Here is a 121,047-nt window from a genome sequence, read left to right as displayed (position 1 = left end):
CCTGCTTTATCTATTGAATCATGAATGGTGGAAGACTAGAGCTTCAAGATATCAGTGTACTTGAAGAACATGAACTCCTTGTGATGACAAAATACTTGCTGTCAATGTCTAAAATAGCTGCAAAATGATCATTAGTTTGAAACCCTTGTATGTGAATCCTTTGCAATAAGGCCCAAGCTGTGTCTACTCCCAGGGTTTTACGCCAATGAACTCAGTGAATGAGGTCATTTTTTGTGGTTATCCAAAACAAAATTTACTTGGAGTGACAAAAGCTGAAAAAGAGATGGAAATCTTGGAATTTAAGTATTATGTCCTTGTTTCCTCAACTTATGTATCAAATGATAAATTTATGAAGAATCGAAAAACAAAACAGAAAAAGCGAGAATTGAGATGTGGGCCTAACAGAAAAAGTCTAATTTAGCTGTTAGAGCTTGGGTTTTGTTTTTTTTTTTGGAAGGCAAGCTGGGGTTAGGCAGAATCTCTAAAGCCTACCCCTGCTGCACCTTTCCTTTGGCTACGACGTTGGCCCATGAATGGCTCGACGGTGGTTCTGTTAGGCCGATATTGTTGCCCTCAGTCATTGCCAGCCCACCTCTCTCTATCTTTCCCCTGTCCGGTGGTGGCCATTCCTCCGTCCCTGTCGGAATGTCCCCTTCAACCGCAGCCTCCACCTCCACCTCCATGGTCGCCCGCGCTCCGGTGGTGGTCATTCCTTCTACCTCTTGCCCTCTTATCACTCCAAACAATAGTTAGCAAAAAGAAATCCCAATACAAGGAAAAATTGTGACGTGGGCTTCAACTCGTAAGGGAGAGCAGGATTCATCTCAAATCCTTGATGGTGATCAAACATGAAAATAGAAATCCAATGTTCTAATTATAACTCATTTTGCAATGTGTTTCGAAATCCACGTTAGGATTTAAGATCCCAGGATCTCAAATCACCTCCCACTTAATATATGAAGCATTCAAATTTCAAACCATATTAACAAATCTCACCTTGTATTTTAATTTATCCCATTTTGCACCATAAAAAACATAACAAACATAAACAAGAATAACGTGTTATACAGGTATACTGTACCATAATCATTATACTTAGTGTTTTTATTGAGAACTTTTATAAAAAATCATGATAAAATTGCTTGTGAAAAGTACGGCTTTGACTAGGACTGTTAAGCAAGCCGAACAAACTTGACAGAGGGTACTCAAGCTTGGCTTGTTTTTTGTGGTGAGTCAAGCCGAGCTCGAGCTCATGGAGAGCCCGAGTTAAGAGAACTGAGCTCATTTTCCAAATAACATGTTATTTTAAAGTTGTAATTAAGCACCAGGATTTGAACTCTAAGATTATTGCTTGCAAGCTAAACACTTCAACCATCTACAATCTATGGCATAAAATTTATGTAAGTGTATATTTATGGCTAGTTAACAAGCTTTAAGAGCCTTTTTAGTGTTGGCTTACCGAACACCCATTTTTAGTGTTGGCTTACCGAGCATATTTCATGAGTTTGTACGAGCTCTTTACGAACTGAACATAAGCAGAGCCATCAGCAGCTCATCTCGTTTTCGTGCCTCAAGTATAACCATTTCGAGAGGTATGTTTTGGTCATTGACCAATTTTTAAAATACTTTGTATGCTACCCAAAATGGATAACACCGCATAGGCGTTACCAAAAGGCCACAGGATGAATCAATCATGGAGGATGAGGCTAAGCTATGGAGTATATATATCTCATCAAGATGGACAATGTGACATTTGTAATTTTTCATGTCTTTTAATTAATGGAGATTTTTTTTTATAACAATATGATCTTTTAGATAGGGCTGTCAACAGGTCAGGGTCAGCTAGACCCATCCATATAATTAATAACCAGGTAATTGTCAGGTCAAGAATGAAAAATGAATGGTGATAGGGACGATTTCCCTCTCTAATCTTCGATATGGGACTATCTTTTACTCCCACTTGTTTTCCCAAGATCTCCTTAATCTCTCTCCGTCAAGTCCTTTTTCCCTTCACCCACTCAATCTGTTGGTACACGGTGGTCAAAAAAATAAAATTTTGTAAATTCGAGATCCCAATATAAGCACGTTTTTAATATTGTTGTTTTTAGAACTTCAATCACCTCTCTGAATATGCAAACTGAAATTGCGCGACTGAGTCTCCAAGATACAATTAGGCTTAGATATCAAGAGTGGCATTGCTTCACAACACTAAGTAACCTCTCTCACACTCAAACTTGCAAACCAAATGAGAGCCAAAAGGATAGAAAGTAAGAAAAGTTTGAAAATAAAAAAATATGATCATCAATAGGGCGAAAAATGAAATGGTTTTTTAAATTGAAAAAGGCTAACAACATTTTGGGCGATAATTGGGATTGAAGGCCATAAATCCAATGTCTTAAAAACTAGATGAAAGTGACCTTGAATTGTTCATCGCCTTTGACCAACAGTCAAGGACCTCCAAAACCGTTCAACAATCACAAAGCCACCATTTAAATGCTCTCAAACATTGCCAAATCAATGCGAGAAATTGAAAGTCAAAGTTGGCTCGGTAAAAAAAAGTCAAGGTGCGCTCCGTCTGATCAAAATAGACAAGGGTGTCTCGCACTCCTGCAAGCATGTGAAGTGCAAAGTGCACCATCAAAGTGCCACAAGCGCCCTTACGCGCATGTGTGCCAAGTCAGAGAACATGAAGTCTGCACTTTTTTTTTATTATTATCAAGTTGGGAGATTGAGGCTCCCTTCCTTTACAAACAGTAGACATGTACTACTGTGGTTACAATCTATTTAACATACCCAATATGGAGGTTTATCTTTTCAAAGTACATATTCTCCAACCCTTGAGATATGTTTCAATATTGAACACAATTTGGGGTCAAGCCCTCTATATCGAAACTCACAAGAGGTTAGTCTAGACCAGTCATGTCTCATGATGTGCACCCTACCTCCTTGAACTGCCTTCATCCAGTTCACCCATCATTTGTTATTTGAATGTACCCATATGGTGTGTTTTGCACCTTGAAGTATTTCATGTTAGTCCAACCTTGTGAAAAATGGATTTCAGAAAAGAGATCTCAAGCCTAGAGGCACGTTCTTAAGATCGCTATCTTTAGAACTTCAATCGCCCCACTCTGGGAAGTTCGAAGAAGCAAAAAGGGGTTTGTTGCGACTGAGTTCCCAGGATAAAACTAGGCTTGAACCTCAAGAGAGTCACTGCTTCGCAAGGACAAATGATATCTACCACACTTGTACTCAGCAAGCCAAATCGAGAAGAAGGAAGAAGAAGATTGGAGAATCAGAAAATTCTTGTGTTTTCAAAAGACGAAAATAGAAGATATTTATAGACTTTTAGAGAGGCCAAAACATTTTGCGATAAATGAGATTAATGGTCATAAATCCGACGGTTTGAAAATAGGATGAAAAGGTACCTGAACTGTCATCCACCTTTGACTGTCAATCAAAGGTCTTCAAAACCGTCCAACAGTCACAATGCAACATTAACTCGATATACATGCAACTTAAAGCCTTCCAAACGACCAAATAACTCAAAACCAAAAAGTCAAAATAGACATTTGCACCTCACACTCCTGCGAGCGTGCGAAGTACAAAGTGCGCTATCAAAACGCCACATTGCGCCTCAAGCGCCCTTGCACACACATGCGCGTGCGCGCGAATGGTGCATCCATTGTTGCACGATGCGCAACAACATCCGTAAGCCACCCAAAGACACAAGGCTTATCAAAGTAAAGAATAGAGAACAAAGTCTGTATTTAAACCACTAGAAAAACTGATTTCTCTTAGATATGGGACTAAACCTTTTAAAGCACTTTTGGTGAAAAGAAATCATCAATTTTAAAACTTTTCTAACAATTCCCCACTAGTTTTAAAATATATTTGGCTTGCATAGAAACTTATGCATCAGTGAGAGTGTCTGCATGACTTGAACCCCCACTATTTGAAAGAAAACCTAAATTAACTAAGGTGCTAAGTGAACTTACCTTGAACTTAGCTCCTTATATTGTTAACAGAGTTTTCAATCATACATAGGTTTTCAAAAGTTTGATTGTGTGGATTTCATGTTGGCACATTTAGAGCCTTGTGTTTTCCTGGATTCATGAGTGCTCTAGAAAATTGCCAATTCTCATAAGAAGTGGCTCACATTTCTACACTCATATAGGTGAGTTTGTCTAGGTGTACTGTAACACACACCCTAGCCTTAAGGCCTACAAACTCATTAAGAGCTATTAGCTCAACCCTCATATTAGTTACAGCTCATGAGCACACATCAGTAATGGGCTTACATAAATATGCTCAATATCTGTCATTGACCAATTCATTTTCCATTGAACCTATGCATGTGGGATCTCCAGCGCTCTAGGTTGGGTATCCTTAGGCGATGACTTAATTGGCTTAATTCTCATTCCCCTCGATGTTTTATTGATGACATCTCTTGAAAGGCCTTTTGTAAATGGGTCTGCCAAATTTTGACATGACTTCACATATTTCAATAAAATAATATTATCATCAATCATTTGTCTTATAAAACTGTGTCTTAGACTAATATGTCTAGACTTTCGATTGTATTTCATATTACCTGCTTTACATATAGCTGATTGGCTATCACAAAACATTGATATAGCAGGTATAGGCTTCTCACCTAGTGGAATATCCACTAGCATATTCTTAAATCATTCAGCTTCTCTACAAGCAGATGCCAAAGCAATAAACTCAAATTCCATTGTAGAATGAGCTATACAGGTCTGTTTCTTAGACCCCTATGCAACTGCTCCTCCACCAAGGGTAAAAACACAACCACTCGTAGACTTAGAATCTTCAAAGTCGGTATTCCAACTTGCATCACTATACCCTTCAATAATAGCAGGAAACTCGATATAGTGAATTCCATAGTCTAAAGTATGCTCAAGATATCTAAAAATCTTGTTCACTGCATTCCAGTGTTGATGACCAGGATTATTAGTGTATCTACACACTTTACTCATTGCATAGGCAATATCAGGCCTTGTGCAGTTCATTGCATACATAAGACTACCTACAACACTGACATATTAGAATTGTTGGACACTTGAACCAACATTAGGAGTCAATTTCATATTTGGATCATATGGGGTGCATGCTGGTGAACTATTAAGATATCCATACTTTATAAGAATTTTCTCAATATAATGTGATTGACATAATACAATGTCATTTTTATTTCTTATAATTTTGATTCCTAAAATAACATCTGCAACACCCAAGTCTTTCATACAAAACAAGGAAGATAAAAATCTTTTTGTTTGATTTATGCATTCACTATTGTTACCCAAAATAAGCATATCATCAACATATAAACAGATAATAATAATTGAGCTACTATCTACTTTATTGTAGACACATTTGTCAGCATCATGAATTTTAAAACCATTATGTACCAGAGAACTATCAAATTTTTCATGACATTGCTTAGGGGCTTGCTTTAATCCATATAAGGATTTCTCAAGTTTGCAAACTTTGTGCTCTTGCTCTAGCACTACAAAACCTTCAGGTTGCTCCATATATATCTCTTCATCTAATTCTTTATTCAAAAAGGTCATTTTCACGTCCATTTGATGGATTTGAAGCTTATATATGGCAGCCATGGCAATCAGAATTCTATTAGTAGATATTCTGGTTACAGAAGCAAAAGTATCAAAATAATCAATACCTTTTTTTTGTTTAAAGCCTTTTGCAATCAAACGCGCTTTAAATTTATCGATTGTACCATCAACTTTTAATTTCTTTTTAAAAATCCATTTACAGCCAATAGTTTTGCAACCAACAGGTAAATCCACTAATTTCCAAACATTATTAGACATAATTGATTTTATTTCATCATTGATAACTTCTCTCCAAAAGGCATCATCTTGAGAAGACATAGCCTCTTGAAAAGACACAGGATCATTCTCAATTAGAAATGTATAAAAGTCAGAACCAAAATTAGTTGGTTTTCTAATGTGTTTACTGTGTCTAACTTCAGTTTCTGATTCATCAGGACAATAATTAGAATATTCAATCATGTCATTAATAGGATGTTCATCTACTGTAATGTGATTGCCATCAAGAAGAGAATCAAATGCATTTTTATGTTCTATGAAAGATGCATCTCTAGATTCTATAATAACATCATTAACAATGTCCAGAAATCTATATGTTTTACTATGTTCAACATACCCAAAAAATGCACATTTAAATGTTTTAGGTCCAACCTTCTTCCTTTTATTTTCTGGAATTTTAACATATGCTAAACAACCCTAAACACGAAAATAACTAAGATTAGGTTTCTTACCAAAACACAATTTATAAGGTGATTTTTCAGATTTGGAATAAGGAACTCGGTTAAGAATATAATAAGCAGAAAGTATAGCCTCTCCCCATAAGTTGGAATGCAAACTCGTATTAAAAAGCATAGCATTCATCATTTCTATAAGTGTTCTGTTTTTCCTTTCTGCTACTCCATATTTTTCAGGAGTTCTAGGTGTTGAAGTTTGATGGATAATGTCATTATCTCCACAGAATTTATCAAATTCTCCTCCTAAGTATTCACCTCCTCTATCTGTTCTTAAATGTACAATATTTGTTTTAAACCTATTTTGTATTTCAGCAAGATAAAGAAAAAATTTGGAAAATACTTCAGATTTATATTTCATCAAATAAACATAACAGAATTTCGAGTAATCATCTATAAATGTAATGAAGTACCTATTGCTACCATGACTTAAAACATTATCCATCGTACACACATCAGAATGCACTAATTCAAGCAATTTATAATTCTTTTTTACACTAGAAAACAGGAGTCGAGTTAGCTTAGTTTGAATGCATGTCTCACACTTATGTTTATGTTCTATTCTAACATGACAAGGAAGAAGACCAAAGTTATTCATATTATGAATACAACGAGAATTTATATGTCCTAATCTTGAATGCCAAAGAAAATAGGAGTCAACCATATAAATCGAAGTAGTAGCTTCATTTATGCTCATCTTGAACATTCCACCAGTGGCAAACACTTTTCCTACAAAGATTTTTCCTTTGGTCACAGTTACAATCCCAGACTCAATAATAATTTTAAAGCTATTTCGTGACAGTAGATCTGCAGATATTAAATTTTTCTGAACTTTTGGAGCATAGTGAACATTCTCAAGTGTTAGGACTTTCTCGGCGGTGAACTTAATTTTCACACTCCCTTTTCCCAGCACTTTAGTTGAGGAAGAGTTTTCCATAAAGAGATTGCATACCTCCCCCACTACTTCATACGACTTGAACAAGTTTCTGTCGTTTGCCACATGAATAGTGCTTCCAGTATCTAGGTATCAGTCTTTATTTGCAGCCACCATAAAGGTTTCAGAGATTACAACAACAAGCCTCTCTTCTGACTCATTTGGCTTAGGACCAGTTCTCTTCCATTCTCTGCATTCTCTAGCAAAATGGCCAAACTTGTCATAAACATAACAACTAATTTTCTTTTTATCAGTTGGCTTTTTCCCTTTCACGAAATTCTTTTTGATTTTATGGGTTTTCATGATTTTGTCACCCTTATTACTAACAAAATTCACTTTAGGATAACCTTCTTTAGGACTCGAATTCTTTTTGTCACAAAGACGAGTCTCCTCCTCAATTCGGATGTCCTTAAGAAGACCATCTAAAGTGATTTTCTCATTTTTATGTTTTAGGTGATTCCTATATTCTTTCCAGGAATCTGGCAGTTTCCCAATGATGACAACAACTTGGAAGTCATCATCAAGATACATATCTTCTCCTTTGATCTTATAGGCCAGAATTTGCATCTCATGAATTTGAGCAAGTATCAGCTTATCATCAATAATAGAAAAATTAACATACTGATTTACGATAAACCTTTTGTTACCAGCATCTTCTGTATTGTACTTGATCTCGAGAGCATTCCATAACTCTCTAGCTGACTCCAATGGTGAATACAAGTCAAAGAGAGAATCGGCTAAAGTGTTCAGGATATGCCCTTTGCATCGATAGTTATCAGTATGTCACTTCTCTCGCTCTTTCTTATGTTCTTCTGTCTCAACTTCTCTAACAGCGACAGTGGGATAGGGCTTTTTGAGAACATAGTCGATATGCAGCTCGGACAACAAGAAAGAGACCTTTGATTGCCACCGCTTGAAGTTTGACCCATCAAATCGATCAAGTTTTTCAAGGTCACGGCTAAGCAGATTGATGGAGTTGGATGTCGAACCAGAGGCCATTTTGAAGTTCTAAAATTGTTAGTCCAACCTTGTGAAAAATGAATTTCAGAAAAGAGATCTCAAGCCTAGAGGCACGTTCTTAAGATCGCTATCTTTAGAACTTCAATCGCCCCACTCCGAGAAGTCCGAAGAAGCGAAAAGGAGTTTGTTGCGACTGAGTTCCCAGGATACAACTAGGCTTGAACCTCAAGAGAGTCACTGCTTCGCAAGGACAGATGATCTCTACCACACTTGTACTCAGCAAGCCAAATCAAGAAGAAGGAAGAAGAAGATTGGAGAATCAGAAAATTCTTGTGTTTTCAAAAGACAAAAATAGAAGATATTTATAGACTTTTAGAGAGGCCAAAAATGTTTTGCGAAAAATGAGATTAATGGTCATAAATCTGACAGTTTGAAAATAGGATGAAAAGGTACCTGAACGGTCACCCACCTTTGACTGTCAATCAAAGGCCTTCAAAACCGTTCAACAGTCACAATGCAACATTAACTCGATATACATGCAACTTAAAGCCTTTCAAACGGCCAAATAACTCAAAACCGAAAAGTCAAAATGGACATTTGCACCTCGCACTGCTACAAGTGTACGAAGTGCAAAGTGCGCCATCACGCACGAACGGCGCATCTGATGTGCAGCAACATCCGCAAGCCACCCAAAGACATAAGGCTTACCAAAGTAAAGAATAGAGAACAAAGCTTGTATTTAAACCACTAGAAAAACTGATTTCTCTTAGATATGGGACTAAACCTTTTAAAGCACTTTTGGTGGAAAGAAATCACCAATTTTAAAACTTTCCTAACATTTCAATCATATCCTCAAGGATTTTCTTCTCAAGAAAGATGTGGTCCTCCTCTCTATAGGCTGCACCCATAGCAATATGAGTGTCTGTAGCATTTCTCATTCAAATCCAACCTTAGTACGTACTGCGATTAAAGGTTTGGGTGAGGATTTGTATATCGATGGTACGAGAGGGTAGGAACCCAACGTTGAGAGATGAAATCATGATTTATCCAGCAGTCAATGAATGATCTCTACTCATCTTTCTATTTCAGTTTGAGGTAATTTTCTCTACATGAGTGCCAAACTCTGTAGCAATTGAGAAGTCTATAGATTCATGTCTGGTTCCTCATCTTCCAAATATGCCATATCACTAAATGAAAAGTTTGTTGCCAGCCACCTGTAACTAGTTGTGTTTGAATTTAACTTTGAACCACCAAGACAACTCTTGAACTATAGTTTGAGATAAGTGCCCAGATCTGTCAAACATGTTCATATCAGTCTTCCATATATTGTACGAGGCAGGACATGATATAAACAGGTGTTGGTTACTTTACATACTTTTGCAGCACAGAGGGCATGGATTCACCATGGTAATGCCCAAATGCTGAATTCTGCTTTGGGTTAGTAATCTGTTCTCACAAGCCAGATATAAGGTCCATGCTGCTCAAAGAAGATGATGTTTGATCCATATAAACTATCTCCATATGTTGTTCACAAGAATCTTCTCAAAGTTCCTTCCGAGTGATCTGCAAGCAGTCTTTTCCTTGCCATTAAAGTGTATTTATAAGATTAAATATTGAGGGTGGAGACATTGGTACAATGAGGTTGATACAATGAGGTTTTAATGTCTTCCTTATGTTGATACAATGAGGTTGCTTCAAAAAACCGTGAGATGTAAATTAAAGAATATTTGACCATATTGCTCAGTAGTGATGACGTCAACAAGATGTTGAGTAGTTCATGGTTCCGTTCAGAATTTTGCTTTTGCCTCATTACCAATATGCCATGAAGCATTGTTGACAATGCAACTCCATTCCCCAGTTAATTCCTTTCCAGGCATAGGATACCACATGCTCATCTTTTTCAAATATTTGCAACGTATAAATCTGGCCCACCTACATTTTGATGTGAAGCATTGGATACCTAGATGGGCGAGATTTGCTCGGTTCATTTCAAATATTTTTCTCAGTCCAATGCCATCCTCCTCTGTTTAATCAAATAAGTTAGTCGGATCCGGCTTTGGTTTTAGTTAAGGTAGATTGGGTGCCGTTAGTTAAGGTAGATTGCACCTTAGAGTGGTGAGTCTAAAAAGTTACTCCTCACAGTTTTTGTTGCAAATGCAATCAATGGTCATGGTACCCGCCACCCGGCCCATTATTGCTTATGCAGCATCACTCTATGATCTCACCGGACCCATCAGCACGAGCTCAGGGTTAGACTCTTGGCTCGGAAGTGGGTTCGACTCTAACAAGTTGGTCATGGGCCTTCATTTTTGCTGGTATGTGTGGATCCGAACCAGCACAGGCTTGGTGCACCTACCTGTGGGTCCGCCGGGCTTAATCGTCATGGGTGCATGACCTACTCTCAGATCCAAGATTTCATTCAACAGAACGGTGCAACAACCTTTTATGATAGCTATTGCTATTCGGGCACTACGTGGATCGGGTACGATGACGTCGATTCCATCCAGTCCAAGATTTTTTATGCCCAGCAGAATGGACTCGGGGGATATTCCTCATGGTCTGTGAGTGGAGATAAAGATTGAGCACTTTCTGAAATAGTTGAGGTCAAGGCGCTGACTTTGACTTTTGGGTCTCTTGTTTTTGTGGTTTCTTTTGCTTGAAGTAATTGTCTTGGTCTCTTCTCAAAAAAAAAAGTCTAAAGTCGTTAAGAATTTAAGCACGCTTAATTACTTGTAGCTTGAATTCAATCTACTGTTGAATGCTTTAAATTTACAAAAAGGTTACCTAATATATCAGCTATTTACAATAAAACCTGCTCAACATTTTCCATAACACATTTATCTGCTACATTTTCGATAACACAAATCTCGGCAATAAAAAAAAAACTAAAAATATAAAATTTATTTTTTATAAGAAAATATTAATAAAAATTATTTAAAAATAAAAATACATGGTTTTTCACGATAAATAGCCATTTAAAATGTAAATATCATGTTTAAATCACGGTATTTACATTTTTCATAAATCTCGTGATATTTTGAAAATATCTCAAAAAATGCCATTTTAAACTTTCAGCAATTTCTTGTGATATTATCATGAGATTTTCATAATTCTTGCGATATTTGTCACTATATTCCGATTTCATTTCCACGGCAGTGGAATCCACGGAAAGAGGTGCTGCGGCACCCCACTCCTTAACATGCAAACGCCCTCTAAGTGGCCTGGTTCTCGGCGAGGTTTCTTTGTCATAAAAAAAAAACCCACTTGAAGAGTAAATGATAATTTTTTCTTGGTAACAATCCATGTCATTTTATGCTCATTTGAGTCCTGTAGTAACAAATCTCGTTATTGGGAAAATATGGACGAGGGGAAATCTTTTGATATTCGAAAACGTGAGATTTGCTTAATAAAAAATTTGAAAAAAATATCAGCTCATGATTAAGTACATTAAGATATAAAATTTTATTAATGAAAACCTAAATAATATAAAAACTAAGTAGAACACTGTTTTTAATTATTGCTCTGGAGGAGTGGACTTAATTTCGGGAAGCAGATCACGTCATGCTGATGCTTCCTGACTTTCGAGTCTTATAAATTTTGTTTGGTTTCTTTTGCTTGAAGTAACTGTCTATTGGTTCTATTGTCGAAGAATTTATAGGAGGTTAGCTAGGTCAGATATACCTGAACAGACTTGATGTCCTGTAGTGATTAGACCCTACCTTGACCCGATCTTAATAAACCCATGGGTATAAACTGGGTTTAAAATCTAGACCCATTTAAAAAAAACGGGTGAGTCCGAACTCATTGGAAGCTAACTTATTTGTCATACCTGATCTAAATGGTTCCATCGTATTAATACTCAAACTTGAACCGGTTTTATATCCAAAATGGTTCTCTATATGTGTGTGCGCATGCATGTGTGAGTGTTTACGCAAGTGTATTATTAGAGCAAGCGTTTTGGAGTAGCAGTTCAGATCCATATCAAAATTCAAGTCGAATTTAGGAATTATTGTTACGGATCTGACTTCCCGCAAATTCGGTCCAGAAAAGCCGTCCTGGGATCCCACCCAAAGGACCCGCCCAGCCTAGAGTCCTTTCTATACTGGGATTGTGTTGGTCGACCATGCTTAGAATCCCAATATTGGCTGAGAAGTTTCCTATGTATTTTATCAATTTGCTTTCTTATAACTTTATATATAGATGTATCATGTCTAATTTATTTTTTAATAAAATTTATTCAGACATTTTTTAAGCTTCGTTTTAGAAGAATATTGTTCCCGATACTATTTCCTACAATATCCTCATCAATGGTCTCTGCAAAGCACAGAATGTGTGATATGCTCTTCAGCTTCCAAGGGAAATGATTCATCGAGGATGCATTCCTGACATAGTCAATTACAATTCCCTTGTAAATGGTCCTTGTAGAATATATAGGAGAAATGCTGGAGGCTTTGAAGCTCTTGAACAAGCTACAATTGGAGGGCATTTCCCCTGATGCAATCACTAACAATACTATCATTAGCTGGCACTGCAAGAATGGAATGTTTGAAGATGCCTTTTGGCTTCTAGGTAGAGGCGTATTGATAATGGAATCTCTCCCAATACTGGCAAGAATACAGTGCAGAACTTCTGAACATACAACCAGTAGCTAAAAACGACCATTAGGGTTTTTTATTTAATTTTATGGTTTTTCTTATAGTTTAGGATTTTTTTGGTTTATTTATGATTTATTTTATTATATTTTAAGGTTTTATAATTTGATTAGAGATTTTTTTATTTTCTTTGGTAAGGGTTAGAATTAGGGGGTTTTTTTATTTAATTTTATGGGTTTTTTCTTATGGTTTTAGAGTTTTTGGTTTATTTATGATTTATTTTATTGTATTTTAAGGTTTTATAATTTGATTAGGGTTTTTTTTTATTTTCTTTGGTTAGGGTTTGAATTAAGGTTTTTTTAATTAATTTTATGGTTCTTTCTTATAGTTTAGGGTTTTTTGGTTTATTTATGATTTATTTTATTATATTTTAATGTTTTATAATTTGATTAGGAAATTTTTTATTTTCTTTAGTAAGGGTTTGAATTGGGGTTTTTTTAATTTAATTTTATGGTTTTTCTTATAATTTAGGTTTTTGGTTTATTTATGATTTATATTATTACATTTTAAGGTTTTATGATTTAATAGGATTTGATAATTTGATTGTTTATAGTTAATTTCTTTTTAAGGTTTGATATTTTTATGATAAACTTTCATAATTAGATGTGATATGACATTGATTAAATCATTTATATATACAAAATATTATTTCTTATTTTTCTCAAATTACTCAAATTGTAAAAAAAGTTTAGTTTTAAGATCCAATTCAATATCTATATCCGTGGCTAAAATCCATAATAAACATGTAAAAAGACTCGTGTATGGTATCGAGTCGTACAATTCAAAACAAAGTTATTCGACCCATTATCCGTGTGTTTATGTTGTCTGCAACGTAAAATAAACGTTTGACAAAAGAAGCACAGTCTCTTGTAAAGTCGAAACAAACATCAGACTTGTTACCGTGTGTTCATTCCGTTTTTTTGTTCATTTCATCAAATCCTTTACAAGCCATCAAACAAGCTCTAAGGGACCGTGTTTCTACCTCTCCTTTCTTTCACGCCCATCATCGAGCCAAAGGGATCTCGCAGTCAACACTTCTGTCACCAGACGTCTCCTGAGTGTAACCGTTACACCTCTCTCTCTCTCTCTCTCTCTCTCTCTCTCTCTCTCTCTCTCTCCATATTGCTCGCCTCTCTTATAGTGCGCACCTCTCTCGCTCGAGCCGGGACTCACATCCTCTGTTGCCGGAATCAGTATGACCGACTCCCCCATCCTCTGGTCCTAACAATTATATACAAACGAGTCGGGTCAGGTCATGCTGTTTTTGCACAAATAGCAGTATGACGTGACGAGAGTGACGTTTTCGAATTGATTTTTGCCTCTGGGTGGCAATAATCTTACGATACATAGTGATACGGTCAGCTGCCAATAAATAATATCATTACATAAAAGCCGAAGCAAGCAACGATATGGCTTGCTAACTACTACAATTTTATGTGGGAGACTTCTTATAAGTATCCTTCCCAAATTGCTTGAAAGCATAGCAAACATGAAAGCCTTCGCTGCCTTCTTTCATTGGGAGCCCGTCATCCCCATGTCTACCATTCCCCACAAACGCTCTCTTCTCTTCCTCTTCACCTTGCTCCTCTCCTTCGCCACCACACAATCACAGCCCACCAACGTCAAGGCCTCCTACTGGTTCCCCACCAGCGGCTTCCCGGCCTCCTCCATAAACGCCACGCTCTTCACCCACCTCTTCTGCGCCTTCGCCGATCTCGAACCCTCGACCTACCAAGTCACCATCTCCTCCGACAACCTCTCCCCCTTCGCCACCTTCACCTCCACAGTCCAACAAAGCAACCCTTCAGTCCAGACCCTCCTCTCCATCGGCAGCGGTGCCTCAAACTCTTCGGTCTTCGCTGCCATGGCGAGCGACCCCACCGCCAGGCAAACCTTCATCGACTCCTCCATCTCCCTCGCTCGATCATACGGCTTCTCCGGCCTCGATCTAGACTGGGAGTACCCGCAGACGGCATCGGAGATGGCCGACTTCGGCACACTCATTAGCGAATGGCGCACGGCCGCGAACAACGAGTCGACGAATTCGGGCAACTCGACGTTGCTGTTGACAGCAGCTCTCTACTTCAACCAGACGATCCTTTGGCCTGAGAGTAGGGGATACCCTGTGAGTGCAGTCACTGATAGCTTTGACTGGGTTAACTTGATGTCCTACGACTACTATGCACCATCTTACTCCAGCACAACAGCTGCTCATGCATCACTATATGATCCCACCGGATCCATCAGCACGAGCTCAGGGATAGACTCTTGGCTCGAAAGTGGGCTCAATTCTAGCAAGTTGGTCATGGGCCTTCCTTACTACGGCTACGCGTGGACCCTTGCCGACCCAAACCAGCATGGCCTTGGTGCACCTACCAGTGGACCCGCTGGGCCTAATACTGATGGGAGCATGACTTACTCTCAAGATCCTGGATTTCATTCAGCAGAATGGTGCAACAACCGTTTATAATAGCACATGGGTGGTCAACTATTGCTATTGGAACACTACGTGGATCGGGTACGACGACGTCGAGTCGATCCAGGCCAAGGTTTCCTACGCTCAGCAGAATGGGCTGTTGGGCTATTTCTCATGGTCTGTGAGTGGAGATAAAGATTGGGCGCTCTCTGAAACAGGTAAGGCTTCGGCTTGAAGTAATTGTCTACATTCCAGTCGTTAAGAATGCTTTCAATTTACAAAAAAAACACTTAATATATCAGCTATTTACACGAAATCCGGTCAACATTTTGGACATAACATTTATCTGCCTGCTTGAAGAGGAACAAAGCTCGTTCTTGGGAAAATATCGACGATAGGGTTGTCAATGGGTCCGGTTGGTATCGGATACTCAATCTGACCCAAACCCGAATTCGTGGGTATGGGCATGGAAAGTGTCAACCTGAATAATATCCGGGTAGACCTAAACCCGACCCGACCAATATGCCGTCCGGGTTTGGGTCATGATTTTTTCCTCGTACCCAACTTGTCCTTGTTTTTTTGTCATATATATATATATATATATATATATATATATATATATATATATATATATATATATATATATATATATATATATATATATATATATATATATATATATATAATAAAAATAATTTTCTAAAGTCATGCTGGTCCCGGTTTGAGATTCTATTTTTGTGACCTGACAAAACTGGAACCCGAACCTAAACCTGATCCCAGTTATTAGTTATATGTGCGGGTCTGGGTCAACCTCTGACCTGGCCTATAATGATGAGGGAAAATCTTGTGCATTTGAAAAAATGAGATTTGCTTGATAAAATTTTGCAAAAGCATCAGTTCATGTAAAATACATGACATATAAAATTTTATTAATGAAAACCTAAATAATACCATAAGAAAAAAAAAGTGTTTTTATTGCGCTGGAGGGGTGGACTTTAACTTTGCAGCGTTCTTTGTTTGGTTTCTTTTGCTTGAGGTAATTGTCTATTGATCTTATTCGTGAAGAACTTATGGGGGTGTAATTGGGTCAAGTATACCCTAACAGACTTGATGTCATAACCCATGGGTTTTTATATTGGGTATAAAATTCATGAGGCTCGTTTCAAAAAAGGGTGGGTCATTGAGTATGATGAATGCAGGTCCAAACTCATTTGGACCTAGCCTATTTTTCATACCTGCTCCAAATGGTGCCATGTTATTTATACCCAACTGACCCAACCTCGAGCCCGTTTTTATATCTGAACTGATTTCATACCCAACCCGAATCCGAACCAGTTCATACCACATGTGTCGTTCCTGAGCCCATTAATCCGTATGAGTACATTTTTCAGTTATACCTGAACTTGAATCCAAAATCGAATCAAGTTGGATCAGGTCTGGGTCAATTATTTGTCTTTGGGACATTTATTTGTTTCTTCTATATTTTAGAGCATAATTGACTAATAAAATGAGGGCATTGCAGTCACTCCGACTAAGAAAAGGTCAACTGAACGATTTTGGGAACTGGTGTGTCATTGAAATATAAATTAAAAAAGCAGGGGGCTTAATGTGATAATAAAAATGTTGGGCAGCTTCTTGTAAATAACAGATAATTTTGTATCTACTGGCAAATTGCTCAGATTTTATGATGATGCAATTTGGTTTTCTAATATGTTGTCTGATTGATGTGTTTTTTTTTTCTGTGTTTCTTTTTGTAGCTTATACGACTTGGGGATGAAACGGAGATAGGAGGAGGTGACCTTCCTACTTTTTGAAGCAAATGTCTGTATCAATAAACTCAGTATTATCACCATACTAATATTCTGTATCAATAAACTCTGTATTATCACCATACTAATATTCTGTATCAATAAAGCACCATTATATAAAGGAATCAATTTTATTGGTTTCCACTTGGGCAACTTTGTCTTCAAACATGAGCCAATTGATTTCAGTTTTCTAGTGAAAATTGATAAATGGAATGGGTACTTTGTTACTCCTGAATGTCACCAAGAAGAATACCCAACTTCAGCCTCGCGGCAAGGGACAGTCCCCTATGACTAAGATTTTGAACTTGTGAAATCTCTTCAGCTTGGTGACATTCAGGAGTTACTCGTACCAGACGAGTGGAGCCTTCGTGGGCTAAGAAGATGACAAGGTGACAATGTTGCACACTAAAAATAAAAAAAAAATAACCTCCCAATAATATTTACACAGAAAAATCGCCCCACGATCAAAGACCTAGCCGCGCTGGCTCTGCTTGCTGTACTTACGATTATTGTCCTTGCAGCATAAAACTATATGGGCTTACCCCTTGCAACACTTTTTAGCTTGCACAAAGAGTGTCGCCCATGGGATTTGAACCTAGACCACCATGACTAGCGGCCTAGGCCCCATCCCATTAGGCTAAACCACTTTGGGGCTCTCCCAATAGCATATTGTCATGTTAAGGTGCAACGACACTTCCCTAAATGTCCAAAATTGTTTTATTGATTTACTTAGCACCATCGTGTTGATTATTGTGAGAGCACTAGGCCAAACCCCTTTGTATATTTTGAGTAGCAAGGAGTAGCTCTTAAGGCTTTCAAGTTCAAGTAGGTTGAGAGTTTGATACTCAGGGTGTGAATGCTTTGATGCAAATCTTAAGTGAGATGGGAAACTATCCTTGGTGAGCAGGAGGGAATACAAATGGAGTTTTACACTCTTGAGGTCGACCTAGGTCCATGTGTCCCACTACAAAAACAAAATGTTAATTAGCGACGAAAATTGACGATGAATTATTTTTGTCGCAAAGTTGTGATGGCTTAGCGAGAGAAAAGTAGTCGTCACTAAAATTGAAATTTGATGCGGACTTAGCGACAGAAACATTTCGTCTCAAACTCCGTCGCTAATTAGCAACAGATTAGTAATGAAAAAGTTTTGTGTCTAGCTCTGTCGCAACGTAGCGACGGATTAGCGACAGAAGTTTTCCGTCGCTATGGAAGTCGCTACTTAGCGACGGATTTTGACACGAAACTTTTCTGTCGCTATTTTTCGATATATGCTCGTCTAAGGCGCGACATTCTCTCTCTCTAATCGGGTTCAAACCTTAACCCTCTGCCTTTTCTTTCGTCGGCTGGTGCCTTAGCAGACGACCATCCCGTTGCCTCTGTCGGCTACCTGCCGCCAGCATCCCAGCCCGAATCGGCCCCTGCCTCCTTTTCAAGAGCCGCAGGGGCTTTCCACCCCCCCCCCCCCCCCCCGTTTTTTTCTGGTCTGACAGGTGTCGTCGGTCCCTGCGTCCTCCTTTTCAAGAGTCGCAGGGGCCTTTGGCCCCTGCACCCCCCCTCCTTTTTTTTCTTAGTCGTATATAAATATGTTTTGCAGGTGCGTAGCTGAGCTAATTGCACGATGCTTAGTGTTAAGCACCGCATGCGGCTAAAAATGAAATGCAAAAAGAAAAAAAATGCAAAAGCAATAGCATGTAAATCAGGTAAATACCCGTGGTGAGTAAGTGATGCATGCACATCACAAGTTATTTAATTTCTTGAATGCAATAATTTTTTGTTTACACACTCACTTAGTTGTGGATATTTATGACAACTTTGATGGAGTTTGAAGATCATGCAAAGCATGATTTTAATGTATGAAAATAAAAGTGCTCTTATTTTTGGAGTTCAGATTCCATGCTAGTCATGGTAGTAGTTAGCGGGATATTGGAGTGTGTTTGCTGCAGGTATATGTTTGACATTGTTTTGATATAAATGATTTGAATGTATTGCAATGTTTGATGTAACTGTATCCATGCTTGCATGCAGTTATTTTCAATTTGATTATGCCGTCCATGTGAAATTGTATCATGAAAATATGCTTCAAATGAATGTATCATATTATGAATATGTTTGCACATAAAAATGAATGATAAGTTATCAATGCTTCAAATGAATGGTTTTGCATGTGAAAATATTAAGTTATCAATGCATGCATCATTGCAAACCGTGAATGGATGTATCATAGGATAGTTGACAATAAGGTATCACTTGAATATATGGATGGTGTTGACAGTTTTATTGAATTTGCAACGATAAGTATCAGTACAGTGGATCCCACAGGTCAGATCAGGTGCCCCTGCACGATGTGTAAGAACAATTGATTTGTAGAACCTCATGGCGTTAGACATCACCTATACAGGAAGGGTTTTGTGAGTGATTATCAGAATTGGATGCTTCATGGTGAAGAATTTTAGAATAATTTTGATGCACGAGTAGATGTGGTACACGATAATCCATATGTGAATTTGATATTTAATGCCGCAGGACCAAAACTGGGTTCTGCTATGGATCCTAGTGATGTACCAACTGAAGTAGAAGAAGAAGAAGCAAACGATACATGCAGCTAGTAGATTTTATGATTTACTTAGAGATGCTGATGAACCACTTTGGAATGGTTGCGAGAGTCACACTATCTCGTCTGCAGTTCTTCAACTACTAAATTTGAAGTCCGAGTATAGTTTGAGTCAATCATGTTTTGGCCGTCTGTGCTCTATTGTGAAGAGTATGTTGCCCAAAGATGAGAAATTGCCACAAAATTTCTATCCTTCGAAGGTTATGATCAATGCTCTAGGTATGGGGTATCAAAAGATGAATGTTTGTCCAAATCACTGCATGTTGTATTTCAAAGATCAAGAAAATAGCAGATCATGTTTGTCATGTGATTCAATTGTATTGCAAGTTAAGGATAAGTTATCCATGATTAGCAAGTGATGTCATAACTTATGTTTTAATGTATTGCAATGTTTGATGTGAATGATTTGAATGTATTGCAATGTTTGAATGTATTGCATAAAGTTATTTTCAATTTGATTATGTATCCATGAAGATATAGAATTGTGTAACTGATCCAATTGTATTGCAAGTTAAGGATAAGTTATCTATGATTAGCAAATGATGTCATATCTTATATTTTAATGTATTACAATGTTTGATGTAAATGATTTAAATGTATTGCAACGATTTGAATGTATTGCAATATTTGAATGTAATGCATGAAGTTATTTTTTATTTGATTATGTATCCATAAAGATATAGAGTTGTGTAACTGATCCAAATAAAAATTTTATTTGTTAGAATATGGTTCGTAGAGGTCACAATGGTCGAGCACTCAGTGGTAGTCAGTCTCAGCCTTCATCTTCATGGGCTGCTTTGATAGGTATATAATTTAACTAATTATATACTTGATTAGTTTAAATACACATTATGTGAATTTCTAACTCATTTTTTTATAAATGATGTTTCGCCTGCACATGACCCACCTATACCAACTGTTCATACAAGTCACGAGACAATGCTAGATGCTGGGTCTTCTCAGTCTGACACACGATGACTCATTCAAATAGTGTATATCGATAATCGACCGTAAGTATTTTATTTTCACTTATCCAATACTTATCTTATAAATAATGTATATCGATAGTTAATGTATACCAATTCACGTGCAGTGCAAGGTTCGAGCCACAAGAAGTAATACAAAAAATTAGGCAGTCACTAGTTCAATATCTACCAGGACCTGTCACTCAATTGAAAGAGTACCCAAAGGAGGTGTTGGACAGATTGTGGTCCTCATTCATGGTATACAATCGTTTCTCATAGCTAATGTGTTTCATATTTAATTTTTTGTTATAGTCATGTCTACTAACTTTCTGAAATTATTTGTAGGCTTCAAATCCCTTCGCGACTGCAATGGAGAAGCAGGACATGAGGCGGGTGTGACAGAAGGTGGCTGTCAGTCGATTTGTAGACATGCTACATAATATAAAGACTACAACAATAAAAGCTTTTGGTGGGATAGATGATCTACTACGGTGGAAGGGTCATGGCCCTCCTACTATTAGGTCAGATTTTTTGGATGTAATGTGCGACAAGTGGGCGGGGCATGAATTTTGAAACCGCTCAGTGAAGGCTGCACAAAACCGAGCGAAGATGCTCGATGTCCATCTACACACAGGTGGATCTAGGACTTTTGGGAGCCACTTGAAGAAAATGGTAACTCATCAATATATATATATATATATATATATATATATATATATATATTATCAAATTTATAAGTATAGTTGCATACCTCATTTAACCTCACAAGAAGCAGAAAAAGGAGGCATTGTGCCTTACAAAGATGTGTTTGTTGAAACACATAAAGGTAAAAGCACGGGAGAGTTCATATCAGAGAAGGCGAGAACGACAACGGTATGTATTTATTATATTAATAAATATTATAATATACAAGTTATCATAAACATTATAATTCTTAATTATTAATCCATACTATAATCATTACTTTGTAGGAGTCATACGAGCAACAGATGGTAGAGCGATATCACGATAACCTCACTCAATATCTGCCTTTTGATCCTGCAGCATGGGTGACTGTAACCAGTGAACCCAAAAATGGGCGTGTGTTCAGGTTTGAGAGTAATATGAACACCTCATCAGTCGTTGCCTCCTCCAGCCACGGCTCTCAGAGTTCTCCCACCAACATCAATTCCAAGCGTTCGATTGACTCAGCTAATTCTTGGGATGGTGTCTGCTAGCTTGTTAAGGACACAATGCATGACTATTTACATGAAGCAATTTTTGACGTTGTCCGTAATAAGTTATGCAACTTTTTTTGAGACATGAGAACTCCGTCTGCAGGTACCTGTCAGGTATGAAATTTTCATGTCATTTGTTTTATGTTGTTAGATTTTAAGCTAGTATATGCATGATTTTATCACATATGAGCATGATTTCATCACTATGAAAGTTTTTGACTGCCTTATAACACATATATACATGATTTCATCACTATTAAAGTTTTTTGATAACATTAGGACACATATAAGCATGATTCCATCACTATGAAAGTATTTTTACTACCTTAGAACACATATATGCATGATTGAATCACTATGAGAGTTTTTTGACAACCTTAGAACACATATCTGCATGATTGAATCACTATGAATTTTTTTCTGTCAGGCTTAAAACACATATCTGAATTCTGTTAATGCCATTCACTTTATTGCTAGCTAGTCTATGTGTAATTCACTCATGTTACTTTGATTGTCTTAGATTAGGTGCATTGCATATAATTTATTTCATTATATTTTGTTTAGCAATACTAACATTTCTTTTCTCTTGTAGGATGCTGGAGATAATCACCGTAGAGGAGCTGATTGAGGCATGGATGAAGGGGCAGATCGAGACAATAGAGAAGATGATGCACAGAATCTTGGCGATGATTAGATCCATGTGTTGAATTTGTTGTACCTTCTTATTGTTTCAAAAGAAACTCTTTGTAAATATTCACTTGTAAATAATTAGAACTTGGCGAGGATTATAGTGGATCAATAAATTGTTTCAGCTGCTTTGTATATGTATTTTTTATGTGTATTTTGTTTTTTATACACAGGATATATAAATTGTATAACGAGACTTTTTTTTTATATTTATATTTTAAACAAATTTTTATTATTTTTTGCGATGAATTTGCGACGGATTAGTGACAAAAGAAGTGATCTACATGAGTTCTTTAGTAGGGAATGGATTTTGAATCATATGATTCTAAAATGCAAGGAAGTTTTTCGAGGACTTAAAAAATCAATGGCACATAATATATACAACTCACGAAGTCATGTTTATAGATATAAAAAAGCACGATTCGAAGTTTAATTCTTAACCAACACACAATTTTAATCACATCTACGTGACCAAATTGAGTTGATACAACTTGCACCTATGATTATGATTTTCAGCTTAATAGTTTGTTACCTTCATTGGTACCTAAAATTTACCCACAAAAACACAATCTCAGAGTGTATGATTGACGCAACTATTATACTCTAATTAAAGTTTGCAAAATTATTGCACCAATCTTGGGTTGTTGGGTGAAACAGGAATAACCGAACGTGACATGGAGTGATCCATAATTTATATCATTTCCCTCTTTCATGGAACCACGATTGAATCCATAACAATTTCAAGGAGCAATGATCCACAGGCTGTAAAGAGAAACTTGTTACTGGCATTTCATTGAATGCAATCTCAATAATTGTGGGCATGTGTAGTGTCCAAAACAAGATGAAGGCTTGACCAGTTTTAAACTTGGCAATGACCCTTCTTGTTTTCTAGTTTCCTTTATTATTATTTTTATTTTTTATTACAAGGAACCCTCGTCAATAACCAGATCACTTAATGGGCCAGCCCCAGCGAGGTAAACCCGGGGTGTGGTCACCGACGCCCTGGGGCGTAGCTAGGATTCATGTGAGGGGGGGGGGGCAAACAGGGGTGTAGCAAAAAAAAAATTTATTTGTGCAATAGTGGGGGGTTCGGTGGCAGCGCCCCCGAATTTTTTTTTTTGAGATAAAATAAAAAATGGCTACAATTATTAATAAAAATCTATTTCATATGGACAAATCAAACTATTTGCTGCAGTCAGGGCTGGGCTGGGCTACAAAAATGGATAAAAATCTATTTCATATGGAATCAGGGCTGGGCTAAGACTGGGCTTTTAATTTTTTTTTTTAACTGTTTCTGGAGGCAGGACTGGGCTACAGCCCAGTCCTGCCCCCCCTAGCTACGCCTTTGCCGACACCGAACCCACCAGTTAAAGATACCCAGGAACTTGTTAGTTCAAGAAAGATCTATATATACAAGACGTGTGTTTTCTGATCACCCAATCTCATTGCAACCAAAAACTATAACTGAGGAATCAAGAACTCGTTTCAAACAATTTGCTTTTGGGGGAGAAGGAAAAGAAATTAATTCAAAAAATCAAGCAGAATTTTTATTCGATATGGTAAGAGCTGATCCGAATCAGACAGATTATTGATCGGTATCTCCCTTTTTTTTGGCTAGAACTAGGGAAAACCCTTCCATTGCCAACTGCACCTTGGCAGGCCTTTAGTTGGTGAAACCTTTGAGGTCCCCCTTGCCCAGAAGAGGGTACACTCATCTTGCACCGTGTGTAGCAAGCAATGAATCCTATGGATTTTGAACTTGTGACGTCCCATAAACTTGGTGACATTCATAAATAGCCCCTACCAGATGAGCAGAGCCCTTGTAGGAATTGGCTGATATCTTATAACATAAATGTAGAAAACATTACGTTAATAACCAGATCTGCAATCCCAATTGGATCCAAATACAATATGTATCTGATTTCTATTACATACGAAAACTATATATCTTTTTTTATAGGCCTACAAAAATTACATATCCAATTACCTAATTAAGCTAATCTAAACTGGGTTTTAGTATTAAAGCTTCCCATTTAAATCCAAATCTGACTATGAATCCAGTTCGGAAATATCCGATCAAACCGACCCGATTAATGGTTTCTATTTTCAGCCCAGGAAGAGAGAGAGGGCGGTCGCAAAGAGCGTGTTCAGGGGGTGCACATATAACCTGCCCCGCGCAAAGAGCGTACGGCTTCGCGTCGTTAACGGCCAAACCTCCAACTGACCTTGCAAATCTTGCCACGTGGAAAGAATTGCCAGGCTGGACGGCGAGAGGGGCCAATCACCACCTGATGTGATTTTTGGTTTTGTTTGATTTAATTCCTCCTGCTCTCTCTCTTTCTCTGATTGAATATATATGATGAGCATTTTGGCGCCCTCTTATTTTTAGAACCGAATATATCTCCACCCTTCGCGCTTCTCCTCTCTTTTCATCTCTGCAGACACTGCCTCCCTTTCTCTGAAGGTATACCTCTCTCTCTCAGGTTTTGTTTCATAGTGATTGTCGACATTTTCCGTTGATTTGCTTGAAATTTTTGTTGATTAGGAGGATTTTGCCGAGTATTTATCGGATGAGTTTTTTTGTTGATTAGGAGGATTTTGGAGGTTCTTGATTTCTAGATCGGATTTTCTGCAGCTCTGTAGGTGATTAATGCTTAGACTGCATATAGAGGAAGGAAGAAGCTAAATCTAGCTCTCGATGTTATTTTTCATTAAAGAAAGAGAATAAGAACTGGCTCCGGAAGCAAGTTTGTTGAACAAAGATTAGGAGAAACGAGGAAACTCAACTGCTTCCTATTTATGTGCGTTCTCGCGATACTCTTTTTTATTTTTTTTATTTTCCTTTGGATCTGAATGAGTTTGATGAGATATGGACGATGAAATCCTGATATTTAGGTTATTTTCTAAATGATTCCTGAGGAATCTTGGAAGAATATCGGTTTTCTTTTTTCTTTCCTCTAAATTCGAATGAGTTTAGAAGTGGACGATTGAATTCTTGATGGTTAGGTCAGTTTTATATTATTCCCGAGAATTTTTTGGAAAGTATTTGTCGGTTGATCACATTTATGCGTCCATTCGTTTCAAGAAAGTGGGAAATCTCTCTCTCTCTCTCTCTCTCTCTCTCTCTCTCTCTCTCTCTCTCCGTTGAACCGTGAGAAGAATTTGCAGGCGAAGGCGCGCTCAACGACAAAAGGTAGAAGGAGAGCAAGAGCGAGAGCCATACACCGATGCATCTCGAATTTTGCGGCATTGATATCTGATCAATTAGGTAAGGTATTACGGTTTTTTATGTTACTTCCCCATTCCTGCTTAAATCGAACGTGTGGCATCCGTCAATCGCTGATGATCTTTTGGGAAAAGAAACAAGGAAAAAAATGACGTAAAAGCAACTCGAACTAGCTCTTATATTATGTTTTCACCTCATTCATTCTATATTTCTAGATATCTATGTGTGGTCGTGTTTTATTTCAAGCTAAGTCAAGGAACTTCTTGCTCCTTTTCGATGCGAATGCGTTTTCTAAAATCAAAGCACCTTTTCTATTCCAAAATAAGAACCATTCTTTCCTTGAAAAATAAACGTTCAAAGGGTTTTCAGTCTCTACGATTTCTCAACATTCCGGCCTTAAATTTTCCGATCTGTTTTCCATATTTGCTTCAGTTAATAGCGGGGTCTTCATCGTGCTTGTAAAGTTCGTCGTTCTTGTCGCTGCAGATTTGCAAGGTTAGTCCAGGCTAGGGTTTAGAGGATGTCGAGCTACGAGGGGAGCGTGGGCCCGCAGACGCTGTCGCGTCGGCCCTCGAGGAGCGCCGCTGGGACGACCTTCTCCATGGAGGTGTTCGACAACGAGGTGGTCCCGCACTCGCTCGGCAGCATCTCGCCCATCCTCAGGGTCGCCACCGAGATCGAGGCCGAGCGCCCCAGGGTCGCTTATCTCTGTAAGCCCTTCAGTTCGTGACATCGATAGTACTGCACTTCCCTTCCTCATTGTTTGTTGGGAATCGGGTTCTTGGTTACCATTCTGATCATTTATGCCTCTCGTTAGGTCGATTCTATGCATTCGAGAAGGCGCACAGGTTGGACCCTAGCTCGACGGGGCGAGGAGTTCGTCAGTTCAAGACCTCCCTGCTGCAGCGTTTGGAAAGGGTACGCTCTTTCTCTTGAATGTGAGCTGTTGTGTTTCTCATGTGGTTCTTTTTTTCGGTAGGCAAGCTTGGGGATAAAACCCGTTGCGTTGATTCTATCACGACCGCAGTTTTGTTTTGTTTTGCTTTTTTTCGCATTTATCTGCATTCAAGATCGCGCGCGTTTTTGCTATGAATGCCGTTTTGGTTAGTTCTTAGTTTCAGATCGCTTTGAGCACTAAAAACAGAGACAGGGAAAGTTGCAACGGTTATCACTGGTGGTGGTAGGATCCAAAGTTGACAAACAAGCCTCCATTTTCGAGGGCCCACTCCCGGCACCTACGTACACGGGAATCGGAGTGTACCTAGGATGTCCATCATCGAGATGAACGGCATTCAAAACTGTGAAAAGATAAGGTGCAATATAATTGCACAAATATTTGTGCATTAAGCACCTCATCATCTTTATTTTGGGGACATGGCCTCTCAGTTGTGGGGCCAAGGCCTGATGGAGGGCGATCAGGTGAGCACAAATATTTGTGCAACGTGATTGCACCAGATCCGGACTCTCCAAAACTAACTGAAGACTGATCAGGTGATGACAAACACAAAATTTTCTCTTTTAAAATAACCACCGCACCGTTTATTGTGCAAGCATTGGAGACTACCAAAAGTAGTGGTGATCGAATGGATGGTGATTTCAAAGCACAGAAAATTTGTGTTTTGTTAAATCATTATATCCATCATTAAACTAACCACGGCTGGAGAAAGTGTGGAGCTGGCAACCCTCATGTAATCCTTTTTCACTCGCCATGAGTAAAACAAACAACAAATTATCACATTGAGAAAGTACTTTCCCACCCGCCATGAATAAAACAAACAACAAATTCTCACATTGAAAAAGTATTGAATCAATTTTGTTTACCACCTATCACTTTTTATATTTAAATCTATTCATAGCTCCCCCTTAACATGTTGACAGGATTTTTTAAACATCCGTGCTCATTCCCATCTAAAGGGTAATTAAACAAACAAAGCCCAAGACTTTAATAATGCTTTGGACGAACCTTAGCTGTTCATTATCCAAAATTCAATATACAGTAAATGGTCACTCAGGGCTCCACTAGGGGTGGCAATCGGGTCGGGTTGGTGGGTCGGGTTGGCGGGTTGGGGTGTCAGCATACCTCAACCCGAACCCGACCCGTTTAATAAACGGGTAACCCGACACGACCCGCCAACCCATTTAATAAATGGGTTGGGTTGGGTAAACGGGTTTTCAGGTTCGCGGGTCAGGTTGGCGGGTCGGGTTGGTGGGTTGACGGATCGGGTTGGCAGGTAGGCAGGTTGGCGGGTCGGGTTGGCGGGTTGACGGGTCGGGCAGATGGGTTGGCAGGGTGACCCACCCGCCTAACCTGTTTATTAAACGGGTCAGCCGGGTTGGCATACCCCCAACCCGAACCCGACCTGTTTAATAAACGGGTTATGCGGGTTGACCCGTTTATTAAACGGGTTGGCTTAAGCCCAACCCGAACCTGCCTAAGAGGCGGGTCGGGTTGGCGGGTCGTGTCAGAAATTGCCACCCCTAGGCTCCACCACACCAAATTGACAGGACGTTCGAAATCTCTGAATGTCATCCCTTGCCACAAAGGTCAAAGCTGAGTGTACTCGCATTTGTCCAGGGAGAACCTCAAGGGGTTTACCAATCGGAGACCGGCCAATGTCCGGTTGGTGATAGGATTTAATAATAATAATAATAATAATAATAATAATAATAATAATAATAATAATAATAATAATAATAAGGGTCACTTAAGTTGGATATGGGTCTATCAGAGTTACGACTTACGAAGGTACGAGTTTCGTATCCGGATCCAATAAGCTTCGGTTTGGTTATAGCTACCTCGGTCCAAGGCACCTATAACTCAGAAGTCGTCAATGCGCGCTAACAGCGTCTTGGAGCATGTCTGGACCTCTCCCAGAAAGTTTTAAGGTCTCTCAGGCTCTCAGCGAGGATCCCGTCTGTCTACCATTCTCAAGCGAAGCAAGCAGGGTTTCCCAGGACAACAAACAGTTGGAGAATTGCAGATTGGTCGTTGCCTTTAAGATGGGCATGGAACGAAGATAACGATTGAGGATAATTAATGGCGTGGGGATGGCAAGGTTTCTTGCTACGTGTGATTTTGAGGACATTATCTTTGCATTGTGATTTTGGTTAGATATTGTTCGTCTGTCCACCCAACCATCATAAATTGCAATTTTGATTCGTTGGAAATATGTGGAGATTGAAGCGGACGGTGTTCGTATACGCATAGAACGAAGCGGATATGTGGTTGAAACTGTCATTCAGGTTTCCATTTCCTCACCATACACACAATTTGGACGTTGTAAGATATGTGGTTGGAACTGGGTATTTTATGTTGGAAGAAGCGGATTTTACTAGCGAACTATTAGAATTTGCTCGCATCCACAGTCGAAAGCCGGTAATGACAGACACGGAGCTATGTAACAAATTCATCCTTGAGGAGTTTTCCACTAGAAGTAGCACGTTGCATCACGTGTATGTAATGAACATGAAGTATCCTGTTGCACATGATTGTTTGCCTCAATTAGACAGATTTTAGTGTATAGATAGTGACCTGTTCTGCACATCTACATGCGTCTAATGTATCTTCCACAGTTTTGTTCTTTACATATCATGTAAAGTGGTATTCTCAGATTGTCTTCTCCAAATTCAGGTAGCAAGTTTTCATTTGGATGGATTAACAAAGTCTTTCATTGTTAACAATTCTCATGTTCTTTCTTCCTAAACAATTCATATTCATGCTCCTACATTGTGTCTCTGCAAGTTCAAAATTGTAACTAACCTACCGTTACCTAGGATAATGCACCAAGTCTTGCAGCCAGGTTGAAAAAGAGTGATGCACGAGAAATTGAGAGCTTTTATCAGCAGTACTATGAACACTATGTTAGAGCTTTGGACAAAGGAGAGAAGGCAGACAGGTAAGGACATTTTTCTTGTTGTATTTATCTGGATAATGTTTTTCCTGAGTTAGCTGCCCAATGGTTACGGTTTTCTGAGATCATTCCTCATGATAGAGTGCAACTTGGTAAAGCTTATCAAACAGCTGGCGTTCTTTTTGAGGTTCTCTGTGCTGTCAATAAAACTGAAAAAGTTGAAGAAGTCGCTCCAGAGGTAAGATCCTTTGTTTCTATTCTGGTGTAAGAGATACTGATTTGCAATATTAATTTTTATATCACTAAATTTTGGTCCGTTCAGATTCTTTCTGTAGCTGCTTGTGGCATCATCCTGTTTGTGCAGTGAGATTTTTTCTGTTATCTGAAAAAAGTGTGTTGGGTTGCCTTGTCCAGATCATTGCAGCTGCTAAAGATGTTCAAGAGAAAAAGGAAATATATACACCATACAACATTCTTCCACTTGATGCTGCTGGTGCTTCACAATCTATTATGCAACTTGAAGAGGTATGCCTATATTTTGTCTTTTCGATTTAATATTATCCCCCCCTAAAGAGAAATTTTCCAATAATTTTCTACCGTAAAATTTCAGAATTTGGGAAACAAATTTCCTTCTTAAAATTCAATATTTTCATTTTATTGATCAAACAGGTTCATTTAATTTAATAATCCCTTTATATTTGTGTATGTTGAAATGTTTATATGTACGTTTGCATAATTATATTTAAGCACCTGGTTTCACATTTGATTGGGATGGTGATCGGCATGCATTTTTGGCCACAGATAAAAGCAGCAGTTGCTGCTTTGTGGAACACTCGTGGCTTGACCTGGCCCTCTTCATTTGAGCAACACAAGCAAAGATCTGACCTCGACATTCTTGACTGGCTTAGGGCCATGTTTGGATTTCAGGTTAATTAAACCGACTCCAGAAAATAGTAACTTATTCATATATATTCATATATATGTCTTTCTGTTAGACATACTTGTTATCTATTGATTAGCATATGCTGATATATTTATGCAGAAAGACAATGTCAGAAACCAGAGGGAACATCTAATATTGTTGCTAGCTAATGTTCATATTAGATTGGTACCTAAACCTGAGCCTCTTAACAAGGTACGTGAGGGTTCTCTTTTACTATTCTTGACTTTTACTGGTCAAGGACTTGTACAGCATCTACCTTTTCCCTCATTGAATTTTATAAAGACATTTTCACAATCTTAGAAGCGTAAGTGTCATTTGGGCCTGGATTATGGCAGTCATGGTTTCCAATTTTTGTGGGGTTTGTCATCTAAGAAGTTTTATCTGAGAAATTATAGTTTTTCAATTTTCTTGGTAAAGTTTATGCCATTAACAGATATAAAGAATTGAGAGATGTAGAACAAAGAACAGGGAAAAGCTTATCATTTTCTAATTGTGGAAAATGGAATAACTAACGCAAATTGTGATTATAAATCATCATATATTTGATGTTTATAGGTTTCCAAATATCAAGCATCAGGAAAAATACTTGCAGTCTGACTGGAATTTTCTGTGCATTAAGAACAAAATGCGTCAAAAAATGTCCACACAGGGAGGGAGTACTATATTTGTAACATGTTATCCTCAATTAAATTGATTCACAATTTAAGTCTCACCTTATGCTCTTTTTGTATGGTGCACTATTGAGCAACACCTGCAGCCTCTGTCACAGGGACACACCATTTTGGTGCCGCGTGCCTGATGACATGATCAGACACGTGGAAATGGACACGACACGTACAGATGATATTTTAATATTATTTTAATGTTTTAATTAAATAAAATACATTTTTAACATTAAACTATCAAAAAATAATTTTTATTGATTAAAAATCTAAAAAAACTTGTGTTCTCGTGTCGTATTTTTCCAACAAAAAAATGAACTTGTGAGTCGAACCCGTGTCATGCATCCTCGTGTCCACGTGTCTTTGTGGCATAGCCCACAGAAAGTGAAGGTTATTCATTGCATATAAAGTTAAAGCTCTCTTGGTCTTGAATCATACCATAGTTGGATTGCATTTTCTTTTGCCTTTTGAAAGAAGAAGTGATTTCTTCTCTTAGTCTTCTTTCGAGCAATAAATTAAATGTCCAACAATAACCTTTCTTTTTCTTTAAGCTATTACTTCTATTTCTTTGTTGACATTTTTTATGAATCCAATCCTCTTCTATAAAACTTATTCCATATATTGGTGGAGCTGACTCATATGTGCTAGATTGAAGTCTTGCATATTGGCAATATTTTGATGCCTTTTTTAATCTGAAATACCTCATAAATCCTGTAGATAAGGTCGTACAGGTCATAAATACTAAAGAGGATAATTTGAAGGAATTTCATGGATGCACCACTTATGGGAGATCCATTATATGTCTCCAAAACCTTTTGAGGTCCCTTGACTATCATCATTTTTGCAATCAATTTACTGCTTTCTGGTTTCTTCAGTAACTGTTTCAGTGCCAACTCATCTGTTTTCGTATTTATGCTATGATTAGCAACCAATTATCACCTGCCTTTTTTTCTCTTTTATGGTCTCATATAAGTGTTCCTTTGTAGAAGCATGCAGGTCTCATTTAAAAAAGTCACTTAATAATTAATGGAATTGCCTTACCATTGTGTTTCTACATTATTCCTGTAAACAATAAACATGACATTTGCATTTCTCATGAGGTATGTGGCTAGAATAATATGCTCTTTATATCCAAACAATGGTAAAAGAAAAATGGATGACTAGACTCCCTCACTGTACATCTTACTATATCCAAGAACATGAGTATGCTGTGTCCAATTAATACTAAGCCCCAAAAGGTTTCCTATTTTTTCACATGTACACTATATTTTCTTTTATTGCTTGTTGATTTTCTTTCAGTGATTTTTTATTCTGCTCTTATGTGGTCCTTTATTTGGCATATTTAACTTTTCTGGTTTCTGCAGGCACCATTAGTGGTTAGCAAAATAGAAAGTCTTTCATAATTTTTTTAGTTCTAATAACATAACAAGCTAGAAACATGGTTAGCTTATGGTTAACCATTCTTATGATTGGTTGCGCCAAGGTTTTCCCTCATTTTGATTGATGTTGACTTCCTGTTGTAATTTCTTGTACAACATGCTTACTCTTTTCATGCCTTCACTAGATTGGTTCTATGCTGCATTTACTATCAGAAATTGGACTTGTGCAGATTCTATTTGTCCAATTCGGTTTTGGTTTTGTAGTGGTTTTGTAGTAGTTCATACCTGTCATAGTTTTCTTAATTGTTTTGTGTTCAGTTTTCTAATTTTTTTTCCTTATTGTTCACAGCTGGATGAACGGGCTGTAGATGCAGTTATGAACAAACTGTTTAAGAATTACAAAACGTGGTGCAAGTTTTTGGGTCGCAAGCATAGTTTACGGTGAGTTGATACCACTGGAAGTTTTGTACATGAATCTTTTCAATTTTGGGGTTTCTGCATAACCACATCTTCAGATCCTTTGTATTTATTCTGTTCTAGCGTACAAGGGTATTTCGGTTATTTTATTAAAATTTGAAAGTTTTGGTCATTTTACTGTTCATAGATGTTTATGTCATTCTTTTGAGGTATTTTGGTCATTTAGTTATAAGCCCATGAACATACTATATGTAATGTGGTTTTAAATGCATAGGAAGTGTGAGATTATGCTCTAAGCCCATCTTTTCTTCTTCCTCGTACCTGACCTCTTCTGTTCATATTTTCTCCTATCCTTTCTGTGTTTTCCATAGAGAATCATTTAATCATTTAAAATTAGAATTTTCTCTTTCCATGATAGTATTGCAGGTAGTGCTCAATATACCTATCTCTAGATGACGCTATCTTAGCATGGAGTGTCCGCATCATACAAGGCTGCTTTTAGTATTGGTCCTACACCTCATAGTTTAAAAACTCGCCGAGTCAACTTGACTCGGCCTGGATCGCCCGGTCACTAGGTAAAAAATGAGTACAAACTCGTTTTGTACAAAATTTGGGTGAGTCACCGAGTTGGCCCAGCCGAGTCATGGGCGAGTCAGCCGAGTTATGAGAGAGTCATGCATATATAATATATTATATATAATTACATATATTATATAAAATATAATATAAATATATGTATATTATATATAAAAATATGGCTATACATATATTAATAAAATTATACATTAAATATATTATAAAAATATCATATAATGCATATTATATATAATATATTGATAAAAATACTATAAAATATGCATAGTATATACATATATTTGTATATTTTATATAAAATATAAAGTTAGCATGACCCGACCAAGTCACGAGTCACTCAATGACAAGTCGAGTGACGAGTCAACAAGTGTTAAAACCATGCTACACCTATTAATAGATGAATTTTAATTCCTTTATCATTTCATTTGGTAGAAGATAAGTGAGAGTACAAATTTTTCTTCATATTCTCTTCTGCCAAGGCTTTTGTGGAAATTTATGTGTTGTAACTGTAAATGTAAGTGTGCAAAGTTATCCAATGGATACCTTGTTATATTCCTGGAAAGGATACGACAATTTGCAGGTCTCCAAGAAGGAACGAGCCCCATCTTGCATTGGTTTTGCTTCGATCATTTGTTATAAACATTTAATGTTAAGCAATTAGTTGTTGTAAACAGTTAATTGCACTGTTGTTTCATGGTTGCTAGAGTTGTGCTGCACCAAAGTGAACTAAGTGGTGAACCAAATGTTTTAGCAAAGTTATTTGTCAAGTGCTTCATACAATATCCAATATCCAACATGACATTTAAGTAGTGCAAAGTATTTGGATTGTGGCCTAAGACGTGGTCCTCTTGTTCTCAGCTGGTTAAAAGGATGTGATGATGTTGGTGTTAAAGGCAGCATAAAACTTAGGGGAAAGGAAATGGAAGTATAGAAGAATTTCCTAGTGACTATTTGTTCAACAATATGTACTAGTGGAAAGGGAATATAGTGTCAATAGTAGAATATGGTGGTTTGGGTCGAATGAAGGTGAGTAGTGAAGAACAGGTGCTACTGGAAAAGTCCCCCTCCCGATGGGATTAAAGGAAAAGAGGGCTGACCTATCAAGTGAACTTCAAGAGAATAGCTCTGGGTTAGTTTTAAGTCGTGGAACTAGCTGGTGGATGGAAAAACGGCAGGGTTCAGATTATTTGGAAAAATGCAGAAATTGAGAAAAGGATATCCTTGTATGGAAGAAAGGAGAGGTCATGAGCCAATTCTATTAAAGTGTAGGAGGATGAGCTGCTGAAGCTGAAATTCTCACTGCATTCAAGTATTGTGCAAGACATTGTTGAATTTTTTAGTGAATGAAGGTTTTGTGGACAATATTCAGGAAAGGAAAATCATAGATGCAATTACATGGCAGAAGAGAGTGCCGATAGATTGGTTAAGCTGGTCACCTCAATACATAATGTTTTTCATCTGTCAGCATCTAATAGAAGTAGATCCAGTAAATTTCCTTAATTTCTAAATAGCTAGGCAAATAGAGGAAAACTTGATGTAGAAGTTCCTGCATACTTATAGAGAGAAATTTGGCGGTGGTGCGCTTGCGCAGTCACACCTGATGGACCATCGACTAGTGAGGATTGTTGATGATGAGCTCAGGTTAGTTCAGCTCATTCTGCTCTCGTAGCTTAGAATAGAGGTTAAGATTCTTATAGTTTTATTATACTATGATTATGAGACAGAAAGTCAAATTGCATTAGATCCTCTATAACATGAAACAATGAAGCATATTGCTACGCACTGACATTTTATCAAAGAGAAAACAGCGGAGAGATTATTTCAACCTATTCAATTGTGTTCCCAATCCTTGCCAACATTCTAACAAAATCCATGGGAAGATCTGGAATTAGAAAGACCATAGACAAGTTGAGGATGATCGACATATTTTCACCAACTTGAGTGGGAGTGTTATAGTATATGAGGTATTTTGGTCATTTTATTGTAAGAGAAGTATTTTGCCCATTTACTGTTGTAGATGCTTATATCATTCTTTGAGTTCATTTTTGTCCTTTCCTTATAAACCCTAAACACATTACATGTAATGGTTTTGAATGAATGAGTAAACATGGGATCATGTCCCAGTTCCATATCTTCTTTCTCATAAAGGATTTCTTTTCTTCATTTTGTTCTCATATCCCCTTTTGTGTTCTCTCTTCATTTTCCTTACAAAGTCATTTAAATTGCAGGATACTTGTTTCCAAGATCTCTTTCATACTAGGTCTCTGAGATTTTTGCGAATCCCATCTGGAGAACATATGCACAAGATGTATATGTATGTTCATGCATGTTTTGAATGTACATATAAACACACACACACACACACACACACACACACACACACACACACACACACACACACACACATATATATATATATATATATATATATATATATATATATTGTACAAATGTGATTTACATGCTCGGTTTTATGGGGACTGACTCTCGGATTGGCTGATTAAGACACATAAGCAGGATCTTATAAGGCATGAAAATCGATGGCTCAGAATTTTCGTAAATATTCGAGCATCAAAAACCATATTTTTCATAAAAAGTACACGATCTGACAGTCGATTCCAAACAAACAAATCGTGTCGAACACATCTACAGGGTTGAATTCATGAAAAAGTATCGAAAATACCTAGTACACACTATGGTAAACATATTTTAGCGACTATATATATATAGATGGCAGTAATGTCGAACACTCAAGGCGTTCAATGTTATATCTGTGAAAATATCTCAAAAATGAGATAAAGTGTGTGATAAGCACAACACCACCAATGTGCACAAATGCACAAGAACACTTAGAACAAATGTACAATAAAGAAACTCAAATGCACAAAGGCATACAAAATATAAAGAATTTTATTGAGAAGAATGGAGAACAAAAGCTCCAAGAAGTGAAATTTACAAAGGGGGAACTCCCCTATTTATAAGAGGAAAAGGAGCCTTGGAGGGGCTCCACTAGTTGTTGGAGCCCCTCCAACGGTTAGAATTCTAACCGTTGGAGAGGCTCAACAGCTAGTGTTGAGCCCTCCAAGTTGACTTTGAGTCAACAAAAAATAAAGACAAAAAAGTAAAAAGAAAAAAGAAAAAGAAGAAAAGTAAAAATACAAAAAGAATTACAACATATTCATAATTATGAATATGCGCAAAAGGAAGAGAAATGACTAAAATACCCTTGCAGGTTTTACAAGAAAAAAGAAACATATATATTTACATATATATATAAAGATAGATACATATACATATATACATGATGTATATATGTATATGTATCTCTCTTTATATATATATATATATGTAAATATTTACATAAAAAGAGATACATTTTAACACCCTCCCTCAAACTTAGGGCACAATGACCGAAAGTTTGCTAAGGAGAAAGTTGAATCTTGGAGAGCAAAGCGCCTTGGTGAAGAAATCTGCCAACTGATATTCTGAAGTTACATAAGGAAGATCAATGACTTTTTGTAGATATGCCTCTCGGACATAATGGCAGTCCATCTCAATATGCTTTGTCCGCTCATGAAACGTGTGATTCTTAGCAATATAGATTGCACTCTTATTATCACAACACAACTTTGTGGGTTCTTGAATTGGAATCCCCATGTCTTGCAACAACTGATGAATCCAGACAATCTCCATAGTTGTAGACGTCATGGCTCGATATTCTGCTTCGGTGGATGATAGAGACACCTTCTGTTGTTTCTTACGTCTCCATGAGATCAAGGATTCACCTAAAAAAAATGCAAAAGCCTGTAGTGGAGTGACGATTATTTGGGTCACCTCCCCAATCAGAGTCAGTATATGCAATTAAATTTAACTCAGAAAATGAGGAAAGGAAAACTCCCTTGTTTAAAGTTCCCTTTATGTATCTGACAACTCGGAGAACGACACTCATATGAACGGATGTAGGAGCATGCTGAAACTGGCTTGCAGTATGCACGGCATGAGAGATGTCTGGCCTTGTGATGCTAAGATACATTAGAGATCCCACAAGTTGCTGGTAGGGGGTAGGATCCTCCAAAGGTTTCCCATCATCGATCTTCATTTTTTATCCCACAATTTCTGGGGTCTCACAGATTTTATCATCAGTAATACCTGATCTGTCAAGAATCTCACAGACAAGTTTAGTTTGAGACAAAAAATAGCCTCTATGAGAGTACGCTACCTCGATACCAAGAAAGTAAGTCAGATACCCCAGGTCTGACATTTCAAACCTTTCTTTTAAAGTGGTTTTAATGTTTCTGATGCCCTTTATGTCACTACCTGCTATCAACATATCATCAACATACAACAGTAAAATCACAATTCCTGCATCAGACTTTTTGACGAACAGAGCAGTGTTAGTGTAGCATGAGGAAAAACCATTTTGAACCATTACATCATTAAATCGATCATACCAAGCCTTAGGGGCTTGTTTTAAACCATAAAGCGTTTTTTGCAAATGATGGACTTTCCCCTTTGGTACGTTCATACCAGGAGGAGCATCCATGTAGACTTCTTCATTAAGGTCCCCATTTAGAAATGCATTTTTAACATCCATATGGTAAATATTTCATTTTTTAATAGATGCAATGGTGATCAAACACCTTACAGTAACCATTCGTGCAACAGGAGCAAAGGTTTCTTTGTAATCGATGCCGTATTCTTGACTATATCCTTTTGCGACAAGATGGGCTTTATATCTTTCGAGAGTGCCATCACTCTTGGTTTTGACTTTAAAAACCCATCTACATCCTATTGTTTTCTTTCCTTCTGGAAGACATTGAAAAACCCACGTTTTGGCTTTGTTGAGGGCTCTAAGTTCGTTGTCCATGGCATCCCTCCATTCTATCATTTCCTTAGCTTCTTTAAAATTTCTAGGTTCTTTAAGACATGCCCTATGCTTTGGAGAAAAAGACTCATAGGATATAAATCTAGAAGGATTTTTCCTAGATCTTTCAGTTCTTCGAGAGTTGTTGGAAGATTCACTAAGGTCACTATATTTCTCTATTGCACTTCTAAAAGTGCTTTTATCTCTATATGTATAGGTAATTGGTTCATTTATCATTTCTTCTTCATCATGAATGGTTTGAGGAATACTTTCACTTATATCCTTATTCTCATTTAATTCATCATCGCTAAAAAAATCTTCATTTCTAGATAATAGTTCAAACAAAAAGGAATAATCGGCATTATCTTCATGAGTTTTGTGTTCTTCAAAACCACTTATGTTTTCTAAAAAGGTTACATTTCTTGAAACATATATTTTATCATTCTTAATATCATAACACCTAAAACCTTTTTGGGTTTCCGAATATCCTAAAAACGCACAAGGAATAGCTTTGGGAGATAATTTATCATTCTTATCGGTGAGAACAAAACATTTACAACAAAAAATTCTTAACCTATTGTAATCGGGTTCTTTTTTATACAAGATTTCATATGGAGATATTTGATTCAAGTTTTTGGATGGAAGTCGGTTGATGAGATAAACCGATGCAAGAGCCGCTTCGGCCCAAAATCTTTTTGGAATTTTTTGAGAAATTAGCAAAGTTTTTGTAGTTTCAATTATGTGTCTATGTTTTCGTTCGGCCAACCCATTTTGTTGAGGAGTTTTGGGACAAGATCTTTGATGAACAATCCCATTATTTTCAATATAACTTTTGAAATCATTTGAGAGATATTATCCCCCGGAATCGGTTCTAAGAATTTGTAATTTACTATTGAATTGATTTTGTATTAACATGTGAAAAAACTTAAAAGTAGAGAAAACCTCATGTTTATGTTTGAGGAAGTATATCCAACTATACCTTGAGAAATCATCCACATAAATAACATAATACGAAAAACCTCCCTTAGACACAACGGGTGCCGGTCCCCAAACATCCGAATGCACAATTTTGAAAGGCTTAGTTGAAAACATAGTTCTTTGTCTAAAAGGTAAGCTTCTCATTTTACCAAGAATACAATCATTACAATTGAAATTGTCTTTACATAAGGTTTTAGCAAAATGTAAATACGAAAGCTTGACAATATTTGGATGCTCAAGGCGTTTATGCCAAACATTTATATCCTTATGTTGGGCAACATTACAAAAAGAGGTTTTTTGGAATTTGAAGAAATTCCATGAGATAAAGATCTCCCTTCCTAGAGCCTTCCCCAATCAACTTCCCGGACCGGCGATCCTGTATCCAACATTTATTTGATGAGAATTTGATATCACACCCATGATCCGATAGTTGAGAGACGGAAAGCAAATTTAAATTTAGTTTTGGTATAAATCTAACTTTTGGAATAGAAAAACCTTGTCTTTCAAAATCACCAATTCCTTTTATTTCAAGAGAAGCCCCATCCGCGGTGGAGACAAAAGAGGGTGACAAATTTTTTGAGTATTTAGAAAGTGAAAAAACATTTGGAGTCATATGAAATGATGCACCCGAGTCTAAGAGCCAAAGAGTCTTACCGGGAGGAGAGAAGGTGGTCATGGTGGCTCCGGAAACGGATCCCTTGAGGAGTGGTTGAAGAGCTTCCATGATTTGATTGAGAGACAAAGTAGCATGATTGGAGGTAGAAGGACCTTCCTCCTTGGTTGATTGGAAAGTAGTAGACATAGCCACCATCTTCTTCCATTTAGATCATACCGGTTTAATGTGACCCGGTTCTTTGCAAAAATGACATATGATCTTACTATAATCTCTTCTTCCATAATGCCCACCATTTTCTCTTCCTCCTTGATTTTTGTTAAAATGAGGGGGTTTATAGGTTTTAACATTATTCCCCGATCTTGAGACGGCATAAGCACCCTCATCCTCATCTTTAGAGGGAACGGCCAACACACTTAGATTGGTTTTATTCATTCCCAATCTGGTTTCTTCTCCACTTAATTTGGTAAGCACATCTTCCAAAGGAGGGGAAGAGAAGGAAGATAAGAGAGAGGATCTAGTTTGTTCAAACTCGGGTCTAAGCCCATTTAAAAAGTTAAAGAAATGATCCTCTTCTAATTGTTTGGCCCTCAATTCAATAGCCTCACCACTCCATTTAGGTTCTTGGAGGGCAAGCTCATCCTAAATAGTGGATAACTCGGCGAAATACTCTCTAACGGACATTTCTCCTTGTTGAAGGGTTAAAGTCTTCTTTTGGAGATAGTATTTATGGGACAAATCTCTTGAGGTATACATTCTTTCAAGATATTCCCATACTTGATATGCCTTTTTGAACTTTAGAATGTTGGCATTAATTTTGGTCTCAACCGAAGAGAAGAACCATGAGAGTATTTTGTAATTTTTCATTTCCCACTCTTCATGCTTCTTATTGTAATCTTCAAAAGCCTTTTCTCTTTCTTCTCCCTCAAGAACCTTGATCTCCCCACTCTCAAGGGTAGTAATTTTTTGTTCGGGTTCGGGAATAGTTCCTTGAACATATCCCCAAAGACCCTTACCTTTTATATGGGCCTCCATATTCCCGGCCCATACATGATAATTCGTTCCATTCAATTTGAAGCCAAGAGAGAAGTGAGAATCCTTTTCGCCCATTAGAGAGGATACAAAGAGAAATAAATGCGTACCACAATGCGAAATGAGTCCCTTCTTGATGTAGGAAGCTTCTAAAATATAGAATGAAGAGCCGAGTCTTCACTCCAACCACCACAACTTAATGGCACACTTTACGAGGTACTCCAACGAAGAGAGAAAAAAGCACGATCTTCTTTTCCTTTAAGCCTAGCTCTGATACCATGTGAAAATATCTAAAAAATGAGATAAAGTGTGTGATAAGCACAACACCACCAATGTGCACAAATGCACAAGAACACTTAGAACAAATGTACAATAAAGAAACTCAAATGCACAAAGGCATACAAAATTTAAAGAATTTTATTGAGAAGAATGGAGAACAAAAGCTCCAAGAAGTGAAATTTACAAAGGGGGAACTCCCCTATTTATAAGAGGAAAAGGAGCCTTGGAGGGGCTCCACTAGCTGTTGGAGCCCTAACCGTTGGAGAGGCTCAACAGCTAGTGTTGAGCCCTCCAAGTTGACTTTGAGTCAACAAAAAATAAAGACAAAAAAGTAAAAAGTAAAAAGAAAAAAGAAAAAAGAAAAAGAAGAAAAGTAAAAATACAAAAAGAATTACAACATATTCATAATTATGAATATGCGCAAAAGGAAGAGAAATGACTAAAATACCCTTGCGGGTTTTACAAGAAAAAAGAAACATATATATTTACATATATATAAAGATAGATACATATACATATACATATATACATGATGTATATATGTATATGTATCTCTCTTTATATATATATGTAAATATTTACATAAAGAGCGATACATTTTAACAATATCGGACAAGTGCGCGTGATATCAGCAGCGTGCTCTAATTCTGAGTTAAAACAGCCTTTAGCGGTGGTCACTAACCACCGCTAAAAGTGTTTTTTAGCAGCGGTCAGAAACCACTGCTACAAGGTCCTTTTTACAACACACAGTGCCCTTTTGCACGTTTGACACTTTCTCGTTCGTTGTTACTCTCTTTCCTATATGTATATATATGCATATGTTTGTGTTTATACCATATGCTTCATGAATTCATGATATCTCACTAAAAGTGGTAGCTTTTAGATAGACAAACATGTCACAAAATAGAGCAGATTCTAATAAACTCCATGATAATCTCCAAGACTCAAAACATTATACATTTGAATAACAAACTTGAGAATTAAAGGATACACATCAAAATGTAAATAAATAATTTTATTCATAATGGATATGAAAAGAAATACAAAATAAAATTACATTCAAGCCTCACTACAATACTTCAAAGAATAATAATACACAACCCTAATACTACCCATCACTCTCTCAACCTTACACACATCCTTTATTTATAGAAGAGAAAAAGAGAGGAAGTCCTCTTAATAGCCAAAAAGGAGAAGCCTCCCAACAGCTAGAATTCTAGTCATTGGGAACTAGTCAAACAAGTTTGACTAGGTCCCAACGATTAGACTTAATCAACTTCTTTGACTTAGTACCCAATATATATATATATATATATATTGTAACTATATATTTATATATATTATAATCAATATATATAATATATACGTATTGCATGTATATAAAATATACATATATATATATATATATTTATTTATTTATTATAATATATATATATATGAACATATATGTATATACGTATACATGCAAAAGGATACATTTAATCTTAACACCCCCCTCAAACTTGCAGTGATTCACTATAAGTTTGCAAATACAAATAAGCAACTCATTACATAAAATATCATTTGTCTTCATCAATTTCTTTCATTCATTGCTTCAGGAGGTGCTCTATCATATGCTCCATTGCACAGGGGGGTCTTTAATTATCATCAATCCTTGAAAACCTATAAATAGAGCTAACAAAACACCCAACTATACAAAAATATATCTTTAGAAGATTTCAAAGGATAATTATATTAGCTAAATATAATGGAGAAAAGATGGCCAAGCACACAATATAAAAATTATTTAATTTAACATCATTTAAAGAGAACAAAACATTAATTTCAAATAAGATAAACTTTTATCATTTTAATCACACGTGGTATTTATCACATAAAAGACATGATTATTAAAGAAAAAACTCACAAAAGAGTTAAAATCACAAGACAATTTTACACAGCGGAAGACATAAAAGACAAGAGTGTTAAAGAAACATTAATTTTTCAAAAGATAATACCAAGTGTTAAATACACACAATAGCCACTATGGGCATACACATAAGAGATTTAAGTAATGAAATGCTTAGAAAAGCATGTAATGAAATATGTGGAATTACAAAAAACAAAGTGCAAAAGCACATAGAAGTCCAAGCATGGACAACACAAAGATATGAAGTCACAATGCAAGCACAAAAGTGCATAAGCACAAGTCCACTATGGGACAATACAAAGATCCAACAAAGGGCAACACAAGCAAAAAAAGAATATATATTTGTTTATTGAATATATGCTTGAAAAAATATAAACTTATGCAAATTATGCAAGACAATTAATCATGGGATAACTCATGCAACTAAAGCATATACAATGCAAAATGCATGAAAATATTTCAACAACCATTTCTCATAAAAGAGAAAATGAGTTTAGAAAAATTACGAATAGATTTTAAAAATCTCATATATCATAATGAATGAATCAAATTAAAACACTGGTTTAACCACCACAAGCAATCACCTCCTAGGCCTCTAAACCTCAAACATCAAGTATATCAGCAACTAGAATAAAAGCATAATCATTATGCTACTAAAGAGCCAAAGACACACATGAAAGTATGTATAAACATCTCTTGTCTACGTATAATGACACTTAAAAACAAGTGTATCAACGACTAGAACAAGAGCATAATTCAAACGAAGGGCTAAAATCACACACGAAGGTGTGAATAAACATCTTTTGTCTACATATAATGACACTTAGATAAGAGGTATAAAAATGAAGACACTCGAGGTAAAAACTTATAATGGAAACATACTAATGTTATCAATAAAAATATCAATTTTAACCATCTTTCAAAACACCATGGTTTCAAAAATAGATAGCCATCACAGATAAACAGAGTTATAAGCATCCATAATAATAATGGCCATACAACAAATGAGTGAAACACCATACTCAGATCTAGAGATCAAACAACTGTCAGTTAGAGTTAAACCATAAGTTGACAATCTAAATTGACATAAAACGAGGTGCACACAACTCACCCCAACAAATATCTCTGAATCAACAAAAGCATATATATATTCAGAGGCCAATCAACTATCAATCAGATCAAAGACTGGTGTCAACATGACACACATAGACTTTGATAATTGTAGATTGATAAGATGATTTGAGGTGCATACATAACTCTCCTCAACGGCTAACTCGGAAAACCAACAATAATGAGTTCAGAGGCCAATCAACCATTAATCATACCAAAGACAAGTGACATCATGTCACTCATAACCTTTAAAAATCTATATTGATAAAATGACATGAGGTACACACGCAACTCACCTCAACGGTTAACTCTGACTCAACAACAAGACCAAGAGGGATGATGCATCATATAAACTTTTGTGATGGACAAATCAAAATATCATAAAAAGGCAATACATACTCATATAATTCAATTTTCAAATAGGTGAGTTCATATCAAATATTCGATTTAAAAAGACAAGTTTCGAATCAAACTCAATATAAGTTGGGTAAGAACCTTAGCATAAAAAAAACTTAGTGCAATCATATGCACAATAATATGTCAATGGTTGCAATTATATGCAATACATGATGTCTTATGACAATTTTCACAAACTTGAATAAGCAAATACTGAGTCATGCCTAATCCAAGCACTCTTCATAGAAATGACAAAATTATGAAGTTTAAGAAATCCTTCAAAAGATCATAAATCCACTAATGAGAAACAAGTCACTAAGCACATCACACACAAAAGATCAATAAATCCCATTAAAAAGACAACACATATGACAAGAAGTTAGAGCTAAATCATAAGTCTACTATGAAGCAATTAAAGATAATTAAATGGAGATTCTCAAGAGTTATATAAAAAAAACTTAAGTACACTAGTGCACAAGCACACAAATAAAAAAACACTAGTGGGCGAGATAAAAAGAGCCATCTAAGGGTTACATACAATCCTCACAAAGAGGAACAAGAGTCATAAAAACAATATAGATGTTTTTTATAAAATACTCCCTAAGAGCCATAAAGATCCACATATATACGATCATACTAAACAAGAGATTTTTCTCATAATGTAACATTATTCAATAAGCATAATATAGAATATCTATATGCAATAGAGAAATCCTAAGAGATAAACTTATTTTTTATGTGACACCAAGTCATGGTTATGCCATTCAATAAAGTCTTCTTTAGGCATATACCAAAAAGAAAATCTTAATCCAACACGTGTCATTTGAAAAAAATCTTTACTTAATAGAGCAATATTGCTCAATATATATGAAATAACATATTAAAAAATAGATCACGATAAAAGATAATTCTTGATCATATCATAATATATTAAAATTTTCAAAGATAGAACATACATATGTTAAGAAATATGAATTTTAGTATTTTGCAAAAACACAATATTTTAAGAAGCCACATATTCAACTTGAGTGAATAACTACAATGGTGTTCTCTAAGGAACACAGTCAAAATACCCAAAAAGGGAATAAAAAAGAGCTGTTATAAAAGAACACAATCACAAATCCCACACAGGGGATACACAATAAGAATATAAAAATATATTTTTATTAAAATGAAAATGAGTTGTGTAAATGCATATATATCTTTGCAAAATATAGTTTTTCACTATACATATACATAATTTAAGACATCAAAACACAACAATTTTCACATACCTCAAATATATATATATATATATATGTATATATATATATATATTATTTATTTTTAACATAACTCCTTTTAAAACTTACCATACATATAAAACACAAGAAGCCGAAGATACATACCAGAATGCGAAATCGTTTCCAAGACCCTAATGCCTTGCTTTGATACCATGTCACGAAATGGTGTGGATTCCAATGCACTCCATGATAATCTCCAAGACTCAAAACATTATACATCTGAATAACAAGCTTGAGAATTAAAGGATACACATTAAAATGTAAAAAAATAATTATATTCATAATGGACATGAAAAGAAATACAAAATAAAATTACATTCACGCTTCACTATAATACTTCAAAGAATAATAATACACAACCCTAATACTACCCATCACTCTCTCAACCTTACACATACACACACCCTTTATTTATAGAGGAGAAAGGAAGGAAGAAGTAAAGGAGAAAAAGAGAGGAAGTCCTCTCAATAGCCAAAAAGGAGAAGCCTCCCAACGGCTAGAATTCTAGCCATTGGGACTAAGTCAACTTGTTTGGCTTAGTCCTCAATATATATATATATATATATATATGTACAAATAACAATATACATATATATGTATACATATAAAAGGATACATTTAATCTTAACAATACACTCATGTGCATATTCACATATGCCTGCTGGAAAAGTCATGCCTGTGTAAATCTCTTGGCATTTGGATTCAACAACAATCTGGTTCCCATTCTTTCAACAGCCTTCATTAATAATCTGAATGAAATTTCTTGATGGATATTTAGCTTTATCATTTTGTACTAAATTATGTAGCAAATACCTAGGCTTCCTCAAGGTCAGCAAGAAGTACAACAAAGAAAGATATTATATATGGGTCTGTATCTTCTGATATGGGGAGAGGCATCAAATGTTCGTTTTATTCCAGAATGCCTGTGCTACATTTTTCACAATGTAAGTATTATATCATCTGTTTTTATGGTTTGGCTGCATTTCTCCTCTCAATGCTATTGCTATTTCGAATAATTATCTCATAGCAGCACTCCACATACATATAGATGGCATATGAACTCCATGGTTTGTTGGCCGGAAATGTTAGTGTTGTGACTGGGGAAAACATCAAACCTTCTTATGGTGGAGATGATGAATCTTTTCTAAGAAAGGTCATAACACCATTGTACCATGTGATTGAAAAGGTATGTTTATGTATAACTATTCCTTCTATCATTTTTCAATATACTAAGCTAATTTGAGTGGTATTCATGGTTCTCCAGGAAGCCAGTAAAAGCCGGAATGGAAAAGCACCTCATTCAGCTTGGTGTAACTATGATGACTTGAATGAATATTTTTGGTTTGTCATGATTCATGAACCTGATGCTTCTGAAGCTACTGATTTCTCTTCTTCATGATGTAATTCATCTTGTACTTTACACTTCACTTTCCTTTCAGGTCTGCTCATTGTTTCTCTTTGGGCTGGCCGATGCGTGATGATGGTGATTTTTTCAAGTCAACACGTGAAACAAGGCCTGCCTCACAGGTAACTTACTAAGAATACTAAAGGATGAAATTACACAAATCAACCTGTCTACGACTAGCTCATGGCTCTTCAAAATTGATTTTCAGATGGGACAACAATCTCATAAAAGCTCGGAGAAAAGCACAGGCAAAACAAATTTTGTAGAAACCAGGACATTTTGGCATATTTTTAGAAGTTTTGACCGTATGTGGACTTTCTATATACTAGCATTGCAGGTATCATCTGCACATGTGAAATGTGATTAAATTATCAACTGTTTCTTTAAAATTGAATTCCTTCATTCAGTTAAATACATGTTCTTTGCAGGCAATGATTATTATTGCATGGAGTGGTTATTCACCATCGGACATTTTCCGGCTAGACCTCTTGTACTCTCTGTCTAGTATTTTGATCACGGCTGCTATCCTCCGCCTCCTTCAGGGTACAAATAATCTGGTCAAGCTACTATTTTTGGCTAAGGTTAGAATAAGATGTGTAGAGCAACCACCGCCCATGCAAGAGACCGTCTTCCACCACTAGCTAGAAATAATATCATTCTCATGATTATTCGAATCCCCAAATTTGACAGGTCAGCCTGAATAATTCCTGAAAGTAATAATAACATGACAAGGCCAGATGTAGGGATGATTCCTACTTCTTGCACAAAACATGTTCTGGCTAAATGTAAGCCTCTAACTTCAAATTCAGCTGACTTGGAGGCAGGAAATAACCAGTCATGAGAAGGTGATGGTTCTCAGAGATGAGCTTTCCTCCAATAATCTTGCATGGAAATGGTTCAACATTAGGTTCTAAGTGTTGTGAAAGCAGTAATGAGAACAGGTCCTCATTTGAACTATGCCATATAATGTTTCCCTTCACATTACTCAGGCTGGCTATTTTCAATCTGCTGTTGTTGCTTAAGATATTGCTATTTGCTTCTGTGTGATTTCTTCTAAAATCTAAAGTGCAACACTTCCCATCCTCTCCAGCACTGTGCCATCATCAAATCAATCTGTTGGAAAAGACATATGGAATTGGTGTTAGAAATGGTAATCCACTGTTAGTCACAAGAGGAAGAGGAGTAGAGGGGGAGAGAGAAGTCGGTGGCTGCAGAAACCCAAAGAATAGGGTCTGCATTTTCTCTTCATTAGATATATACACATACAGTTTGATTAGGGTACAAAAATACCCTTTACATAAGGGATGGAAATTACAGCATGTCATTAATGACATTAATGAGCATGTGTTAAATAAAACACTAAAACACAGAGGGATTGGGTCCGGGTTCTGAGATCCAGACCCATCTTTTCACCCTCCCTCAAGTTGTACATGGTTTTGAACCATGAACAACTTGCCTTTTAACATCCAAAATTTGTCTTTGACAAGTCCTTTTGTAAACAAGTCAGCAACTTGATCAGCAGTCCGAACGTATTCTGGTTCGATTTCCCTTCTCTTCGACCTTCTGCCTTACAAAATGTTGATCAATTTCAATATGCTTAGCACGACTATGGTAGATAGGATTGAATGACATGTTGATAGCACTTTGATTGTCACACAAGAGAATGCTTTTAGAAATCGATTCTCCTACTTCTGCCAACATATGCCGGATCCATGTTACTTCGGCTGTTACAACTGCCATTGATCTATATTTTGCTTTTGTGCTCGACCTAGCTATGGCCTTTTGTTTCCTACTACTCCAGGAGACAAGATTTAGGCCAATGAAAACACAGTATCCTGAGACTGATCTACGCTCATCTGGATCTCCTGCCCCAATCTGCATCTGTGTAAGTAAGAAGTTTATGCATGTGATGGCCATGCATACTCTTTCTGTACAGGAGACCATCTCCAATAGTTCCCTTTAAATATCGAAGAATGCATTTAACAACTTTCATATGTCCAATATGTGGTTCATGCATGAACTGAGATACTTGAGTGACTGAATAGACAATGTTAGGCCGAGTGAAGGTAAGATATTGAAGCATTCCTACTACTCTGTGATATCCTGTAGGGTCCTCATACAAATCTTCATCTTGGGAGTTGAGTTTCTGATGAAGTACACTGGGTGTGCTTAGAGGCTTGCAATCTGTCATACCTGCTTTGCTAAGAACATCAACAATATACTTGTGTTGAGTAAGTGTCATGCCTTCAAGAGTTTTGTCAACTTCTACTCCAAGGAAGTATCGCAATTTACCAAGATCTTTCATCTTAAATCTATGATTCAAAGTTTCTTTGACCTGTTTAATATGTTCATCAGAGTTACCTATGATGATAATGTCATCAACATATATCAATAATAGGGTAACTATATCTTTGCATTTGAATATGAAAAGAGAATGGTCAAGAAGAGACCGACTAAAACCATATTTTTCTACTTCAAGAGAGAAACTGTCAAACCAAGATCGAGATGCCTGCTTCAGACCATATATAGCTCTCTTTAACCTGCACACGTATTCTTTAGAATTCCCTTCGGCAAACCCAGTGGGTTGTTCCATGTATACTTCCTCTTTCAGAGTTTCATGGAGAAATACATTTTTTACATCCAGTTGACTGAGATTCCACTGGTGTTCAACAACCAATGATAATATAATGCGGATAGTGCTCATTTTCACGACTGGACTGAAGGTCTCATCATAGTTTAGTCCTTACTCTTGTGTGAAGCCTTTGGCAACCAGTCTAGCTTTGTATCGTTCGATAGTACCATTCGGCTTGTAATTTATCTTATATACCCACTTTAAACCAACCACATTTCAATTGTGTGGTTTGAGAACAATATCCCAAGTGCCACACTTATGAAGAGCCTTCATTTCTTCATTCATAGCTTCAATCCATCTTTTAGAATTTATTGCTTGATAAAACGTGGTGGGTTGATCCTCCTTGCTCAAAGAGGTTAAGAAGAGTTGAAAATCCATTGTGAAGTTCTCATAACTAACCCACCTATCAATAGGGTGTCGAGGCCGGGTAGACCTTCTATGAATAGGAGATTGAATGGAAACAGAAGGAGAATTCAATTCCTTATTAGAGCTGGGAAATGTCTTCTTCTCACGTCGAGAGTAAACAATGCCTTTATACCTGTCGGGGGCCAATGACAGTTCAGAGATCACATTTTCCTGAATTCTTTGCACTGCAGTGGACACATTTCCCTCATCTCTTTGATTACAGTCTAAAGAACAAACACCATCAATACTAGAAAAGATATCTGAGTTCAACCAAGGATAATAAATTTCAATTTCAAGAGGAGTGTCAACATTATAACCAAAATTTGATTCATCAAACACAACATTTCTAGATATCTTGATGCGCTTGCTCACGGGATCATAGCATCTATATCCTTTGTAATCATCAACATATCCCACAAATTTGCATTGTAAGGCTTTATCCTGAAACTTGTTCCGTATTGAACTGTCAATATGAACATAACATACGCACCTAAACACACGCAGATCATGATAATTTGGGTGCACACCATTCAGAGAGAAATGGGGTGATTTGTTTTTTAAGATATTCATGGGCAATCAATTTATGAGATAGACTGTCGTATGAAAAGCCTCTGCCCAGAAGGTAACTGGAAGATTGCTATCATGCATCATGCTCATTGCACTTTCGACAATATGGTGATGCTTGCGTTCAACAATTCCATTCTGTTGAGGTGTATGAGAGCAAGACACCTGCCTACTTATTCCATTTGTCCAGAGAAAATTAATAAAGTCATTTGAAGAGAACTCACCCCTTCCATCACATTGGAAACAGGTAATATTCTCAGAGAATTTATTTTGAACAAATGAGTGAAAATTCTGAAACAATTTGAAGGTTTCAGATTTATTTTTCATAAAGAAGATCCATGTATATCGAGAATAGCTATTGACAAAAATGAGATAATATCTAGTGCCAGACATGGAAGGAACTGGAGTCGGACCCCATGTAACACCCCAAAAATCAAGGACTTGTAACTTTTTAGAATAGTTTAGAAAGCTTTGAAATCATACAATTATCAGAGTTTAAATAATACTTCAGCGGAAAATGATATTTTTAAAACCACAAGTCAATGGACCTTGAGCGCGTTACAGCGTAAACTTTCTTTTTTGTCAAATCCCGCACAACCATTGAAGTCAAATGGTTTAGAAACAGAGTTTCAATAATTGAGAATTCGTTTGTTGAACCCAAGAAGAAGCTTACTAAAACAGTTTTATTAACTCACGGTTTAATAAAAGAGAAATTTTGGAATACCCTTCATACCAAATTTACCAACATGTCCTCAGGAGCGAAATGTCAGGGAAAAAGCTCTATCTTGCTCTCATCACGCCATCGTGCCATCGCAGACTGTATTACCTATCCAAAACCTACCCATAAAATGGGTCAGTTTCACTAAAAACTGGTAGGTGCACAGACATGACAATATTGAACATAATTAAGCAGAATAATTTAATATGTCAAGTAGACCGACAATTATATAGCAATTTAATTTCAACAAATTCACAGAGCGACTATCATGAACACAATGTTAAAATTATTACAAGCATTCTACTGGCACAAGTAGGCTAACTATTACAAGCAAAGCACTGCACAAGAAAGTTAACTAGCAAAATACAATGCTTCATCAACCACACACACAATTCCATAAGTATTGAACCTGTTGTACCCTATAACTTTCATACGTGCATAACTGAAGACATTGTGTGATCGGATTTAAATTATGTTTCGATATTAACTGGCCAAGCGGGTACGCACAAGGCACGACTCTAGAAACAGCCTAGACTGATCCGGGGGTTTATTATGCTATGTATTTTATGATAACCCGGATAGCTGACTGAGTCCGCACCTAAGGGGACGGTCGGAGACCAAGAGAGAAATCCCCAAAGCAGCATAAACAATTGATGCATCCCAAATATGGAGAGCTACCACCTAGGATAATTATGGTAGTCTCATTCCCCTAACTCCGATGACTGGGGAAGCCGAGTCTTTTGCTCGTAACTGCCATTAATGGCCTGTCCATCGAAGTTTTGTACCTTCTTGTCCTCTCTCCTGACAGGAGTCAGCGATTCGAATGAGTACATCAGGGGTAGTTAACTGAAGACTCATTCTACATACTCTGGTCTTTCGACCCACTCGAGTATCTTGCCGGTGAAGGCGAAAACATCACTTATTTAGGTGATCACAACATTTTGTTATTTGCGCTCATCGAGGTTGCCACAACCTACTCATCCAATCATCGCAACGTAAGAAGACGTACTTGTCAAAAAGTACGGTCGTACATGTCATAAGTACGACTACGATGAAAGGGATATGGTTCCACAAAAGAAACCCCAACAGATGTTATCTGCAAAAGAATTAATACAACACAGCATAAATCTTGAATTCACTTCAACAACATTTTTCATATTTCATGATGCAAGGTCATCTCGGATCTCTCGTCCGATCAACAAAGTACTTAACATGTTGTGCATGTCTAAAAGTACGCTATACTGAACCAGGGAGGTCTGTGGGCTTCTCAAAAGGAATACCCAACACACAACTTCATAACAACTCAAAGAATATAGGAGTGCTCATTTGGCACGATTCATCCTTAAAAGCCATAATGCCACATTAAGTCATTCACACAAGACACAACACTATCAATCTTACATCCAAAATTTATCTTAGTATCGACATGTTACACTAGTTTGATACATAAAGAATGGGTCCTTCAACAGAACCCCACTCATTCATATGCTCATGCCCCTGATCTGGGTTATTCAAAATGAGCCGCAACTTGAGTCAAGGTTATAAAACATTTCTCCCAAGTGTGTGGACTTGGGAGGTGCCAAATGTGACTTCACAATCCTGCAAGACTTAATCATACTTTGCAAAAGTTGTGCATTTTGAAGAGCCCTGGGTTTGCAGAAGAAAATCCTCTTTAAAAGAACTATAGTGCTCAAGTGCAACTTCTGGTGTTTTGAAAACAGGTGATAACAGGATATGCACAAGACTACAGTTATGTAAGTACATATTTACCATGAGTGTGAGCATATGCAGGTTATAACATGTCAACAAACAACTCTCGACTTGCGATGCCGCACATCGAGGGAAAAGCACATAAGTAATACATGAGGTACCAACACCATACATTGACCACTTAGACAGGCAAAACATATAAGGTCATAAGTAATACACAAGATACGAAGTCGTACCACACTCAAAGGAAATGTGCAAGCAAAAATGGTTGCAAGCAAACAAGGGCATATGTATTTCAAGAAATACGAAACCACACCTCAACTCATAAGCAACTATGCAAAATAATGATCGAAGAATGAAATTGTACATCGACCCATAGGAACGTACAAGCAAGTATATATGCAAGCAATTAAGGGCATAAGTATTGCAAAAAGTATGAAACCACCTTCAACCACATAAGCAAATACGCAAATTAATACTCAAAGAGTAAGATCATACATCGACTCATAAATATGCAGACAAGAAAATATGCAATGCAGAAGCAATATAAATCTAAGCATATCTAGCATGGGCATCTTAATTATTTCAACTTAACTAGGTTCATTTATTGCCCTCTGTGCGACTTTACCCTACCTTGGGATGTCGTGCAGCTGCGTACGCCTACGCGAGAGGATAATACGAGGGTTGAGCCGTGGAGCACGATCGGGACCTGTTGCGTAAATAGGCAAGAGTGTTAAATATTCAATTTTTGCTAATATAATTAATGGTGCAACGGGGCAAGGGTAGAATTAGGCGATGGCGGCACCGACGACAACGGGGCGACAGGGAATGAGCCACTGTCAAAAACAGCAAGGCGGCAGGGGGTCAGCCCCTGCCGACAGCCATGAAACGGCAGGGGGGCCAGCCCCTGCCGACAACACGAGACGACAGGGGACCAGCCCTTGCCGACAGCATCGATGCGGCAGGGGAGGCAGCCCCTGTCGACAGCCACGAGACGGCAGGGCTAGCCCCTGCCGACAGCAACAAGGAGGCAGGGCCCAGCCCCTGCCGACAGAGAGAGGGAGAGAGCTCGGGACGGGGGGGGGACAGGGGGACAAGCCCCCTGCGTGCAGAGAATCAAGGGGCAGCAGGGGGGGTTATCCCCTGCCCTCCCAGAAGCCAAGAGGCGGCAGGGGGTGAGTCCCTGCCAGCCCCACAAAACAAAGGGCGACAGGGGCATTGCCCCTGCCAGCCGAGATAGGAAGGCGACAGGGGCACTACCCCTGTGCGCCAAAACCCCAGAGGCAGCAGGGCGAGCCCCTGCCTGCCGGGAAACATGAAGCGGCAGGGGCATTGCCCCTGCCTACAAGTGATCTAGGGGTGGCAGAGGGACTGACCCCTGCCAGAAGAAGAGGGACCGGGGCGGGGGTGACAGGGAGGGCAACCGACCTTCCGTCGGTTTCCCTATCACCCATAGGGGTGAGGGGGTGTCGTAGGGGCCATTGGTCCCCTGCCGGCACTCCGACGCACCCCCAGAGGGAAGAGGGGACAACAGGGGCCCATAGGCCACCTATCGGGCCCCCGATGGGCACAGGGAAGGTGGGAGGCCGCGGCAGGGGCTGTGAGCCGCCTGTCGGCCTCTCGACGAGGTGACGGAGAGAGGGGGGGTGAGGAAGAGAAGAGGGAGGAGGAGAAGTGGCGTACCTGGGAGGCGAGGTGGCTGGCGATCGCCGGCGTGCGCAGGGAAGGAGGAGGCGTCGGTCGTGGTTGCCGCCTACAGGGAACGAGAAGGGGGGTGGGGCATCGTTCCTCCCCTCCCGCAATGCTCTTAAAGAGCTCGGGGAGGGCGACAAAAGGGGAAACCCCGATGGGTTTCCCTATCGGGCAGAAGGCGCGATGGGGGGGGGGGGGGGGCGGCGCTCGGGAAGAGGATTTAAAATCCTCTTCCTACGTCGGGTTATCTTAAAACCCTATCGCAGGCGGGCCCGGGTCGAGTCCGGACCCGACCCGGCCCGGGTCCGATAAAATTTTTTTTTTATGAAAAACGTGGGTTTTACACCCCAAACATCAGAACATATAATTTCAAATGGTTTTGAAGCTCTTTTATTAATGGAATGAAAAGGAAGAACATGACTCTTACACTGAAGACAACTAGAACACTTTTTATTATCGACACTTAAATTTAGACTTGACTTAGGAATAAGACTGCTTCAAACAAGCTTATCAATAAAATGACTACTACAATGACCCAGACGACCATGCCAGAGATTCAGCTCAATACATTCAGAAATATTAAGGACACTCTCAGGAGGAGCTGAAGATGATGATGTGAGCTTCAAGATGGAATCAACGGGCTGAACACGAGAGGAAGGATTCTCTTGGAACACGTACATATTCCTTTGCCGTTTTCCTTCAGCGAATGTTTCCCTCGTATGAAGGTTCTTAACATGAACAGAAAAATGAGTAAACTCAACTGAGGCATTGATGTCATCGACAAGTTTAGAAACTGAAACAATATTCTTCATGATATTAGGAGCATAAATGACATTTGAAAGATCTAGGAAAGAATTGGGCATAGGAATTACAGAATTTCCAATATGTAAAATATGGTGATGAGACCCATCTCCAGTGACAATACTATTTCTACCAACATAAGGAATAAGATTTAAGAGCTTACCAGCATCACCAGTGACGTGAGTGGCTGCACCAGAATCAATATACCAAGTACCTTGGTCATTCTGTTTGATGTTCAATTCAGCTAAGGCAGACAACAACAACTCTTTGACTTCTCCAGTATTCTTCAATGTATTTGTTCTCTTTCTTGCTTCCAATTGTTTTCCCTTATTTTGCGGATTATACCAGCAATTTGCTTTGATGTGCCCCCTTTTGTTACAGAGAAAGCAGGTAGGTATTGTTCGTTGCCTTTGCAGATTAGGAGGCATACTGGGAGTAAGTAATATTCTAAGGGCTCCTTGTCCATTATTCTCTTGACCTCCCTTTTTCCGAGATTCATACCTGCCACATCCTCGGCCATAAGTAACTCCTGTAGCAAGAACATCATGTGCTCCAATGGGATTGTGAGAACCTTCGGAGAATCCCTTCAAGGTCATCTCATACTGTAAGAGCTTAGCACGAAGATCTTCAAATGTAGGTAAGTTTGGCACACAATAGACGGGTAACCATCATGTGATAATCGGGTCCCAACCCACTCAAAGTCTGTTGCACCATATCTTTGTCACTGACGGCGCACGTAATCCACGATGGCCAACTGATCCATGATAGTTTTCATTTTGTTTAGGTACTCCATGACTGTCATGGAGTCTTTTCTCAGCATTTGAAACTCTTTCTTTAAAAATAAAATTTTAGCCTGAGAAACTTGAGAAAAAGTCTGAACAAGACGATGCCATAACTGCATAGCTGAGCAGTCATCTGGGATTGCCACAAGCACCTCCTGTGACAGTGGAAGTGATGTAGGCAACCAAAGCCTGATCTCGCTTCATCCAGGAGACATACTCTGGATTTCTAACAAAGGTAATTGAATTGTCACCCTCCTCATTCTTGCCTTCTTGTGAGATGAACTCTGGAGGAACAGGAACAGATTCATTCAGATGTCCAGAAAGATCCTGACTCCTTATGAATGGGATGATTTGTCTCTTCCGGGTTAAAAAGTTGGAATTGTTCAGTTTCTCAGAGACAAGCTGATTGAGAAAGTTGAAAGAAAGGACAGATTGTGAAGACGAAGATGAATCCATAGTCAATGGAAGCAAAGGATAAGGAGATCGGAAATCGAAGTCGCTTTTGAGCAAGCAGAATAATAAAAAAAACTTAGAACAAATAATGGAGTTTCAGAGAACTCGGTTCTCGGTTGGTTTTTTTTTTACTGCAGACCCGAGACAGGGAACAAAATATTCAGTAAAGAAAAGAAAAAACTGCTGTAAAGGAAAATAAGTAGCGATCAACAAGAAAACTCGTTAATATGCAAATAATGTGTTTTCTTTCTAAAAAATGAGAAATTCCAAAGTGGAGAGGTAGATATAGGATATTAATCAATCAAGGTGGAACAAAAATCTATTTAGGTCAGATTCAGTTCTAACGTCAATATGAAGAAAAGAAGAACGAGTTTGACGTTATTTCAATCTTTGAAATCACGCAAACACAGATTCTAATATGTATGGGATAAAGGAGATTAATGAGAGAAAACAGATGCAGCAGTATGAAAGAAAAATAATGAAGAAAGAAACAGACAGGAGAAGAAGAAATGAAATATTATGGATTGTGAAGGAAGAAACAATGTGAACCAAGAAAAATACCTTAGACGATAGCAAAGAGGGTGAACGCGCGATCTTCAAGGAAGGATCTGAAGCTCTGATACCATGTTAGAAATGGTAATCCACTGTTAGTCACAAGAGGAAGAGGAGTAGAGGGGGAGAGAGAAGTCGGTGGCTGCAGAAACCCAAAGGGTTTGCGTTTTCTCTTCATTAGATATATATACATACAGTTTGATTAGGATACAAAAATACCCTTTACATAAGGGATGGAAATTAGAGTATGCCATTAATGACATTAATGAGCATGTGTTAAATAAAACACTAAAACACTGAGGGATTGGGCTCGGGTTTTGAGATCCAGACCCATCTTTTCAATTGGAATATTGACAAAAGGGGAACCATATTAAGCATCGACCATCAACTATAGGTTCCAATATTGTCGTGCTACTGAACAACATGAACTGCATCTGAGTTCTGTTTCAGAAGTTTGAAGATTCTTTGACCAGTTATTTTATATGCCTTAACCCACTCTCCGTTTATAATTTCGTTCCAACTCTATGGTGAACCATAATACTATATAGACTGTACTTAGCTTTACAGAGCACAGTCCAGTCTCTATGTTCCTTTGTGACAACCACAAGTACATCATAGGAAAGGCCTTGTTGATTACCTCCAATCTTCTGTTGCCCAGCCTGCTTGACTATAATGGAAAGGTAACCTAATTCCACAGAACCAGCTGCTTAACTCTCAAATCATTGTTCTCATTCCAAAAATACGATTGAAACATCCTTGTCATCACTCATTTCTGTTTCTATTGGCATACAAATTATTGACATCAAGTAGGCAGGTATTGTGGGCAAAGCGTGTTTAATTAGTGTGACCCAAATCAGTACAGTAAGTATTTTTTGGACCAGACTTGAACCCTTCTACGTATGAACCTGTACTGCCTCTCAACAGAAGGGCCTGACGCAGATTGACAAGTTGTAAACCTAGGTGTCACATGAGAACTTCCAATGCCTTAACTGCAGAATGGTTATAATTGCAACTGATAAGGCTGGAATCAGGTAGAGGATGTCTTTACCCACTCACCCATCCTTACATCCCTCTTATCTTTGATGGATGTCGATGGAGATTGACCTCGGAACCAACCCAACCAATCTGAGCAATTAATTGAATGTGGTACTTTGTGTGATTTGCATTAACAAAGCCCAGCTGCTTTATTATTTTATTGTTGGATGATAGCTTTGATGCAAGCTTGAAACTTTTATATCTGTGCACATGCAATAGACGAGTGTGTAACTTGCTTGTTATTTTGGTACTTTTTGTTATGCCATATGAATTCAATATTTGTTTGTCAGGTGTCACATGATACTCTGGTCACATGCTTATGTATAGTTTTTTTCTTAAATTTCTGTAGGTGTTTTGGACTTTATCCTCAACTTCCCTGGCTACCATCGTTGGAAATTTACTGATGTTCTTAGAAACATGCTGAAGATTTTCGTTAGTCTGGCATGGGTTATCATCCTACCTCTTTGCTATATAAGTTCACTGAGAAATTCTCCACCTTTTGTAAAAGAACTGCCAGCATGGCTTCGTGAAACAAAGGATGTACCACCACTATATATCTTGGCCGTGATAATATACTTGCTTCCAAATCTACTGGCAGGAATCTTTTTCATATTCCCTATGCTCCGACGATGGATAGAGAACTCAGATTGGCACTTCATAAGATTTCTTTTGTGGTGGTCACAGGTATCAATCTTTGTGCTTTATGCATGTGCCCACATGCTGGTGAACATGCACACATATGCAAAATAGTAGCCTTCTCTTCATTTTTTTCATTTCATTCATTTTGTGATGGATTAACTGGCATGAGGCAGTGCCTATGATATCATGACTCAAAATAATTGCTGATTGGTGTGTAATCTAATTATTAACATCCATTGATGGATTTTTCAGCATTAAGAAAGAAAAAGAGAAGAAAAAAAGAACAATCTAAAACTTGTCTGATGTAAGGCCAATTTTGGTAATGGGTAGCTGGGGAAGAAGTAAAACAAATCATCATATTTTTGCAAAACTAAATCTTGAATCTTGTTGTCATAGAAGTTGTTTGAGAGAGCTGCATCTTTTTGTTTGAGTCTCAAGCTCTCAATTTCAGTGTCACTGCAGGATCATCCAAGCAAGAGCTAATATTTGAAAGATCACCAACTCAGATGGTGATGTAGTGGACTCAAATCAGCAGCCATGTCCACAAACGTGTTGGAAAATCTATTTTAACCTATTGAGGATTTATGAGATGATTGCAAATTTTCCTGATTTTTGTGAGCCTTTGTTAGGTCTTCATTTTCTTACATCCTAGTTGGTTTTTTAAACAATCAGGATTTGACTCAAAATAGGTCCAAATCACAAGCAGTCCAAGTTCACATTAACTGGCGCTATTGTATATGAAGAGACATGCAATTAGGGTTCCTACAGAGAAATGTTAGTCCAATTAGAAAGGGTGTTACCTAGTATTGATTGGAAGTTAAAATCAACTGAAAAGTCTCATTTTCCTAATATTTCTCCCTATCTGTGGAGTTTGTTTAATGTTTTATTCTCTTGGCAATGAGAAGTTAAACTAAAACTTGGTTATATTCTATGGTCATGCATGCATGCATATGGAAGCGGATGTGTTTGATGTTGCCAAAGGATGACTCCATATATTAGTCTGATGCATACGTATGTCCACTATGCTTACATGGTTCAAGGAGTTTGGTTTCTTTTCCTGCATTTCCACATTTTACTAGTGTAGTAATTTGGCTCTTAACTAATTTTTTTTATAAGATTAATGATCACCATTATTTCTAGTTGATGAGAATTATGAAGTCGGTCACAGTAATATGTCCACTTAACAAGTGATGACACAAAAATCTGGAAAATGATTTTTAGCAGAATGGTCTTCATTTAGTAAAAATTAAGATGGAATGTAATTGTCCTTACATCTCCTTGTCTGGCAACTTTTAGTTGGTTTTTCAGCTACTAAATTTTGTCTTTTTTTCCAGCCTAGGATTTATGTTGGAAGGGGAATGCATGAAAGTCAGTTTTCACTTTTCAAGTAAGTTCTTGAGTTTTCAAATTCTGAGTTAGATTTTTTTTCCTTGCTCAACCTGCTGTTATTCATAATTGATATATTATGAAGATAATGTTATTTTCCTTGTACTTCACCATGGGTTGCTTCTGTTGGATTCACTTTATTACTTTGTTGTCAATGAAAGGTACACTCTATTCTGGGTGCTGCTCTTAATCTGCAAACTGTCTTTCAGCTACTTCATCCAAGTAAGTACTTTTATATTGTTACCAGTCTGATGATTTGAGAATAGAAATTTATGCAACATTTTTAACCATATTCTCTGCTGATTACACTTTGTTCAGATAAAACCTCTTGTAAGACCGACAAAAGACATTATGAGTGTTCGTCATGTCCACTACTCATGGCATGAATTCTTCCCAAATTGTATGAACCTGGGATTATTATTTTTGTTTATTTATTTTATGGTGCATCACTAGTTTCTTGCACTAACTATTCTAATCCATGCAGCCCAAAATAATTTTGGTGCTATTTTGTCGCTATGGGCACCTGTAATATTGGTGCGTAGGCCTCATTCTGTTGATTGGTTTAAAGCGTGAAAGAGGCAGAATTTCATGATTTGTCCTTTTATATTACATCTCATACTAGACCATTTTTTTTCTCAGGTTTATTTTATGGATACTCAAATATGGTATTCTGTGTTCTCAACTATATTTGGTGGTGTTTCTGGAGCTTTTGATCGTCTTGGAGAGGTACGAACTTTTATCAGTTATTTGATTCTGTGGCTTCTTAATAATGATCCACTGTGAAGGAATTTGCAGAAATAATGATGGGTTTATCTTTTGTGGGGACAGTGGTTACTGGACGCGCACAAAAAGTGGATATTTGTTATGCAGGGAATATACATTGTGGTTAATGGTTATAGTACAATTTTGTGGTATATCTATCTTCTAGGAATATGGTTATTGTAGAGGCCAGCAATGTTTACCACCATTTTATTTTCCTAATGTTATGAACTAAAATGGCTTAGAGAGAGATTATCATATAGATGGAAAGACACTAGATTACACATGGGAACCATGATGCCAATAACATAAGAATCTCACATGGGAACCATGATGCCAATAACATAAGAGAGGGGAAGCTATTACAGCCATCTTTCTAAGTGTCTATTTGAAGCAGAGACAATAATGAGGGATGGAAAGATTTGGGCATTGCAGATAAATAATAACCAAAATAGCGGATCCACAACTATCTCCTTGTAGAAGCAAAATCTAAAATGGAGATTTGTTGGTTCCCTTTTTCATAACTTCATCTATAATGGCTTACTAAGACAATTCTGAAGTCTCTCTACCTAATTCTCTTCCAAATGACAGCATATGGGTGTTGACCAAGCCCCTCAGAATTCCAAACTTTCCTGAACCTAATTATGTGGATACAGCATTCTAGATGAGAAAAAAAAAAGAGAATCACAAAATATGTCTCAGGCTCAGCATGAAAAGGAAAAACTAAAGAAAGAACCAATGGGGGCTCCGCTTGTTTGGTAGGAGCTGTGAGTGCACATCACCTTGTGTTGGGGTGTTGTGAGTTCAAAATCCAATGGTACGTTGTATAACTGGTGGGACTCTACCTAACCCCTGCTTGCCTATCTAAAAATAAAAAAAAACTAAAGAAAGAAGCTTCAAGCCTAAAACCAAACTCATTTTTCATTCTTGTAGAGCATCCACCTAAAAAATCAACGAGATTTTGCCAAGCCTGATGATTGTCTAATACGTGCACACCAGTGTTTGTTAAGAGGAGGTTTTAGGTTTTAACTTTTAGGATTATAACCTTTTCATTTCATATTACAAGAATAGCACAAATCATTTGTTTTAATAATTTAAAGAAACATAGTACATATTTTTCTCATTAGATTTTACTTCCAGTTTCTTTTTTATTTTACTTCTGGTTTGATTCTTATTTCATTCCTCGCTGGATTTCCTTTTTGCTTCCCATTTCACTTCCCATTTGATTCTTAAATCACCTCTAGTTTCTCCTTGAAACCGATTTCCCCTTATCACTTCTTATAAATGTTATAATATCTTGCTTCTCACTTACGCTTCCTGTATCATTGATTCATTTCCCACTTCTGCTTCCTAGTCATACTAAGTTGTGTGATCCTTGGCTAGGTAAACCATCGTTACCGAGTTTGATAGTTGCAGGTTGGTCATGGTTTGCCAAGGCTCAAAGATCCTATTACATTGGGATCAGATCATTTTGACTTACAATGATTCTAGTATGAACATTGGATTGTGGGTTGCAAATAACTACCCAATGCATAGTGATGTAAGTTTATGAAATGATATTTTAAAAAGATATTTTTGATAAAAACGTTTTGTGAAAGTCACACACCAAATAATAAAAACCGGCTCACACTATGGTGAGATCCGGGTCGAACTCAAGGAACGATAAAAGAAACTTTATATTCCATAGAATGACAAGCTTTATTGCCTTTAAAAATAAATATGTAAAAGTAACTAGCTATTACAATGTGTTACCCTCTTGTAGAGGGCTCAAAAAGAATAATAAATGGCCTTATACAAACCCAAATTAATGAATTAAATAACCCTAATCTAAAAGAAAAGAAAAATGGGTCTTTAATGCTTGAGCTCTAGTCCCTTTGAATGCTTCAGTTAAACCAACATGCTTGTAAGAGCTACTAGTATTTTATTCTTATTGCTCTTTTGAGGGCTCGAAGAGCCTTTTGAGGGAACCTTTTGGGGATCTCAGAGGGCTCTTCAGGGGTACTTTTGAGGGCCTACTGCACGTCTAATCGCTTCCCTGCAAAACAAAAACACAAACTGAGCAGAACGCAAAGAAACAATACCAAAATCAAATATTTTAATCAAGAAAAGCAAGAAACTAATCTAACAAACTATAACAAACAAACTAACTAAATAACACTAAAGAAACTAACTAATGTAACAAACTACTAACAAATTATGAAACTAATTACTAACTAACTTAATAACAACTATGAATCAATTTAACTAGATTGAAAACAAACTATTAAACAAACGCATTAACAAATTATGTAACAAACTACTAATTAGAAACAATAAAGAAAATAATACGCAATAACTAACTAACCACAAAAAGACAAAATATGCTAACTGTATACAAGAATTGAACAAACAACTAAATGACAATATTATATAACAAACTAACTACTTAACTTATGAACTAACTAACTAGAAGACAAAAGATATGATAACCGACTATTGAACTTAAATAACTAAATCAAATAACAAACAAACTAACAAATCAATACTAACTACTTGTTGTACGATATCTAACGATTTAACAAATAAAGAAAACTAACAATAGTATCTAAGCTAACTAAAGTATTCAATGAATTAAAACAAGTACCAAGAATCGGCTAATGCTAATTTTTGCTAACTAATTTATCTTATGCAATATAAAATCAATATATGAACTAAACAATTAACTAACTTGACGTGAATTAAACTAATACCATCTACAACAAACATGAATTAAGAAATTAATGTAAACTATTCTAATAAAATCGATAATTGAAATAAAAAATGAAAATCGGCTAAATTGATTTAACTAAACTAATTTATCTAATTAATTTCTAATTACTCTGATGATGTAAAACTAAATATACACCAATCTAATTGTTAAAAGGCAAGATTTAACATGAAATTAAAATTGAATAACTAAAAAGAAAAATCACAACTCTCTAAATCGGCTAGAATAACAAGGTTATAATTAAAATGATAATTAATAATTTAAATACCTAATTTCTAATCCAAGTGTTGAAATTAAAAAATTCTGGAACTAAATATTAAGTATAACTACTAATAACTACGAAAATTAATTCTAATCTACTCAACTTAATTAAAACAATTAAAACTACTAATTATTTATTCTACCAATTTCTAATTTAAACTATTTAATTAACAAAACTAACAAAAGCAATTAACGAATATCAAGAACATGAATTAAACACTAACCAAACTATTCTAATACTGAAAATAAATAGAAACTATTCAGATCTAATTGACAAAAATTAAAAAGATTATAAAAACCTTAAATCGGCTAATTTATTCCTTAATCTAAATAATTAATATAATAAATACTGAAAATAATGAACATATTATAAATTAATTATTCACTAAATATGAACCTAAACCATCTTAAAATCATGAAAATCATAAAAAGAAACTACTTTAAACCTAACGATCTATGTTAGTATGCATGGGATGACACGACAAAAACTAAACTACGCTATATGCGATGGTAGTTATGCTATATATATATATATTCTTTTTACAATGAATAAAAGCAAGCAATCTAAACTAAATGCAACAAGTATACAAAGATTAAATTATACTATATGCTATGATGAAATATGATGCATGTATTCTACGAGATAAATAAAAACTAAATAATAATAATCTATGGAGAGATTGGAGAGAAGAAACAAACCTCACGATTCGCCTCCGATGGAGGGGTTGAGAAAAAGAAATGATCTTTCCTACGAGTTGCGTGTGCCTTCGTTGATGGGAACAAGAAAAACCGACACCAGAAGAGATTAGAAGCAAGAAGAACAAGAGGGAGAAAGAGAATAAGAAGAATCGATTCGAAACGAAAAGGAGGAAGAGGAGAGGGAGAGAGAGAAGGAGAGCACATTTTTTCTCAAGAGGGAGATGCCCCCTATGGCTGGAAAAGATGTTTTTATACTAAAAAAATTAGGTCAAAAATGTGTTTTCAAAAAACCTCAATTAATTTTTCGAAATTCTAAAACACACTCCTAAAAAAATATATTTTATAAAAAGGACACTTCTAAATAAAATATTATTTGAAAACTTCTAAACTAATTAGACTAATAATTAAAAAATCTTAAACTAATCAAAACACTGAAAAACGCAGGGAAAGGTTTAAAAATGTGATTTTACCTTTATTTTGAATTTAAAGCAATTTCTCAAAAACACTGATAAGAATGAGCTTTTAATGTGATTTTTCATTAGATCATGCATAAAAATATATGCATGATCATATAGAATCCTATTGAAAGGAAACAAAGGTCCTCCGAAGATGTTCACCAAATCAACAAAGCAGATACTCAAAGAGTTCCACCAAAACACCAAAAAAGCATACACAAGCCATAAATGGACTCGCACACAAACACCTACTAAAGGAGGGGCAAGCACAAGGAATAAAAAATATTATTTTATTCATCAATATACATGTAAGAAGCATACATTACAAGGGAAGTCATCCCCTATTTATAATACACAAGAGGGAGTCTCTAAAGAGACGTTGGAGCAGGTCCACCAGCTCAATTTAGAGCTATTGGGGTTGTCCCAATGTCTATTTTGACTAGTCAACATTGTGTTGACTAGTCCAAAAGAAACTAGAAAAAAAAGAAAAGAAAAATCCTAGTTCTAACCTAGTTACATTGTAATATATATGTAAATATATATAAAGAATACATACATATATGTATATATACTCATATATTTACAGCATATATATACATTTTTAACACTCCTCAAACTTACGGTTGGATATCCGAAAGTTTCTCCAATAGGAAGTGAAATCTAGGAGTAGCGAGGGGTTTGGTGAAGAAATCCGCCAATTGATATTTTATGGTGACATAGGAAAGATCGATAGTGCCCTATAGATACTCATCTCGTACATAGTGACGGTTCATCTAATATGCTTGGTGCATTCACGAAATATCTGGTTGCTGGCAATATAGATGGAACTTTTATTGTCACAACACATCCTAGATGCTCCTTTAATCTGGACTCTCATGTCAGCCAACAATCTTCGTAGCCAGATCACTTCTATAGTGATTGTAACCATTGCTCGGTATTTTGCTTCAGTTGAAGAAAGAGAGTCCTGCTGCTTCTTACATCTTCACAAAATCAATAAGTCACATAAAAATACACAAAAACCAGTTGTTGAGTGTTGGTTATTGGGATCACCTCCCCAATCAACATTAATATGAAAAATTAAATCTAATGATGAAGCAAACAAGAAAAGTCCTCAAAAAACAAAAGTTTTAATATAACTAATAATGCACAAAACTGCTCCCATATGAACAGTGGTAGGAGCATGCTAAAACCAACTATTTGTGTGAACTGCATGCACAATGTTAAGTCTCATAATTAAAAGATACAACAATGTCCCGACAAGTTGTTTGTATGGTGTCAGATTTTCAAGTGGTTCCCCATCATCAATCTTTATTTTGACATTTACAACTTCGGGAGTGTCAACCTTCTTATCATCTGAGATATCAGACCTGACAACAATATCTAACGTATATTTAGATTGAGTTAGCAAATAACCTCTAGAAGAATAAACAACTTTTATATCAAGAAAATATTTTAGAAACCCTAAATGTGTTTTGAGAAGTCTTTTAATGTGTTTAACTCCCTGTTTGTTACTTCCTGTGATGATCATGTCCTCGACGTAAAGGAGAAGAATAATAATACCTGCATAAAAAATCTTAACAAATAGAGTTGTGTCAGTTAGACAAGATTGAAATCTAACATTAAGTATAACTTGACTAAACCTGTCATACCAAGCCTTTGGAGCTTGATTAAGGTCATACAAGGTCTTATCTAAAAGAAAAGCCTTTCCTTTAGAAATAGTTATCCCAAGCGGTGTCCCATATAGACTTTTCCAACCAATTTTTTATTGAGAAACATGTTCTTAACATCCATTTGATATATAAGTCATTTCTTCACAGAAGTGAGGGCTACTATGGTTTTAAATGTGGTCATCCTAGCAATAGGGGCAAAGGTTTTCTCATAATCTATTATATACTCTTGGGAGTATCTCTTGACAACTAACCTAGCTTTGTACCTTTCAAGAGTTTCATCACTCTTAGTTTTTATCTTATATACCTATTGACAACCTATGGGTTTCTTTCGTAGAGGAATATCTTGGGCAGTCCAAGTATTCGCCTTTTCTAAAACATCTAATTCTACACTCATGGCTTCTATCTATTCAGGATGTCTCTCTTCTTCAACATAGTTTGAGGGTATAGGAATGTATCAATGCAATGTAAGTGAATTAAGAAAACAGAAAACAATCAAATAAGTAAAGCAGAAAAGAAGTAAATTATACTATCAAAATAAGCAAACAATGCATAATTACATACCAAAAGTATATCCTATACAATGTATATGATGATGAGGTAATGATCCTAATAATTTTCTACTTCATCATCAAATTCATCATAAGAAGGAAGAGTACGATCAGATAAGTCCATGTTTATGATGTTGAAATCATGCTCCCCCTCTAAGTCACACTCCTCTGGGTTTACATTCCAAAATTTGGATGATCCCTGACTGCATTACAATTAAAAATTAAAAATGTTAAATACTTGCATATTTAAATGAAAAACTAAGAAATAGTCAAATAACTAAAAGAGAAATTAGTACTTATATTCTTCATTGGTTCGCGAAAGTAATCGAAGATTGAAATGAACAATGACTAAATCATGTGCACGCTTGCTGGTGAGTTTGTTTCTCTTTATGTTGTGGATTTGAGTATATGTGCTCCAATTTTTTTTCATAACAAGATGAACAAACAGGTTGGGATAACAATCTCAGTACAAGACATTGGAGAAGAGGTGTTTCTGATCTATATGCTGACCACCATGTGATAGGATCTATATTTTCTTCCTCTCTTGCTATTAATGTTTGTCCATATAACCTCAAAGAGAAAAAAATTTCAAACTCCTGTGTGACTTGCTTTATAATACGTGATTCTCAATAAAGTCTTGCTATACACATATTTCTATGCCTTGATAACTCTGGGTCGAAATTTGGAAGGACACGACCAACACCACCTTCATGTCACTTCTTTGCATAATATTTGGGATTAAGAGAATGTTTCATGCTATGCAAATGAGTGTTGCTCTTATCCCATCTTCTAACTAAAATTCAATATATATGATTAAAAAATTCTGAATCATCCACTACCCGATTTTTTTCCTCATGCTTGAAAACTACAACTTTAATTTTTTCAATCATATTACCCCATATTTCATAAACTTTGTGAAGCATGGGCTCATCCCTTTCAACTTCTCTTAGCATTTCCCAAATAGGTTGCGGAAACTCAAGGAAGTACATGACTCTATCCAAAAACTCATCGTCAATAATGAATTTCTTAATTTCTTAAGCCTTGACAACATCATCAACACGATAGAATGTCCAATTGTCATTAGTCACCATATTCACCAAACCATTTTTAACTTCCTTAATTCTTTTCACCGTCACAATAATGGACGCAAAACGTATTTCAACAATATTCAACAATTTCATATTAGAATGCCTATTAAATATGACATTAGCATGATGATGGTTGACAACAAAATTCTCAAATGCTTTTGACATTTTTTCTAACTAATGTTGCACATTTACAAACTAGAGCATTGTCTGTGATGATTTTCACTACTTTCTAATCACTCACTTGTTTTATTATTTTTATAAACAACCCCTTCAAATACTCAATATTTTTATACTGCCTAAATACATCAACTGCTTTTAAGAATACTGGGTCACTAAGCGAAGAAGCAATGAAATTAATCATTTGACGTCTTTGAATATTTGTTCACTCATCAGTAACAATGAAAACTTTATTTTGTTCCCATGAAAAATTCTTAATCTCTAGCAATCTCTCAACATTTGCCCTCTCTTCTGCAAGAATTGTCATTCGTAGTTTTTTTAAGCTTAGAGGTACATAACCCACTCAAGTTATAATCTGCTAGTGAAGTAATTAAATCATTCTAATAAAGATTTCTAGCTGCATTAAATGTAAGTGAACTAGAATAAAAATATCTCCTTACTTTTATATCCATCTTCTCCCCTCCATATGTATTGAATGATGCTTGTATCGTTCATTTTCCTATACCTCCTACATCAACTTTTTTTTTCAGCATCTTCTTGATGGCTTAAAAATGGTACATTGATTGCACAAGAATCACTCATTGTCTTCATCTTCTCATATTCATCTTGTATTTTTTTTTGTCTCCACATTGCCTCATCAACTTTTTTGCATCCTGAAATGCCATGTCCTGATATCTTCAACAAATGAGCAGTAACTCTTACGTAAGACCTAATATAATCTCTCTTACAAAGCTTACATCGAAATCTCTTATTTCCACCACCTCCTCTAGGTTTTTTATCGAAATCTCTTATTTCCACCGCCTCCTCTAACTTTTTCAAGCTTATCCACATGTTCCCATTAGTGGCCCCCCATCATCACATGATGCAACCAATGAACAAGAATCAACACTATCACTACTACTACTACCAATGACACTAGCACCAGAACTTATATATGGGGATAAAGATGATACAATTCATTTTCCTTTGTTTGCAAGCCATTTCCCTTTATCCTCTATTTTCGTCCTCAAAACAAAAAAAAATATTAAAATAAAATTTATATGAGGTTTTACAGAACCAAATAAAATAAAATTTATGCATGAGCAGGGTTGGGTTTGGTAGATCCAAACCCAGGGGTTCAGCTTCACCGAACCCAACCCTTCTTGGTTTGGCTTCCACCACCTCCTCTAGGTTTTTTATCGAAATCTCTTATTTCCACCGCCGCCTCTAACTTTTTCAAGCTTATCCACATGTTCCCATTAGTGGCCCCCCATCATCACATGATGCAACCAATGAACAAGAATCAACACTATCACTACTACTACTACCAATGACACTAGCACCAGAACTTATATATGGGGATAAAGATGATACAATTCATTTCCCTTTGTTTGCAAGTCATTTCCCTTTATCCTCTATTTTCGTCCTCAAAACAAAAAAAAATATTAAAATAAAATTTATATGAGGTTTTACAGAACCAAATAAAATAAAATTTATGCATGAGCAGGGTTGGGTTTGGTAGATCCAAACCCAGGGGTTCAGCTTCACCGAACCCAACCCTTCTTGGTTTGGCTCTACTGAACCCAGAGGTTCAGCTCAACAGAGCCCAACCTAGGGGTTCAGCTTTGCAGAGCCGAACCCAGGTGTTCAGCTCCATCGAACCCAACCCTACTAGGTTCGGCTTTGCTTAACCCAAGGGTTCAACTCAACAGAGCCCAACCCAGGGGTTCAGCAAAGCCAAACCCAACAGGCCCCTTGGGTTCAACATTGCCAAACCCAACCCAGAAGGGTTGTGTTCGACAACCCAGGGATGGAGTCAAGCCCAGCCCAACAGGGTTGTTGAACCCAGGCCCGATAGCCTAGGGATAGGAGCCAAACCGAGCCCAACAGGGTTGGGAGCTGAACCCAAATCAGAAGAAGAAGAGGGAGAGAGAGAAGAAGAAGAAAGAGGAGGAAGAAGAAGAAGAGAGCAAGAGGCATACCTTGCCGTCACCGGAGGAGGAGAGGAGGGCTCGAGGAAGGCTGACACCGTCGTCCGTTAAAGGAGTGTCGCTGTGGAAGAGGAGCAAGAGAGCAAAAGGGGGAGGCATCGGGGTTGGGGGAAGGGAGATTTGCACTAATCCCCTACCCAACCCCCCTTTCATAGTTTTTCTTTTGTCCAAAATGGACTCGGTCAAAGTTAACCGAGTCTATTTTAGACAATTATAACCCTAGGTGCGGTTGACCACACCAGGTGCTGCACCCGCACCCGAGTTACGTTGCATCACATCGATGCAGGTGTGGCACCTTGTTGGGCAAATCCCTATGACATAGCCCAAAATCTAAGAGCCAAGATATCGAGAGGTGATATAGTGACCGCGACACCCATGATGGAAGATGAGTTCTTTAGAAGCAGTTATAGGGCCTCCATTAATTGAGACAAGGTATGGTTCCAATGGATTTGGAGTCTCCATTGGTTTCATTTTTGTCCTCTTGAGAAGGACACACACCACCTTTTTATCATCCTTTCCTTTTAGTTTAGGTCTATAGGGCTTGATGTGCCCTGACTCTCCACAACTATGACAAATAATCTTCTTCCTCCCATCTTCAATACGTGGCTTTCCAAAGTGAGGCTTCCCAAAATGTGGAGGTTTGTATGTATTGGTGTTGGCATCGGACCTAGAAGCAACCAACACATTATCTTTGGATTATTTAGACTCGGGCATAGTCTTGAGTCTAGTCTCCATGCATACTTCGGCCAAGACCTCATGTAAAGGTGAAATTTTCTCACGATGGATAATGGCCACTCTACATGCTCAATTTTGGTCCTAAGACCATGAAAATTGCTCTTCGTGAATTTGTTTTTTTTCTTTGAAGAGCATTGTTAGGAGTCTCCCATATTGGTTCCAACTCGGCCATTTCATCCCATAGTCTTTTAAGAATATCATAGAAGTATCTAACGGACTTGTCGCCTTGCTTGAAATTGTGGATGCAGTGTTGTAATTCTCATTTGTGTGCGACATCCCTTTTAGTGTAAGTATGTTTGATGAAGACCCAAGCTTCATCGACCCTTTCAAATTCAAGAATGTTGGCACAAGTCTCTTTTCAAATTCAAGAATGTTGAAACAAGTCTCTTCATTCATACTCCCCATAAATAGTGAGACAACTTTAGCATGACCAACCACTCATTCCATAAGTGCTTTCTTGTAGTCTCTTGAAACATTTTCTATTTCTGCGTCTTTAAGAGTCTCCTCGTTGGTAATCCCATCTTCTTCCACTATATATTTGGTGAGGATAGGTTGAGGTTTCAATGTGAAACCATCAACATATTGCCATAAGTTCTTCCCCATTAGAATACTCTTAACCACCGTGGCCCACATGTTATAGCCCGTAACCGTAACTACCTCTTTGTAGGCCATGATGAAGAGAGAGAATGGAGAGAAAGAAGAATGTGTGTGTGTGTGTGAGAGAGAGAGAGAGAGGAATGAGGACAAAGGTGGGTCGAGCTCCATGCACACACGAACTCACGATCACGCGAGCTACCAACTCATGGTCCCACTATCTCAAGAGCTCAAGACTCTAATACTATGTAATCTAATACAAGGAAAATATGCACAATAAAAATTCCACTAAGAGCTACACAATTACAAGAGTGTGCACAAATACAGGGCCACTAAGGCAATACAAAAGGCCGCTTATGGGCAACAAGAATACAATGAGCAGCACAATCACAGCTCCTTAAGGGAAAGACAACACAAATAAAATAAATAAAATTATTATTAAGAATCCCTAAGAAACACATAAACTACAAGGGACATAAGTCCCCTATTTATAGCCCTTGGGAGCTCCCAAGGGCTAGAATAGCTAGCCGTTGGGAGCTCCCAAGGGCTAGAAGTCCAAAAGGCTAGAATGCCCTTAAGGGCAGGGTCATTCAAAAAGAAAAAAGAAAAATTACACAATATACCCTAAATACATTCTAGACAAAAGAAAACATTTAAATATATATAATATGTATAACATATAAATACATACATACATATGTACTCTACCCACATACCTAATATATATACACACGTATATTAACAGTGTATAACATGTGTAAGCATACAACATGACATGTGTACAACAAAAAGGACAAGTACTAAAATATCTTGGTGGTGCCAACTAGTATAAGGCATTACCTATGTTACATGACACTTCTAAAGGGCCAAGGTGTCAGTGTCCGACACTTATAGACACTGAAACTTCTAGACATGATGTGGGCAATTTATTTTTCAATATAGAAGTGTTTAAGAAAAATGGACACCTATGTCGCTTATCTAACATTTTTTAGTGTTTAGACACAAAGTGTCCAATGTTGGACACTTCGTGTCTATCTTATTTAAACCCTACTTTCTTTCACTTCATACTGAAAGTATGGAAGAGTCAAACCTAGTCAAGGAACATAACCCCTCCCTCCCTCTCTCTTTATTTATTGGTTCTCAACCCCACTAAAAGGGATTGAGAGCCCCCCCTTCCAAAGTAGAAGTCTCTCTCTATTCAAGGAGAAAGGGTCGAGCCAATTGGTGCATGAATTCTCTCCCTTGCACTATTAACACAGATGACCTGTGCTTAGCCTCATTTAAGAGCCAACTTTCTCCCCTTTTCAGAGTTTTAGTGCATATTAAATTGCATGGTGCCACATATGGGAGAGCAGAAATTGAGGTTGTTTGCTTTTCTTTTTTTGTTGAAATAGTTATTTCATTCTTCATTTAATTGGTTCTCTTTTTCTGTCTTTCTAATATATATATATATATATATATATATATATATATATATATATATATATATATATATATATATATATATATATATATAAGAGTAATGAATAGCTCCTAAACTGTCCTAAACGCTTCAAAGGGACAAATTTTTGGGTGTTTACTTGATCTGAATTTGCAGGTGCATTCTCTATAACTTTGTATAAAACATGCATTAGGTTAGGCATCTTTTTGTGTTTAGATGCAAATTTAGAGCGAGCAAAAATTGACAGCTTATATTGCACCAGAACTTAGGGCAAGTTTGGGTTGCTGGGCCACATGTGATTTTAAATCAAATTTTATTTGGAATCATATGAATCAAAATCACATGATGCTAGTGATTTTGATTCCCATTTAAATGAGAAAGCAACTCTAATTTGTAAAGGCAAATGTGAATCCATTTCTCACCACTCATTTTCAGATGCTTGTTTGGCCAATGCCAATGAGATTCATTCACTCATTTGTATGGGAGTCCAAATCTCATGGGACTTAACCAAACATGCCATTAGTGAAAAAGAAATCAAGTTTCTCATCGAATCAATTCAATCCAAAGCATGATTTTTAGTGACTATGCAATGATAAAGTCATCTACAGGTTAGGATTAAGAAAAAACACACATAACTATGTTTTTAGAAGCATTTAAGACAGTTTAGGACAAACTATTAGGAGCTACCCATCACTTTACCTATATACATACATATATGTATGTATATATATATTAATAATGATAGGGTGCTTTGGAAGCACCTACACCCAACTATTTGAAGCTATCAATTCTCATAATTCATGAGTTTTTGTTGAACAGTATAGATATGATCTACATGCATTTTTAGCAGAAAACAAGTTTCGGATCATGTGATTGTGGTGTACATGAATGTTTTTTAAGATCTTCAAAAATCGAGGGCCCACATTGTACCAAAATTTCATGACATGAAAAATCATATTTTTATGTCGAGAAAACAAGATCCAAAGCATGGTTTCTATCAAACAAACTATGTTGAATGCATCTGTAAGTTCTGATTGAGAAGGTGCAGCTGACACCTATGGTTTCTAGTAGGTTGGTGTAGCTTCTCTAGGATCACCATAACATTACTTTATATATGTGTGTGTGTCCACATATCTAGGTTTTCAAGGCTTGTCGTATTCCATAATTCATACCCATGTCCAATGCCAAAACTCGTGTCAATTTCCAAGTATTATCTAGGTATTGTTAGGGATGCTTAAAGTTGCCAAGTTTATAAGTTAAACAAAAAATGATGAAGTTTAGCCTCTCCATATGTGTGTGTACGAGTGTCACAAATACAACAATGGCTACAAGCATGCCATTAGTGGTGTATCCATGTGTTGCAAAGATAACATTGGTCTAAAGCATGCCATTAACATATATGAAGCATATGAAGAAGAATCTATTTATCTTCACAACAATGTCATTAGTTTGAGTACAGTAATTCAGTTTGACGTGTTTCTACCAAGAGTTACGACTCTATGAGCATAATCACCTTATTGTCACATTTTTTCAGATACGTACCTTAGGCATGCTAAGGTCAAGATTTCATTCACTGCCTGGAGCTTTCAATGCATGCTTAGTGCCTTCGGAAAAGAACCGGCGTCGTGGGTTTTCATTGTCCAAGCGTTTTGCTGAGGTTGTATACCATACCTGTCAATAATTTTTTGGTTACAAATACTTAAAATTGTTGCTTATGTAAATCATACTCTTGCACGTCTACTGTTTTTCCAGGTTTCACCCAGTAGGAGGACAGAGGCTGCAAGATTTTCACAGTTATGGAATGAAGTTATTACTAGTTTCCGTGAAGAAGACCTAATAAGTGACAGGAAAGGCACCCTTTGCCATGTTTGATAATGCCATATGTGAATATCTCATAGATCTACTACTTGACTTATTCTGAATTATCTGCCTTATAGTAAATGTTTTGCTTATTACAGGGAAATGGACCTGATGCTGGTTCCTTATTCATCAGATCCCAGCTTAAAAGTCATACAATGGCCACCATTTTTGCTAGCTGGCAAGGTCTGATACTTATGAATGACATTTGCTATTTTCTGATGAATGATCTTTTGACTATTGACTGGTTCATTCAGATCCCAATAGCTTTGGACATGGCACTGCATTTTCGGTCCAGAGATGCTGATCTTTGGAAGCGTATATGTTCTGATGAGTACATGAAATGTGCTATTATTGAATGTTATGAATCTTTCAAGCATGTATTGAACATATTGGTTGTTGGCGAGAATGAGAAAAGGTTTGTTCTCTTTTCCATGTGGCATATTCCTGGTCCATAGACTTTGTTGTTCTAAGTTCTAACTTGTTTTTTACTATCTTAAGAAACTTTAGCAAATAAAACTGCTTCCTTTTGGAACATAATGAACTACTGGAACTTAGTAGTGATTTTTTTTGTTTCTCTGAGTAACAGTGATTGGTTTTAACAGGATAATAGGCATTATCTTCAAGGAAGTTGAGGTCAACATTTCAAAGAATACATTTCTTGCAAATTTCAGAATGACTGCATTGCCAAAACTTTGTAAGAAGTTTGTAGAGCTTGTTGAGATATTGGTAAGTTGCATATTCTTGTTTTCTTTGAGACACAATTTCTCTTGTTAATGTACTTGTATGTTCAATTTTCATTTTTCCAGAAAGCCGGTGATTCAACTAAGCGTGATACTGTTGTTTTACTGCTGCAAGATATGTTAGAAGTAGTTACCCGTGACATGATGGTTAATGAGATTCGGTTAGCAAATCATTCATTTTATACTCAGTTTCCAATTGAATTCTTAACATAGACTAAAGGTTAAGTTCTGCTTGTAGTGAACTGGTTGATCTTGGTCATGGAAATAAAGAGGTAATCCCTGGAAAGTATGATCTAGCAAATGCATCACAAACCGGGCGACAGCTTTTTGCAGGTACTGATCCAAAACCTGCAGTAGTCTTTCCGCCTGCAATGAATGCCCAATGGGAAGAACAGGTAATTAAGTTTCTTTGTGTATCTTCCAAATTTCTGATATTCAAAACACTATTCAGACTATTTCATATTTTGCATTTCAGATCAAACGTCTTTACCTGCTTTTGACTGTTAAGGAGTCTGCCATTGATGTGCCTACCAATCTAGAAGCACGTAGAAGGATAGCATTCTTTTCCAATTCTTTATTTATGGACATGCCACGTGCTCCACGTGTCCGTAAAATGCTCTCTTTCAGGTTGGAATATTATTGAATTGTAGGAAATAGTTCTCAAAACCGCACATCTCTATGATGTATTTTTTTAACTTTCTCATAAGTGAATTGAATATTTTCTGCAGTAAGATGCCTTTTCTCTTGTAAGATATTTTATTTTCTTAATTGACTTGTCAAATTTGATAAAAAAACCAAAGGAAAAGATAAAGTGTACATCAGAGTAGCTAATGCGGTCACACCTGCTCTGTTGAAGAGGAGTGTCATGGATTAGAAACTAAACAACTACCTTTGTAAGAGTTTGAAGGATGGAGGTAATCCTAACCTTGGAGTTTGGTATCCCAAGATTGTCACAACCTGGCATCTCTTGGGCCTGATTCTCTAATTAAAAAAAAGAAAGGTTAAATGTGATACCTTATACATGCAAATCTAATGCGAAATTTTAAAATCTAAGATTTCTTTTCTCTAACCATGGATAAAAACAACAAAATCATCTATTGGTGATGATAGCATCCTTATTTGCTCAGCATTGCTAGTCACTGCCTTCCTTTATGAAAGTCATTTCTTTTCTGTTGGAAAATAAAATCTATCATCCTAGGTTTGAAAATTTTCATGTGAAATCTTAGACATGAAGCCTCCTTATTGAGTTGTGTTTGTTGCGTGCTGCACTAATTTTGCTGCAAGAGAATCACTCTTGACATGAGTAGAGTTTCTTATTTCTTAGTCTTTGGGTGCCTTTCTCTTCAAGATCTATTTTGAAAGTATTTTTGTTCCTTTAGTTTTTCTTGTCATTGGCTGTAATTTTCCAACTTACGGCTAATTAGGCTCAGCATCTTACTCTGACTTAAACAGCGAATAAACGGAATCAGGCTGAAGTCCTTTTCATCAAAATGTTCTTATCATATTCGTTTCATTTATCTCATATATGTGTCCTTATTACCTTTTCTATTATTAATATAGTTGTCATGCATTGAGAAAATTCTTAAATTACATGTGGCTTATGTGATCTTCTGATTGTCTTTAGCTTGAATTTGGATCACATGACGCTTTGATAGTGCTTGTCAGAAATAGAAATAGACATTCAATTAATCATTTTTTGTTACATATCTTATTTTCTATTATGCCTGTATTCTAGGGGAATGTTGGTCGTTTCAGCCAAAAGTTCTTGAATCTTATGGAGAATGGAGTTAATATCAGAAGATAGTTAAATAAAGCACCATCCATCAGTACTCATGTGATGGAATATGACAAAATTGAATAATGATATGTGTGTGTTTTGGGTTGGGTTGGGTTGGGTTGGGTTGGGTTGGGGTGGGGAGGGGGTGGTGGGAGGAGGGAGGGAGAGGGGAAGTGTGTTGGAGGTAGGAAATGTTTTGTACCGAGAAAGGTATAGTTGGATTCCGACGGGAAGGTCGTGCCGACATAGGAGTGCTGAGAAGTCCCCAAGATGGATGAGCTGCTTCTATCATCATCAATATGAAGGAATTCCTCCATCACCCTTCAGTATCACTGTTCAGTGTGAATCTTTGATGAAAGCACTCTATGCCGTTGTTTAACCCTGTCAGACTGTCCACACTGTAATGAAATAAGTGGAAAAAAACACAATGTCCTATAATGGACATTCACAAGCAATATGCGAAGAACAAGTCCACAATGGACAACCACAAGGCCAACAATGGCTTGCTAAAAAGAAAATTCTTATAAAGCAAGAAATGCACTTATAAAAGCCACACATTACAAAGGGGTTTACCCCTCTATTTATAAGCAAAAGAGTGAGAGAGAGAGAGTGGGAAAAGAGTGAGAGAGAGTGAGCATTGGGAGGAGTCGTTGGGCCCCCAACGGTCACATTTGTGACCGTTGGGGGGTTCAATGACTCTTAGTTGGGACCCCAGTGCATTATGCATTTAATGCATTTACAAAAGAAAAAGGAAAAATAAAAATAGAAAAAAGAAAAAAAGAAAAAGAAAAGAATAAAAAGGAAAAGACTAAAATGCCTCTATTGGGCAGAATTACAGAAACACCCTTTATCGGGTATGATGGGATATCAATTAGTATATATATAAATATATATACATGAATACATGTATTTTAACACCCTCCCTCAAGCTTTATAGGGACATAATCGAAATCTTGTTGAGAAGAAACATAAAACGAGGAGCAGCAAGAGCTTTGGTGAAGAAATCTACCAACTGGTACTCGGATATAATGTACGACAATGTTATGGTCCCTCTTAGATATTCATCACGAACATAGTGGCAGTCCATCTCAATGTGTTTAGTACGCTCATGGAAAGTGTGGTTGCTTGCGATATAAATTGTGTTTTTATTGTCACAACACATCTTTGAAGGTGTAGAGATGATTATGCCCATATCACTGAGAAGACTTCTAAGCCACACAAGCTCCATGGTTGTAGTGGCCATTGCACGATATTCAGCTTTCGTTGAGGACAATGATAATTTTTGTTGCTTCTTGCATCTCCAGAAAATCATAGTCACCTAAGAATACACATAAACCAGTAGTTAAGACTCTATCATTGGGATTTTCTCCCCAATCAGCATCAGTATAAGCAATTAAATCTAGTGATGAAGAAGAGGAAAGAACTCCCTTAGTTATAGTATTTTTAATATATCTGATGATTCTTAAGACTACACTCATGTGCATGGTTGTAGGTGCATGTTGAAATTGACTGACTGAGTGAACTGCATGAGTTATGCCTAGCTGAGTGATGGATAAGTATGTCAGAGACCCAACAAATTGGCAGTAGGGAGTGAAATCTTCAAGAAAAGTTTCATCTTCCAACCTCAACTTTGCATTGATAACTTCAGGGGTTTCCATCTTTTTGTCATCAGAGATGCCAGACTTTAAACGAATGTCAGCTGCAAGTTTCATCTGAAAGAGAATGTACCCCCGTAGAGAGTACGCTACTTCATTACCTAAAAAGTATCTTAAGAAACCAAATCAGACATATCAAAATTTTCTTTCAGAACTTTTTTAATATCATTAATTTCCTGCTCATCACTTTCAGTGATGATGATCATATCATCAACATAAAGCAAGAGAATAACCATTGAAAACCCTGCACTTTTTATAAACAAAGCAGTGTCAGTAAATCAAGAGCGAAAATTCAAACTTGTCATTACGTTACTAAATTTATCATGCCAAGTCTTTGGAGCTTGTTTTAATCCATATAAGGCTTTGTTAAGTTAAAGAATTTTATCATTACTAATACACACTCCTGGTGGAGGGTTCATGTAAACTTCTTCACTTAGTTCTTCATTTAAGAATGCATTCTTAACATCTAATTGATAGATAGGCCATTTTTTAACATAAGCAACCACAATAAGAGTCCTAACACTGGTCATCCTAGCTACGGGAGCAAAAGTTTCCTCATAGTCAATACCGTATTCTTGAGCATATCCTTTTGCTACTAGTCGAGTTTTGTAGCGTTCTATTGACCCATCGCTCTTAGTTTTGACTTCTCTTAGTTTTGACTTTATAGACTCATCTACGTCCAATTGATTTCTTTCCAGTGGGCAATGATGTTATTTCTCAAGTTTTTGCCTTTTCAAGAGCACTAAGTTCCAAGTTCATGGCTTCGACCCATTGGAGAATACTTTTGACTTCATTATAATGAGATGGTTCATGGAATGAGTGTAACGCAATTAGGCATGACCTATATTTTGGTGTTAGAAACTCATAGGAGACAAACCTATTAGGAGGATTTGAGACTCGACCGAATCTTCTCAAAGAGGTTTCTTCTATGTTGGACCCTTGGGAGTATTTTTCTAAAGCATTTATGAGAACTTGTTGACCACACCGAACATAGGTTTGAATTGGTCTACTATCAATGACATCATTTTCGTTTTCAACATTATCGAGAGGAATGTCCTCTTAGTCATTCAACAAATTATCATTAGAAATCACATCTTCTTAAAGAGTTACTTCTTCTTGAGGAAGATCAAACAAGAAAGCATATTCACTTTCATCAATATCTTTAGTTTTCTCAAACCCATTTTCATTTTCTAAAAAAGTTACATCTTTAGAAACATACAATTTATTGCTTTTGGGATCGAAACATCTAAATCCTTTTTTATTTTCTCCATATCCTAAGAATACGCACTCAATAGCTTTTGGAGATAATTTATTTCTTTTATGTGAAAGAACAAAACATTTGCACCCAAAAATTCTTAATCTATTAAAATCGGGAGTTCTTTCAAATAGTTTTTCATATGGAGATGTATTTTTTAAGGATGAAGATATCATTCTATTTATCAAGTAGGTTGATGTTAAAGTGGCTTCGGCCCAATAGCATTTTGAAATTTCTTTAGAAATAAGAAGTGTCCTAGTGATTTTCACAATGTGTCTATGTTTTCTTTCGGCTAAACCATTTTGTTGAGGAGTTCTAGGACATGATTTTTTATGGCAAATTCTATTTGTTTCTAAATAAATTTGAAATTCATTTGATAGGTACTCTCCACCCGAATCAGATCTAAGAATATAGATATTACTTAAGAATTGATTTTTGACAATCATATGAAATTTCTTAAAAGAAGCGAAGACATTGAATTTTAAGTTAAGAAAATAAATCCATGCATATCTAGTAAAGTCATCAATGAAGGTAACATAATAGGAGTATCCACCTTTCGATATGATCGGAGAAGGGCCCCAAACATCCGAATGAACTAAATCAAATGGTCTTTTAGTAAAAAACATTATATTTGGAAAACGAATAGATTTCATCTTTTTAAAAATACAATTTTTGCAAACAAAATGTTTCTCATTATAAAATTTCTTTCCAAAAAGAAAAGAATACATTTTTAAGAAGCTTGGATGTTCAAGTCTTTGATACCAAGTTTCAATATTTTTATCTTGGACATAGTTACAAAAAGAGTTGGTAGGGAGTTTCAAGTTGCTCATGTAATAGATATCTCCCCTCCTATGACCTTGCCCAATCTGCTTTCCGGACCGAAGATCCTGTATAGAGCAACCCTTAGTTGAGAAGGAGATTTCACATCCATGATCACATATTTGAGAAACGAAAAGAAGATTCAAATTTAGTTGAGGTATCACTCTCACATTTGGCACAAGGAAATTTTTGGAAAAACTTAAAGTTCCAAAACTTTTGATTTGTAAAGGTGTGCAATCGACAGTTGAAACATAAGAGGTTTTTGAATTAGAACATAAGTCGGATAACCCATTCTCATGAGGTGTCATATGAAATGACGCTCCGGAGTCAAGGATCTAAGAGGACATACCTGGAGGAGAAGATGAGGCAATGGCGGCACCCGATGTAGATGGAGTAGATGAAGATTTGAGTAGCATTTGGAGTGCCTCAGAAAGTTGAGCAAGAGAAAAGGAATCCCTTCCTTTTGTTGAATCTTCCTTCCTTGATGTGCTTTCTTCAAGGGAAGCAACTCTTGGCTTTGGAGCTTCTTTTATCTTTGGACAATTAGGCCTTATGTGCCCCAGTTCTTGACAGTGATGACATATAGCTTTCTTATAGTTGACATTATAGTTATTTTGTCTTCCAAAATGAAGAGGCTTATAAGTCCTAACATAATTTCCGGGTTTGAAAACGGCTAGGACTTCATCTCCCCCTTTTACCATGCCAAGAGGGGTTTCTTCTTGGCATATTTCGGCAACAACATCTTCAAAGGGAAGAGGCTTAGATCTATGGAGGAGAGAAGATCTAATTTGCTCATACTCCGGTGTAAGCCCATGCAAAAATTGAAAAAAGTATTCTTTTTCCATTTGTTGCCTTCTAAGTTCAACATCCTCACTATCTACCCATTTGGGTTCTAGGAGGGATAGCTCATCCCATAAGGGACTAAGAGAGCTAAAATAAACACAATGTCCTATAATGGACATTCACAAGCAATATGCGAAGAACAAATCCACAATAGACAACCACAAGGCCAACAAAGACTTGCTAAAAAGAAAAATCTTATAAAGCAAGAAATGGGCTTATAAAAGCCACACATTACAAAGGGGTTTACCCCTCTATTTATAAGCAAAAGAGTGTGAGAGAGTGAGCATTGGGAGGCCCAACAAGGAGTCGTTGGGACCCCAACGGTCACATTTGTGACTGTTGGGGGTCCAACGACTCTTAGTTGGGACCCCCAATGCATTATACATTTAATGCATTTACAAAAGAAAAAGGAAAAATAAAAATAGAAAAAAGAAAAAAAAGAAAAGGAAAAGGCTAAAATGCCCTATTGGGCAGAATTACAAAAATACCCTTTATCGGGTATGATATATATATATATATATATATATATATATATATATATATATATATATATATATATATATATATATATATATATATATATATTAACACACACCAACCTGCTCCATCTGATAGCTTATGGCTACTGAAACATCATAAAACAAAGATATAGTTAGAGAAACTATTATACTAGGTCCATGTTCTTATCCATGAAAGGAGGCTAGTTGCTTTTCTCTTTTCAAAGATATAAATGTGGCTGTGTGTGCATGAAATTTAGGTTGATTTTTCTTATTACTTTGGTGTCTATTGCAGTGTTATGACCCCATACTACAGTGAAGAAACTGTATACTCAAAGAGTGATCTTGAGCTTGAGAATGAGGATGGTGTCTCAATAATATTCTACCTGCAAAAAATTTTCCCTGGTATATATTTTCATCAAAAGATTCCTTTGGCATTTGCCATATTGCTGTATTCTCCATCTATGGTTTAAGAATGTGAGTGGTGAAACTGAAACCTTTTTTCCAACTTATGTTCTGAATTTTTTCAGATGAATGGAACAATTTCATGGAGCGACTCAATTGCAAAAGGGAGAGCGAGGTTTGGGGTAATGAAGAGAATGTATTGCATCTTCGTCACTGGGCATCCCTAAGAGGGCAAACCCTTTGCAGAACAGGTAAATGATGTTATTCCCCATGCATGTTTTTAAGACAGAGTTTGCTTTCATCCTTATGAACATATCACTTACTGCAGTCCGAGGGATGATGTACTACAGAAGGGCTTTGAAGCTTCAGGCTTTTCTTGACATGGCTTCTGAAACAGGCATGGAACACATAACATCTTGGTGTGTTTTGATGCTAAGGCTTGATGTATGGAAGTTTAGTTTATTTTTTGCTTTATATTGGATTTCAGAAATATTGGAAGGCTACAAGGCAGTTACTGATCCAACTGACGAAGAGAAGAAGAGCCAGAGGTCACTGTCTGCTCAGCTTGAGGCTGTGGCTGACATGAAATTCACATATATTGCTACCTGTCAAATCTATGGCAACCAAAAGCAAAGTGGAGATCGCCGTGCTACAGACATTCTGAACTTGATGGTTAAGTATGTTTTTCTCTCCCGACATTCACTGATGACCAGAGCCATATTTATGCACATGAAAGGAGTTTTCCAGTCCCCTTGCCACCCATGGACTCCCATCAACTATTTGCACTTATTTTCTTATCATTCAATCTCTTAAACTAAAGTTTTGATTATCACTAGCTTTTTATTTTGATAAATATCTTAATATATAATTCACTGTACAGATTAACTTAGCTCGCTTTCTAAATTGTTAAAAAGGTCAGAAAATATTCCATGCATGTGAAACATAACTTTGGACCAAGTTGTAATGTTCACGTGACCACTCAAATCTAATTTCTGAAGCTTGAACATAGCAGGTTGCATGTCACTATGGTGTAGCTTTATCTTGATCACAAATCTAATAAGTGTCCTTCCTGTGTAGCTATCCATCTCTACGTGTAGCCTATATTGATGAAGTTGAAGAAAGAGAAAATGGCAGAGTACAGAAGGTCTATTATTCTGTTTTAGTCAAAGCTGTAGATAATCGTGACCAGGTAGTCATGTTTCCATTTGGACCAGTAGCAAAGTATAATGCTGGACTGTCATTTTTTCACACTTTTAATTTAGTTTCAAAGTAGAGGCCTGATACACTTCTGACCTTTTACTTTTAATAGGAAATTTATCGTATAAAACTACCTGGTAGTGCAAAGATAGGAGAAGGTAAGCCAGAAAATCAGAACCATGCAATAATATTCAGTAGGGGGGAAGCTCTTCAAACAATTGATATGAATCAGGTAAACATTTTGAAATATATCCTTTCTTTATATTGGTTGTGCTGCAACATTCTTTTAAACAACCATATTGATTCTATGTGTTTGACCATGAGTTCAGGACAATTACTTGGAAGAAGCTTTTAAAATGCGCAATCTTTTGGAAGAGTTCCATGAGGATCATGGTGTGCGTCCACCTACCATCTTAGGTGTCCGTGAGCATATTTTCACCGGAAGGTTTGTTTTCCTTTTCCAGCGTGCAAGCTTTTGCATAGTTTTAAGTGCCCTTTGTTTTAGGAATCAAGCCTAATTATCTTAAATAAATGCAAATGCAGCGTCTCTTCCTTAGCATGGTTCATGTCAAACCAAGAAACAAGTTTTGTGACAATTGGTCAAAGAGTTTTGGCAAACCCACTGAAGTAAGTTTTCTCCTCTTTAGATGCAAAAAACCAGATTTCCTTCATTTGATTTTTCCTGATGCATGTGCTTTCTGAAAAGATTAATAAGGAAAACTCAAGATCTGTGGAAGATGAAACAAAAACAACTTTGCCCCTATTAATCAAGAACATGGACAACTGGAATGAGAATGGAGAGGGTTATTATGTTTAGAAAAGCATGTTTATGCTTTATTTTAAATTTTTTCACATTAACCTTCAATAAAAAAATGATGCATTAGAACATTAAACAACAATGAACAAAAATGTGCCCTCACCAACATGCTACTTTCTTTCATCCAAGAAAAGCTCCACACTACTTTTAAGATGTGGTCAACAATATGTTTGGGTTCTGTGTATTAAATTTCCACAAGTAATTTGATTGTTATGATTTTACTTTTAGTTTGTTATTTATGGATACTGGTCTCCCAGAAAAAGTGTATTATGCATTCTTATTGGTTTTTGGCTCCATCCAGATAGCAACAAGCCTGAAGCTTGCTTGGATACTGGCTAGTGGTATCACATCTAGACATAGGGATGTCAATGGATCGGTTTTTATCTGATGTTCGACTGAATCAGACTCTATTTTAATCAGTTATGGATATGGTTTTGACTTTTTTTGCTACAAAATCTGAAAAATATCCAGATTTTGATGGATATCCAAATCCGATTGCATGTAAACTTTGATTTTGTATGAGATTTTGAACATCCAAATCCATACCTGAACTGAATCTATTTAGCCAACATCTGATTAATTGGATCTCCTATTGGCCACACCCTACCCGAATCTGAACTATTTAATCCCTACCTAGACAACACCAACTGTGCAGCTGCAAGGCTTGCAATCACTGGTATAGTTCTGAAAATAGTATGTGTCAAAAGATTGACAAGATGCTGAAAATTGTAATAGGACCTTATCTTTGTGCACTCAACCATGATGTGAACTTGCATGGAGGTGCCATCCTGGCAATTGGACCAATAGGAGTGCGGAGCCTGTTTCCTACCTGGATATAAATCCCTAATTTTTGCAGATCCAAATTCATGGTAAGTTGGTGGGGGGTCGTGCCCCCTGCCTGGAAGGTGGGGGTTCGGGGGCGTTAGCCCTGAGCCGAATTTTTTTAGGGTAGTTCTATAATTTTATCTTAGACTCCTTGTTATATTATTCAACACTAGTAAACCTCTTGCAAAACTCGTAGACTCCTATTTAAAGGAGGCAATTTGGCTCTTGTATTGTATCTCAATCAATAAAGAAGAAGGCTCAGTGCGGTGATGGACGTAGGCAATTCTTGCCAAACTTGAAGTGTCATTCCTTAACATATCCTGTATCTAAATGTCAGAAACCAGTAGAATTTAGATGTGCTAAAATATTGGTTGATCACAACCCTTTATTTATTTATTATTTCATTCATCAAGAGTTGTTCCAGATTCATACTTATTTATGCCTTTGAAGTTTGGGTATGGCTATAGATTGAAAACTCAATATAGGATTGCCAACTACTTGGTTAAACTATAGTGTCGAATTATGTAATGGCTATGTAGGCAATGACCTTTTGGAACATGAAATCTATCAACATCTCTAATATCAAAAGTATGTCGGAGTATATGTGATATTTATGATACAGTATTATCATGCTTCAGTTGGCTCTTGTAGGCAAAGTCTACACCTGTAGCTTGCAATCTGCTAGTGCACATTCATACATGCATAAAACCATAAGTTTGTATTTATGTTAATGCTTAAATTCATGTGGGGGGGAGCGTGTGGAGGCAGAGGGTTGGGGAGTCTACATAATTTACTGCTCAAGGTTCTTAATTAATTAATTAATATAGATATGTGTGTATATATATGCATGTATGCTTGCATGTATATATGTGTCAAAGATAAGGGAGAGGGGGAGGGTCAACCTTAGTTGTGAAAAGTGCTAGGAGCCACCTAGGCATTGCCTAGAGGCCCACAAAAGAATATAATTATTTAAAATAAAAATATCAAAATCAAAATATAAAAAAAGAAAAGATCTTTAAATTTTCAAAATACACAACAACAACATGATTAAAATAGTTTAAACAACGTAAATACACAAATATAAAATACCAACCTTGGTGTTCTCTCACCCAGGCACTCACCTAAATTGACTAGGCAACTATGCGTAGGTGAGATTTTAACTACCAAGGGTTAAACAATTTTTCCTTCTCAACATTCCTAATTTTATGTATATAAATGTTTTGTATGTACATATGTACTCTATGTCACATAAGTGCGGGTGCAGGTGTCAATACGAGTGCAAAGGGTGCGACATGGCAATTTAAAAAAAATTAGGTGCGAATGTGCATATATATGTATATATAGTGTGTGTATGTGTGCATATACGCATTTATGTATATACTATAAATAAAATTGGACTTGGTTAAGGTTAACTGAGTATACTTTTGGATAGAAATGGATTCCGGTATGGTTGACCAAGGTTGCCAGACTAGGAAGCGAAAGCGAGGAACGATACAAGAAGCGAGAAGCGATGCATTTGAAAATGTATAGGAAGCGGGAAGTGAGGAATAAAAAAACAATATAAGAATTGAATGGGTATCAAAATGGAACACAAATAAAAACTAAAATGATTTCTTAAATTTCATGATTTTTTGGTGTAAGAATTAATTTTTTAACAAAATCTAAAAATGGTGACCGCCAATTTAGAGAAAGCACATGGAAGTGAGTGAGAAGCGTGTGAAGGAACACATAAAAAATAAGAAAAGTAGAGTGAGAGAATATATAAGAAAAATAGATGAAGCACATAGAAAGCATAAGAGAAGCGTGGTAGAATGAGATTCTCATCAAGTTTCAGAAGTGAGGAGTGTCATGCTTCCAAAGCGAGTTTCTGGGAAGCGGGCTTTCCACCTATCTAAGAAGCTTTCGATAACTCTGGGTTGACCGCACTTGACAATACAAAAGTCGTGTTTAAGTGTCACACTTGTTAGAAATCCAATAGAAAAAGAGAGAGAGAGATTAGGATTAGAGCAGACTCAACAAAAGAGGGAGAGAAACCAATGTTAGTATGTTCAATATTATGAATGAGGAGCCTTCTACACATTAAAAGAGTCGACCCCTTGAGAGTTCAAAACAAAAAGGCTAAAAAGACTAGTATACTTTTTTTATTATAGGGTTGTACATAATTGTAACGCCCAAAAAATCTTGACTTGTTAACTTCTGAAAGATATTTAGAAAACCATTCAAAATTCAGAGTTTTGGTTTTAAAAGTCAGTGGAAGCAATTTATTTTTGAAACATGGACAAGTCGACAATTCTGGGTACGTTAAGGTAAAAACCAGCATAAGCAAATTGGCAAAAATAGTTGGAAGACCAAAAATGTGTGTGTGTGTGTGTGTGTATATATATATATATATGTCAAAATTCAGTTTGTACAACTTTGGGGGTTTACCCCCGTGAGCAAAAGTACAAAACGGCAAACAAAAGCAGGTAACCAGGATGCAGGCAGAAAAGGGATGAGATCTCGAGTCATCCTGCATCGCGTCATTGGTTGTCAAGGACACATACTCGTCATGTGCCCATAAAATGGGTCAGTTTTACGAAAGACTAATAGGTGCGCAAAGAAAGGCAGTAAAAAACAAAGTGCTAAAGTAAAGTAGGATAAGCAACTATAGCAGTCACACTGACTCTACAGGCAGAGAGTAACTAAATACAGCAAAGCAGTCCAGCATAATAAGCAGAGTAACTCACAATGCATACAATTATCAATAAATTATTGATTTCACAGACAAGTAACAAAATACAGAAAGTGGTCAAGAACAGTAACAATCAATCCTCCAAAAGCCTACAACTAACTTGAAATGTGAGCAAGTTATTTTTTTAGTTTTGATATTAACTGGTCATGCGGGTACGCACATGACACGAAACATAGAAACAATCGAGACCAGTCTGGGGGTTTATTATGTTATGTATTTTATGATAACCTGGATAGCTTACTAAGTCCGCTCCTAAGGGGACGGCCAGTGGCCGAGAGAGTAAGTCCCCAAAGGCGTGTGTGGCCTATGGATACATCCAACTGTAAGCTACCTTTTGTAGCCCATTTTTCCTAACTCCGATGACTAGAGAAGTCGGGTCTTTTGCCCGTAAGGTGGTCGTTAACGACCTGTCTATCAGAGTTTTGTATCATTCATTATCTCTCTTAATGAATATGAATCGTGGGAGGCGAATGGGCACAATGGGGGTTTCTTAACCGCCGCTCCATTCTATATGCTTTGGTCTGTTAGACCCACATGATCATCTAGCCTATAAAGGCACATCATCACATTTTATGTGGTTCCAGCAAATGTGTTCATTGCACGTTTCGAGGTTTCATTGACCTCTCATACTACCCATCGTAGTGCAACATTCTGTCCTTCTCTAAAGACACGACTACGATGATAAGCAAGGGTATCTCAAAGAATAACCCAACTCATCATTTGATAGAGTAATTTATTACATGCTCAGAATATACACCAGAATCATACAAAGCTTAGGATCTCCGTGTATAGAATATACACCAGAATCATACAAAGCTTAGGATCTCTGTGTATTTCCCAAGTATCCTGACTCAGGGTAAAGCTAACTCCATCTAGTAGTGCACATAGAAGGGATAGCTTAGCCAACTCGAAAAGGCGAGATTTCACATACAGAAAAACCTCTTTTTTTAGATTGAAGCGACAATACCCGATCTCGCATCTTTTGCAAAGAGTGATAATCGGTGCACCTATGTCACAGAGATTCGGCTAGCAGGGTGTCGCACCCGCGTCGATGCGACTCGACGTGAGTGCGGGTGCGGTCAACCCGATCCTGGGTGCGTTGACCGCACCCAGGGCCATTTTGGTCCATTTTTGTTTGGATTTTTTTTTTAAAAAAATTCCCTACGAAATGGGCTGTGGAATTTTAAAAAAAAAAAAATCTGCTGACAGCTGCTTGCTGCTGCTGCTCTTGTTTTATAAAGGGGCACTTGTGTCCACAACATCTGACGAGCTTTGTTGGCATCCCATGCTATTCCTGCCTCCAAACAATTAATTCACAGCGTTGGAAAACATACTGTTAACTTGGAAATGATGATCCATCTTCCTCAAAAATTAAAACCAAAATTCAAGAGCCTTTTGAAGTCTTTATGCTTCAACCAAATCCTTTTTCGTCAAGGATTTTCTCTCTCCATAATAAATGATAATGATGGTGGTAGAGCCTTGGTGGCTATTAATAGTCACTTTTCTCCTGACGAGATGGGTGCTCTAGCCGTAGCCTTGTGTAGACCGCTTTTTTCCACATGTCAAATCCAATATATTTCTTTTAGCTGTCATCTGTGTGCAACTGTATATAAAATGAAATTCGAAGAACCCTAGGCAGTGGCGTCGTAGGCCTTGTGAAGACTCTCTCTCCAACAAACCACGTCAAACCTTTCGCTTATATTTTTTTTTCGTGAAGACTAGGGAGTTTCAGACATGATTGAATCATGACAGTCATCAGAACACAGTTGGCTGGGTCGATCAGATTGCCAATCCTTTTGGTTCATCAATTTTGTCCCGTTGAGCCAAAATACACAAGCAGAATGTGGGTAACAAGTCTTCAAACAAACACACCAGCAAAAAAAAACTGGACCCCAACCCACGCCGGGGGAACCCCCGACCCCCTTTATATATATATATATATATATATATATATATATATATATATATATATATATATATATATATATATATATATATATATATATATATATTTGCCCCTGCCGCACCCCGGCACCCGGGTTTTTTGGAAGTGCCGAATCCCCGCACCCGCACCCATGTGACATAGTGGTGAAAGCACATGTATGCCCTGCGAGGCCTGCAATAGCAGGATCACATGAGGCAAAGCCTGGCTCGGGTGTGGTAGCTCAGAAAAAAACAGTAGCATGCAAATAGCATAGATGGAATGTAAAGGCAAAAGCATAAAGAATTTACCAATCAATCAATACAGGATGTAACTGCAGGGAAAATTAACTGTTGAAAGGTAAATGCACGAGGAACTACTTAAAGTAAATGCAGATAATCAAACTTTTCATTTGAATATTTATGTATTTTAGCATTTTGTTCATTTAATACCTTTTTGCGCAACTTGCCCCTACCTCGAGGGATTGAGGTCCTGTGTTCCTATGTGAGTAAGTGTAGGTACGAATGGGCTCGACCCACGAGGCATGAGCGTGCTCAGTCGCGAAAACTGCGAAGAACGGTTAATTAGTTAGCATAAGAAGCAAGAGAGGCACAGGCAGGGGGCCTTGCCCCTGCCGACCTGCTGGAGCGGATGAGACGGAAGGGTTCCACCCTCTACCTGCTGAAAAAGAGTGGCGGGGCTCTGTCTGCCGTACCGGTCGAGAGTAAGAGCGGCAGGGGCCGGGGCCCCTGTCTGGGGAAATCAACGAATGGCAGGGGCCGAGACCCCTGCCTGACATAAATAGCCGAACGGCAGGGCCCTCGGCACCTGCCTAATCATAGGTTGTCGAAATGGCAGGGGCCAAGGCCCCTGCCTGACAAGATTCCGTCGGATGGCGGCAAATGGCAGGGGCCTTGGCCCCTGCCTGACTGGATACATTGAATGGCAGGGGTCTCGGCCCCTGTTTGACAGAATCATCGAACGGCAGGGGACTCGGCCCCTGCCTGCCTAAAACAACAAATGGCAGGGGCCGAGCCCCCTACTTGCCGGAAATATTTGCACGGCAGAGGCTGAGGCCCCTGCTCGACAGAAACCACAATCGGCAGGGGCCGTGGCCCCTGCCCGCAGGATAGATTGAAAAGGGGGAGGCAGATGAAAAACAAGAAATGAGGGGGTCGGGGTTACCTGGGGTCCGGCAAGGGCTGCCGGCGTCGAGCTGCTCCGGCGAAACCAGAGGAAGACGAGGGGAGACGGTGCGTGAGAAGGGTCGGGGTTGCCGGGATACGCGGAAAGGAGAGGGGGTTGATGTGGGCTTTCGGCAGCCGGTGAGGCTACCGGGAAATAAAGAGAGGGGGATGTGGGCCGTGGTCGCCAGGTTGGGGGAAGGGCTCGCCGGCTGTCCCTCCCCTGCGTGCTTTATGTTTTTAAGCGGTGCCCGACCCGACTGCAGGATCCGGGTCGAGTCTGGATCTGGATCCGACTTAGGTTCAACAGATTTTTTTTCAAAGAGTTTACAATAATGGCCTAATAAAGATACTTTACATAACTTTATGCATATTACATGGACTTTCAATATTTTCCTTCAAACTTGAAAGGATGTAAAGAAATCATTCCAAGTTTGAAAAAAAAAGAACTGAAATATAAAAAAGAAAGACTTCTTGTAAATACTTATGCAATTTGATTCTTTGAATTGACATGCTCCAAAGCTATAATCTCATTTTCATAAGGCTTTCTTATATAATAACAATCTATTTCAATGTGTTTAGTACACTAATGAATCTCTTAATTTTTTGCAATATAAATAACGCTCATATTGTCACAATGTATCTTGAGTTTTTTATTACATGAAATTCTCAATTCCTTTAATAGTTACCAAATCCAAATAATCTCAATTACAACTTAGTCATCGCCTTTGTTCGGCTTCTACAATGGACAAGACAATCCTTTGCTACTTCTTGCTCTTTCGTGAGATCAAGAAGCTTACAAGAAAAACACAAAACACAATAGTGGAAAGACGATTTTTAGCACAGCCTCCAAAATCAGCATCAGAGAAAGCTCTCAACTCTTCGTCTGACGAAGAGGAAAAAATGTACATGCATGTAACATTTGTATTTGTGCATCAAGAGTTTATATGTTGACACCAGAAAATGTACATGCATGTAACATCAGTATTTGTTATGGGCATAAACAAAAGCAAGAAAAAAAATAATTCCATTATCTCCATGGTAAGAACATATGTGGAAGCGTGCTAATGTAAACTTGAACCATTCATTGAATGTGATAGGCATCTCCTTTTATTATTTTTTGGTTTCTCGTTAATATCCAATTAGATTTATCTGCACTATATGCATTTATTATACTTAAAAAATCTTATGAAGGCAATGCCATTTCCACTAATTTTGTTCATGAACAACGACATTAATATGGTAAATGCATACTTTATAGCTCGTGTGAACTATCCTGCCATGACTATTTTCAAAAGTTAGTTCAAAACCTGTAGTTGGATTATGAACTGATGCACAGGTGAACATGTTTGATGTGTTCAGGGTTCGTTTCCACTATGGCCATCCAGATGTTTTTGACAGGATCTTCCACATCACAAGAGGCGGTATTAGCAAGGCTTCTCGAGGGATCAACTTAAGTGAAGATATTTTTGCCGGTAAACATCTTATTTTTATTATGGCACAATCAATACTTCCATTTGTGTATAATTCGAATTGTTGTATAAATTTATTATCAGGTTTCAACTCAACACTGAGGCGTGGAAATGTCACCCACCACGAATATATCCAAGTTGGAAAGGGTCGTGATGTTGGGCTTAACCAAATATCACTTTTTGAAGCAAAAGTAGCATGTGGTAATGGGGAGCAGATATTGAGTCGAGATATCTACCGTCTGGGACACCGTTTTGACATGTTCCGCATGCTTTCATGTTATTTTACTACTGTTGGTTTTTATATCAGCTCCATGGTAATTGACATCACATTTGAAACACTTTTACATGATTCTTGAGCATCGCAATTGGTTCACATCTCCTTTCACTAATTCTGCTACATCTTAATCGTTATGGTTTGCAGATGGTTGTCATTATTGTTTACGTATTTTTGTATGGGAAGCTTTATTTATCACTAAGTGGGTTGGAGGAATCACTGATACAACATGCACGTGCTAAGGGTGATGATCCACTTAAGGCAGCACTGGCATCTCAGTCCCTTGTTCAGATAGGCTTATTGATGGCATTGCCTATGTTAATGGAGATTGGACTAGAGAGAGGCTTCAGAACAGCACTGAGTGATATTATTATCATGCAACTTCAGCTTTCTGCTGTTTTCTTCACCTTCTCTCTTGGTACAAAGACTCATTATTTTGGTCGCACTGTCTTACATGGTGGGGCTAAATACAGGGCCACTGGTCGTGGTTTTGTGGTGCGACATGAAAAGTTTGCAGAAAATTACAGACTTTATTCACGGAGCCACTTTGTGAAAGGGATGGAATTGATGATACTCCTGTTGGTATATGGGGTTTATGGTTCTGTAACATCTGGTACTACTGCATACATGTTGCTCACACTCTCAATGTGGTTCCTCGTTGTGTCTTGGCTATTTGCTCCCTTCCTCTTCAATCCATCTGGATTTGAATGGCAAAAGATTGTAGAGGACTGGGATGATTGGACCAAATGGATAAGCAGTAGGGGAGGAATTGGAGTACCAGGGAACAAGAGCTGGGAGTCATGGTGGGAAGAAGAGCAGGAGCACTTGCAATACACTGGGCTATCTGGACGCTTCTGGGAGATTGTTCTTTCCCTTCGCTTCTTCCTCTACCAATACGGAATTGTTTACCACTTGCAGATAGCCAATAGGAATACGGGCCTTGTTGTAAGTTTCTTATCCCTCTTTGGAAAACCATACGAAAGGTAGAATCTTGTGAGAAATTGAATTGACATGTTTTCCTTGATATTAGCATCGTGATGATTCGTGAAACAAATTTGATTCTTTAGTTTCTTTTTTTCTTCACTGTTCAATCGGTAGTACTAATAGATGTTTAGGCTGTTCAAACATTGTCAATTGAGAAGCATGTTTGATGTTATTCTTTTTCAGTTATGATAAACTAATGATCTTCCATGCTCAGGTTTATGGACTGTCCTGGCTTGTTATTGCTGCAGTTATGCTCATCTTAAAGGTTAGTTTTGAATTCTTCTGGTATGCCTCTTCAAGTTTGATTAATATCCAATTAGCTTATAAGATATTAACAACCAGTGATTTTGGATTTGCTGTGGGCAAAACTTTAAATGATTGCAGCATCCTACATGTGAAATGACACACTCTGTTCCGTGCTTGAATGTTCTGGCATCTTAAACCTGTTGGGTCCAGCCCTATCCCTCATTAATGGTATGGGGAAGTGGATTAGCCACTCACTTGTCATTAATGCAGAAGAAGTTGAAGGGTTAGCCCTATCCTCTCATTTAATGATGTGGGGGAGTGGAATAGCCACCTAACTCCCATTAATGCAGGAAGTTGAAGGGTTAAAACTCCTTCGGTTTCTGGAATGAGTCTAGAAGCCTCACTTCTAGGAGGTTCATATATAGAAGACTCTATGCCATCTATAAATAAGGGTGTAGAGGCTCTGTGCTAGGTGGAAAAAAGGGTAGAGTAGCTGTGTGCAGTGTGCAGAGAGAGAAGAAGTAAGAAAGAGAGAGTAGAAAGAAGAAAAGGAAGGAAGAAGGTTCGTCACCACGCATTGATCCTCAGAGAGAGGTGTTGGTTGTGGTGTGGGCTTTGACTCGGGTTGTACACCCGAGAGGTAATCTTGTATTCATTTTTCCTGTGATTTTTTTGTTGTTATTATCTTTAGCTTTAGGCAAGTTATTGGACGTTGTACTCTCTACATTGTACTCTCTACTTTCATTATAGTGGATTATTCTCTCTGTGCCCCGTGGATGTAGGTCGTGTTGACCGAACCACGTAAACCCTTGTGTTGTGATTTGAATGTGCCTTTGTTAGATCCTATATTGCTTCCACATATTTTTGTTATCTTAATTTATCTACAAGTGGTATCAGAGCCAGGTTCGTGGAAAATCATGTCTTCTAAGTCAGTTAGCTCTAAGTTTGAGGTAGAGAGGTTTGACGGTCAAAGGTAAAGAAAATCTTGTATGCAGGTTGAAAAAGAGCTTGTATGGGCTAAAGCAAGCTCCAAGACAGTGGTACAAGAAATTTAATTCATTTATAAAATTCTCACCGAACCATTTTATGTAGACACAATGATCTGCAGTCGATCTATTGTATCAATTTTCAGCCATAAATGAATCAAATTTCTTGTACCACTGTCTTGGAGCTTGCTTTAGCCCATACAAGCTCTTTTTCAACCTGCATACAAGATTTTCTTTACCTTTGACCGTCAAACCTCTCTACCTCAAACTTAGAGCTAACTGACTTAGAAAACATGATTTTCCACGAACCAGCTCTGATACCACTTGTAGAGAAATTAAGATAACAAAAATATGCGGAAGCAATATAGGATCTAACAAAGGCACATTCAAATCACAACACAAGGGTTTACGTGGTTCGGTCAACACGACCTACATCCACGGGGCACAAAGAGAATAATCCACTATAATGAAAGTAGAGAGTACAATGTAGAAAGTACAACGTCCAATAGCTTGCCCAAAGCTAAAGATAATAACAACAAAGAAATCACAGGAAGAAATGAATACAAGATTACCTCTCGGGTGTACAACCCGAGTCAAAGCCCACACCACAACCAACACCTCTCTCTGAGGATCAATGCGTGGTGACGAACCTTTTTCCTTCCTTTTCTTCTTTCTACTCTCTCTTTCATTATAGTGGATTATTCTCTCCGTGCCCCGTGGATGTAGGTCGTGTTGACCGAACCACGTAAACCCTTGTGTTGTGATTTGAATGTGCCTTTGTTAGATCCTATATTGCTTCCGCATATTTTTGTTATCTTAATTTCTCTACAAAACCATGATTATGTTTTAGAGGCATGGGTTTTCAAAGTTTTTCACAAAATCTGATGCATCCATGATCAGGAATCAGAGACTCTGTGTGTGTGTGTATGTCGTTCTATTTCACATGGATAGAGATGCAGAAATGAGACATGATGGCAGCTTTAAAAATTAGGACATGGGGGCTTTAAAAATTTATGAAAATTGTAGGCTGATGATTTTTGAAACCTTATAAAAACCTATCCATGCATCGGAATCAAATGCTCCAAAAAGTTATTCCTATAAAAACAAACATATAAATCACATTTGTATGGTCGGAATTAAAGAAAAAACACCAGAAATTCTGTAGCATGTTTCATTTAGCACTGTGCCCATTTTGTATGTTTCCATTTCCCTATATATATATATATATACACACACACACTCTTAACCTGAAGCAATAAAACATGACATTCACGTGAAAAATCTTAAACAACAATTCTAAATCACTATAATTAAAATATTAAACAATAAAACTTAGTTAAAATTAAAGTGTAATGTAATAGATGACAAATTTTAAAATAAAAAAATCATAATGAATAAAAAATAAGTAGTCAAGATCATTAAAGAGAATAAATAAATTTAATGATGTGGTGGTGTCTATGTCCGCCACTAGTTTGACTGTGTCCATGAAGTGTCTTGGGGGATCCGTGTGTCATGTCATATTGACATGGGACACACATGCTAAGTGTCTGTGTGACAGGCGTGATTGGTTGCTGGTAGGCCTGCCCTAGGTAATTTGTGCTCTCATTATGCACTGGGTTCAAGACCATATTTTTCACTCAATCTAATCCTGTGGATGTTTGACTCATAGTTTGTTTACTAGGAATAATACTTTGGATAATTTTTTTTTTTCAAAATGAAATCATGAATTTTATGTTTTACATTGTGACTTGATTTTTTATGCCTATGAAAATCTGTGTGTGTGTGTGTGTTGTGTGTGTGTATGTGTGTGTTAAACCAGCATCAATACATCGGTTGCCATGTATTAAAAGAAAACATTATACTGCAGCTGGTGTCCATGGGAAGAAAGAAGTTCAGTGCAGATTTCCAATTGATGTTTAGACTGCTCAAACTCTTGTTATTTTTCGGATCTATCGGTGCATTAGCTGTCCTCTTCACACTACTCAACCTTACAATTGGTGACATCTTTGCCAGTCTCTTGGCCTTCATGCCAACAGGATGGGCACTATTACAGGTATCTCTTTTCTCCCATCTATAGAAAAAGATTGGTGTTTACGTGATAGGCATGATTTTCTGTGATTTGTTTTCTTCTTTTGGCTAAAACTCGTCAATCTTGTGAACTTGTCAATGATGAAATATAAAAAACCAGTGATTAAGTTAATGTACAGGTGACAACCCTTTTTCTCCCTCTAACTCAACCAAGTCAATGGTTTATGTCTGCTAGCTAGCCAGTGGTCAAGTTCATTTTTGACATCATCTCATCTGTAATTCTTCTGCCTGGAGCTTAGCAGTTTTTAGTTTCAAAGTCATGCTTTTATTGGATTTTTGGATGTCAACAGGACATGATTGATGAATTGTGCCAAATCTTGACATTTTAACTATAAAAGTATTATGCATTGCAACCCTTGTTGATCTGTCACTTTTTTGTAAAATATTGCTACAGATTGCACAAGCATGCAGGCCCCTGATGAAAATGCTGGGTCTTTGGGGCTCGGTAAAAGCTCTTGCAAAGGGATATGAGTATATTATGGGACTTATAATTTTTGCCCCTGTTGCTGTTCTTGCCTGGTTCCCTTTTGTATCGGAGTTCCAAACACGGCTCCTCTTCAACCAAGCATTCAGCCGGGGCTTGCAAATTTCACGAATTTTGTCTGGAGGGAAGAAGCAGAACTGAGGATACCACTGACAGAAACAAGAAGATGCTTGTAAGAATGTGCATCTCTGTATGTTTTCGTGTCTCTTGTAACATAGCATTCTTTTTCGGAATTTTGAACCACCATTTACAATAAACATCAACATCAGATGTGATATATCCTGTTAGTTTCTGTTTACTTTTCTCTGCCTCTGTTTATGTGATTATTCCTGACCAAGATGACTCAAATCAAGCCAAGGGTCAGACGAACTGTTACTTTTTTCAAGATGGGGGGATAACTACATGGGTTTCAAACCCGAGATCCCTCGGTTATGATAGTGTAACCTAACCATCCAGTTGTTTCAGTTAACTACACTCGGATGAAACTGTTCTTGATCAACATGCACAGTTGCAGCGCGTTCACGCATTGTTTGAATCCTGTATTGTCGATATGCCATCACAAGTTCACATATTGGAAAGGTTCTCCAAGCTGTTCTCTGTTTTCTTTTTTTATCCGGTGACTGCTCTCGGTTACTTGCGATAAAGATGGAAATCCATATGGAAGGGGTGAGTTCATGAATGCTGTTGTCATGATCCTATTGGTTTATGCCTTTATGAGCATAAATTTATGCATGTAATCATCCTAGGGGCTTGTAGGTTAGGTACTTAACATTTGGTATCAAAGCAATTTCACACCTTTGGTCCAATAGCTGCGCTACTTGAAAAAACAAAAAGGAGAGACAAGGAAAGAAAGGACTACATAGATTTGGGGCCAAAGTGAAAATCATTCTAGTGGTATAAGAGTCTAAAGTTATGCACCTTGATCACTCTATGGCTTTTTGGGTTTTATGAAGATGCATTTTCAGGAAGAACTAGGCTTATAAATGGACTGGATGTAGGTCAGGTCATGGTTGATCTGCTAAATCTGAACTTGAAGCAACTCAAATTTGGATCTGAAACAATGTCTGATGAGGTAAACCCTAGCTCTGACTTTCAACTTTTGAGGGTCAATAGAAATCTCGTCTCTGACTAACGGAGCTCCGCTTGTCTGGTAGGAGCAACTACTGCACGTCACCTTGTGTTGGGACGTTGCAGGTTCAAAACCCCAATGATATAGTTGTATAACTGGTAGGGGTCTGCCTAACCCCAGTTTGCCTTTCAAAAAAGAAATCTCGTCTCTGGTTGAAAATAGTTGGCTCTTTCCGAATTGATGGCTACGATAATGGTTGATCAGGCCGTGTTTTTCCTCTTTTGATCAGACCAATGGTTTGAGGAAGCTCATATTCTGTCCAATATCATGTGCACAAATTTCATAGGATAGAAAGCAAGAGAAAAAGTTCTCTTCAACTTAACGTTAGAGATGAGCTTGCTCTTTGGCAAGTGGCATAAAAAGTTTCTTCTCTTCGCTTCAGGCTATGTTAAACCCTGGATAAGAATCGGATGTCGTTTTGAGATGCAACTTTTGTGGATCTTGAGTTGAATCTTCTCCACCTGCATCTTCTCATGTGTAATTGGCCTGCCTTCTCCTACCTGAGTTTAGCTTCAACAATTCAATCATGTAATTGGCGTTAAGTGTTAGAATTTTCATTAAGGTGGCATAAAATAAAGTTAAAATAATATTGGATTTATTTACATTTAGACCCAATCTAATAAAAGTACTTTATAATTCAAATCGGGTAAAGAACTCAATTTCCTTTTTGGGTCTTGATGGGTAGACCCAATATAAAGAGGAGACTTAGTCCCTCTGGGCTGTCAAATATTTTCTTGAAGAGACCCATCATCATCAAGAATGAGTGGGAGAAAGACAATGTAGAGAAGACTTTGTACTCACATGACTTATTGTAGATCGTATGAAAGCTGGATTATCGTCTATCACATAAAAGGCAGCACAGAGTGATCATCGACATGGATTCAGGTACGCTTCTGCTACCCAAAATCTTACAAATGGTATCATAGCCACAGGTTAGTATCTTGACTCATGTTAATGATCTTCTTATTTGAGATGATTAGATGATTATAGTCATTGACAACAATGGATTATAGACCGACTGATTAGCGATTCACTAATGACAAATAATGGATATGACCATTGTATTAGTCATGTAAAAAGGTTGAATCTCATGTATTGTCCAATCGATTTAGAAAGGCATTTACAGTGTGCTTGCCTTGTTGAATCAGCTGCAAGGGTTTCATCTTTTTCTAGGTCATAGCAATAAAATAGTATAAGATGGAGGGCATTTACAGTGTGCTTGCCTTGTTAAAATCCACTCTTGAAAGGGTTGTATTTGAGTTACATAAATGAATGCCAATACCATGGCATATATGCCAATACGCAACCATTAGAGTTTCCATCGTGCTACTCAACTGATCTCAAGAGTGATATTGTTGTGAACCAAATCAAATCCACAGGGCTGTATTTGGCCTTGAATCCCTTGTTGATCCTAATCGTTGGTGGGGAAGTAGTGGTGTTGTTGGACCGCCCACCTTCACCAGCAACTATTATGGACGTCGGATGTTGGATGCCATTCGTCGGTGGTCGTGTAAAGAGGGTAGGATGGTGGCTGTCATCCATCGATGGTAACCGTATTGCTGCAGTTACAAATGGTGACGTCAGCCAGTTGGGCGTTCTCTTCCACTCCCTCAATTACCATATGCATGTTGAGAGGAAAATGGAGAGGAAACTGAATGGCCCTACTTTATTGGGATTAACCGTTTTGCCTCCTCATGATTGACTATTTTGCCCTCATGTCTATGACTTCTCTAATTGCCATTGTTACCCATATTCATGAAATGTTATGTTATGAGGTGGATCCGAGTCATGATTTAACATGATTTGTACACTAATTCCAGCATGAATGGATCTTAAATAAGATACAGTTAAAGACTTAAAGTCATAATTGATGGATCTAATAATTGGATCAAGATTTTGAACTAAATATTCATGCTCTTACTTTGTTTAAAGGTGCATGAAATATTTATGAATATTAATTATCGACAATTTTATATTTACCAGTCCTATGTTATTTCGCTATTCTAGTTGCCCTGAACGGTCTAGGATGTGTTAATATATACAATTGCTAATTTTGGAGAGAAATTTGGATATTTCTCTTGAAATGAAAATTGCATTAGAGTGTTGAATTGTAGTTTTGCTCGAAAGTAACTATAATTTGATATATCACTTGAAATTTAATAATCAATTGAAAATTACTTAACACGAAGAATCTTATCTCAAAGGAGAGATATCTTTGCCTTTAAGTATTTTAATCAATTATTAAATATTGATGACATTATCATAGCGTTATTAACATTGTTCGTAGTTTATATTCATGTAATTATGAGTGATTAGTTATGATTATGTTAATGATTATTGGAATTGCACATAATGATTTATCTGCATCATGACAGTAATGTGAGCTTAACTTTGATTGCTCAGCTATAACTCTAGCTTCCCTGCATCCTCATTTATCCCATATTCCTGCACTGAATGGATCAAATTATAATGATTGGCATGAGCAGCTTCTCATCACTTTGGGTTGTTTAGATCTTGATTTAGCTCTACGAACTGAAAAACCTAATGACACTATTGATAACAGTACAGATGAAAAAAGGTCAAATTTGAAAAGTGTGGGAGCATTCTAATAGTTTGTCCTTAATGATAATCAAGAGTTCAATAGCAAAAAATATCAGGGGTTCTGTTCCTGATAATGAGAATGCTAAAGAATATCTTGATTCAATTAAACAACAATTTAGTGGATCAGACAAAGCAATGACAGGAATGCTCACTAATAAATTGACCTCCATGAAATATGACAGTACCAATGGAGTGCGAAAGCACATTATGGAGATGTCTGACATAGCTGAGAAAACTTAAAGCATTGTGGATGACAATCTCTTAATCTTTTCTAGTTATATTTGTACTCAACTCTCTTCCATCACAGTTTTCGCAGTTTAAAATATCTTATAACATACATAAGGAAACATGGACATTGAATGAATTGATATCCATGTGTGTGTAAGAAGAAGAGAGATTGAAACAGGAAGGATCACTGGTTGTCAATTTAGCTTCATCATCAAAGCACTATAAGTCTCAAAAAGGAAAAGGAAAGAAATTTCAACCAAAGAAAGGGCAAGAGGAAAGAAAGATGGATGATAGGGGACACTTCTGTCATAAGAAGGGACACTTTAAAGTGGACTGTCTAAAGCGCAAAAATTGGTTTGAGAAAAGAGGTAATTATCATTTATGTGTTTGTTTTGAAACCAATTTTATGAATATAACCTCTAATTATTGGTGGATTGATTCTGGTGCTGCTATTCACGTTACAAATTCTTTACAGACATTCCTTTCCAACAGAAAACCAAATGACAGTGAATCCTCCATCTTAATGGGCAATCTGACCAAATCTAAAGTCAAGGTTGTAGGGACTTGTAGACTTTGTCTTGATACTAGATATTATTTAGATCTTTATAATGTTTTTTATGTTCCAACAATATCTAGGAATTTGATTTCCTTATCAAACTTAATGTAATGGGTTATTCGGTCAGTTTTGGGAACTTAAAGTCTAGCTTGTTTAAGAATTTTGTTTTAGTAGGTACTGGAACTTTATGTGATGGTCTTTATAAATTAAATGCAGATCGCTCATTCTCTAATAATGTTTCTACTTTGAATATGAATATTGGTGTTAAGCGTTGCCTGATTGATGAGAGTTCCTCTATGCTATGGCATAAAAGATTGGGTCACATATCGAAAGCAAGAATGTTAAGATTGGTGAAAAATAGAATATTACCTAATCTTGATTTCACTAATTTTGACACTTGCATCGATTGTATAAAAGGAAAACAACCAAGACCCAGAATAAACAAGGTTGTAGACGTGAAGAACTCTTAGAATTGGTTCACACTGACATTTGTGGTCCATTTCCACAATGTATAAGTGGTGAGCAATACTTTATCACATTTATTGATGATTTTTCACGTTATGGTTTTGTTTTCTTATTACATGAAAAGTCCGAGTCTTTGAAAACATTTAAAATTTACAAAGACTTGGTAGAAAATAAATTGAATAAGAAAATCAAAATTGTGAGATCTGTCAGGGGCGGAGAATATTATGGTAGATATGGTCAATTGGGTCGTATTCCTGGACCTTTTGCTAGATTCCTTGAAGAGAAAAGCATAGAACCTCAATACACCATACCAGGAAAACCTCAACAAAATGGTGTGGCTGAAAAGCGAAATCGTACTCTCATGGATATGGTGAGAAGTATGATTAGCAATTCATCTTTACCCATAAATTTATGGAATGAGGCTTTGAAAACCGCTATGTATATTCTCAACCGAGTTCCTAGTAATGTTGTTCCTAAAACTCCTTTTGAGTTATGGATAGGAAGGAAACCCAGTTTGAGACATATGCATGTTTGGGGTTGTCAAGCAGAGGCTAGATTATATAATCCACAAGAAAAAAAATTGGACTCAAGAACTATTGTTATTTTATTGGGTATCCAGAATGGTCAAAAGGGTATAGATTTTATAGTCCATCACACACCACTAAGATTGTTGAAACTGGCACTGCTAAGTTTATTGAGAATGATAAAAATAGTGGGAGTATGTGTAGTATTCCACTGTAATGTGGAATTTAAGGAAGTTTGGGATCATTTACCTACTACCTCTATGACAAATGTGAGGTCTGAACCCATTGATCATGATATGATAGATCAACAGTGAAACCATACCACATTACCCACTGTAGAGGTTGATGTTGATTATGTACCACTGCAAAATAATATGCATGATGATACTGATAATATAGTACATACTTCTACACCTAGAAGGTCTCAGAGGGTTAGGAGACCTGCTATTTCAGATGACTATATTATATATTTGTAAGAGCGTGATTATGATGTTGGTACTGATAATGATCCATTCTCATTCATAGAAGCCATTGAAAGTGAAAAATCTGATTTATGGTTGAATGCCATGAATGAGGAGATTGAATCCATGCAAAAGAATGAAGTTTGGGAACTTGTTACATTATCTAAGGGATATAAACCAATTGGTTGTAATTGGATTTTCAAGACCAAACGTGATCCCAAAGGTAATGTAGAAAGGTACAAGGCTAGACTTGTAGCTAAAGGATTCACTCAAAAGGAAGACATTGATTATAGAGAAACATTTTCTCCTGTTTCTAGAAAGGATTCATTCAGAATTATTATGGCACTAGTGGCCTACTATGATTTAGAGTTACATCAAATGGATGTAAAAACAACCTTTTTAAATGGGAATCTAGATGAAGAAGTATACATGATGCAACCTGAAGGTTTTGAAATGAAAGAAAATGAAAATTAGTATGCAAATTAAAGAAATCCATATATGGGCTTAAACAGGCTTCCCGTCAGTGGTACTTGAAATTTAATGAAATCATTTTGTCCTTTGGGTTTAGTGAGAACATTGTTGATCAATGTATATACCTAAAGGTCAGTGGAAGCAAGTTTATATTTCTGATTCTATATGTGCATGATATATTACTTGCTACAAATGATTTGAGTCTTCTAAGTGAGACTAAGAATTTTCTTTCCAATCATTTCGATATGAAAGATATGGGGAATGCATCATATGTTATTGACATTGAAATCCATCGTGATAGAACTAAAAGACTACTTAGTTTATCTCAAAGAGCCTATATTGCTAAGATCTTAGAAAGGTTTAACATGTCGAGTTGCTCATCATGTGAAGTGCCAATCTTTAAAGGTCATAAATTTAGTTCCCATCAGTGTCCACAAAATGAGATTGAGAAGCAAGAAATGAAGACTATTCCATATGCTGCCGCCCTTGGGAGCATAATGTATGCTCAAGTTTACACATGTCCTGATATTAGTTTTGTTATGGGATTACTTGTGAGATATCAAAGCAATCTAGGAATAAAATATTGGAAAGCAGTAAAGAAAATAATAAGATACCTTCAAGAAACTAAATATTTCAAGCTCACTTATGGAAAAACCGATCACTTGAAAGTGATTGGTTATACAGATGCAAACTTTGCTGGTTGTTTAGATAGTAGAAAATTCATACCGGGATATGTTTTCTTGCTTGCGAGTGGGGCAGTTTCATGGAAAGCTCTAAACAATATATTATGGCTACCTCTACTATGGAAGCCGAATGTATTGGTTGTCATGAAGCATCCTCACATGCATTATAGTTAAGAAAGTTTATCACTGTACTTAAAGTTGTAGATTCCATCTCCAAACCATTAAATTTATATTGTGACAATTCTTCTGCAGTATTTTTCTTCAATTATAGTAAGTCTACTAGTGCTAACAAGCACATTGATATTAAATATCTTTCTGTACAAGAAAGGATTCACAATCATCTTGTATTAATTAATTTTGTCAGTGGTTCTAACATGATTGTTGACCCCATGACTAAAGCCTTGGCACCTAAAGTTTTCTCAGGACATGTAATGAGTATGGGTCTTATTTCATGGGATAATTAATGATGTAATCGATACATTTGAGATATCATAATGGATAATTGTTTATCTTATTTTATTTTTATTTGTTAACATTCATGTATAAAATAGAAGATTTTATCGTATTGACATTAAAGTGGGACTGTTTATATTCTTTACCATATAAGACTTTTTTAAGTAAATTTGTTGATAGTATGATGCATGGAAGGGAATATATCATTTGATGTATATAACAACCATGATCTATATCAATAAGTTTTCTTAAAGTAAGTATGAATGATGAATTGTAAATACATATTATTGGGTATGTTTATTAGAGTGCATTCAAATAAAACTTCTTTTATGATCCAATGTTATATTTTGGATATACTTATAATTATTTTATTTTATATTATGCCAAGTGGGAGATTGTTAGAATTTTCATTAAGGTGGCATAAAATAAAGTTAAAATAATATCGGATCTATTTACATTCAGACCCAACCTAATAAAAGCATTCTACAATTTAAATTGGGTAAAGAAATGAATTTCTTTTTTGGGTCTTGATGGGTAGACCCGATATAAAGAAAAGGAGTCTTAGTCCCTCTGGGCTGTCAAATATTTTCTTGAAGAGACCCATCATCATCAAGAATGAGAGGGAGAAAGACAACGAAGAGAAGACTTTGTACTCACATGACCTATTGTAGATCGTGTTTCCTACTGTGTGAATCTTGATTGTATGAAAGCTGGATTATCGTCTATCACATAAAAAGCAGCACAGAGTGATCATCGACATAGATTCAGGTACGCTTCCGCTGTCCAAAATCTTACATTAGGTTTCCTCAAAACTGATTAGTCTAGATTTGACCTACGGTTATGACCCTGTGTGATGGGTCCAGATTCAACTGTTGTGGTCCAAGTTCAAAACCTTAATGCAGTCCCATGGTCTACTATGACCTCAGGACAAGCAAAAGCATGGCCGACCACATGGGATTAGTTTAGACTGCAAATGGTCTAGTTGATGATCTCATAAGACACATGAGAGTTGCTTGTGTGATCAATTTCTAAAGAAATATAAGGAATTCTATCATCTAATTTGTGCCTATCGATCCTCTAAGGGATGTTTGTGTCCTTCAGAAACTGGTCATTTTCTTCAGAAACTGCACAAGTTTTTAAAACATGGGATGTCATTTTCTACATTGAAAGAGTTTGGAAAATCCATAAGAAAACATGCTTTAAGAAAACTAAAAAAGAGAATGCTAGTGCCTCTTATCTCAAGTGAAAATGCATACCTTATATAAAGAAATCTGTGCAAGTGCAATTTTAGGCCATTTCAGAGATGTCTGGGGCTATAACTGATCGACTCCATATCCTGGTCGATTCTTGACCTTTTTAGAGTTGCGTGTTTCATATCTACACTGATCTTATGTGGGAATACCTGGGTCCAGGATAGACCTAAAACAAGACAAGAATTAACAGATAAATCTTTGTTCTTCAAGAGAAAAACACCATCAAATGGCTGAAGACACTGAAAATTAATTTCCTGGCTAGAGATCCTTGGTTTGGGGGATTCCCACTACAAGGATGAGGATCAATAGCAGTGACTTTTCTCACTGCTATTGCCATGTTTATCATCGTTATAGGTCTGTAACGGTGACAAAAAATGATCGTCAATCTTTTGCCTTAGTTGAGTAATAACGATGACATTTATAGGTCACCGTTAATGTGTGACCCAATACCGGCAAAGAATCTTGCCAAAACTGGGTACACCAATAGCAGTGACACATCCTATAACACCGACGCACCCTATGGCGGTGACATTTATGTGTCACCATTATAGTTTATAACGATGACATTTTTGTGTCATTGTTATATCTTATAATGAGGATAATTAACTTCTTGTTATAGTCTATAGAGGCGAGAAATAAGTCATTGTTTTAGGCTATTACGACAATAATTAAGTCACCGTTATAAGTTCTAACGACGACATAGGGTTAAGGCTTATAACGACAACACAAGAATGTCATTCTTATAAGTCATAAACCTGCAAAAATAAAATTTTTTATATTAGTTTTACATTTTTTTTACATTACATTAAACAAAATGGCAAATACAATTCAAATATACACTTCAAACATTCTCAAACATAACATACATTCAAACATAAGCATACACATCTCCAATCTCTTCAAACATTCATCCACTCCAACCTCCTCAAACATTCAACTTCAAACATATATTCAAATATATAAATATACACTTTCAAAAAACAAACATACTTCAAAAAACAAACATGCATCCTCTCAAACCCCCTCTCTTACATCATTTCCAAACCTTCAACAAATATACTTCAAAATATAAACATGCATCATTTTCAACCCCCTCCCTTACATCCTCTCTAAACCTAGAACAAACACACTTTAAAAAACATATATCATCTCCAACTCCCTCTCCTACACCCTCTCCAAACCTGCAACAAAAACACTTCAAAAAACAAACATACCTCATCTTTAACCCCTCCTCCCCTACATTCTCTCCAAACCTACAACAAACATATTTCAAAACAAGAATTCAAAAAAAAATTATAAAAAGAAACAATTATGATAATGTTAATGATGACGATAGTAGTATGAGAATTCAGTCTCATAACTTACAGTTATTTTAATCATATTATGATTGAAGACTAGATAATGATTTCGCCTTTTCTGCACTTTCATGATAATCTGAAAAAAGCATAAAGATAACATTAACAAAATATCTCTTCTCAAACATACATCCATTCAAATATAAACATACACTTCAAACATCAATTCAAATATAAACATACACTAGTAATATTTAGCACTATACTTTCTAAAAACAAACAAACTTAGAGAATAAGAAACTTACCCTTGTATGATAGCTTTGGAGGTACGAAGATGAACTATTAGTTTATAGATCACATTCGCCATCAATTCCTATCCATCTATTTCAGTCTGTAAACAACAAATTAAAAATCTATTAGATCAAACATATTTAGCATTGTACTATATAAAAAAAATAAACTTAGGAATAAGAAATCTATCCTTGTATGATAGCTCTGGAGGTATGAAGCCTCTCATTGTAGCAAACTTGATAGTTACTGAAGCCTTTCATTGTTTGATTTGCTTTTGATTCACGAAAGTCAGCTGGATTGTGGTGATGATATTTGGGTTAAGTTGCAACCTTTATCTTTTACAAAATTACGCATCAGAATATTTATCAATCAATCTCTGAATTATCTCGGTGTAACAACATGGAATCTTTGTCGATGGTGTGGGAGGGTAATGAATCAATCTCTCCGCAATCGTCCTCTTGATATGCATCATTGTCTTGTTCTTCATTTTATTCAAATAAAAATGATAGAATCTTGTACACATTTCTTGGTATTATCTTTTTCACTATATACATTTTACTCTTTATGAAAACTCTAATATAAAATACTTGAATAGCCTGAGAGGCTAAAATAAAGGGATCCTCTTAGTATGTTGAGTGAGACATGCTGACAAATGTAATGTATTTCTCCTTACATATGTGCCTATTATCAAATCAATCACATCTAAACGTATACACCTAATTTTATTTTATATATTTAAATTTGATCATATCTTTTATAACACCATAATAGTCTACATCAAACTTTCTTACATCACCTTCACACGTAACCATTACCCTACTGTTTTGAGAATTATGGTCTGCATAAGACTCACCTAGATTGCTTCAGGCATCACCCATCAAGTCTTGAAGGGGCCTGCATTCAACATCATTGTCTGGAGCTGGATCAAATGTTATCCCCGTAATAATGTCATTCAACATTTCTTTATAACCTGAACATGAACTTTTGTCGTATCATCGCTTTCATCATGATATACATGCATTGCATCAACGTGGGTTTGGGCCACACTCACATGAGACTAAATATATTCTATGTTACAACCATGTCTAATCAAGTGTAGTTTGATCAGTGGTAGAAGCTGAAATTTTTTATTCTTGCAGTCCCGGCATAAGCATCGCATTCTACTAATGGAATCAACATGAGTACGTGACACTTAAATGAATCGATCAATTTCAGATATATAAGGTTCAAAACTTTTGTTGTAAATGTTTATCCACGATTGATCCATATTCATAGATGACGACCTTACTATATTCAACAAAAGAATATTTGATAAGTGGAATTTACAAATAAAAACTCGAATTTCTAAAATCCATTTAGCACATTTCATTTAGCACATACCCGTTACTCTCTCTCTCTCTCTCTATATATATATATATATATATATATTATATGACTGTATAAAATGATATGTACATCTAAGTTTTAGTACTTAAACAAAAAAACATATTTCTACTAGAATCTTCATAAAACGATAATGTATAAGATGAATGTTACAAATTAATATAAACTTTGTTTACCCACATCACTGGCATCTTGACAATAAATTAGTTTTTCAGGAAATATGTGAATATAACTATTACAACTATAAAACAATTCAGATCTATCATAAAATACTATAAAATCATAGGGTAGAATACATATCACCCACTTTTTTCTCAAAGTATATCACCCTCTCTCTCTCTCTCTATATATATATATATATATATGATTTTGTAGTATTTTATGATAGATCTGAACTGTTAGATTTTTTTATCATGCTTGATTTAGTGGGAATCAAGAGTCAGATAAGAAAAACAAGCTGATTAAGAGTGAGAGATGAAGAGATTGAGAGTGAGAGAGACATAAAGAGAGAGATGCATACTAACGATGGGAGAGAGAGAGGATCGTTCTTCAGTCTGACAGTGTTACTCAAGCAGGGAGGAAGGAGGAGGCGGTGCGGCGATCACCCGAGTAGGGAGGATGCGGTTCGACGGTCACCCAAGCAGGGAGGAGCAAAAAGATAGATAGATAGAGAGAGAGATTTTTTTTTAAAAAAGAGCACTCAAGCCCTAATTATAGACTCTATAACAACATAAAAGTTATCGTTATAGAGTAAAACCTATAACGATGATACTGGTATGTCATCGTTATTCAATAGATGTTGAATATTGCCATAAAAGTGTTTTAACAGTAACATTTAAATGTCATTGTTAAAGATATATCTTTAACGACAATATACAAAGTCGTTACATAGTAAACTCTATAACCACAACATGTATATATAATTGTTATTTATCTTTAATGACAACATTATTTGGCCATTAAATATTGCTGCTTAAGTGTTTTAACAGCAATATTTAATGGCAAGATAATATCACCGTTAAAGATATATATACGACATGTGTGCAAAGGCAACTCATTGATGGCGCGGTCCGAGATTCATGGCCATAGTAGATTAATAATGGCGTGATATTTATGTCGCAGTATTACCTAGTAAGTAGCGGAGACAAAAATCTCGCCGTTAGTGATTGATCAATAGTGGCAACTTTTGCTATCGCCGTTATTGAGTCGCCGCCATTGACCCTCATCCTTGTAGTGTCCGAATATTATATGATGTCCTGACCCATCCCCCAGAGCCTGCAGGATCCACTATCTCAGGGTCCCTTGAAAAAAAAAAGGCACGGGGCTCCAGAAGTTCCAACCCAACACCCTCCGCTTTCCCTCGAGAAAGGGCATACGAGACAAATGATTCGGCCCATAGGGAAGATGGGGGCCCACCATTAGGTCTTCCATGGGTCATGTTTGTTTCACGTTCCATGGGAGAAAATGGTTTTCCCTTGGAACAAAAGGTTCGGAAGGGGGCTTGAATGATGAAACTCCGGGGAAACTCATATTTAATCAAAGTCAAATAGTAACTTAGCTCATTATTCTCGGAAGTAGGCTTCGAGTGAAAGCTTCTTGTTGAAAATTGCAATTTGACCTCCTTAACTGCTTGGTCAACTCTCTGAAAATTGCGTGGAAGCAGATCAGGTCATGCTGAAAATGAGCGTTTTTGCTCATGCTGACATCGTGGCCATCCGATTTGCATTTTAAAAAGCTCAAAAGTCAACAAAACCACGTGGCATTCATCCAAAATGCAAACAGACGGCCACGATGTCCGCATGAGCAAAAACGCTCATTTTCAGCATGACCTGATCTGCTTCCCGCTTAAGCACCTTCACTTTCACGTGACCGAAGAACAACTCAAGTGTATTGAATGTTGATCTGATTGGAAATTATTATTGAGAAGTTTAATATTCAATGAAATGGAATTCCAAAGTCTCCACTTTTGGCGTTATTTTATCTTTGTCATCATCTCTCTCTTGGCTTCTTTGAATACTCTCTAGCCGCAAAACTGGCATTTTCATGGAGAGAGAGAGGTCCTTAATTAATGCCTTCACGCGGTTTCTGAGAGAAAAATAAAGAAGAACGCAAAGATCAAGTATATCTTTCTCAACAAGTTGCATGAATGCTTATCTCATCATCTATATAAGCCATATGTCACCATTCATTCCCATCCAGTTTTTTCTGATAAACATCTCTTGTGTTCCATTACTTTCTGTCAAATTCCTATATATACAAGACACCCAAATCCTGCAGTAGCAAAGGCAGCCTAGGATGCGGTACAGAGTAGCCAAGGCTTCTGAGTACCTGGCCATTACAGGTTATGGTATTAGAGACATCAAGTTAGCAAAGAAAGCATGGATCCTCCCTGGCCAGTCCTGCATAATCCTAGATTTGTCTCCCGTGAACTACACCTTCGAGGTGCAGGCCATGAGTGCTGAGAAGCTCCCCTTCATCCTTCCGGCCGTGTTTACGATCGGCCCTCATGTTGACGACATAGAGAGCCTCCTCAAGTATGCCAAGCTCCTCACTCCACATGACAAACTCTCTAACCATGTTAAGGAGATGGTTCAAGGGGTCATTGAAGGAGAGACCCGAGTGTTGGCTGCCTCCATGACCATGGAAGAGATCTTCAAAGGGACCAAGGAGTTCAAATTAGCAGTGTTCTCCAAGGTGCAATTGGAGCTCAACCAATTTGGCCTTTCGATCTACAACGCCAACGTGAAGCAGCTCGTCGACGTCCGTGACCATGAATACTTCTCATATTTGGGCCAGAAGACGCAGATGGAGGCAGCCAACCAAGCCAAGGTGGATGTTGCGGAAGCAAAGATGAAGGGTGAGGTTGGTTCCAAGCTCAGGGAGGGGCAAACACTTCAGAATGCTGCAAAAGTGGATGCAGATACCAAGATCTATGCTACTCAGAGGCAAGGAGAGGGAACTATGGCCGAAATCACCATGAAAGCAGGGGTGAAGATCTTTGAGAACGAGCGCGAGGCCGAGGTTGCCAAGGCCAGTTCCGAGCTCGCGACCAAGAAGGCAGAATGGACTCGGCAAGCAAAGATTGCAGAAGTGGAGGCCAACAAGGCCGTCGCTATCCGGGATGCAGAGCTGCAGCAGGCTGTGGAGATGAAGGCGGCGGCGACAGAGACAGAGCGGCTGCGGGCACAGTTGCTGAGCAAGGCGAGCGTCGAGCTCGAGACAAAGATGAAGGAAGCGGATTCGGTGTATTATCAGAAGAAGAGGGATGCTGAAGCAGTGCTGTTTCAGAGGGAGAAGGAGGCTGAGGGGAGGAAGGTGGCCGCCGAGGCCACGCTTTTTGCGAGGCAGCAGGAGGCAGAGGCAGAGCTTTACTCGAAGCGAAAGGCGGCCGAGGCGAGGGTGGCAGCGGCCGAGGCGGAGGCGTACTACGTGGGGAAGATGCTGACTGCATTAGGAGGTGACTATGTGGCCTTGAGAGATTACATCATGATCAAGGAAGGGGTGTATCAGGAGATTGCTAGGGTCAATGCTGGGGCTGTGAATGGCTTGCAGCCCAAGATCAGTGTGTGGACTAATGGAGGTGGTGCTGAGGGATTGGAGAAGGGTGGTGTGGGTGCATCAGCAGCCATGCAACAGGTTGCTGGTGTTTACAAGATGCTGCCCCCATTGTTTGATACTGTGCATGAGCAAACAGGTATGTTGCCACCCTCTTGGATGGGCAGTTTGAAGACCTCCGCTGCTGTAACCGAGCAATGACGGTTCTTGATATGTGATTATGTTTGTGTGAGTGTTTGCGGTGTAATGTTGGTCATTTTTACTGTTCAGAACTCAGTTGTTTAATAATGCAGAGTTGCGATATATGCAATCTCCTGTTGATAAATGTGTACAATAAAAATTATTTGATCAATAATCCTGTACTTTGCAGACTATGATTCTATGTTGGTAAATAGTATTGTGAAAACCCAAATATTGCTTAAATGCACACATGCAGGTAGGGGTGGCAAAATCTGACACGACCCGCCAACCCGCCAACCCGCTTCTTAGTCGGGTTCGGGTTTGGCTTAAACATGTTCGTGTCGTAAAAGGGTCGACCCGTCTAACCCATTTATTAAACGGGTCGGGTTCGTGTTAGGAGTATGCCAACCCGCCAACCCGTCTGACCCGTTTAATAAACGGGTTAGGCGGGCGGGTTGACCCGTTTACCCAAACCCGACCCACCTGCCAACTTGTTTACTCGACCCGACCCGCCTGCCAACCCATTTACCCGAACCCGACCCACCAACCCGTTTACCCATTTACTCGAACCCGACCCGCCAACCTGCCCACCAACCCGTTTACCCGATCCGACCCGTTTATTAAACGGGTTAACCATGTCGTGTCGGGTTACCCGTTTAATAAATGGGTCGGGTTCGTGTTTGCCACAACCGACCCATTTAATAAATGGGCCGGATTCATGTTGAGGTATGCTGACCCACCAACCCGCTGACACTACCCGCCAACCCAACCCGATTGCCACCCCTGCGTGCAGGTGGCATCAAGGGGGCGTTTGGATGGCCGGATATACACCCTGCGTGGGAAGCAGATCAGGTCATGCTCATGCGGACATCGTGGCCGTCTGTTTGCATTTTGGATGAATGCCACATGGTTTTGTTGACTTTTGAGCTTTTTAAAATGCAAATAAGATGGGCACGATGTCAGCATGAGCGAAAACGCTCATTTTCAGCATGACCTGATCTGCTTCCCCCTGCGTGAGCCCCATGCCCCCACTATAAAACACAGGACGTGAGTGTCACCACAGAAAGGCGGGGAACGTATGTGTTGCGGCCCATTTGTCCCAGAGAAAGTTGTCTAGGACATATTGTCCTGGATGACTTATCCACGGTATCAAACGAGTGCCCATGAAAATTTCGTTTTAATTAGAGTCCCAATTTTCACCTGATATTTAAAAGCGGCCATTTTATGCAGCGGCGCTGCATGTTAAGCATGCAGCTGCATAACTTCATGTAACGTCGACACATATCTCGAGAAATACCAAGATGAATGGTTGTTAAGCATGTCGCTGCGTGCCAACCATGAAGCGGCACTTCATGTAAAGTGAAGTCAATTTAAAAAGAAGTTCCATCCTTTCTGAAAAGATATTTGTGGACCGACTTTTTACTGACACAACATGTAAAGTGGTCGTTAGCTACCGTCAAAACTGTGGTAAAGACCAAAAGAAATCGCAGCTAAATATACATAGCGAAGATAAAAATTAACCGCGGCTAAAGCTCTATGCCCTCAAAATCCAAATTCTTGGGGGTGGAAGTGGAAACTGTCAAATAGAGGCTTCAATTGGAGCAACTCAGTTTCACCATGAGTTTTGTATAACAAAATTATTAAACTGACCCTGTCTCATAATAAAATAGGCAGAACACCCCTTTTCGGACCATGGGCCAAAAAACTGACACCCTATATGTATCTTAACCATGAAATTGGCTTAAGGTCTTTGTGTGACAGTTTTAAGTGAAAGTTAGGACTAGAAATGTCGTCTGAGAAAACAGGGTTATGAAAGGAGTTTATCCAAGTGCTTTCATAACTTGTATTTGCTTTGGCTGCACGCCAATGGTACAAGGATTATACTTGGCGTTTCAGATTTTTCCCTGGCTGGCTGTCCTTTCCCCATAAACCTGTAGAAGCCACTGGATTGGGTTGGCCTTGTATCGATCTCCAACAAGGATCTGCCCTGTATTGGCAGCTCTAAAGATGGTCAGGGACACGAATGAAGTGTTCACAAGCACTAGACATGATCACCTCTCACATCTTGTACCCACATCTACAATCAGTACATTCACCATGTTCTTGTTATCTTTTTAATAGCATTTTGCCTTCGTTAAAAAAAAAATACTAATAATGATAATGAAGACGAACCCCCCAAGTGACAAATAATGAACAGTGTTAAACACCAATGCAGCTCATCATTGAGAAAACCAAAACTCGATAATTATCCTTCTAAGTCTTAGAAGAAGATTTGAATCCTAATTAATTCCTTAAGATCAACTCCTTCCAAGCTGTGCCCCATGTTTCACCAGACTTTGAGAATCCACCAAGTTGTGCTTTCACATTATTAAAATCCAGCCTCTATGCAACTGCAGAGAATGTGAATCAGAGTTGTCATTCTTAATTATAGGATCTCATGTTTCCCTAGTCAACGATATGGATTTCTCAAGTCTCTTTTTTATTGGCATTATTCTCTCCATTAATTATGTACAGGTTTTAGTTTGACTTCACTTATAATTGTGCCTCAAATAAAAAAAGTGACACCAGCAGGTATGTCGGCTGAGCCAACACAACTAGGTCTTTGTGCCGGGTAGGGGTTGCAAAGGAAACTAATCTTGGATCTCAAAATACATTGGGAAGTCAGATCGGTTCGGATTATAGACAGCCAAATTTTGCAAGGATTCCTTAATCTAACCTGTTTTGCAACCCTAGTGCCAGGGTGCAGTTTCTTCAGGTTAATTATAAATAAAAATATTATAATAATAATAACAATAGTAATAATAACAACAATTACACCAACAAAGGCTTAGCTTGTTTGGTAGGAGCTGTTACTTCACGTCACCATATGCTGGGAAGTTGCAAGTTCAAAACCCAATGGTATGTTGTGTAACTGGTGGGGGTGTGCCTATACCCCCCCCCCCCCCCCCCAAAAAAAAAAAAAAAAAAAAACAACAACAACAACAATTACGATATAAAAAAATATCCATGACACATGCACCAAAATGCATCGGCCCACCATCACCTATTTTTTGTTGAAATTCTCTTCTTCTTCTTAATATAGTCAAGCTGCAAAATTGGTTTTAATGGAAATGAAAACGAATATATATGGCCGATCCAAACAAGGCGTTGTCCTCCAAAACGTGTAAACCCTGTTCTTTGAAATTTTGCTTGTGAAGTCCTCACCATGATAATGTCTAAATATGGGTCTATCATTGCCATGGGCCCAACATGACACCAGCACTTACTCAAGTCAAAGATGACACATAAGTAGGTCGCTGGAGTTGGGAGTCTTGGTAACTTGCACTACAAGGATGAGGGTCAATAACGGTGACTCTTTAACAAGAAAAAAACTCGCCTTTATTGATCAAACAATAACGATAAGAGTTTTGTCCTTACTAATTGATAGGTAATAGTGCTGATATAAATATCGCACCGTTATTATTCTACTACAACCATGAATCTCGTTATTATTGATTATCAATAATGTCGAGTTGGATCAAGCCTTTAATGCCTTGCCCTTGCACACATCTTGTTGTTAAAGACATATTTATAATGGTGACATCTGGATATCATCGTTAAAGATATGTTTATAACACCGAGATTACTTGGCCGTTAAATATTATCATTAAAAGATTTTAGCAACTATATTTAATGGGCAAGAGATCTCGCTGTTATAGATCAATGACGATGAGATTTAAATCACGTCATTATAAGGTTTTACTCTATAATGATGAGAGTTATATGATCGTTAAAGACACATATATATCTATATATATATAACGATGTGATTATCTGTTGTTAAATATTACAGTTAAAACACTTTAACAACAATATATAACGGTTACAAAATCTTGTTAACAACGATATCTTGATCGTGTCATTATATGTTTTACTTTATAACGACAACCGTTATGTCATCATTATACAGTCTTATTTGAAAGGGCCCGACGGGCCCTTTTTATATTTTTCTCTCTCACTCTCTCACTCTCTCTGTGCAGACCACTGCTGGACTGTCGGCTACCACCTCAAATCCTCCTCCCTCCTCTCTTGATATCTCTCATCATGGGTTTTTTGAGATCTCTCTCTCTCTCTCTCTCTCTCTCTCTCTCTCCGACGAGTACCCCAACAATCCGGTGAGTGAGTCTCTCATCAGTCATTACCTCCTCAATCTCTTTGAGTTTGCGAGGAAGCCATTTTCTCAAGCAAGCAAACCCTAACTCCACTATGTGGTTTTCTTCTTTTTCCTTCAATATTTTTTTTTTAGCCCTTAAATCTCCAAGTCAAATGGTTAAGGAATAATGAGAATAAAATTTATTGTTCCTTAAGAAGCCCTAACTCCAGACCTAACAACCAACCTCTTAGTGTGTTTTCTCATTAGGCTACGACGTCGAATCAGTTGTGGTGGCTGAGAATTCCTCACTTATTTGATAAATAATTTTGTTAGATATTGTCTTTGCAGCATGCATATTTGAAAGTCTGTGGTTTGAGAAATTAAAATGTTATTGTTAATGAAGCCATAGAAACAGAATGTTGAGATGTCCACTTAATCTTGCCATAGAAATTAAAATGTTATTAGCTTTTTATTTTCTTGCATTTCTTGGTTGGATTTGTTTATTCTTCTCTCTTCTTTATTAGTTTGCAAACTTATTTGCTATAATCATGACCAAAGTATAAATACTGGTTTGGAACATTCCTATTTTAACATATCTAATTAACTTTGAATACAAATATGCAATTAATTCTTTTTTGGCCAATCATGTATTTTTGTTTTCTACAAGCCCTTATATATGTCATATACTTGCAACCAGTTGTCCGTCAAAGATTGGTATCTTTTTGTTCCGTAAGTGCATGCACTATCTGAAAATAGGATAAACCTTAGAAATCATGGTGTAAAGGTTTCACATGGAGATTCTAGTACAGAAAAATTGACCTTTTCCAAAATTAATTTGTTTTGGAGTTTTTGACAGTGCAAAATGTTAGCTATGTTGTAGTATTTCCATTAGAGAAGGTTTATATCTTTGTTTAGAAGTGTTGTGTTTTTGTTGGTTCTTGGTTTTGGGGCAGTTGGATTTCTAAACATATATACCATGCATTGCAAGTTGAAATCTTAAAAAGGAAATTAGACGAGTTCTTTCATTAATGACAATGAGGTCTTATGTGAGAGGCAATTTATATAAGTATATTGCCTGTTTATATTTTGATAAATATATTAATCCATAAATTAAGTGTTACTAACTATATTTTGATAATTTGGCGCAGAAAGAGTTTGATTTAGACAAATATATAACTGAACATCAATAGTGCATAGAGAAACGACTTCAACTATCATACTCAAGGGTGCAAGAAGGTTTTCACAAGCATTATCAAAAGTTTCATAACCATGACATAGTAGAATAACATCCTCACGAGTGAGTCAACTATGAAGTGTGGAAAAAGATTTACAAGTTTTTTATTGAAGCCTATTGGATGGTAAATATTAGATATATATTTATAAGTAAATAAATGTTCAAAATGTTAGACTTTTATCTATTAATTGATTTTCCATTGGTTAATAGCAGGCATCGGAAAAAAAATTGGTGGATAGAGAAAAATAGACAGTCCAACATACCAGTTGATCATCTTTGTACCTCAAGAGGTATCATATAAGAAAAAGTTTTTATTTTTTAAATTTATTTATTTTTCATATAGTATAGTTCTAAATATGTTTGATCTAATAGATTCTTAATTTGTTATTTGCAGACTGAAATAGATGGGCAGAAACTGATAACGAGTGCATTCTACAAAGAAACACACACCCATTCAGATCACACAATATTTATCTGTAGCAAAGCAGAAGACACATTTGTAAGTAACTCATACTTTCTAGTGTCACATTCATTCATTCTATTTTGTATATTATCATTAATTATTAATAACCAATTAGTAATGACATGACGAATCTACAATACGTAGAGATTAAAAATTCAATATTTTCTTCACAAGAAAGCTCATTGATGATGTTTTGACCTGTCATTCATTCTATTTTGTACATTATCATTAGTTACTAATAAGACAAATCTGCAATATGTAGAGATTGAAAATTCAACATGTTCTTCATAAGAAAGCTCATTGATAACGTTGTGACACGTCTTTGCCAAGGTTCTCGAAAAGGGGTACGAACATGTGAGCAGATGAGTGATTTTTTTTTGAGTTATAAATAATAACTCAAAAAAAAATCCAACTTGTTTGTAACTCTAGTGTCATGATGTAGTTTTTTCAAGTTATAAATAATAAAAAAATTATGACAATAACAATATATAGTAGTAGTAATAACAACAACACTTACGATATAAAAAATATTCATGCACATCACTACCTTTTTTTTTACTTCTCTTCTTCTTCTTCTTAATATACTCAAGCTGCAAAATTGG

General features: G+C 37.1%; 2 protein-coding genes, 1 long non-coding RNA gene, 1 other non-coding gene and 1 pseudogene across 4 annotated transcripts; 4 read left to right on the top strand and 1 right to left on the bottom strand.

The window, feature by feature from the left end:
* Nucleotides 1–14,357: 14,357 nt before the first annotated feature.
* Nucleotides 14,358–15,519, top strand: LOC149835249 (class V chitinase pseudogene; annotated as a pseudogene).
* Nucleotides 15,520–26,312: 10,793 nt separating this feature from the next.
* Nucleotides 26,313–99,383, top strand: LOC149835246 (callose synthase 5-like). Its single transcript, XM_090011768.1, has 42 exons — nt 26,313–26,511; nt 26,619–26,719; nt 29,576–29,697; nt 29,794–29,890; nt 30,067–30,177; nt 30,454–30,579; nt 30,695–30,787; nt 32,986–33,077; nt 46,929–47,055; nt 47,160–47,297; nt 47,376–47,452; nt 47,551–47,638; nt 47,755–47,853; nt 47,945–48,059; nt 59,210–59,544; nt 60,834–60,886; nt 61,047–61,107; nt 61,204–61,285; nt 61,370–61,419; nt 61,525–61,611; nt 75,563–75,685; nt 75,781–75,871; nt 75,983–76,071; nt 76,143–76,303; nt 76,491–76,614; nt 76,695–76,789; nt 76,867–77,023; nt 77,104–77,255; nt 83,770–83,879; nt 84,005–84,130; nt 84,208–84,276; nt 84,367–84,556; nt 84,957–85,068; nt 85,189–85,308; nt 85,406–85,521; nt 85,620–85,703; nt 93,917–94,029; nt 94,111–94,340; nt 94,448–95,245; nt 95,499–95,549; nt 98,384–98,569; nt 98,999–99,383. Exons 1-42 carry the CDS (start codon nt 26,322–26,324, stop codon nt 99,227–99,229), a joined length of 5,772 nt encoding a protein of 1,923 aa, XP_089867894.1. The 5' UTR covers nt 26,313–26,321; the 3' UTR covers nt 99,230–99,383.
* LOC149835247 (uncharacterized) lies at nt 63,324–92,693 on the bottom strand. Its single transcript, XR_016432829.1, has 4 exons — nt 92,556–92,693; nt 91,823–91,937; nt 75,571–75,699; nt 63,324–63,679 (listed from the first exon to the last, which is right to left on the bottom strand). It is a non-coding gene; the product is annotated as an uncharacterized LOC149835247 (long non-coding RNA).
* Nucleotides 84,205–84,281, top strand: LOC149835248 (small nucleolar RNA J33). The gene has a single exon (XR_016432890.1). It is a non-coding gene; the product is annotated as a small nucleolar RNA J33 (small nucleolar RNA).
* A 13,793-nt stretch (nt 99,384–113,176) lies between the features above and the next one.
* On the top strand, nt 113,177–114,637 carry LOC149835245 (flotillin-like protein 6). The gene has a single exon (XM_090009547.1). It carries the CDS (start codon nt 113,177–113,179, stop codon nt 114,635–114,637), a length of 1,461 nt encoding a protein of 486 aa, XP_089865673.1.
* Nucleotides 114,638–121,047: the final 6,410 nt, after the last annotated feature.

The sequence above is a fragment of the Nuphar pumila genome, chromosome 6 (genome assembly GCF_984573655.1).
Source record: "Nuphar pumila chromosome 6, dmNupPumi1.hap1.1, whole genome shotgun sequence".
NCBI classification, from domain to species: Eukaryota; Viridiplantae; Streptophyta; class Magnoliopsida; order Nymphaeales; family Nymphaeaceae; genus Nuphar; species Nuphar pumila.
The sequence above is the reverse complement of the archived record's forward strand: the minus strand, read 5'-3'. Positions and strand labels throughout refer to the sequence as shown.

Bases quoted from the DNA above. Each gene is read 5' to 3' on its own strand.
- LOC149835246 (XM_090011768.1), top strand. From the start codon at position 26,322: ATGTCGAGCTACGAGGGGAGCGTGGGCCCGCAGACGCTGTCGCGTCGG. The intron at 77,024-77,103 runs GTAATTAAGTTT...TTTGCATTTCAG, and splicing joins ATGCCCAATGGGAAGAACAG to ATCAAACGTCTTTACCTGCT. The intron at 85,309-85,405 runs GTAAACATTTTG...CCATGAGTTCAG, and splicing joins AAACAATTGATATGAATCAG to GACAATTACTTGGAAGAAGC.
- LOC149835245 (XM_090009547.1), top strand. From the start codon at position 113,177: ATGCGGTACAGAGTAGCCAAGGCTTCTGAGTACCTGGCCATTACAGGT.